Source organism: Notamacropus eugenii, chromosome 4, assembly GCF_028372415.1.
Source record: "Notamacropus eugenii isolate mMacEug1 chromosome 4, mMacEug1.pri_v2, whole genome shotgun sequence".
NCBI lineage: Eukaryota > Metazoa > Chordata > Mammalia > Diprotodontia > Macropodidae > Notamacropus > Notamacropus eugenii.
In genome coordinates, this window is record NC_092875.1 from 247,567,850 (window position 1) to 247,681,999 (window position 114,150).

The 114,150-nt window shown below is 38.9% G+C and overlaps 2 protein-coding genes, 1 long non-coding RNA gene and 1 other non-coding gene across 9 annotated transcripts; 3 read left to right on the forward strand and 1 right to left on the reverse strand.

Moving 5' to 3' along the window:
- The first annotated feature begins 5,735 nt into the window (after window positions 1–5,735).
- RMC1 (regulator of MON1-CCZ1) lies at window positions 5,736–33,205 on the forward strand. 4 transcript variants are annotated; one of them, XM_072604389.1, is made up of 20 exons: window positions 5,736–6,277; window positions 9,846–9,922; window positions 12,691–12,775; window positions 14,216–14,272; window positions 16,813–16,899; window positions 17,482–17,622; window positions 17,969–18,072; window positions 19,235–19,324; window positions 19,422–19,527; window positions 20,913–21,024; window positions 22,480–22,524; window positions 23,250–23,303; window positions 23,964–24,092; window positions 25,180–25,286; window positions 30,507–30,626; window positions 31,052–31,129; window positions 31,404–31,508; window positions 31,621–31,689; window positions 31,777–32,002; window positions 33,052–33,205. In XM_072604389.1, exons 1-20 carry the CDS (start codon window positions 6,173–6,175, stop codon window positions 33,129–33,131), a joined length of 1,977 nt encoding a protein of 658 aa, XP_072460490.1. In that variant the 5' UTR covers window positions 5,736–6,172; the 3' UTR covers window positions 33,132–33,205. The 4 variants fall into 4 exon arrangements, with proteins under 4 accessions (XP_072460490.1, XP_072460492.1, XP_072460491.1 ...); XM_072604391.1 differs by lacking the exon at window positions 31,404–31,508; XM_072604390.1 differs by lacking the exon at window positions 31,052–31,129.
- NPC1 (NPC intracellular cholesterol transporter 1) lies at window positions 32,891–88,766 on the reverse strand. Of its 3 annotated transcripts, none has more exons than XM_072604387.1 (25): window positions 88,496–88,764; window positions 73,903–74,025; window positions 73,092–73,198; window positions 63,160–63,335; window positions 62,090–62,257; window positions 55,974–56,223; window positions 55,299–55,372; window positions 54,579–54,949; window positions 52,501–52,727; window positions 49,970–50,070; window positions 48,905–49,007; window positions 48,059–48,248; window positions 47,092–47,274; window positions 45,762–45,876; window positions 44,733–44,860; window positions 44,489–44,629; window positions 44,308–44,397; window positions 43,419–43,609; window positions 43,066–43,181; window positions 40,582–40,711; window positions 39,332–39,532; window positions 38,335–38,566; window positions 37,305–37,418; window positions 34,878–35,040; window positions 32,891–33,830 (listed from the first exon to the last, which is right to left on the reverse strand). In XM_072604387.1, exons 1-25 carry the CDS (start codon window positions 88,562–88,564, stop codon window positions 33,748–33,750), a joined length of 3,846 nt encoding a protein of 1,281 aa, XP_072460488.1. In that variant the 5' UTR covers window positions 88,565–88,764; the 3' UTR covers window positions 32,891–33,747. The 3 variants fall into 3 exon arrangements, with proteins under 3 accessions (XP_072460488.1, XP_072460487.1, XP_072460489.1); XM_072604386.1 differs by having other exon boundaries at window positions 54,579–55,000; XM_072604388.1 differs by lacking the exons at window positions 32,891–33,830; window positions 34,878–35,040 and adding an exon at window positions 35,074–35,354 and having other exon boundaries at window positions 54,579–55,000; window positions 88,496–88,766.
- On the forward strand, window positions 63,700–63,812 carry LOC140502937 (U5 spliceosomal RNA). Its single transcript, XR_011966655.1, has one exon. It is a non-coding gene; the product is annotated as a U5 spliceosomal RNA (small nuclear RNA).
- Window positions 88,767–89,026: 260 nt separating the features above from the next.
- Window positions 89,027–89,937, forward strand: LOC140501134 (uncharacterized). Its single transcript, XR_011966075.1, has 2 exons — window positions 89,027–89,105; window positions 89,671–89,937. It is a non-coding gene; the product is annotated as an uncharacterized lncRNA (long non-coding RNA).
- The last annotated feature ends 24,213 nt before the right edge of the window (window positions 89,938–114,150 follow it).

Consider the following 114,150-nt stretch of genomic DNA (forward strand, 5'->3'; position numbering starts at 1 on the left):
GCTGATTAAATTGAGTAGGGGTATCAAAATGATCTTCACACTATCTGACAGAAAAGGAAAATACCAAATGTTGGAGGGAATATGGTTAAATTGAGACAGTAATTGGTGGAGTTGTGAACTGATCCAATGATTCTGGAGAGCAATTTGAAACTATGCTAAAGGAGTATAAATCTGTGCATACCCTTTGATCCAGCAATACCATTACTAAGTCAGTATCCCAAAGAGATTTTTTAAAAAAGGAAAAGGACATATATGTACAAAAATATTTCCAGTACCTCTTTTTTGTGATGGCAAAGAATTAGAAATTGAGGAGATACCCATCAATTGAGGAATGGCTGAAGAAGCTGTGGTATATGATTGTGAGGGAATACTATTGTGCTATCAAAAATGATAAGGAGGATGTTTTGAAAAAAACCTAGAAAGAGATGAACTGATGTAGAGTGAAATGAGCAGAATCAGAAGAGTTGTTGATGGTAACAGCAATATTATATGATGATCAACTGTGAATGACTTAGTTATTCTCAGCAATACAAAGATCCAAGACAATTCCAAAGGATCTATAACAAAAATGCTATCCACTGCCAGAGAAAGAATAATGTCTGAATGCAGACTGAAACATATGATTTTTTTACTTTTTTGGTTTTTTTAAAATCTACTTTCTTTTACAACACAATTAGTATGGAAACAAGTTTTGCATGACTGCACAAGTATAACATATCAAATTGCTTGTCATCTCAGGGAACAGGGAGGGGAGGTAGAGAGGGAGAGAACTTGGGACTCAACGTTTTTAAAAAAGAATGTTAAAAATTGTTTTTATGTTAACTGGAAAAAAATTTTAAATAAAATTTAAAAATGGGATAGGTAATTCCTGCCCTGCCAAAAAAAAAAGGGAAGGATAGCTACGTAGTACAGTGGTAGATTGCTAGGCCTGAAGTCAAGAGCTTCAGACACTATGTGACCCTGGACAAGTCACTCAACCTTGCTTGCTTCAGTTTCTTCCTGGCTAAAATGAGCTAAAGAAGGAAATGGCAAACCACTCCAGTATCTTTGCCAAGAAAAGCCCAAAATGGGGTCACATAAGACTCAGACATGTCTGAAAATGACTGAACAAAAAGATATGACATTTGATCCTGGAGATAATATGGAACCATCCATGTTTATTGACTAGAGAGATAATATGGTCAGAAACATTTTTAAGGAGATTTTGGCATTTTAAAAATTATTTTTATTTCATTAGATATTTTCCAATTACACAAAGTATTTTTAAACAATCCTTTTTAAAAAAATTTTGAGTTTTATATTCTTTTCTTCCTTCTCTCCCTTTGCTCTTCCTTGAGAAGGCAAAAATTTCATTCCAATTATATATGTGAGGCCATGCAAAACATTTCCATATTAGCTATGCTGCAAAAGAAAAAACAAACAAAATACTAAAAATAAAGACAGCAAAAAGCTTCAGTTTGTATTGAGAGTTCACTGATTCTCTTTCTGGAGGTGGAGGAACATCACTTTGGCATTTGAATAAAGATGATCTGGAGTTGTACTTACTTATAATTATTCTCTTTACATTTATTCTGTATATACTTACAGACACACACACACATATATGTATTTATTCATTTCCTTCATGTCTTCCCCATTAGAATATATGCTCCTTGTGAATACATATACCATGTTCTCATTGCTTATTTTTCTGTCCCCAGACCCTAGCATAGCTCCTGGAACATAGTAGACTTACCATTTTTTGGTTGATTGAATTGATTGATTGACTGGATCTCAGAAGTTAGGGCAAATTGAGAGAAAAGGATGATAGGAGTACAAATGAGGGTGACCAGGAGGCTGACAATGCCCTCAATAGAAATAGGAGAGTTTGGAGAAGGAGTCAGGGAGATGACAACAAATTCTGTTTGGGGCATCTTGAGTAGGAGATGGTAATGTTGCATTCAGATGGCAATGTCTTGCTGGCAGATGGAGATGTAAGGCTTGTTTGGGAGAGAGATTAGGAGTTGATATTTCAATCTGTGAGTCATCTGCATAGAAATTAAATTGAACCCATAGGATCACATGAAATCACCAAAATTAAAAGTATGAAAAGAGATGAGATGATACAGTTCAGAATGTCAGGAGACATCCACCCTTGGCAGTGGGTACATAAAGGTAATTGGCAGAAGAAATGGAGAATTAGTCGAGAGGTAGGTGATGAATCAAGAGAGAAAAGCCGAGAAAGAAGAAAGTAAACAGTAGGAGACAGTGTTCGTAAAGGATTTTGCAAATTTTAAAGTGTTATATAAATTCTGTTATTCACATACCTTAGGAGTGGACATTGTTAATATTATTATATGACTTCCTCTAGTACTCCTGCTGCTCAGCAATAGGGTGGGTGTGGCAGAGTTAGGTGGTGAAGATGACCAATGGTTGTGAGGTGATGGGGAGTTTGGCAGTAAGATAAAGAAGCAAGGGTTTAAGTGGAGAGAGCACAGTGAATAGTTCACCAGGTCTTAGTAGGGCCAAGTCAGTAAAGGAAGAAAGTGAGTCAAAAACAGACTGTTGAACTAAGAAAACCAGGAGGGACTGAAGGTCATGGGTAAGGATAAAGAATGGGTTTTGGAGTAGCAAGGCAGAGGGAGACAAATGCACCTGAACTTCAGGAAATTGCCTTAGCCTAGTGGCAAGAGTCCTGACCTGCAAATGTAGGAGGACCATGACCCTCCTGTCTCAGTCACTAATCTTCTGTGAAATCTTGAACAAATCTCATTTCCCTGAGCCTGAGTTTCCTCACCTGTTAAAAAGGAACTTTGAAAGCCTGAAGAACTCAGATCAACTCAATAACCAACCACTATTCCAGAGGATCGAGGATGAAGTGTGTTATACCTGCCTCTTGACAAAGCAGTGCCATGTGAGATCTAGAGTTTTTGGACGTGGTCAATGCAGGAATTTGCTTTGATCATGCATATTTGTGACAAGGGCTTTGTTTTTCTTTTCTTTTTCAGTGGTGGGGTGGCAGGGAGAGAAAAGTGATTTCTGTTAATTGAAAAAATGAATTTAAAAATATTTTCTAAATCAACTTAAATGCTAAATTGGTGTTGTCTTTGGTTGCCGTAACTAACTGCTTGATAAAAAGATTAGGTGCTTGCTGGCTGGAGTAGCTTCTAGGTTCTTTGCCCTCATTGACACAAGTGATGACAAAAGACTTCCTTGGAAAATTCTAATAGTGTTATTGTCTGTTCTTAATCTAATTCTCATTTTTCGATATTAACAACTTGTTTAATTAGGCTAGGTTTACAGTGCCATTATCTTCTCATTTTTCTTTTTCTTTCTTTTTCATGTTGATATTAGTTTTTATTTTAACAATTCTGTGGTCTGAATTTATAAAAATAGCTTTTCTGAAATGATTCCACATCAGTAACAAGTCAATCCTTTCTGCTTTGGCTAAAATATACTGTTTCATATACATATATATTTTTGGTGAAGTTACTTGGTATAGTTCTCTTCATGAAGGAAGTATTCATAGGAGTCTGTAAATATTTGATCTCTTTTGTTTCTTAATTCTGAACAATGTTTTTCAACATATTTTGTCATCCTCCCTATGCCTACATTTTCATTAAAGTCTTTGAGTGTTAATGTTAGTTGACTTTGGAGAATCTTTTATAGGTCGTTGCATAATTCCTCTATCTCTTCATCCTCTGCAACAAATGTTGGTATAAAGTTGCTATTATTTTCCTGTTGGTCTTTTGGCAAATGCTTATCATGAGCTTTTCTGCAGTCCAAGATAACTAAATGTCCTATGGAATAAGGTTTCATGTTGCCCTTGGACACACTAGCAATCCAATTTCTTTATTTGCCTTTCCAAAGAGCACCAAGGAGTCATCATTTCATTTAGCGTTTTTTTCAGGATGGCTAAACATGCAGAATTTATTGAGTAAGGGAATCACACGGTCATATCTTCATTTAAGGAAAATAGCATGGACAACAGTGCATAGAATGGATTGGAGCAGTGGGAGATGAAGCAGGGAAACCAGTTAGGAGGCTGTTGTAATAACCTAGGCAAAAGGTGATGAGGGGACACAGCTAAGGTGGCAACTGTGTAAATAAAGAGAAAGGGTCAGGCATTGGAGCTGTGAAATATAGCAAGATCTGGCAGCTGACTGAGCATGTGGGATTGAGGGAGGGTGAGGAGTCCAGATTAATACCAAGGTTACAAACCTGGGAGACTAGGAGACTGGTGTCTTGGATAGAAGTAGGAAAGTTTGGAACAGTTTGGAATTCAGTTTTGGATATGTTGAGTTATATTTATTGGACACCCAGTTTGGAATGTTCAATAGACAACTGGTAATACAGGACTGGAACTTGGAGGAAATAGATGCTAGATATATAGATCTGTAAATTATCTTTTCTATTTAATTCAATAAACACTTATCAAGTGCCTACTATGTGCCAGGCACTATGCTGAGTGCTTGACAAAGATTATCTGATCTTCACAACAGCCCCCTCAGACTCAGTTTACTCATGTGTAAAATAGGAATGATATTAGCAACTACCTCCCAGGGTGGCCGTGAGGATCAAATGAGATAGATAACATACGCAAAGTGCTTTGCAAACCTTACAGCTATATGTAATATATATATAATATGTATATAGTTACTATTGTTATTAATTGCAGGTCTGACCAGTCACCTCCCTTTTCTTTAATAAACACCACCTCCAGGATCAAACATAAAATCTTCTATAATGGTTTTTAAAGCCCTTATAACGGGACTCTCCCTACCTTTCCAGGCTTCTTATACCTTACTGTCTTCCTTCCCCTCCCCTCATTCTGTGATCCAGTGACACTGGTCTCCTTGCTGTTCCTTGCATAAGAAAACATGATTGCTTTGGGCATTTTCACTATCTCCCTTTGCCTGTTGACCAGGGCCAGGCGTCTTGACTCATGTCTCATCTTTAGACTGACTCTGGAGGAGAGAACGAGCCCCATGACTCGGCATAGCTCTGCCTCACTTAAATCCAATTCACCTGCAAGTCCAGACATCACCCTCCTGACATTATAGATCCTCTGGAGAATGAAACAATCCTTTTGCCTGAAAGACTCTCCCTTTGTCTCTGCCTCCTGGCATCCCTCCAATCCCAACTTGTACAGGAAGCTTTTCCCAGTCCTCCTTGATGGTAGTGCCTTCCCTCTATTATCTCCCTAATTCATGCACACACATGTATGTATATGTATGTTTAGGTATATACACACACATATCAGCATATGTATCCATATATATCATTTGCTCCTCCCTCCTAGACAGCCTTTTGCCATTGTGCCTGGGACACAACAGGCACTTAATGAATGCTTGTTGTCATTACTGTTATTAATTGTTGTTACTGTTAATGCAGAGGTGGGTTACTGTGTTACTGTTAGATACTGTATCGTTGTTGTAGCAGATGCTCATTCAGGGATGAGCCGTCACTGTATCCTTGTTGTTAGATACTGTATCCTTGTTGTAGCAGATGCTCGTTCAGGGATGAGCTGTCACTGTATCCTTGTTGTTAGTTACTGTATCATTACCATTATTGTAGCTGTTCGTGGAGGGAAGGGTTGTTCATTGTTGCCGTTGTTATCATATTATGGTCATTATTAGTGGTATTATGATTGATGTTATTAACTGTATTATTAATTGTTGCATTGTGAATCATATTGTTCAGTTGTATTACTGTTATTAACTGTATTCGTTGTTATTCGTTGTCCCGGTATTTTTATAAATAGTTTGATGTTTTTGCGGAGCTCCCTCCTTTCCCAGGGCAGCAGATCCCTCCGTCGCCCCCCGGGATTAGCACCCCGGGATTCCCGCTCTGCACGCAGGAGGAGGCTTAGTGGAGGTTAGAAAGGAATCTCTCAGCCTGAGGCCCCAGTAACACGTCGTCACGCCACGTCATCGGGCGTTCGGTGGACCCCGCCACAGCTAGAGCGCTGGGGCCCTCGCCCTTTTAAGAGTGGAGGCGGCGAGGATCACGTGGCACAGAGGGGTGGGGTCGAGGCACCAGGAAGCGGCCTCCTGCTCCCGGAGCCGTAGCCGGGGCTGCCGCGGCCGCCGCCTCCCCTGCCGCCCCTCCCGCACCGCCCCGTGGGCTCCGCCGCGCTCGAGGACCGGCCCCGGGCCCCCCGGGGCTCAGAGCGCAGCCGCCGCCCGCCGAGATGAGCGAGGAGGAGGACTATTACCTGGAGCTGTGCGAGCGTCCGGTGCACTTCGAAAAGGCGAATCCCGTCAACTGCGTCTTTTTCGATGAGGCCAACAAGCAGGTCCGGGCGGGGCGAGGGGCGAGGGGGGCGGCGGGGGCGGGGGCAGGGAGGGGGAGGAGCCAGGGGCGGGGCGCGCCCCCTTCGGGGCGTCTGGGAGTGGGGGAGGGGGAGGGGGAGGGCCAGAGGGCTGGGGGGAGGGGCACGGGGAGGTCCTCTCTAGCTACCGAAGGAATTTAATTATCCAGGGCTTTCCTTGCGCACTCTCCTCCCGACCCCATGAGGGCTGCAGGGGGCCTTCAGGTGGGGAAACTGAGGCCCAGAGAGGTGAGGCGATTGGGCCGTGCACACACAGCCGGAATGAACGGACCTTGGAGACAGTCACGTCCTTCGCCGACCTGGACCGGAGCGCCGATCTCGTCGTGTCCTCCCTGTCGAATCTACTTGAAGACCTTGAGGGACAGGGAGTTCACTACCTCCCGAAGGCAGACAGTTCTACATTGGCATGGCTGGAAAGTTTTTTCTCCCTGGAACTTTCCACCTGTTCTTCTTTCTGTATGGGGCCAAGAGAGTGAGTCTAATACGTCTTCGAGGGACAGCCTGTCAAAGACTTGAAGACAGCTCCTCGGATACTAAACTTAAAGCAAAAACTACTTTAGAAGTGATCATATCCCAGCCACTGTCATTTTACAAATGAGGAAACTGAGGCTGAGAGAGGTTAAGTGATTTCCCTAGTGTCTAAGGCAGAATTCTTAATGACTCCAGTCACTAATATCTCCTCTGCTTCCTACCTGTCTTCCAAAATAAAGGCAATTTGGTCCCTTCTCTAGGGTGAATGTTCATGTGGTCCTTATGATATAAGCTGTCTTCTAGACACTCTCTAGCTTTTCATTGCCCTTCTTAAAATGTGGCAACTGGAACTACACGAAGCACTCCAGATATTGTCTGACTAGGTGTGTGAATAAATGGGATCATCATCACTTCTGCAGTCCCCTACACTATGCTCCTCCTAATGACGTTTAAAATTGCCTTAGTTGTCTGCTTGTCATGTCAGAATGTTGGTTCGTTTTGAACTTAAAACTCCACAATCTTTATTTTTTGCCCCCGAACTGTCTCTTCCATTGTATACTTGTAAGGTGGATTGTTTGAACCCAGATATAAGAATTTATAATTATCTCTTTTAGATTTTTATCTTACTGGATTTATAGCTCTGTATTCTTGACTTCCTTACACTGTGCAAAATCTCATCCTTTCTAGCACTATGGTGTCAGCAAAGCTGATAGTCCATTACCTCCTGCTTTGTCCCAGTCACTGATAGAAATATCAAACATTAAAGGGAGAAGCAGAGATTCTTAGTGCAGTATGTTAGGATTCTTCCTTTCAGGCTGTCTGCTATTTCTGCTCTTTAACTACTACTACTCTTTGACTTTAGCCATTCAGCCAGTTCTGAATCCACCTAAATGTGCTCTTTCCCACATGTCCATTTTTTGACAAGAATAGGATGAAAGACTTTATTAAATGATTTGCTCAAGTTTAGATGAACTCTGTAGTATTTTCTTTTTCTATCAGATTGGTGACCCTAATCAAAGAAGGGAACGAGTCTAATGATGGACAGTGCCTTACCAACCCTATTTGCCAGTTCTCTTGATGCCCCAGGATATAGATGATTTAGGCCTGGGGTAGCTAGGTGTTCTCTTATGATCTTCCTGCTTAGAATGTGCATCATCTCCCTATTGGCCACTTTTGTGCATACGCTATGTCCTAGGCTTCACTTTAGAAACTTACATTCTTTGAGGGAAATCAATGTGTACATGGAAAGTTAAATAATTTCACCGGATTTGATTTTGTGTATTTGGAATTCTATTCTTGAGAGCTTCCCAACCCCGTAAGCTGACATCCCCTATAGAGTTTCAGTCTGTGGGATTCTACTGATTTTTTCTGAACTCCTTGAAATCTGCTTTCCTGAAGTCTAGGGTATATATAAGACTATTCCTACTTTCTTCTCCTCTCTTATAAACTCTTAAGATGGAGTAATTACCTCTTCTCAAGGGTCCCATCATTTTCACCCTTGCAATGAAATCCTGATCTCTTGACAAGTCTAGGGTTGTTTCTACTATATACAGTACTCAGATTTGCAGGGTATCTGTGTGGGTTGTGAATGTGGAGATCACTCACTTGAATTTGGGAGTAAGTTGAAGAGCCTGTGTTGAGAGGGAGGCTTAAGGATCTGGCCTAGGCAGGAATGAGAATAAGTAGAGTAAAGAAGATAGAAGAACATGACAATCAGAACCCAATAGAATAGGTATGTGGGAGAAGGTATATAGAAGGATACCCATGGTAGTTGGACACTAGGATCTTAGACAAATACTATGGGAAGAATTGGGACTTCCACCCCCTAAATCTTGGCCTTTCTATTCCACTTGCTCTTATCTTGACAATGCTGCCCTGGTTTGGGTCAAACTAAGAATGTGCTGAAAGAACTCTTAAAGATTGTACAATAATAACCAACTTCTCATTTTACAAATGAAGAAACTGGATTGTCAAAACCATTTCTTACCCGCTGGTTCTTCCCAAAGTCTTCAAATCCTTCTACTCCCACTGGAAAAAAAAATCTGACCATCTCTTAAGTCTGCCAGAAGGAGGTCTGGGGGAGGCATTATGGGAAGAAGCCTGGGATGAAATAATACTGACCCTGCATGGGTCCATACTTTCCAGAAGCTAATACCAATTTCTTTCTTTAGTAAACAACTGGGGGGAAATGGTTTTTTGTGCTAAAGGATCTAATTTCACCACTATTCAAACTGAACCAGTATCACAGACAACTTACTTTTCCTTTTTATGCTGCTTTCATAGAAGTTAAAGAGGGGACTCATCAGTCATTTATAGGCATATTTTGTTAGTAATGATGATTTTTATTAGTTAAGTCCTACTTTGTTGTCTCTAAATGGTATAGATATGACCCTGATCTCAGGATATATCAGCAGAGAGCAAGCTCTGACAGATCTTATCAAACTTGGAAGGCTCTTGAGTATTGCTCCATGATGGCCAAGGACCAACCAAGCTAAGTTCAGAAGGGCTCATCACCAAGTTAACCCTGGAGCTATGAATTCTTTCAACCACAGCAACTTTTGAAGACCCAACAATTATATCATCAGAGGGTTGCAACCAGCATCTGTGGAGGGAGGACCCATACCCAGGAAACCATGGGTTTCTGAAGAGTGCAAGTCATGGCTTTTGATTAAACTTTCCATCAAGGATTTTAAAATTCAAACTTGTTCTACTATCTGTTTTGCAAAGGGAAACAAAAGTCTAGGGAGATGCTGTGCTGTGTTCAGGTCTGCAAGAGAAACCAGTGGTTTCTTCTTGTGTCATATGAGATGTTAACATTGTGGTAGTGATATTTTGAGCTGATGTACTCCTTTCCCAAAACCCACATTTGAAATCTCCCACCTATCAGTACATGCAGTTTGTATGGTTAGGAGCATTTTAGATTAGCTTTAAGTCAGAAGCCTCAAACTGGGTAAAAATATATACCTAAGACTTAATGTGGAGTAAATGCGAAATAGCACTTTTGACTATGGAATAGCCTTTGGAAGGTCAGATACTAAAATGAACTTCATACCTTTTGCAGGTTTTTGCTGTCCGATCTGGTGGAGCCACTGGAGTGGTTGTTAAAGGGCCAGAGGATAGGAATCCCATCTCATTTAGGTAACAGTGCCAACTGCATTATGGGCCTTTTCAAATTAATTTCAATACTCAAGCAAAATGTGATGATTTCCTCCCCACCCCCCATGTTCAATAATGTAGTTCAGAGTTTCTGTCCCTATCTGTCTTCTCTTCCTCTCCTTGACTGGGATGACCTCTTGTTAGAATTGCAGCAGTCACTGGGACGAGGGAGTAGGATGGGGAATTTGGGGACTAATATCCTACCATTCAGGTAATCATGCTGGAAAGTAGTGTCCATGGGGACCCCCGTTGGTGGGTTTGTTGGCCTGCAAAGACCTCTTATCTCTGCTTCCTTATCTGGCTTAGGTCTTCCCACAGTGTTTGGTCTGTGAAGAATATTGCCTGACATTTATATAGCAATTTAAATTTCAGTAAGGGCTTTACATACATTATCTCCTCTGATTCTCACAGCAGCCCTGTGAGGTAGGTATGGCAATTGTTATTACAGTTTTACAGATTAGGGAACTGTGAAGGAGGTTCTATGGCAGTGTTTCTCATGTGATAGTACAATAAGAGAAAAGTGTTTCCTCCCTATAACATAAAGAGAATATGACTGTTATTGTAGAAAAAAATTATTTTCACTCTACCCTTTCTAGACGCTCAGTGTACCTCCTTGCGGTGGAGATGGGAGGCCTGGATCTAGGACTGGGTGGTATAGATTAAGAATTTGAAGGCAGGAATCATCCACTTGACATATTGTTTTCTACAGTTTTGGTCAGGATATAGGACATCCTTGAATATGTCTTGTATCTCTTTCAAAAGAGAAACTACCTTTTAGTTAGTCAAGCAGCTATTCAGAAGCATTTATTAAGCACCTATTGTGTGCCAGGCACTATGCTGACTGCTGAGGATACAGATACAAAGAATGAAGCAATCCCTGTTTGCACAGGCTTTTGTTTTAATGGAATTATTAAAGAATGAACTTGAGCACAGGCTTGACTTGAAATTTCTGCAAATAAGTGGTGCATTAAAAATTCTTACATTGTGTATCTGTTAATAGGAGATAGCTTCTGAATTAGAAACATTAACTTTCCTTTCTGTAACTTAGATTCTGCTAATAATTTCACAAAGGTACTAGCTAACAGAAAAATACAATCTCAAATGTGATTTGGTATAGTTAGTGTTTGAGTTATATTAATGCTTTTTGTTTTTCATACCTTAGTCTTACTGTTAATAATTCTTAACCTCAGTAGAAACTTCTCTTGTAACTACAACAAAAATCAGTTTAGCAAAACCAACTGATGTAGCAGCCATGTTTGACAGTATACTCAATATTTCCTACCCTTATTCCCCAATTTCTCAGGGGAGTATGCTCCATTATCTGCCCTCTAGAACCAAAATTGGTCATCATATTTGATCTGAGTGCATTTGCGTTTTAGTGTTATTTTGATTTGAATTAGTAAAGTCATTGTAGATATTGTTCTCATGACCCTTTTTTCCCTGTATAATTACTCATTCAAGTCTTCCAACATTTCTCTGAATTTCTCATGTTTTTCATTTCTTATAGTATGATAATGAGACATTACATTTATATACCACATTTGCTCAGCCATTCCCTAACTGATGGACACCTACCTTGTTTCCCTTATTTTACAATTACAGAAAGTGCTGCAACAAATATTTTAGTGTATGTATTCTTTCTGTCTTTGATTTCCTTGGTATGTGTTACCAGTAAGGAGATCCCAGGGCCACAAGGAGTGAACAGTTTGGTGTCTTTTCTTACGTAATTCCAAATTGTTTTCCAGAACAGTCAGATCAATTCATAGGTCCACCAGCAGTGTGAATGTGCCAGCTTTCCCATAATCTCTCTGACATTGACTATTTCCCATCTTTTATTTTCTTGGTCATTTTGAGGGACATGCAGTAAAACCTCAAGGTCATTTTAATTTCCATTTACTTTTTAGGGATTTGAAGCATTTCTTCTCATGGTTATTGATAATTTTCATTAATTTTGCAAATACTGTATTCCCATCCTTTGACCACTTACCTATTAGGGAATTGCTCTTAATCTAATAGGTTTGGGACAGTTCCCTATATTTATATCGGATAGTAAATTTTTATTAGAGATACTTGTTGCACAGACTTGTCCCTACTCAGCTTCATTCCATCTTAGCTGCAGTGAGTTTGTTAATATACAAGTTCTGATTTCATATAATCAAAATTATGTTTTATTCTTTGTGATTGATTTCTTCTGTCCTCTGGTTATGAATTCTTCACTTAACCACAGTTCTGAAAAGCACTACCTTAATTTCTCCTCCGATTTTGTAATAGTGTGACCTTATGTTTAGGCTGCTTATCCTTTTGGAGCTTACTTACTATGGATGTGTTGTAAAAACTGGTCCAACCTTTATACCTGTGAAGTTACTTTTCATTTTTCTCACCAGTTTTTGTAGTATACAAGTTTATATAGAAGTACACAAGCTCCTAAGAGTTTGTATTTTGGGGTATATTGAATACTGGGCTGAAGGGATCTTTTGCTTTTAGGTATTGTTTGTCTGATCTACTGCATTGCTTACTTTTCTGTCCCTTTAATTACTTATATTTTATAATAGAATCTATTTTCACATTGTTGCCAATTAGATTGTTTGAAAAATGAGTCCATTATGAATCTGGTAGCCATCCTAAATATAATTTTAATTTTAAATTAAAGCACTATTTTTCCTGAATATCTCTCATGTCTTCTGGAGCTATGATAATCTCAAGAATTCCCCGCTTCCACTTAAGTCTTCCTGTATGCTTTCCTTTTAAAGGATGGAAGACAAAGGAGAAGTGAAATGTATCAAATTTTCCTTGGGAAATAAGATATTGGCTGTTCAAAGAACCTCAAAGACTGTGGTAAGAATCTTTCTTGAATCCCAAAGTGTATTTGTGAAATTTTGGTAGAGGATGAATTGTACAAATCGAATGTTCAGGGAGTGTTTACTTTTTTGGTGAAATATATATGTTTATGTTGCATGATCTTGAATCTTATTAGTCTTCTACAGATTAGAGAGGCATTTGGTTAAACAGAAATCTATGGATTAAATGATTTGTCAGTTTGTGACTTCTAGGCATTTTTTTTAGTAATCTAGACTTCCTGCATGTTATATTGCTAGCTAATGACCAACCCAAATGTCACACATGACCTTTTTTTGATTGGTTTACAGGAGTGAGTTACTCTAACATTCTCTCTCTGACTCGAAGCTGATTTTAACCAGCACAGAAGAACAGAGTTAAGAGTATCTAATGGCATACCCTTAATGGGGTAAAAATTCATGAATTAGAATAATAGGAATAACTTTCCATTGATTTATAAATATTCATTAACTTTGTTGCCAATGGCCATGTACTACTTCTTGTAATAAAAATGAACTGGAAAAAACTGCTTTTCAAAACTACATTATTCTAAGTTGCAATGGGATGATTGTATGAACCCTATTTTGTTAAATTGGATATTTGGGAATGTAATTTTCCATATTTTCTTTTTCGTATATGTGCCATCTGAATTGAATAGGGTCCAGAGAGTAATTAATAACTGTGTGCCTTTTTTTTTCAAAGTGAAAATACATGTAAATTCCACCTCTAAAATATCTGAGGTTAGTAATTTATTAAAGATTTTCCCTTAATATAAGTGCTTTAGAATATTAAAGAATAAATGTGATTTAAAAGTTATTTTATATTCTCTTGGTTTTGCCTGGAAAAACTAGATTTGTACTTTTTTCAAAATTCTATAGTAATCTTAAACGATAATTCACTTCAGCAAACATTTAAATGCCAAAGCTGCACTGTACAGTGAGAAGATCACTGACCCTGTCAGACATCAGAGGGCTTGAGTTCATGTGCTGCCTCTGTCACTGTCTTTGTGACCTTTGGCATTTCACTTAATTGCTCCTGGCCTTAGTTTCCACATCTGTAAAATGAGGGGGTTAGTCTAGATGAGTTCTAGAGGTCCTTTTCAACCCAATATCTGTGATTCTCTGAAGTGAAAAACCTTATGATGAGGGAAATGCAAACATAAATAAGACACCTTTCCTGTCATCACAGAGCTTTACATACTCACAGAAAGGAGACTGTTTAATCGCTTACATTCTTGTTTTGTTTGCATTTTCTTGAATATCACACCCATTCAGTTGCTGAGGGAGTATTGTCAGATGGTTTAGGTATCCAAATTTGTTATCATTGCTATAGAGTCTTTTTCTGCAGTAAGAGAGTAAGAACACTTCTGATCTTGGTCTTACTGCTGGTATTTCTAAGACCTTGCTTTAGAGAATTAACTGTGCTTTTTTTCTCTTTCAGGATTTTTTAAACTTTATCCCTGATTGTCCTCAGCTGGAATACACACAAGAATGCAAGGTACATGCATGTGTTTTCAATTTGGTAGTCTTGGGTGTGACAGTTTCTTGTGTCTGCCTTTTTAGAGTGATCTGTGGTAAAATGTTCTTTGTAACATAATCAGTTATTTTTAGAAGGTATTTTTCACCTATGTATGTAGTTCTGCATTCTAATTAAAGCCCCCCAAATTTGACTCTTACTTTGTTTTCTTCTTCCTCTAGTTTTTGTTCCCTGATTCAACTTCACTAGCTGGTAGCTGGTTTTGGTGATAGAAGAGTTGTAGGATCCTTAGCCAGCAGTGGTAGTGTGGCAAGTGCCAATGGTGCAGTTGTTTTGCGGGGGAGTGGAGTGGGGGTTACCTCTAGTAAAACTCAGATCAGGATAGGAATCCCCCCTTCAGAATCAATCAGAGACTGAGTAGACTTCCCCATGAGCAGGGAGCATCTGCTCAGTGAGTGAATTCGCTCAGTCTAGATCCTCTGTAGAGAACCAAGAGTTGTTTTTTTTTTTCTAAAAGAATAGAACCATTTAACCATATTGATCCTCTGGCCCCTTTCTTTATTCTAGTCCAATTCTGACTAACTACTAATTTAATATCCTTTTTTTTTTTTTAATGAGTTGCTAGCCTGGTAGATTAAGGAAATGTCATTGAAAGAGTGAATTTTTACTTGAACAAAACATTTGACACAAAGTCTCCCTATTAACAGGATGAAGCAATGTGTTTAAATGATCATACATTTAGGAAACATTCATAACTGGTTGAATACATTCCCAAGAAATATGGGTTATTATTTCTATTATTGTGTCACAGGGCTTTATCATCAACCCTGGCCTATGCAACTTTTTCTTAAATCAGTTTGGATGAAGAATTAGAGTCCTTATCTAATTTACGGTTGATAACACAATTAGAAGGGATAGTTTATGTATATACATTTTGTATATATATACATATATGTAATAAGGATATAGAACAGATTTCTTAACTTTTTTTGTGTTGTGGACTTCTGTGATGTTCTGGGGAGGCCTATGGACCCCTTTTTCAGAATAATGCTTTTCAAATGTATAAAATAATGTAAAGGAATCCAAAACTATATTGAAATATAGTTATTAAAATATTAAAAAAATAAAGACCCCCTAGTTAAGAATCTGTGTTTGGAAAGACCTTTAAAAACTAGAAGAGAAGGCCCAATCTAACAAGATGAAATTTCATCAGAAAATGTGGAACCTTATACTTTAAAATTTTAGTTGTCCAGTCAATTCAAAAGCATTTATTAAGCATCCCCTCTCTACTTTGGGGAGTGTGACATTTAATCTACTGTAGAGTATGTGAAGGGAAGTGGTGCAATAAAAACTTAGGGAAATAGGTTAAAGCAAGACTACAGAGCTACCCTACATGCCACACTAAAGGGTTTGGACCTTATTCTGTTGGCAACAAGGAGTCACTGAGAATCTGTCAGCAGCAAACCTGGACATTAGAGAGATTCATCCAGCAGAGGTGTGCAGGGTAGATTGTTTCAGGGAAAGAATAGGGGTAGAAACATCATTGTGTAAGCACAGTTGAGAAAAATGGTTCAGACCTGACCCAGCCTGGCAGCTGTGGGAATGGATGAGGGAAGAGGAAGACACAGATTATTAGGAGGTAGAAAGGAAAGAATCAAGGGTGAAACCTAGGTTTTGAGCTGGGGTAACTTGGGCAGTAGTGGTGCAGTTAACAGCTGTAAGAAAGAAGTAGGAGCAGATTTTAAGGGGAAAAAAATGAATTAAAATATAAATTTCTTGAAGGCAAAAACTTTTGTGTCTTTGTATCCCCAGTGTTTAGTGTGATACTTTGTTCATAGGAAGTATTTAATAAATGTTTGTTGAAATATTGAGTTAAATTATACCCACCAATAGGGTGAGGAGTCTTTCTTGTTGTGCTTTAGCAGGGGATATATAAGGCAGAGGTGTAGAATACAGGGCCCTCCACACTTCTGAGTGTGACCTGAACTAAATTAAAATGTAATTGGAAAATGTTTAACAAAATAAATAAAAAATCCAGTAAAAAAAGATTAATTTATATTTTACAACTAAGATTTTGTGTGGCCTGTAGGAATCCTCATGTATGGTTTAGTGGCTCCCTTTTCTATTTGAGTTTGACCCAACTGCTCTGAAGCTTTAGCAGCTTGTGATTTAGCAGCAGTGATATATCTAGTAGAAGTCTGGGTTATTACACTCTGCTTAGTCATCATATCAAGTGAGGCTTAGATATACCTACAGTTAGAATCCAAAGAATCCAAGACTGATCTTGAATGAGGCGTTTTGAATGAAAGAAAAGATTTTCTTACAAATAATGTAGTATGATAATTAGTAATTAAATTTAAGATATTTTCATGGCATTATAGTTCTGCTTCACTAAAGGGCCAGTGAGAAACTATATTGTATTTTGAGCCTTTGATAAAAATTGTAAGTTAATTCCTAGGCTTAATAGATGTATTTTATAGGAAGCTTTAACATAAAATGTATTTACGTTTTTAAAAATTTATTTTTAATTATTTAAATTTTAAATATGTAATTTTCTTAAGACAAAGAATGCCAATATACTGGGATTCTGCTGGACCAGTTCTACTGAAATAGTCTTCATAACAGATCAAGGAATTGAATTTTATCAGGTAATAATGACCGTTTAGCAGCTTTGTAAACTGAATAATGGATATCTTAAAATTCTAAGGTTACAATATTAGCAGAAAGTCAGTTGCTTAATTTTCAGTTCAGATTGAATGTCTTAAACCTTACTGATGCTGGGCATTCTAATCATTTTTAAATGAGTTTTTATATCACCACCAACTGCTTCATGAAGGAGGAGAAGATTTTTTTTTTTAACCTATGTGTGTATTGTGGTGTAGCTTTAGGAGAGATAGATTAGAAATCAGAAGCTCTCGGTTTGAATCCTGGTTCATCACTTTGTAGCTGTATGACCATGAGCAAGTCACATAACCTCATAAATCAGAGCTTCCCTCATGTCTGTGTTGGGCATAATCAGATTTATACTATATGCCTCACAGATTGTTGTGAGAATGTAATAAGGTAATCAAAAATATATATGTGTGTATAAGCATTTTATAACTATATGAATAATCTTTTATTACATAACCTGTATGTTTAGCTTCCTGTTCTTTATCAATCTATTAAATCAGTCTTCTAATACTTAATGGTTCTTTAAAGACAACTTTAATCCTTGAATTTTGTTTCAGGTCTTGCCAGAGAAACGAAGCTTGAAACTCCTCAAAAGTCAGAATATCAATGTAAATTGGTACATGTCTTGTCCTGAGAGTTCAGTCATTTTGCTGTCTACCACTGTCCTTGGAAATGTTCTCCAACCTTTTTATTTCCGAGTAAGCATGGCATTGTGTTTTAGTTTAAAAATAAAAAAAAGGTTATGGATTCTCCCCATCCCAAAATCATGTTGTCATAATACTGAAGCACTTTGTTTGTAGTTCAATAGCAGTATGACTTGTTGCCTCTAGGGGGCATTATTCCAGCTGTGGTTTCCAGGAAAGCTTTAATTAATAGTTATTTACATTATGCTGTGAGCACACACAGTAGCAGATGCCATAGGGAGTTGCAAAGTAAGTGGAAGACACAATTAGTTATCTATCCTTGAGAATCTTAAAATAAGAGTGTTAAGATATAGGAGGTTAAAAAAGTTTTCTAAAAATTATTTGTGTTTTTCTAAAATAGGCTGGAACTATGTCGAAGCTATCCAAGTTTGAAATTGAATTGCCAGCAGCACCTAAGTCAACTAAACTCAGCCTTTCTGAAAGAGATATTGCAATGGCTACAATGTATGTCTGTCTGATGAGAATTCCTTTTTATAACTGTTTCTGGTGATTTAAATTATGGAAGAAGTATAACCCATGCGCAGAGCACTCAGGTGATATTCAGATTCCAGCCCTGCCACTTAGCTAGTTTCTGAGGGTAGCATGTTCAGGAAGATACGTGCCAGCTGTGTGACCATGACTGTCACTTAACCTCTTGGAGTCTCAATTTCCTTATCTCTAAAATGGAAATATTTTACTATCACTACCTACCTCACAGGGTTGTTGTGAGGATCATTTGAAAAGGTGCCTATAAAATACTTTTCAGACTTCAGAGTGCTATGTACAATGTCACCTATGCTGTATCCCAGTGGCATAATAGAAAGAGCATAGGACTTGAGAGTTAACTGGCTTAGAGTAAATAAATAATGGGCTTAAAAAAGATGTGAGCTCCACCAAAGTCTGATTCTGATTGTGTCATGCAAGCAGCCTTGTGTTCTTGAAGGCTGTAACAGGGCCTGTCAGACTGGAAGAAATTGAGTATGGACCCAGGGGCAGATTGAGATGTCTCATGTCTGAGGATTGATCTCTAAATGCAGAGTCTCCTCACCAGGTTAGCCACAAGATGAACATTTTTTTGGCCACAGTTCTTGAAGATTATCTTGTGAGTTGCAGAGCGGTGCGGATGCTCCTCCGCTGAGGAAATCGCAGGTCTTTGTCATTGTATGATGATTAGCAGTAATCACCATCTTGATCATCATAATCCTCTTGTGATTCCCTTATTCCCCAGTAAATACCACTTCTTCTTTATGAATACGGAAAATACTGTCATCTCTTCAACACCACTTGTAGTCTCAGAAATTTTTTTAAAATGTCCAAGGTAATAGGGTAATTGTTCTTTTCATCATAAAAATAAGTGTATCTGTTACTCTTTTGAGTCTAAATATCATGCTTAATTTTCATAAGTAAGAAAGTAAACCAAATTCTGTAATCTGTCATGGAAGAAAACCATTCTCTATTTTTAAAAAGTCCCTACTTCCATTTGGAAAACCATGCATTACTTGATTTCTGTTTTTTCTCTAAGTTCTTACTGTACCAAACACTCAATAATCTCAAGAAAAGTTTGTGAAATGGTGGATTCCTAAAGTGTAAGATGTGACTGACAGTTGTCTTGTTCTTCCCTGACCAGCTACGGGCAACTCCATGTGCTCTTCCTGAGGCATCACTCCCGGACCTCAAACAGTGCTGGTGCAGAGGTTGTGCTCTATCACCTGCCACGGTGAGGCCTGCGCTCCTCTCTACTTTGTTTCTTTAACTGTGGGGAGAAAAAAAAGAGTCTGTTAATCTAATTTTTTGTCTTTCTGTTGGTTCCATAGAGAAGGTGTCTGTAAGAAGACCCATATATTGAAGCTGAATAGAACAGGGAAGTTTGCATTGAATGTAGTGGATAACCTGGTGGTGGTTCATCATCAAGATACTGAGGTTTGATGTGGATGCCATGTAGACTTGAATTTAACTTGGGTTCCAAATAGCTAGTAGTGGATTTTTTGTTCTTGAAAAGGCTTTGACTATCTGTAGTGGGTCATTAAAAAAAATGTTCTTTTACTTAAGTGCTCTAAAACTATCCTTATGTTAAAAATGTTGATCTTACAGATGTGAATTTGGGATGAGTGTGGTTTGATTTCGCTCTGTATGGAGCAGAAGGAAATAATAATGATTTCATAAAATGATATGCATGAGCTTTAATATATAAGATATTGTAACACAACTCTTCAGTTTTAGCGTAAGTGGCCATGTGGCTAGCCAAATGGCATAGTGAATGGAGTGTTGGACTTGAACTCAGAAAGACCTGAATTTGAATTCTGCCTCAGATACTTGCCAACTGTATGACATGGGCAAAGCACTTAATTGCTTCTGCTTTATTTTCCTTATCTGTAAAATCCTTATTTTACATAATCACAGCTCCTCTTTCCTTGGAGGGGGGTTGTGAGGATCAAATAAGATAATATTTGCAAAGTGCTTTGCAGACTTTAAAGGGCCATATAAATGCTAGGTACTGTTGTTGTCTTTGATTCTCAAAGAGCACCATTACATCAGGAAGTTGATGCCATGACTTGCAAGTGAATTGGTTGTAAGTGAGAGAGTGCTATGCAAAGTCACCAGCCTCACCCTCACCTCCAGAGCCATCTGGGTCCAGTGGCAAGATATAGATCAGGACTATAGATCAGACATAGATAATGGCCCTGCAAATGTTAGCTACTATTAAAATGATGAAGGCCGTATAATCTCATGGTTGCACTATGTTTCTAAAATATTAAACTGTCCTCATGAAGTATGTTCTTCAGATTGAATACAGATCTGTAGGTAATAATGAGTATGAAGCAGTACTAAGCAGACTTAGAACATTAATCATGAGTGCTAAGTCTTATTTGGTCATTGACTGATTTGGGGGCTTTAAGCAAATCATTTATTCTTTATTCCCCCTTTTTTTCATTTTTATGGTGTGCATGATAATACCAACACTTCTTTATTGCCAAGCATGCTATGAATGATACACATGAGAATGCATTGAGGAGGACATGTATAAATGCAAGCTAGACTGTTTATGAGAACAGTGAATAATTAAGATGAAGGCTTTGGATTCTAGAAAGACCACTGTATTCCCATATTGTAGCTAATTAATTTGAATTTACTTAGAAGAGCCTACTTAATTTGAGGGTAGGGTGATTGTCATATCAGTGGTCTTTAAGCCTAATTTTAATAAGATTCATTGAACTGTTTGTAGGTGCTATATTGTTATACAGGCAGCTTTCAACTATATCTGTTTTGGTGTCAACAATCTTCTTTTTTTCCCCTTCCTATTTTAGACATCTGTAATATTTGACATCAAGTTAAGAGGAGAATTTGATGGCACAATTACCCTCCATCATCCTGTACTTCCAGCTCGATCAATACAACCCTATCAGATTCCTATGGCAGGTAGAATTATTTAAATTCTATGGAGAAGCGTTTTGTATTTCACTAAAGATTGTATATAGTTGTATCCTAGCAGATGTTACATGTTTACCCTGATCCTCTGGAGTGCTTATTCAAGCTAGTAATGAATAAATACGTGCATAATGTCAGCCTTCTTGTTAACTTGTGTGGGAGGTTTGCTTTTCCTTCTTCAGAAACAGTAATTCTGTGTTTACCGAAGTACGGTGTCCAGAATGAGCCGGGCGCCATTCTCTTTGCGCTTGACTTTATACTTTAATATGCTCTAATACTTTGTTCATTTCTTAGTGCCGTGTTTTAAGAAGAACATTGTTAAAGCTTACAGGGTTAGGGGGCCTGACACCATTTTATATGAAGAGCAATGTGGGGGAGAGAGTTGGATTTTTTATTGGAGAAGAGAGAACTGGAGAAGCTTTCTTTTTTAAAAAATATATTTTAAGTGATTTCCCAATTACATATAAAAACTTTTTTTAACATTAATTTTTAAAAAATTTTGAGTTCCTGGTTTCTTCCATTTGTTTTAATTCTTCTATGCAACATGACTAATGTGAAAATGTGTTTAATAGGAGTGTATGTGTAAAGCCCATATCAGATTGCGTGGCGCCTTGTGGGGAGAGGGGAAGAAAATTTGGAACTTATGGAAGTGATTGTTGAAAACTGAAAACAAATAAATTAATAAATTTGGTTGAAAAGTTTTGAGTTCCAAACTTTTTCTTTCCCTCTGACCCCTCCCCCATCCACTGAAAAGGCTAGTGATATATCAATCATATGATCATACATATGAAGTCATGCAAAATGTTTCCATATTAACCATGTTGCAAAAGAAAACACACACACACACACACACACACACACACACACACAAGCCTTTGCCCATAAGGAGAGTAAAAAAAAGCATTCTTCAGTCTGCACTGAGTTCATCAGTTCTCTCTGGAGGTGGATAGCATTTTTCATCGTGGTCCTTTTGAATTAGGACAACTTTCTTCATATATTCAAAGGACTGATGTGTAGAAGGATTAAGCTTATTATTCTTTTCTTTCTGTACATGCTCCCCTTTGGAGTGGTACATCTCCCTTCTGCAAGCAGATTAAATCTTAGGATAAGTAATAACTTCCTAGTAACTAGAGCTATTCACTATTGAACAGAATGCCTCATTGGACAGAGTCCTCATCGCTGGAGGTACCCACGCTGAGTTTGTTGTCAAAGATATTGTAGAGGGTGTTCCTGCATTAGGAAGGACATTATACTTGGTGGACCTTGAAGGTCCCTTTTACTGTTTCTGAGATCTTATAATTCTCCATGTGTGGAGTGTCAGACCTTCACAAGGCCAACCTATCTTCTGTCTTCAGTGTAGCTGAATCTTTAATCTTAAGTAAGTGGGATTGTGTATTTAGGAAGCATGTTTTCAACTTTTCTGTATTTTTTCTTTCAAAAATACAGGTCCTGCTTCTGTGACCAGCCAATCTCCTGTGCCCTGTAAACTTTGTATCCTTTGAAAAGAGCAGTTGGCAAAGTGTCCATGGAAATGAAGCATCTCTCTTTTTGTCTCTGCCTTATCTCTCTGCTTAAATCAGCCAACACGTAATCTCCCAAAATGATAGGAATCTTTTTAAAAGACAATTTTAAAAAGCACCATTTTCTGAAAGCTGTCATTACCCATCAGCAAGGAATCCTCCTAGCTCTCTCAGGCATTTAGGTGGGGGCCTATTTTTAAACATATACAAGGGGTAGATGTTTGATAGCTGTTAAAAGACTAAAAAAGCAGTTATTAGGTGCTTGAATGTGCTAAGTCCTGAGGACATAGATAGAAAATCAAAATAGTCACTGCCCTCAAGGAGCTCCCATTCTAATGTGGGGAAACACCCTATATGGGAGGGTTCTGCTTCAAGACAGGTGAAAGGGTCCAGAGGATCCCAGGGTCCAGTGGATGGCAAGTAGAAAGGCCTAAGGCTTCTTAGGGTATATCAGTAGGTCAGATAGCAGTGCCTGGGCGTGTGGAGTGTGTATAGTGACAGGGCAGATAATAAGACAGCCTTTAGACTTTAGAACAGACAGTGAGACCTGATGGCCATCTTACTCAAGAATTGTAGTTGGTAACCTCCACATGGTGGCAGGATGTCCAGAGGGATCTGACCCACCACCACTGGAAAGGGAGGGGGTAAAAACACACATGTGTTACTTTAGCTTTTGGAACTTCCCTTGACATTCAGATTCATCATCCTGGATTGTCTTTCAGCCTGACATCATCATCAGTGCAAGTCAAGGTAGGTCAGAAGGCACAGTTATCCATTATAATGTGTGTGGATTTCAGAAGGTAGTAAGGCAATGTCTAATAAATTATGTCCAGATAAAATTTTCAGAAGTGCCTAGATCAGTCTGTTTACTTCATTGTGAAATCTTAACGAGATTTTTACAGAGCTACCTCATTAGAGTAATTGTAGTAGAAGAAATACCAAACATTATTTGGGATTAGTGGTATTTGTTAAGGACTTTTTCAACTCTCCAGGTTCCCCCCTGGAAAATGTTTGATATGTGGTGGGAAATCAAGGCTATGATTAATTGAGTGCTGCCCAGCTCTCCTCCTTGCCCCACCCCTTGCAAAAAAGGCATCATTTGTATACAGAGTGTAGAAGTGTTCAGTCCTGTTTAACCTTTCCCTAGTCACTGAGATTGAGTTTTGTTTGACCTAGTTTTGGGAGTTGTCAAAACATTTAGAAGTAGCTCATGTATGCTAGGTTAAAATTTAAGCCCTGAGGTCAATAGGTATTGTCCTAATAACCGAGATTGCTCTTTCAATGAAAAGAACATGGTTACCATTGTTATTTTGAGGATTTGCCACAAAAATTTAGTGAAATCTGGTTATGTGTTGTTGTATAAGCTCTGGTTCAGATCAAATTGTTAAACCTACTGCTTCTTAAATCTAGGTTACCTCTGGACTCTTCAGGTAAAACTTCAGCCTGTAGTAAATCTCTTGCTAGATAAAGGAAGACTGATGGACTTTCTTCTCCAGAGAAAAGACTGCAAGATGGTCATTTTGTCTGTCTGTTCTCAGAGTAAGTTTGTATTTGCTAATTTCCTTAAAGGCTTTAAATTCAAGAATGCAGCACTGCCTGCTGTGTGCAAGGAATTATATTATGCAACACAGTTGCTGTCCTTGAGAATTTCTAATTGTGTGCCTATAAAATCTTTACAAATAATTATAATAGAAATTAATATTACTAAGTACATATTACTAAGTACCTTCTAAGATAGGTTGGCATCAGATAGTTAAGGATAGACAAATAATTTGTCTTAGAGATCAGGGAATATTTCCCTGACTTGGGCCTTGAATAGAAAAAAGAACTTCAAAAACCAGAGATATGCAGGGTAGACTGTTGTGTGCATGGAGAACAAACAGCATGGATAAATGCCTGGGTGGGAGGCTAAGATGAGGTTGGGGAACAAAAGCAAATAATCCAATTTACATAGGACATTGAAGGGGAGTCTTATCACAGAAAGGCTTTCAAGAAAAGTTAGAGCCAGAATGTGGAAAGGCCTTCAGGAAATGGGGATGGAGTAAAAAAATTGGGAAAGATGCCAAATTCGTATTTGGATATGGGGTGTGTGAGATGTGGGCAGGACATCTGTTAGTATCCATTCTTCTCTTCCCAGAATTGAGGTTTTTGCTACCTACCACCTGTATTTAGGTACTGGGCCACCTTTTTGTGCCTTGTCACCTCTTGGCAGTAAAGGTACAGAAGGAACTCCACAGAATTACTTGGTTTGAGAGTAGTTAAGAAGGCCCTAATAGGATGACTCCAAACTGAGAAGAGTAAGGGAAACCTGAATCTGGTCATGTCTGCCTATAGTGAGTACTGTCTGTTACTCAATTCTAAAGCAATAATGTCTGTAAGACATTCTGGATGAAGATAAAGTACGTTTAGTGGAGCCACTCCTGGCATGCGATTGAGTGGATGTTATTGAGGAATCTTCTTTGGATTATATTTCAGCTATGCACTCTATTTTTCATGAGGGAATTAGAGAATTTTAAAATATATCCTGAGTATGGCTAGTCTTTAAGATTAAATTTTTATTTTAGTTTATAGAGTTTACATTCTAATGAATATTTTTATCTGTGTATGACGGCTGCATCTTTTCTAGTGTTAAGTGAATCAGACAGAGGAATATTGCCTGTGATTGCCACTGTTTTTGATAAACTCAATCATGAGTATAAAAAGTACTTGGAAGCTGAGCAGAGTTACACAATGGTAAGTTATTTATACCATTGTGAAGAGATTTCCCCTATTAAATTTGGCTATGTCTAATTTAAATAAGATTCACATGAGTTAATACTTTTTAAATATAAAAAACAAGTTTAAATTAATGAAATACATACAGTTATGTTGAATTTTCTGATCCATACCTTACAGTTAGGGTGTTGGACTACATGTCATCTTACTTTGTATAAAAATATGTGATTCTGTAAAGTCGTTCTTGTATCTAAACCAAAGGAGAAAACTATTATTGATAGTAATAGTCTAGGGAGGCTGAAACACTCAACTATTTAAATTAGTTCAATTTATTTTGTTTCAAATATATTCATGATTTTATGCATACTATCTTCTACCAAGTAAAAGTTGTAATAATAAACCAAATTGTTATTCTTGTCCACCAAACTGGAGAGTTATGAGCCTGGTACATCATAGGTCCGTGAAATATTGAAGTGTATCTCATTTTATTTAGTGACCTCTCCACCTAGATCTAGATCTCTCCACCAGCTTCTAGAGATTTTTTTGTATAGTTGTATATTATTCTGATTTGTAGAACATTAAGCTGAGATTTTGACTCTTTTATTATAGTATGCCTCTATCTTTGAAGGCCAAAATGGATCAACGTTTGATTAATTAGAAAATAAATTATCATGTTTCCCCTCACTCCTATTTTCAGTTGATAATTATTAAAATAAAGGATCAGTGTCATAGAATTTAATATCCTGTTGTTGTGATCAATAATAGCTAGAGAGCTGTCTCTTTCCAGTTGCTTGTTAATTTGAGAAAAATGTCTTAACAAATTTACTTTAATAGCTCGTTTATATAGTGTATTTTTTTACACCAGTTTTGAGTGATGTCTGCCCTCAAATCCTTGCTATTCTTTCTTTTGTACAAATTATAAATATGTGTATTCTCTTTCTAAAAATGTTTTTGTTTTTATCTTTTGTATTTTTAAAACAGATATTCTCTTATGATTATTTAATCCATTTTATAATTTTGAGTCAGTTTACCTTCTGTGTAGATGGAATTGTTTGCTGTAAATACTCATTTATAAAGCACTTTAGGGATTACAAAGAGCTTTCCTCACAACAAGCCTTTGAGATAAATAATCCAAGTGTCGCATCCTCATTTTACAGATGAAGAAACTGAGGCCCAGAGAGGTTAAATAGTCACTTGAAGTTATTTAGTAAGTCAGTGTCTGAGAGCACACCTACGGAAAGGACTAGCATGAGCCTGCAGGTGGCGCCAGATGGCCAGTACAAAGTATCCCCACCTTGTGTAGAACCATGACACCAGTGCATGGCCCAGTCTCTGTGGCCCAGAGAGATTAATGTAGGGATTGAGGGGCAGCCTCCTATATTGTGGCTTCACAGTATCTTCTTGTTCCCTTCTGTGTTTGAGTTTCATGGACATTAAAGACAAAAACACTTGGAAGTCACTGGTGTCACTTGAAGGAAGTTTCCATTTGTTTCTTTGCACATCTTAGTGTGCACTCCGTGTTTTGGGCTGCAGAAATGTTAGCTTGTATTGTGAATAGATTCTTTCCCTCTATTCTTCCTAAGGAAGATGTTCAAGAAATCCCAGTAAAGGAGAGACCAGGAACAGCTTTCACAGTGAAACTCCAAAGCTCCTTTCTCAGAGGTTTTCTTTTAGGCCTCACCATAGAGTCACCAGGAGAGTTTGAATGCCCTCTTGCCACCTCCTCCTCCTGGGCTGTCTGGGTCATGTGTCAGCAGCTTCTTTTCATAAGACAGTGAGTTTTAAAGTTTTATTAGGGTGTTAACATATGAATTGACACTCAGACGTAGAAACATAGATGTGTTGAGTTATTTAAACCATCTCTTTTCCTGCTCCTGCAAGCTAGTTCTAGATAAAATGGGCTTTTCTCTTAGGGTTAACCCTAACCTTGTAGTAGTAATAGTCAAGCAAAACAAGTTCTTGCATTTGCCACGTCCAAAGTATGTCTCATTATGCACCGAGTCCATCACCTCTCAGTCAGGAGGTAGGTGGCTTCTTTCATCATAACTCTGGAATTGTGGTTGGTCACTGCACTGATCAGAGTTCTTGAGGCTTATTCTCCAGTCCTGAGGTGTGTACCCTTTGGAGCAGGGACTGTCTTTTGCCTTTCTTCCTATCCCTACTGCTTAGCAGAGTGTCTGGCACAGAGGAGGTATTAATAAATGTTTATTGACTGACTCTTTGTAGTTAGTCATCTGTCTAGCTTTCTTTTCTGGTTTCAGAGCTAGCTTGTTTCTTCCACCAATTTTCTTGTGGCCATTAAGAATCTACACAGCTGAAAAGACTCAGTGGGTCTAATTAACTGTTGGAGGAGAAAGAACAGTGGACTGGATAATTAGGATGGATGTTGGTATGCCTTCCACTTCTAACATTGATTCAGTGTGCATGTGTAATGTTGGTCAAACATCTCCCTGGCCTCTGTTTGCTTATCTGCAAAATGAGTGGATTGAAATAGATCATCTGTAAGATCTCGTCTTCCTCTGACAGTTTATGATGGCCTTTCTTATTGTCCAGCTGCCAAGTCAGACTCCTTCCTTCCATTGACCGGTGGATGAGTCAACTTACTCAAGGCAACTGAATATCCAAGGTCTCATCTTATGTTTATACTATTGTAATACAGTAAGTCAGTCAACAAGCATTGATCAAGCACCTACTGTGTGCCAGACACTGGTGCTACAAAGACAAAAATGAAATGGAGCTGCCCCTCAGGAAGTATACATGCTATTCTATAGCCACTGCGGGGACTGAGGGAGACAGGAAGCAGGGGTGAAGGGAAAGTTCATCAGGTGTGGGGGAGGGGGTGGTCAGTGCTAAGGCAGGACATGGTGTCATGTGAGAAACAGCAAAGCTAGTTTGACTAGACCTTTGAATAGAGGAAGGGGGTAGTGATGGCTATCGTATGACTAAAAATGTCAGTTGGGTACAGACTATGAAGAGGCCAAACAGAGGGGCTTAGATTTGATTTTAGGGGCAGCTGGGGAACATTGGAGTTTATTGAGTGTAGGAATGTGACAGATCTACATTTTCAGAAAATCACCGTAGCAGCTATGTGGCTTGGAGAGGGTGGGCAAGAAGCTGGAGACAGGGAGGCCATGGAAGAGGGTATTGTATTTGTCCATGTGAGAGGTACTGAGAAACTGAGGTGGTGGCTGTGCAAACAGAAACGGACAGATGTGAGACCCATCATGGAGACAAAAATGACAGGAGGTAGCTGCGGATCAGGATACGTAGGGGGAAGGAGAGTGACAAAGATAATGCTAGGATCGCAAACCTGGATGTAGGGGAAATAGGGGAATTTGGAATTGTGGCTGGGGGTAGGGTGGAGTTGTTTTAGACATGTATGTACCTATGGGATATCCATTCTGAAATCTTTAGTAGGAAGTGGGAGATGTGTAAATGGAGCTCAGTATAGATCTGGGGAAGATATACATAGAGATAACTGAACCCTGGAGAGAGCTGATGAGGACACCAAGCAGAGAAGAAGAGAGGGCCCAAGACAGCCTTAGGTATGCCCACAGCTTAGGGGCAGTGTCAATGATGAAGCAGCAAAGCAGTCATGAGGGTAAGAGAAAAGAGGGCACGTGTTGGCACAGACAACTCCCTGTATGACCTTTTTCCATGGTTTCATTAGAATTTCTAGTTCCATAATCTTTTCAGAGGGAGAATATACGTAATAGCAAATGCTCAAGATTTTCCAGCGCGAATTGACAAAATAAGATGAGCATGAGGACCAGATGATGGCCACCTAAAAGAAGGACTTCAGAGGTCAAATTGTAAAACTGTTGGTCAGAATGTTACTAGTAGCCACTGTGCTGGAGGAGTATTGTAGAGGAAGAGTCATCCTCGTTAAAGGGTCAGATCAAAGCACTTAAAACAGAACCTAGTTAGAGGAAATGACAGTGTGGCTTCAATGAGGGGATGTCCAAGGGATCACTGAGGGAGTACACACCAAAGGGCAGTTAGTGCAATTCCATGGTTTTGGAAGGCCTGTGCTGAGGTGCCACCCAGACATAGGATCAGTAGGAGGGAAAGAGACCCTTTGAGACATGATAATGTAGTGCCAGCATCCCAGATAGCTTCAGGCTGGGAATGCTTTTACTCCACATTTACATTCACTACCTAGAAATGGAGCCCACAGTGAAATCTTCAGGTTTATAGATGTTGTCACTGAGTCAGTAATTCAGACTGTGAGACCTCATAACCCACACATGAAAATCTGCCTCACTACTATCTTAACATTCTTTCTCTGCAATTTCTCACATTCTGTTCTCATGCCTAGAACAAATAAGTCCTCTTTACTTTTCACCTATTGTAGCAGTTTCCTAAAATAAGTCTTCCCACATCCATCAAATATACCTTTTTCGTGTCTACTTCTGGTCCATCTTTTGTTTGGAGCACCAAAGTGTTCCTCACTGCCTACGTAGGAAACAGGGATTGGAGTTGTAACTTGGCTGCTATAGGGTACCACTCTCAGGTCAAGGAGACTCCTCTACCAATGGAGGTTGGCACCTTCTCTGCTTTGAGTTGCCTGGAGTAATGAGAGGTTAAAGTAATTTACCCAGGATCATAGAGCCAGTGTGCATCAAAAGCCAGACTGGAAGTCTGGTCTCCAGGTGTCTTCTGTGCCTCGTTGCTTCTATACAAAATATAAATGTGTGCGTGGTATTCCAGGCTCTCCACTCTAGCACAACCTTACCTCATGTCCTTACTATGATCCAGTCATACTGAATGACCTTCCCCTGAGATCTCCCACTTTTCCTATAGTATTTTTATGGTAGTTCTTACCATACTATGACTGACCTTACTGAGGGTAGGAAAGCTTATTTACACTTAGGGCCTAAGGCTTGATTACAGGAGATGCAGCTGGTGTTGCTTTCTGGAATCTTTACCCAGCCACACAGATCTAGAATTGGGAGGGACCTTAGAGGTCATCTAGTTCAACCCTCTTAAAATGAAGCAGTATTAGAAGCTCAGGGACTCAGTGTCCCACGGCCAGGAAGTATCAATTGGAAGGAAGATGGAAGCTCGGCAGGCAGATCCTCCTGGGTCTGACTCTAGCCTTCTTTCCATTCCACCAGGCTGCCCTGTCACAGGTCCCCCAGCATATTCTCATCTCTGCATTTTGAGCTTATTGTGGGTAAGGTCTCTTGCTTTGAATTAGTGCACTGGTTATTAATTGTCCTTTCCTTTCTATTTTAGGTAGTGGAAACAGGGCAGAGCCGCAGCAATCCCCTTCTAAAAAGACCTGTTAGAACCCAAGCTGTTATTGATCAGTCTGATATGTACACTCATGTTCTTTCAGTATTCACAGAAAAGAAGGTTGGTAAATAAATTGTTCATTTAGTTTATCTTTTCCTCAGGAAATAGTATTCCCCAAAATGAAAGAATTAAGGAAGCAGGTTAAGTTGATAGTATAACTCATGTTTCTAATACCTTGAGTTAATCATAAGAGAGACTCTGGAGTGGTTTCCCTGTACAGAGTGATTTAGCAGAACCCCAAAAATGGTCCCCTGACGAAATGGTCACCTGTCAACCACTCTTTGAGGGGTGAGGGGAATGGATCCAGAGGGTCCAGATCGATGAACCAGATTTGAATTGATAGAGCCCAATAAACAAGATGACACTATTAACTTCCTCCTTTTTTTTTTTTTTACTGTGATACAGACCTTTAATTTTATAGCTCTCCCTTAGTTCAGTTAACCTGAAATCCACATTGGTAAAATTTTGTTGTTTTTTCTTTATAGGAGATACCTCATAAGTTTGTGATAGCAGTCCTAATGGAATATATTCGCTCTCTTAACCAGTTTCAGATCCCTGTTCAGGTATTTTTTAAAGCAGTATTTATTGCCAAATTAAAAAAAAATTTATAACTTCAATAGCCATATTTAAAATTTCAGACAGTTAATCTTAAATAGTCTTTTTCTCTTTTAATCTCCCTTCTGGATGTACTAAAGGAGCATCAAACATGCCTCAAGAATGCTAAGACCACTTCCCTAAGAAGAGCAGGGCATTCTACCTAGCTTTATTCTGTTCTTTTGCAGTCATTGCCCTGAGTAAGGGGAGGCAAAACAGCCCTAACCTCTTTTTCTTCCTTAGCATTACCTGCATGAACTTGTCATCAAAACACTGGTTCAGCACAACCTCTTCTACATGCTCCATCAGTTCTTGCAGTACCATGTCCTCAGTGACTCAAAGCCTTTGGTGCGTGTCATGTAACCCATTGACTTCATTGTTAACTTTGGATTTTGAGTATTTCCTAGTCACACTGTGTTTATCTTTAAAGCTGAAAGTTATCTGAGAAACTTTCTTCCAGGCCTGTCTGCTGTTGTCCCTTGAGAGTATTTATCCGCCTGCTCATCAGTTGTCTCTGGACATGCTAAAGGTAAGGGCGTCATAGTCAATGCTGCTGATGTTTCTGGCCAGGAATAAAGATCTGCCTGCATTTCTACCACATCTTTTCTCCTTTCAGAGGCTTTCCACAGCCAATGATGAAATAGTAGAAGTTCTTCTTTCTAAGCACCAGGTGTTAGCTGCCCTAAGGTTCATCCGAGGTATTGGGGGACATGATAACATCTCTGCTCGTAAGTTTCTGGATGCTGCAAAGCAAACTGAAGATAATATGCTTTTCTACACCATATTTCGCTTTTTTGAACAACGAAATCAGCGTTTACGAGGGAGCCCAAATTTCACACCAGGTAAGAGTAATGAAGAGCAAAAGAATCTGGTAACTCTAGGTTTTTGACTTTTGTTTCTAAATAGCTGTTTAAGTTATGTATACATCATACCTCTTAACAAAAGAAAGAAGGCCTCCTTGGAAATGAATTAGTAGCCAAGTTTTGGTCCCATTCTGTTATGAGATAACACAGTTTCCTTCTAACAAATCTATCCAAGGCCTAACCAGTGATTCACTTTAAAAAAAAAAAAAAGATTCTAATCTAATAAAGTAAGAGCTTATATGGAGAATTGAGTAATAGATTTTTTTTTTAATGGGCTCAAGAAATTCAGGTAGACTGAGATTGCCAGCCATGGCCATTATGGCAAAATACCTAGACATAAAGAATTTCAAGAAGATAGTTAAAACAGTAAATTGTAATGATCTATTTCTTTAGTACTAATTAATTGTTCAAACTTCATCCCACTTCCTTTAGTTCCATACTCAGTGGTAAACAGCTTCTCAGTACTCTTATATCAAAATGAAAGCTCTTTTCTTTAGATCCTTTAGCATTTCAGACTCTCAGCTTTTTGCCTTAGTTCACAAGCCTGTGAACCTTTGATCAGCAACAGCATTCTAGGTTAACTTCTGAAAATTAACCGTGAAGGCCTTCATTATTCTCTATTATGGATAAAATAGTTGAAGGCTTTACTAACTTTTACTCGAATGTAAAGGCAGAAAATTAAGAACAAGTGTGCTTTTTTGGTAGTGACAGGTTTACCTGTCTTGTATTTTTCCTTTCCTCTCCAGATAGAAAAGAGATGTATTTATTGAATTGTCTCTCTTTACTGACAGAAGGTTTTCATATTAAGTAGTTGTGCAGTTACATTAAACATATTAGTGTCTTGTAGAGAAAAGGAAGCTTAAAGCCTAAGAAAAACATAGCATTTTATTAAAGAAAATAAGTTAAAACCCCTCATACATATGTACCAACTGCAAATGTTCATTCTAGGCTTGTTTTCCCCATCAATTCTTAATCTGTGAAATTCCTGAATAGTGACCTAACAGTCTTTATTTTATTTTCCTTTACAGGAGAACACTGTGATGAACATGTTGCTTTTTTCAAACAGGTTTTTGGAGACCAAGCTCTAATGAAGCCTTCAACTTTTTGAAGTCATTTGCTGGTTTTTACAAAAATTGTACAAAGTTAATTTATTGCATTAATAAAGCTCTTTGAACTACAAAATGTTATAAAGTATACATACATACATACATATATATATATATATATATATATATATATATATATATATATATATATATATATATATATATATATATATACATATATACACACAATATTCTGGAAGGTTACTAAAAATATGGTACAGAACCTGTATGAATGGCTTTTTCCCTAAAAGTAGAGGGAGAAAAAAAAACTGCATTGATTTGTTTTTTCTTTAAAAAAAAAACAGTGGCAGTAAGCAGTCTATTCTCATACCCACCAATATTGGCCATCACTTTTGGCTTGCTGAGAACTTAGATATTTCTTCTAGCTTCTCCAAAGTGTCTCAGTGTCCTGCTGATGCATTCAGACTTAATAATGCTGCTTCAGAAGTCCAAGTTGAGCATTCCTGAGTTTAAAAACCACATCTGAAGCTGTTGGTTTTAAATAGTGGTGGTGTTCAGTGATGTCCAGTGCACAAACTAGTAGTACCAACACCACAGTTCCCAGAACACCATAACTGTCCCATGCTAAACCACAGGACCTTTCAGCCACCCAGAGGACTAGAAGTTGAGGAGCCGTTCTCGTTCAGTGCCTCTGTTTCGTTCTTGAGCAGCATGACTTTTAGCTTTATTTACTGATGGCCCTAGAGGGAGAGGAAGATAAGTTACATTTATTGGTTTTTCCCCACAGTGCTGTCAACTGAGTTTGTTTTTTCCTAGTAGAACCATTTTAATAATATAATGTAGTTATTATTATCCCCATTTTACAGATGAGGAAAGTGAAGCAAAAAGAGGTGAAGTGATTTGCCCAGGGTCACTAATAAGTTTGTCTTCTAGTAACTAAGTTTGTCGTTGAGGCCATATTTGAACTTAGATCTCCCTGACTCCAGGCTGTGTTCTCTCTTGCCTGCACTACCACCTATTGAATACTAAGGCTGTAGGGTTTTGAGTTGAACATTTTTATCTCTTGTTCTCCCTGGTCACTAGGCAGTTAAACATAACCTCACATAGAAGGTGGAGAACATGTCAGTAAGAGAAAATTGTCTTCCAGCCCCATGGTCTTTAGGAAAATTCTATCAAGTAAAACTAGTAATCTTCCCTTTTATCCTCTTCACTCATGCTTTGCTCAGGCTAGTTCACTGAGGGCACTGGTACAAAATTGTAGCTGGCTCCCACTAGAGAAACTGACTCAGTTCCTATCCCTGAAAACAGTTAAAGGTCAAGGTGAGGAGTCACGGTAGAGAGATCTCTACTTCAACATTCTTATTCTCATCCTCAAAAGGTTACAAAAAGGGGGGAAAAGAGCTAATACCACTGCAGCATTTGTTAATACCACGAATGATGTGGCTGCATATTTATTCTTCACCAGTCATTTATTCAATAACATTAAACACTAGAAGAGACCAATTACTATTGGTTAATGTTTAACCAGAATTTGATCAGTGTCTCATCTAAGGTCCCTTCTGCTTTTCAGAGGACCAGCCAAAGTAGGGGAATTAATAGAAATTCTTGCTTTAAGATCATGCATAATTACTGGGATTGGTACTGCAACAACTAACATTTGTGGCAACAAATCCTTCATGTAAAAATGAGAATTCCTTAAAATGAATACTGAGAATCAAAAATCACTGGTAAAAACTTTGAATGTTCTTCTCATTTTATACTCATAAAAACAATTTAAGAATCCTTACCTATGTAACTGAGTAAGACTGGAAGGAATATTAAGCCATGGGTGGCTCCCAACAACACCATAGCTAAATACATCCGAAAGTAAAATATCTGGAAAATTTGAGATCTGGCAAAGGCCAGCACCACAATCCCTCCAAATTTTGTTAGTGTGATTCCACTGAAAACCTAAGAGGAAATATGGAAATGTTAGAAACAATTTATATTATATCAATGTAAACAACTGAGTACCCCTTCCTTAAGCCTCAAATTCACATCTCTTAGGAGTAATAATTTAAGGCTAAGAGCTCAATTTAATATATTCTACTCAATGATCAATCAAAGGCAATGGGACAAAGGCATGGTCAGTTACAAGCCACTGACAATCCCAACTCTAAACCATTAGTTTTAAATCCCACGCACCCATTGCTCAAACTGCCAAAGTAATGTCACAGACTGATTTCTTATTCATTATACGTCCAAGCTTCAGTACTTCATGAGCACTGCAATAGATAAAACAATGTGTCAACTGAAAATCAGGAGCACTGATGATGCACAATTGCTTCGTACTAGGTATACAATGATAAAAACAGTCCTTAGTAACCAAAACCAGAATCTAATGCTATGTATTTAGGGCATGCAGGAGAGGAGAGTAATAAGTGATACAAATAGTACAATCATCATAAAATCAAGTGCTTAGGAGAGTTAGAAACACTGGTATGAAAGAATCATGAAGGGAGAGGTCACTTGGAGCCCAAAGAGTTTAGGGAATGTTTTCTGGCGAAGGGGACCCATGAGATCTTCCATTCCTTCAACTCAACAGGCAGCAATTTGGAGCAGACCATCCAGACATGAGAAATGGCATACGCAGAGGCCATACAGATGGCAAAGGGCAGGATGGAAAGAATAGCTGTGCTGGATTGGCTGGGTTTTGGAGTGTGTTAAGAACAGCATGCAGTAAGAATAAGAAGGGAGGCCCATGAGGTAGAAACCTAGAGGGAACCTTAAGTAACTGTCTACTCTCTAACCCCAACATTTTACAGATGAGGAAATTCTAGCCCATAGGTAAAAATGATTTGCCCAAGATTACACAAGGTAATTAAGAAGCTGTGCTAGAATTTGAATCAAAGTCCTACAACTCCCAAAACCCAGTGCTTGTGGCATCATCCTTTTGGGAATCAGATTGTGGCCTGCCCTCCAATGCTTGGCTAAGGAAGGTGGGGGTGTGGGAATGAGGGTAAGCAATGGGAAATCACCTAAAATTTTAGGGCAGGAGAAGGATGGGATCAGAATTGTGCATTAGAAAATTGCTGACAGCAGTGTGGTATAAGGAATGGACAGGACAGACTGACAGCAGGCTGACCAATTAGGTTATTAAAGTAAGTAAAAGGTAATGAAAGAGGCAGTAGGTTGAATGGAGAGAACATGAAACTGAGTCAGGAGACATGAGTAGGATATCTAGGCCTCGTGCTCCTCACCTGTAAAGAGAGACAGTTGAACCTCATGGCTTGTAAAGCCCCTTCCAGTTCACATTTATAGCCTTGTGCCAGAATTCGGCTGGCAGAAGAGGAAGTGGAGAAGTGGAAGTGAGAACATGACACAAATGTCACCATATCCAATGGCCTTTTTTCTGTCCTTAGTCTCTTTGTACTCTACTGCATTTGATGTCATAGATACCACCCTGCTCCAACTTCTGAGTCACTGCAGCTTTGTAGCCTTATAACTGGACCATGCCTCCTGTTTCCTCATCTTTTCCACTTCCTTAAACATGGAGGTTCCAAAGTTCTGACTAGGCTCTACATTTTCCCCTTGGTGATCACACTTCCTCCTACTGCTTCAATGACCACTTCTTTATAATTGCTTTCCAAATCAAAAGGGAGTAATGAACATTTTCCTGTTTGAAAATTTCTAGTTTATCCCCAAATCAATTATGTTCCCATATTATCCAAACACTAGATAGAAAAGAACTGACCTATCAACAAGCATCTATTGGGCAAGTGCTTGACCCCATCCCCTGAAAATAACTTGTAACTTGTGTTTTCTAGTCATAGGATGAATTCCAAAGTTCTGTTTGAATACCAAATTATGAATTACCTTCTTTCAACCAAGCTGTGGTGTTTTTATTTATTAGCTATATTAGACAAAATGAAGCATATGCTGTGAGTTAGCACTGAAATATTTTTCAGTCAACAAGCATTTAAGTACATAGTGCCAGGACCGTGCTATGTGTTGTGAATACAAAGAAAGGCAGAAACAATCCCTAACCTTAAGGAGCTCATGTTCTAATATGCAAGACAACACCTGAACAGCTAGGTACAAAACCAAACACGTATCCAAGAGATGGAAGGTAGTCTGAGAAGGGAAGGCACTAGAGGGGCTGCAGTCAGCAGCAGAGATAAAGAGAGAAGAACACAAAATCCCCCTGCCCTGCTTTGTTGACATTTAATACTTACACAACTGCCCATGTGAGACAGTGCCTCCTCAGCACGTGCTGCCCGAGTCCTCTTCCTGCTTACAGCAAATGCTCTGGTTATATGACTACAGAACTCCACAGAGATGCCGCAACTCTGAAATGAAAAACAACTTTGATGATGGGTGCTCTGAAAATGGCCAACCTTATGCATACACTCCTCCAGTCCTTACCTGAAGGAGGTTCCCAGAGCATTGAGGCGGTAAATTTGCCCTCAGTGTCCCACTTAGCTCATCATCATCATCACATCATCATCATCATCACCACCATCATCATGGGCTCTCTCACTGACACCCAACACCACCACAACCAAAAATCACATCTTTGCTTTGGGAAAATCACAAGGCCCAGTTTGACATTAGGTTTGCCTTTGCTAAGAGGCCAGTGCAGACCCCACAAGAAAACCTCTGAGAGTCACAACAGAAATGACCTTAAGAAAAGGCTTAAACCTCTTTCTATAAGCTTCATTACTGTTAGAAGTGCTTTCTCATTATTTATTTGATCCATTTCTGAATGATGATGTATTTGCAATATCTTAATCTTATTCTGAGGTGGGCCAAATACAATTTTATATTAGGATGTGGGAAATATTAACAGAGATCTCAAATCTCTCCCCTACACCATGCCCTGTTTTTCTAAAGAGCACAAAACTGTTGAGCTGGAGCAAGCAAGAACTACTGCATTTGCTGCTGCATGCTGAAACGTTTGACAATGTTAAGAATAATTCACAAATTTAGCTCGGAACAGACTGGATGTGTATAAGTATTCATCAGTTTACTATAGCTATGCATCAATATTTCAGCAGCATCCTTACAGGGAGGAAGAAAAAAGTCATACTTTCAGGTAGCTCTTTTCAATGATTTCTCTGTTGGCTAACTCTAATGTCCTAACTAATTTTCTCTACAGTTACCAAGACCATGTAACAGTTTTCTCCTCTTACCTATTTTCGGACTGATAAGGCATCCTTAAAAATAAACTATGGGTACCAAGATACAGGGGGTCACAAAACTCACCATTACCAAGTTGACCAAGGAAACAGCATTCAGACTGATGCCCCAGAGCCACATAACTCCAAACATGTTGACCAAAATCATAGCAATTGTAACACACATGATCACTGCAGACCACACATCACAGCCTAGGAGTACTGTAGTCACCAAGAATATTGCTCCCAGGGATACACCAAGGTTAAAGATTGTGTCATCCACAATGGTCAGGTATTGCTCATAGAAGACGTAAAATACACTGTGTGGAAAAAATATGGAACTGTAATGGAGGCATAGCTAAATTTTACTCTGTTCAATCATTCTTGGTTGACTATCTCAAATGCTACAAAAGAAGTATAATGGGGGCAACTAGGTGGCTCAGTGGATAGAGCACTGGCCCTATGCATTTTATACAGAAGGTAAATGAGGCTCAGAGGGGCTAAGTCATTTGCCTGTGGTCACGCAGCAAGAGATCTGAACACAGGCCCTCTCATGCTGAGAAACTTGGCCACAGAAATGCAGTCTGGTTTCCTCGAGGGAGGTTATAAAAAAATCAAAACCAAACAAAAGAGCCGCTCACATCTATATAACACTTTATACTTTTTCAAATCCCTTCTACATGGATCATTTCATTAGATACTTTCAATAACCTAGGCCAGGTGGATAAAGTGAATATTAACATACACTCTCCATTTTCCAAGAAACCTGCCTATCATCCAAAAGCTAGGCTGCCTGTCACTCAAACTGAGTAAAACAGTAATAATCCAAATACAGGATATCCTGCATTTAGAGCTGGAGGAAGCCTTGGAGACCAACAAGCCCAATCCCTCCTTCCTCTTTTACAAAAGAGGAAACTGAGGTCCAGAGAGGATAAGGGACATGACAGTCAAGTCACGGGCAGAAGAACTAGGAATCACACCATACCATCTTCTGACACCCTGAGAAACAGCACCTGTCCCTAACAGAAGGTGATTTAAGAAATGCACCAACTGTGGCCTGTGGAACGACAGACATCCAACCTTACCTGTATGGGAATACCCGGTAGTTTTTGTTTTGGAGGCCCATGGTTTCAGTGATATTAGAGGCCACTATCCTTGCTTTTCTCATAGCATCAATATAGTCAGAGGAAGCATGCAGCACAGTGTGATATGTCATAAAGTATGTGGCTCCGACCTCAGTGTGATTGTTCTTGATGTGAACAGCAGAACTGTACGATGCATGCCCCCTGGGAAGGAAAGACACAGATCATCACTGAGGCAGACCAGCCTCGTTCACTGCATCCTGCATGGAGAATTATCCAGAACACTGAACAAGCCATGTCTGCTCTGAACCATGGAGCTATGAATTCTAAGGGTTGGAAACCCTACTGATGGAGAAGCAGATGAGTGTTTAAGCACATATTCCTTCTGCTAACTAGCTTTGCTTTGCTGTCTTGGGGCTTCAGACAAGTACAGAGGTAAACAGATAAGAGTATTCAAACACTACCTGGGAACCTGGGCCAGCTCCTGATAATGCTTTGTTTACCTCCAAAAAAATGGGAGAGCAAGGCTAAAATCCCCATAAAAGGCCTATCTTTCCTGCTTATAATTTAGAACACACAAATATACATTGTTAGGATCTAGAATATGTTTGTGTGTGTGTATACACGCATATGCATACACACATACATATATATGTATGTGCACACACACACAGACTTTGAAAGGCAGTATGTAAAAATAGTGTTAGCAAGGGCTCTCAAACCAAGCATGAGCCCTTGTTAGACTTCCAACATGAATTATCATAGTATTAGTAGCAGCAGTGACAACACTAGTATTACTATTCCAAGAGATGGTGCCAGGCCTAGAACCAGCCAGACTTCAGTTCAAATCCAGCATCAGACAAGCCATGTGGCCCTGTAGAGTCACTTAGCAATAAATAAATGTTGGCCATTATTACTTCTTTTCCTAGACAAGTAGTTTTAATTCTGACTTTCCACCTCTTATCTGCCCGCATTTGCACAGGGGATAGGCACAGGAGAGTCTGAGGGGAGGAGAAAGGTTACTACCACATAGCTGTCCAGACTAAAATGCTAATATTCCAAGTTTTCTATTAAAAGGAGAGACAGACTAGTGGAGGTTCCCAAGAAACTTTTTCAAAGGGTCTGGGAAGTCAAACCTATTTTTATAGTCATACTTAGACATTTAAATTTCCAATGATCTATAGTTTTTAAGTGTAAAGGAATCCCGAGACCAAAAAATTTAAAACTCACTGAAAGAGACCAACGGCACTCACCCTTTGCCACATTTAGGACTGGGGTTATCAGAAAGAAACATAGGCAGAAATTTCATGAAGTCTTCGCCCTGAGGCCTCCTTTTGCCCTCTGGAGTCAAAGGCCGACAACGGATACAGGAAGGGTCAACAACTAGAACCAGAATAAGGCAAGGTTTAGGAGTAAAGTTTTGCAGGTTTTATTGTAAAGTAAATTCATAAACCACATAATAGTGATTATATATTATATATATGTATACACACACAAACATTTATGTTTATACATACAGAGAGCACACACACAAGCATTTTGTGGTTGTTTAGTTGTTTTCAGTTGTGTCTGACTCTTCATGACCCCATCTGGGGTTTTCTTGGCAAAGATACAGGAGTGGTTTGCCATTTCCTTCTCCAGCTCGTTTTATAGGTGAGGAAACTGAGGCCAACATGGTTAAGTGACTTGCCCAGGGTCACACAGCTAGTGTCTGATTTGAACTTAGGTCTTCCTTACTTCAGGCCAGGAACTCTACCCACTGTGCCACCTAGCTGCCCTATATACACAGACATCCATATTCATATACACACAAGATACATATGCTCATATATGTTTAGCAGGGTCAATAAAGAAGCTTAAAGAAAACTCTCTCTTCCCCCTTCTATGATGTGTGATATTTTTCAGTGCAATGTTCTAAATTAATTTGGGGGGCTGTCATTAGCAACAGCTACTGTGAAAGTTTGTTGGGAGAGATCACCAGACTGAGCTGACAGAAATCTGCATATACAAGCTAGATGCTGGAGCAGGGAGAACACTGGACTTCCTGCCTGAGATACTCATTAGCTGTGCGACCCTGAGCAAGTCACTTGACCTTTCTCAATCCATTTCTTCATCCATAAAATGTGGATAATAACAGCACTACCTTCCAGGGTTGTTGTGGGGATCAAAAGAGATAACACAAAACATGTTTTGCGAACCTTTAGGCACTATATTAATGCTGATTATTTTTCTTATCAATCCTTTAGCCTCTCTAAGCTTCAATGACCTTGTCCACAATATTGAAAGGATGGGGTAAACGAGCTCTTTCTACCTCTAAAATGTCCATAGACATCTGTTCTTCAAAATATGCCTTTCCACCCTGCTACTGGAAAAGACCTTGAATGTCAGTTATCAGAATATAATTTCTAGGTTTTTTTTTTAAACCATGGGTGTGTTTATAGTAATGGCTCAATTAATTCTTAAAACAAACATAAAGGAAACACTGAAAAGAAAACTGGAAAGCGACCCAAAGAGAGACTCACCTGGGCCCTCAGACAGTCATGCCAGCCACCAGTCCTGCCACTCACTACTCTGAACTGGACACTACCCTGTAAGACTTGACCATTTCAGCCCTGGAACTGGCCAGTACCTGCATGCCTCAGTGGCCCCAGCCACAGTCTACCTTACTCCCAACTAATCCTCTTACCACCTGCTCAGGTGCCACAGGTAGCTCCTTCATGCCTATCTCCTTCCCCTCCCCCTGTCCATTCTGGCTCTAAATAGCAACATGAACTGGCCTGTGATTTCCAGGCCTTGTAATCCTCACTGGTGTAGGGTATGGAATGAGGTACGTCCTCTACCAATGCAGGTCGCTGCCTGAAATGTATGGTCTTCTATATATAGAAGACTAAATTACTTGCCAAGGATCATAAAAACTCAATCTCTGGAACAAAAATATAATTTAATTAATGCCATCCTACTACTGGAAAGAGTATGCCATTTTACTTATGGCTTCGCTCATTAGCCCCATGACTTTCCAAACCAAAACACCTCACCCTTGGCCACCATTCCCCAATATGTGGTGTCTCCCCCATTAGAAAGAAGACTCCTTGAGGACAGGCATAGTTTCACTTTCACATCTAGACACTAAGCACTTATCATAGTGCTTAGCACATAGTTACACTTAATAAATGCTTTGTTTTCATTCATTCATTTAGAGGGTGGTAGATCTAGAGCTAAAAAGGATCTTCAAAGTATTTTAGACTACATACAGCTAAAGAAATTGAGGTCAAGAGAAGTTCAATGACTTGCCCAAAAATTACACAGAGAATAAAAGTGGCAGAACCAGGCTCTGAATCCACATTCTCTGAATCCAAACTAGGGAACCTCTTACTACCATAACATAATGTCTCCTAGTAAATTAAGCTTTGCTCCAAGGAACAAGAATTTAGTCTTCTTATTTCAAAACAATAGGATGAATCAGTAGTTTTTAAAGGGTCTGTTTGAACTATGATCCACTCAAGACAGTTTTTGGGGGTGGCACTTGAGAAATAAGCCATCATTGTCTATTTTAGCCCATGAAATGCTAAAATATTTATAAAGAAATAATTCAGAAAATTATAAACTAGTTGAAAGCTGTCACTCTAAGCTAGTTCAATTTCAATAGGTTATGCAAAAACTTTTCATTTCACAAAAATCACAAAATTTAGAAGTTTTAAGATGCTCAAAGAAAAGGGACAACTTGGAAAGGGTCTTACCTGAAGCATTACAAAATTGGTCTGTCTTATTATAAATCCGGCAGCAGGAAGACTGGGGTTTAATCCAATCAAAATAATCATCAATCCAGGAAGACGGGGCAAAGCCTATCTTTGTGCTATGGGACACAAGACAATGACAAATTAATGGCTAGGATGAGCAAACATCAACTCTTCCATATTATTTGATCACTTACTTAAAATAAAAATCAATTTTGGGCTAAATTAATTTCTGAACATTCTGATCCATGACAACTGAAACTGAGCACACATTTTGCCTTCTAATTATGCAAGCAAATGTAGAAAGAGTTTCAAGTCTGTTCTACTGCAGTGATGGAGAAGAATGTAGTACTTACTAATTCTCTAGTTCTGCAGCATTAAAAATTTGCTGCACAAGTGAGTTGTTGTTACATCCCATTCCACCACACACCATGTTCTGCCCTTCTAAAGAGGTATAGTCATGTCCTTCTTCTAACACAAAATATACAGGGGGACCTGCATGTAGGTACTGCTTTATGGAGCTGAAATAATCCTGTACATAAGAGTCCTTAAAAACAAAACAAAGCAAAATCATGCAACAGATTAAAGCAGAGAAAAGGCAAGGTAAAATTCAGGTAAGAAAAATCTCTAAAAGATTATAGGAATGCTGCAAAATCAAACTTGGTGCCAAAGAAAAGATGATAAGTAATCCCACTCCCAAACTTTTCTGCAAAGGTGGTGGATTGTGGATGTGGGGAACACGGTATATATTATACTTTTGTTTTTTAATATGCTGGTTATTTTTCCTGAACTGTTTTCCTATTTTTTATTCTGTATTATAAGGGATGACTCTCTAAGAAGGGAATGGGGAAGGATACATTAAGAAATGCAGGTGATGTGAAATCATCAAAAAGAAAATTTTTCCTTTAAAATAAAGATCATTGGAAGCTGCTGAATGAAGACTCCTTTGGCAAAGGTACTTGAGAAAGATGGGAAGAACATCTTATCTACATTCAAATTAGAGGTTAATCTTAAATCCTGCTACAAGCTGACAAACTGGTTGTTCATGCTCCAGTTCTGGGTCTAAAGAAAAAGGCACAGTGAACAATGGGAGTAACCCAAGTTTGCAGATCTTTAGAGTGACACCCTTACCATTAGTGAAGGCTGCCTGTAATTGTATTTATCAGTTGTCATTTTCCCTGAATACCTCTATATAAATGTTCTTGGTTAACCAATCAAATCAAGTCAAAATAAAACAAATCTCACATCTGGTACTGAAAGAGATTGATCCAAGCCAATTTCCACTTTGTTGAGAACTGCTATACTGAATGACAGAATACCCACAAACACAGAAATCTGCAAGACAGAAAAGGAGTGGTGAGGATGTGAGGTTTCTGCACAGCATCTCCACAATTAGAAAAACAAACATTTGCAGAAGGCCACATACCACAAGAGGTCGCATCCAGTCCTTCAGCAGAAGTGGAGAGAAGCCATTTTTGAAAAACTGAAACAAACAACTCTCTGATGGCTGGGGGCTGGTTCTGTCTTCAGCAATTCTGACGCAACACAGAATGTCCAATTTATTTTTCTGATTTGGTGAAAAAAAAATACATCATTGTAAGAACATTATCTGTCCACTGTCATTTAGAGAGACATAGATGGGGATCATTTGCCACAATTAGATACCTTACCTCTTGACGCTTAATGTCCAGTCCCAAGAGACTCACAAAACATGTAATTTGAAGGAGGAAGTCAATGAAAACAGCCATTCCAGCAAAGAGAGAAAAAGTTCGAACAGCTGGCATGGTTGACAAAGCCCCTATGGGACAATAGAAAGGGAGACTGGTCATTCTTGTCCCACATTACCTGTCATTTCTGACATGTATGTGGCAAAGGAAGTTGACATACCAATAAGAAAGTTCCCCTAAGAAGTGAGAAAGATGACAAGATTAGAAAGGAGTGTTTTGGGTGGGTGGGTGGGGGTGAGGGGCTTACATTATCAAGCTCATTGTGCCTCTATTTCAATTCAAAAAGAGGGTGGCACTTTACCAACTTGTACTAGCTCAATTCTATTTCAGCACAGACACAGCAAAAAATATTTTTCAAATCTCAGACTCTATCTGGGTGTTCCTACACCAAGAATCTTATCTAAAAATGACTGGGGAAGTTTCATTTACATTCGGGGAGTTAGGCAGAAAGCTGTAGACCAAACATTGATAGAATTACGACACAAGTGTGCTCAGGTTTTGTTCTTGTACACTCTCAGTAGCAGTAGATTGAGAAAGTGTTCTTCCACTAGCATAAATACAAGCATGTGATCATTGGACGGCTTCTATTTAACTCAGTCCAACAGCTAGCTGAATGACCTCAAGCAAGCTGCTCCCAGAGGCTGAAATGTTTGTATAATAAGGCTCAATGGGAAATGCACTTTATAAATGTCAAAATGCCACAGCAATGTAAGACATTTATTACAAGTGGAAGAAGTGTATGCCTTATCTATGATAGCCTTCCGGTCCCAAAATCGATGCTTAACTTCAAGGAAAGGTAGATATAAGTAATTCTTTTGAACAACACCCCATCCCCCAATAAAATATTCTAATCATTTGATGAATGTTAAAAGGAGGCAAAAGAAGGGTATTCAGATGTCCACTTGCAAACTTCTTGTACCATACCAACCAGGCTCAATGAAAGCAAAGGCAGAGCTGTATGAGGAGAATTACCTAAGAAAAAGGCAACAGTCTCTGAAAATGATGACAAGAACATGCTTGGAGCCACTTCCCCCAGGAGCCTGCCCAGTTGTTTATCCAGTGTTTCCCCTGGAAGGCGTTCATCTCTCTGAAAGATAAAAGATCTTTTTTACCCAACAGACTACAATTTTCCCTCCACAACTCTCTAAAGATATATGGCCCACTTTAAGAAGAATGAAAAAATCCTTAGCTTTAATTCACAATGAGGATTGAGAAGTCTGAATTTCCTATTCTCCCCATCCAAAGTAGAATATTAATTATAATTCAACCCAAGAGATTCCTGGTGACCCTTCCCCATTAGTACACAGGTGAGAAATACAAGGAGGTGACAGGTTCACCAAAGTAAAACAGCAAGGCCCTCAGAAGCCAATTAGTTCAATCCCTTCATAGGACATAAGAAACCAAGGCCCAGAGAGAAGTGAAATAACCAGATCACATGGACAATTAATGGCACTGATGGGATCTGGACCCATGAGTGGATACAATCAGGATCTCAACATGAAGAAAGGAAATAGAATCAGTCTTCAGCCCCTAGAGCAAGCACACCTCTCTTATTCTCTCTCCTATCCCATGCTGGCTATTACTTTCCTTCTTCAGATCACACATCTGAAGCTTACATCTCTCACACACTTACGTATTATTTTATTTTACAATCATCCGAGTATATGTAATATGCTCTGTTAATTTCAAGAAGGCAAAGGCTTCTCAACTAAACATTTATCTTCCACAGTGCTCTGTACACTGAGAGCTTAAAAAGCATTTGTTAAATCAAACATGTGAAGATGTATCATTATTTAGCATTTATACCTCAAGTTTCTTTGACTCAGCTACCTTAAGAGATACTGGGCAGAAAACCACCTTTGTAATAAAGATTTATTTTATTATAAGTCAGAGGCAGTGTGATAGATTGGACAGGCTGGCAACCTGAAGTCAGGAAGACCAAGTTTCAAGTCCTGCCCTCTGATACTCATGATCTCAGTGACCAATGGCAAGTTTATAACTCACATCTGAGCCCTGGATTCCTGTGAAATGGGACAAATGCCTGTATCTCACCTTATGTGGCTCAAAGGAGGTAATATGTAAATTCTTGCAAACTTTAAAATATACTGTTATTATTGATCACTTCCCCTGGTGCTAACAAACCTACACTACTAACTATTAAAGTGTCCAAATAGAGTAGAATTTGCAGACATATAATGAGAATGTAATAAGTTTCAGCTAAGGCATTTTTTCCTCTTTTCAATGTGCTTTCAAATCATTTCAAAATGGAACCAAATGCCAAGATTGGTATGTATGCATATACCTGAAAGGTCTGAACTAGAATAAAAATGTTGTCTACTCCAACTGCAAGCACCAGGAATGGGATGACTTCAATGACAATCAGAGTGAGAGGAATTCCAATATAGCTGAAGAAACCTAGAGAACACACTACCGAACTAAGCACCATCAGGATACCTGCAATGCCCAGGGAGATTTTAGAATCTACCTGAAAACATTAATAAAAGAAAAATGGTTAGTTTAGATTTTACTATATTAGATTGGACAAACCCAAACAAGGAAGACTTCAATGAATACACTAGCCCTCTACTAGTAGTAGATGGGAAATATATTCATAACAATTATATTTTAACAATTATATTTCATAATAGTATAAGTGGGGGTGGTAAAGAGACACATCAATAAGTTTCCTTATTTATGAATATCCTATTTAAACTTATCCCAATTTTTAAAAAAATTATCAAAATGAAGATAGAGAAGAGATGCATCAAAGAACTTTGTTCCTTACAAATATGAAACTAACTTTATCTGCTTTAAATATAAAGCTGACTATATTAGAAATATCTTAGGGAGATTTTTTAAAAGTCTCAACAATACTGAAAACTATACAAAAACTCAATGATATCACATACCAAGCAAGCTACAACAGGTTTTGATTTCAACAAATATAGTAATCCTCTACCAGTGGTAGATGGCAAATATATTTGGTCTCCCCCAGTAACAGTCATATTTTATAATAGGAGAAGCTGGGATGGTAAAAAGACATGTCTGTAAGTTTATTTATAAATGAATTATTTATACATGTCACAATTTTTTTAAAAAATTACCAAAATGAAGAAAGAGAAGTGATGTGCCAAAGAACTTTGTTGTTTACAAATATGAAACCTACTTTATCTGTTTTAAATATAAAGATGAATACCTTAGGGATATTTTTAAAAAGTCTCAATTATACTAAGAACTATATGAAAATTCAAGGATACACATATACATACCAGGAACCTATGACAGCTTCTGATGTGTCCTAAAGCGATGGAAATATATAAAAACATGACACCGTAGCTAATTAGAATGGTGACAACATCACCGTTACTTTCACGATTTATCTCATCTTCAATACTTCGTTCAGCAGAGAAAGAAATAGTCAGGTTTGGGTTCCTGTAGTTTTTTACAAAGTGGATAAATCTAAAAAGTAAATAAAGTGCACATCAGGGGAAGAAGCCAGCAAAAGAAAGATTCTTAGGATTACTGATTGATAGCTAGAAAAGCCCCCGGGGGGTCATCTAATCTAACCCCTTCATTTGACAGATCAGGAACCTGAGAACAACAGAGATTCAGCCTGAGATTTTACTATCTTCCAGGCAAAAGTAAGTGACAGAGCTAAGATTTAAATACAGGTTCTAGGGATTCCAAATCTAGCCCTCTTTCCATTATACCAACACAACATCTAAACTTTCTTCTGTAGAGTTCTCTGTGAGCTGTGGATTAAATGACAGCTACTTTCAGTTTGGTCAGTTTCTGGTCACTTAAAAAAATATTCAAAACAAGTTCACTTGGATTTCTTAAAAAAAAAAAGTGCTCTCTCCCTCCTATTTGGTAAAAGATGGTCAAGTTGAACAATAAAAAACAAAATGTGATCTTGAAATGGATCACCATTTTCAACAAGAATTTAGGACTTCAAGTGTAGATGTTTTCCCCCCAGTCTACCTAACAGCACTGAACAAGGGAAGAAAGAGGATCTAAAGTTATTTGCTCACTGACTTAAGAAATATTGAGAGTAGAATAGCAAACTCACTGTCCAGTGATACAAGCAACTCATTTAAACATGGCAAGACACTTACTCTGTCTCCCAGGCTTGGGCCCTCTGTACCTTCTCAGTATTGTTGTAGTAATTATTGACAGGAAGAGTAATCACAAGGGCAGTAGCATTGTTATAGTTTTGTTCTATAAAGGAAAAATGCAGCGACACAAAGATTATAAGCCTGAAGCTGAGGAGACTCCTAAACAGAGAGCTCGTAGCCTAATGACATAACTAGGGCAATTTACTAGCAACAAACCCTGTGTACCAAAAATTGGACAATTACCAGACAAATCTAGAGTGCGGCTTATGAATTAAGACTCATCTATCTAAAAGGAGCCAAGTTCTCATTTAGCAGGTACATATTTAAGGCTGTAGGTTAATCTTTCCTCAGCACAGGGGGGATGCCCAAGAACTATTACTGGCTGTCTCCCTCTGCAGAAGAAAACCTTGTCAAACCTCTTGTAATTAAACCTCACGTGCCAAAGATGCTACTGCACCATACTTCACTGCACCACTGCACCACTGCACACTGGGCAATCTGCTGTGATGTGCTATGGGGACTAGCAAAGAGAAATTAAACCTGTAGTTTCCATATTTAAAAACCTTGAGTGGAATACATATATGGTTGAATTTCTTAATCATTATCAACTCAAAAAGATAAGATAACCACTGTGCTTCAGTGCTCAACTACACAGTACTTCCTTTAAGAGACTATTGAGGCTAAAGACTAAAATCTCACTCTGGTGTTACAAACATGTGAAGTTTTAAAATAATCTAATTTAAAAGAGGAAAAGAGAAAGAGGAGGAAAGGGCAAAGATTTTAAAGTCAAGATGACATTTGATGCATTCACATTCATTTAAAGATAAGCCATTACAAAAGAAGTTGGTTGTGCTGATATAATACTAAAGTCTGTTTTCATTAAAATGCAAAACTGAAAAAAAAAGAATTTTCAAGTTAAAGAAAAAATAAAACATATGCCCTGAATTCATGAGACAAGAAATGAAGTTTTGATATCTAGGCAAATTAAGCTCTGATATCTGAGGTCCTGAGTTAATAGCTATCTTTGGGATCAACCTCCCCACTCCACACCAGAAAAGTACTTACCATCATATCCTCCTAAGACAAGCCAAGGGAAAATAGGTCCACCAAACGTTCCCAAACAAGAATCATGAAGCAAACTTGTATCATTCAGAGAGGCAGGAGCCCTGCCAAAAAAAAAAAAATATAAAGAATTATTATGCATTGGAACAAGAAATGTTTTAGGGGCTTAACTGCATGACAGTAAAACTGAGAGAAAAGTCACAGGAAACACACATGTGGAGCTAAAAATTAAAGGAGCCCAAGCAAGACAGATACATCCTCAATTCTGTAAATATAATAGATTCAGATTCTTCACACACATATGTAAATGCTGGGGAAATGTTCCATTACTAATTCTTTGCTGCAGCAGGGTAGCCTCTACTTAAATATCTGGAAAATACTGGTCACATAAAATTCAGGTATTGCTTTGAGGGAGTTTCCTGGAGAAGCTCAAGACCACATTCTCCATTTCAGGATAATTCTAGTGGAGGCTCTTGGATGCCAAGGAATCTGGAGCAGGCCTTGAGGTAGCCAAAGGACCTCAAAGGGCAACAACAACTGGCAGTGACAGGGGGCTGGAAAGTTCACAGAGCAAGTTACATACATGAGCACCTACCAGATTTTCATACCCATTTTACAGAGGTGGGAAGGGGAAGATGAGGGATTCACTGGTTTGCCCAAGGTCACACACAGCTGGTACTTGGGATGGGATGCAGACCTTGGGCTCTCCTAAAAGTGCTCTTTCTACCTCCCCAGAGTAAATGTCTGTGCTACTTCATTGTATTTGATAAAGGTCTCTGAAAATACATGGCAGTAGTGCACAGGCTAAGTCCTTCCAGGCATGTTGGCAGGCACAAACCCAAGCTGTCACAGAAAGATGTAGGCTTGCACGACCATTATCTTTTTCAGATGAACACTTCCTTGAGAAATAGGGGAAGAAAACTGGAATTCACTGGGAAGGCCAAGGTATGTGTGTGTATACACACACACACACCCATACACATATGCTTCAGCACAAAAAAAAAAAAAGAAACTATGCCTCAGTAAAAAGGGACCAAATCTTATAACTAAATTCTTGGGAGACTAATTTCTAAGTAGCAACACATTCAGAGATGATCAGGTATATGTTTCCTTATCTTTATCCTGAAAACATAATAATTATCATGACTAGAAAAGCACCATTTTCAAAGCCAGCAGGTAAATTCGATGCTATCTCTTCCTTTCACCCCATTAAAATTCAGATATCAAGATATCAAGTTTATCTTACAGGTCACCAGGCAATTATCTAGCAACACTCTGGAAAGTTCCAAATCTGGAAACCTCATTGAAAAGCTGATGCAAAAAGTAGTTACATACTCATTCAATACCACAGTCACCCTTTTTTACTCGAAAGAGTCTTTAAAGCAGTCACTTCTTTAAAACAGGCCTTTTCGAGGGCCAATTAATTCATTTTCCTCCTTTAAAATTTGACGCAACAATTCTCTATACTTAAAGATTCACCTGACAGCACTAGGCATTCTTCTCACTTAAAAGAGCTTGAAAAGTATTTTCTTATGCTAATTCACCTGACTGAAAATCTGACTCATCAATTGATAAAGACTCATCTATGTAAAAGGAGCCAAGTTCTCATTTAGTAGATACATATTTAAGAGCATAGGTTAATACATAGAACTGTATGTATTTATGTAGTCACTTGAAAAAGCTGTCATTTAGGATTTTGGCAGACACACAGACACACACAGACAAAGACAGACAGACAGACACACACACACACACACACATACACACAAAATATTTTCTCCTGAATCCCAAGACAAGAAATAGAAATATATTTAAGACTTTTATCTGGTGTTTCTTAACACTGTTACTTTTATAAATACACTGGTACTAAAATGAAGATATGACTTTGTTAGCCCCTGCTCAGTAAACTTCATAGGCTTCTTATTACCTCCAGGACCATATATAAGATTAGCACTGAAAACTCTTGACACCCTTACCCATTTCTACCTCTCCAGTCTATCTTACTTTATTCTCTGCCCTCTGCACCATTCTGGATGCAGCCACACTAGTCTATTTGCTCTTTCTCAAATAGAACCCTTCTGTTCCCATCTCCATGCCTTTGTACTTGATTGTCCCTTATGTTTGGAATGCTCTGCCTCCTCCTGATTTGTTTTTTTTTTCTTTTGAGACTGGTTTTCCCTAACTTAGAGCCCAGGTTAGAAGCACAGCAACTATTCCTGGCCCAATCCCAATACAGAATATCATGGAAACTTTATCCTGATGTTTTTCTGACCTGGTCTGGTTCATTCCTCCTTCAGCAGCCTGGCAGTCGCTCTGCTCCAGGGGGTTCACTATATTAATCTTAGACTTAGTGGGAAAACTCGATAACCTTTAGCCAAACTCCTGAGCTCAACCAAACCATTGTTCTCAGCCTTCCCAGAAGCAGGAACTACAGGTGTGTGTGTGTGTATATATATATATATATGGTATATATACAGGGTACTTCTTCAAAAGTCATTTTCTCAATGGCCAATTCCATCCATACTCTTGCTTACCGTGTGCAGTATAAGAAGTGGGTGTGATAATCTGCATAGACAAAGAAATCATCTCCTTTTTCATGGTCCAAAACAGAATGGCTGTTCTGGAAGTAATTTAGTACACTCAGAATGGTACAGTTGTTGTTGTAAGGAGATAAGGGGGCCACACAGATGTCCTGAAGGGTCACAGTTTCATTGTTATAAGAAGCAGTGATGTTCTCAATGGCTGTCTGTAAGTCTAGCACCTGGAAGAACAAAACCACATTTACATTAAATAGTTGATTAACAATTGACTAACATTTTGATAATCTGTTAGGGTCAGAAGATGGGAGGGGAGAATTCCCCTAACACAGGGGTTCTTAATCTTTTTTATATTGGGTATCTTTGGCAGTCCAGTGAAAACTATGCACAAAATGTTTTTTTCACAACATGTTTTTCAATGAAAATAATAAAATATATAGCATTACAAAGGAAACTAATTATAGTGAAACACTGAGATCATGATGTCAACAAAAAAAAAAGTTCCAGAAGCCCTTCTCCAATCTGTACGAGGATCACATCTGAAGCAGAATTCTCCTAAGTATGCAAACCAGAGGCCAGAGCATCCTTAAAATATGGACAATTAGGCTGACTTACCAGACTTCACACTTTAGGGAATCAGGAATGGTTATAGAAGGACTAAATGGCTGAAGGGACAAATTTCTCAGAGCAGCAGAAAGTTAGAGAAGACAGCATCAGCAAAAATGAGGTCAAACCCCCAGTGGCCCTTAAAAGAACCTCTTCTGACAACCTTAAACCTTCCAAAACCACCTGCAGCAAGGAAGTATGGAGCTGTTCTCAATGGGATTCTTCTGGGTGTTTGATCTGGCCAAGGCAGATAGGAGAAGTATGCACATACACAATTTGTATTCAAAAAGGTAGGAAAGGTGGATGTGAAACACTAAACATCCTACTTTCTGAAATAAGACTTTTTTGCTGTCATCTCCTTGAAGTATAAAAAAGCTTTCCCAAGGGATTGTTAGTACCTTCCCTACTTCTCCCCCATCCCTCACAATTACTTCGTATTTACTTTGTGTTCAAATCTACTTCTGTATGTAAATGTTTTGTCCTATCTCGAGTAGCAGGGAGAGACACAACTTTTATCTTTACATCTTCAGTCCCTAGAATAGTGCCTGGCACACACTATTTCTTTCAAAAAGGCTGGTTTAATCTGATGGAATTTACAATCAGGAATCATGTTTGAGAAGATTAAACATATGGAACTGTATAAAAAGGAGTGGGATGATTTATCCACAGGCACAGGACAGTATGAAGTATGAGATGGTCTTAAAAACCTTTCTGAGAAACTGGGTGGCATCACTTTAATAAGTGGAATGGAAGTCAAAATATGAGGATTTCAGGATAATTACTGCAAACATGATCAATACAAAACAAGCTTCTTTCTTAACAAGCCAAGTAATAAGTCTTAGAAAGTTCATCACTCAGAGAAGCCATTTAACTAATGACTAAAAAAAAAACCAAAACAACTGTCATTTTGAGAAAATCCACAATGTCAAGTTTTAGCAAATAAATTCTTTATGAGAAAGGAATTTCTGGTAAAGTCTCCCCTTTGTTCAGACACATTTTTCCCATCCAACCTCAATAAAAAGGCAGGTTTTGCCACAAGAAGTACCTAAGAGTGGAAGCCACCATAAAACTCTACTGGTTTTTAAAATCTTCTAGGAGAAAGCATGTACGTTTACTCAAGAATCTTGAAACGTAATAATGTCTTTCTAATGTGTGGTTTGAATGAGTGGGACTGGCCTGCCATACTCTCAAGTAAAGGACAGAGAAGAGGCCTTCAACCCAGAAAGAACCTGAGTTCAAGTTGTACCCCAGACATATAGTAGTTGTGTGACCCTGGGCAACTCCCTTAACTTCTTAATGCTCCAAGCACCTCCTTGTTTGCAGAGAAGGTGCTGTGGGAATTCTTTACTGGGAGCTGATGAAATTACAAATCCAGTCTGTCCCCACTCCCCCAAAAAAGGCCTTCCTATAGGACGTACCACAAATAAAGTATGTACCCCCTGAGCTGACATTAGCAAATGGCAGATTACCTGGTGCAGGATGCCTTTGTCCAGAGGGGCCCCAAAGGGAACATCTGCTCCAGAAGGATATGGCTGGTAAGTGTGCTGCTTAGTGTGTGGAGCCTGGATTATAAGCTGTTCAGTACGGAAGAAAGGTCCAAAGTGGGTATCAAAGTATTCTTTCTCTAGATGAGCTTGGCTGTTTGGAGCAGACCAAAGATCAACTGGATTGGTAGCGAGCCTCATAAACACCAGACCTGAACAGCACGCTGCGATGAAGACCAGGGAGCAGAAGATGACTGGCAATGGGTTTCTAACGCAGAAGGACCCCCATTGTGTAAACCCTTTTATCAAGCAGCCCTCAAATGCTGCACCGAGCTGTTCACAACAGGAGGCCTCCCCTGGAAGAGCATGAGAGGAAGGGAGGTTGGAGGTTAAGAGCCAAGCCATTCCTGAAATTTGTAACAGGAAATAAGTTAACAAACTTCATACAGCAGTGACTGGATTAAGTGCCTACATGGGGGTGGGAAAAATCTTTGACTAGCCAAAGGTCAGTGATACAGACACAAAATCCATGATGATCTGCCTCCCAGAGGTGGGTGATTCATACCCTTGTCCATGACAGGAATGAACTTTGCATGTAAGGAGTCCCTTTCCCCATACTAAAAATTATTTTTTCCTAATCCTGATACCTGTTCACCTCTGTAGCTCCAACCCCCCTTTTATTTTTCGAATCACAAATACACATACCTCGATCACTGGCATTAACAGAAAAGGCTATATTGCCATCAATAGGTGTGTACTCAGAGACAAAATACCGTTTTCTGGGGGGAAGAGAGTATAAGCAATATTAATAAATTTTTCATTATGCAATGATTCTGAAAAGATTACTCTGAAATCACTATAATCCCACAGAAATCTTTTTCCCTGTTTCTTCTCCTTTTGTTCAAGAGTATTCCTCTTTCCTACGTACTCATCCTGAAAAATGAATCTGCTTTTTTTGGCATGTGTTCTTTACATAGTTAACAAAATAAAAGTTATTTTGAAGTCTTCCTTTTAAAGTCTGCATCTTACAAATTTTAGGCTCTCAAAAGGTATTCCAGACTAATGACAAAGTAAATACTTATTCAGAAACTCAGGTGGAAAAAAAGGAATTTGACTTGATTGAATTCTAATGATCTGATAATTTTAGCAAAGAATAGCCAGTTAGAAAAGAGAAACTCCTATGAACTATATGTAATTCAGAAAAAATTGGCTTAGTGTTTCAACAGGCCTCAGAATGCTTTCTTGCTTAAAAAAAAAATTCATTTTCTGTATTAATTCAGAAAACTGTTTCCTAAACTAATTACTATTAACTGACAAATGTCACATACAAGTTTGCTTTCTTACCCCCCTCTAAGGAGATAAAAAAACTTAAGTCCTTACCTGTAGCACCATACTATAAAAAACATTCCAAAAAACACAAGCAAGAATGCCATGTAGAAGATCCACATGATGACATACATGGCATCCAAGCCAAGTATCAGCCAAGGAGCAGGAGTAGGTGGGGGCTGGGGCTTGGGCCCACAAGTAATGGAACAATCCTGACAGCTACAAGGTTCAGTTACATCATCCACTGATTCGTTACAGCTTTTGGTGGCATTGTTCATTGGTTCCATTCCATAAACGGGGATGTCTAAGAGATTAAATAATGTTGAGTTAATACATTTAATAAATTCACAGATTAACAAATTAACAACACACCTTAACAGAATGAGAACTTGATTTCATTTGAGAGGCTGGGTTTAAATGACAACACACAGAAAAGAACCATTTGTAATATTCATTATACATATATATACATATATATATATACATACATGCATATATACACCCACACTTATATGTATATACATATTTTAAAACCACTATCAGAAGAATACCTTAAGAAAACAAAAGAATTGTCATATAGAAAAAGTCTCCCTCTTTCTCTTCAACTTGATTTACTTCTGATTTCACAAGTTCAGGCAATTCCCAGTGAGAAGATTCCCTTCTACTGAGTGTCAGGAATAGATTCATTTCCCATCATAGACACATACTAGCTATGGGACTCCAGGCAAGTTCCTTAACTTTTTGGTGTAATAGACAGTTTTCTATTTCTCTATCAGCAAGCCTTCATTAAGAATCTACTATGTGCAGTCATTCTGGAAAGCTATTTGAAACTGTGCCCCAAAAGTTCCTAATAGTGCATACCCTCTGACTAAGGAATACTACCACTACTTGGTTTATACACCAAAGAAATCCAAGTCTCCATATTTAGAAAAAATATCTATAGCAGCAATTTTAGTGGTGGCAAAGAACAGGAAATTAAGGGAGTATCCATCAAATAGGGAATAGCTGAACACAATGTGGTCTATGAATGTAATGGAATATCATGGTGCCATAAGAAATTACAAAAGGGACAGTTTCAGAAACACTTGGGAAGACTTGTATTAACTGAGGCAGAATGAAGTGAGCAAAACCAATTGAACAATGTATAAGAACAGCTACAATGAAGTACAAACAAACAGCTCTGAAAGACTTAATAACCCTGATCTGTACACTGACATACAATTCCAGAAGCCCAGTGATGAAGAACAGAGGCAGCTAGATGGGGCAGTAAATAGAGTGCCCAGCCTGGAATCAGGAAGACCCACCTTTTTGAGTTCAATCCAACCTCAGATACATACCAGCTGTCTGCCCCTAGGCAAGTCATTTCACCTTGTTTGCTTCAGTTTCCTCATATGTAAAATGAGTTGGAAAAGGAAATGGTAAACCATTCCAGGATCTTTCCCAAGAAAACCCCAAATAGGGTCACAAACAGTGGGACATGGATAAAAAAAATGGCTGAATAAATGATGACGATACCACCTTCCTTCAAGACAGAGTCAAGAAAAATGAGATATAGATTTCTGGACACGGCCAATGTGAGAATGTTTTGTTCTACTGTGGATATCTGTTACAAAAGTTTTGGGTTTTATTTTTTTTTCTTTCTCAATGGGAGGAAGTAAAGAGAAAATAAATGCTTGCTAATTGAAAAAAATTTTAATTAAAAAAAACTATAGTACTATAGAAAGGCAAGGAGCTCCTATTTTTTTAATTTGAAATTAGAAATGAACAATTCTTTAACTTGTTTTCTCTTGTCTGAGGGTTACTGAATATTGTAAGGGGCCCAGGGGGGTGCAAGTCCTGTGACCAAGGCTATAGCAGAGGCAAAGCCTGTTCCTGTGGGATTTGTGCTTACTCAAACCCTGGCAGAAGCTCTGTATGACCCTGGAACCTGATGTTCCTGCAGATACTGATGTTCTGTACAGTAAAGTTGCAAGTGGGCCTGGGAACCCAGGAACTAGCTTCAGGAACAAGATAAGCTTCCTTACTTACTGCGGGTGTAAGGATGTGGAATAGTCATGAGATGGTGAAGTAATGGGATGAGCTCAGCCTGTATGTGATTGGTGGATACAGCCTTTATAAACCCTGACTTTCAGCTGAATAAAGAGAGTTGCTTAGAATTGTTTATCATCTTGTCTCCAGTCTCCTTCCTTCAAAGCTCACAGATCGCTCAATCCAGACTGACAGGCATTTAGAGACCTGTTGGTCAGGGGGACCGAGGGGGCTCGGGCCCTGACCCCAAGCAGAATATTATGATTTCTGACACACAGGCCAAAGAAGAAAGAGAGGAAAAGCCTCCTATGTGCAAGGTACATGCTAAGCACTGAGGATACAAAGAAAAAAGTGAAAACAGTCCCTGCTGTGAAGGAACTTAGATATGAAAGGATAAAACAACACATATACAAGACAGATATGTAGTAAATGGAAGGCGGAGGGAGGGTGTTTGGAGAACAAAAGTAATGGAAAAATTAGCACACCCCAGATAAGAAGGGAAGTGGTCAAATGGAGGAAACAATCTTTTTATCACATTTCTCTAATAAAGGTTTGGTATCTGAAAAGTATGTGTTTGTGGGTGTAGATGCCCAGCAATGTCATGGAGTACTACTACGCTGTAAGAAATGATGTGAGTGTGATGAATACAGAGAATCACAGAAAGATCTATATGAACTGATGGCAAAATGAAGTAACAGCAGTCAAGAAAACAACACACAAAGTGACTTTAACAATGCAAACAGGAAGAATAACACAAAAAAAGTAAATGTAACAAAACCATAAAGGTAAAAGAAGCCTCAAATGAAGATATGTGAGCGGACACCCCCCACTCATCCTCTCCTGGAGATGGGAAGTCCACAGGGGTTGCACACTGCTTGTTTTGGGACTTTTTCAAAATCCTTATTAGTTGGGCAGATTTTTTTTTCCTTCTAAAAAAATATATGTTATATGGGATGGTTCCCTGAGAGGAAGAAGGAATACTTTCTAAAAAATACATTTTATAATGATAAAAGAAAAAGATAGTAAAACAAACATATTTAAACGAAAGGAATGGGGAAGCTCTGAGGAGGAGTGGGTTTCTCAGGGAAGTGTGAGATGCCCACTTGACATTAACTTGCAATGTCCCATAGGCCGCTTGTGACAGAGTTGGACTAAGAAAGCAAATTAAAGAAAGTTCAGAAACAAGCAAGAAGAGAGGGAGGGGAGGCAAAGAGAACTGACAACATTTTCAAGTTTAGCTGAAAAGAGAGAGAGAGAGAAAGACCAGATGTGGAGATAAAGCAGGCATGGTAGAGTATGGTGAGGAGTGGTTTTTTGTATTAGTTTTTTAAAGGATGGGATAGCCCTGGTTTGTCTTTAGGTAACAGAAAAGAAACCAACAGATAAGGAAAGATTATAAATCTGAAGGGGGGAGGAATAATGGGGACAGCCTGCTGGAGAAGATGGGAGGACATGGGATCACAGGTACTACTAATCCTCTAAATTGCTAATAAGCTGCTGTAAGCACCATCCTGTCCTCCATAAACTAGATGTTACTGTACATGATGTGCCATTAAGCTTGGGACCAGGATTCTGTCATTACCCATATTCGTATACTTTCTTCTCCTTCACTCTTCAATTCAATCAGTTCCCAGATATCCCTGAGGCTACCTCTGGTTCACCTTCCCCTATAGTACAAGGCCTCACTACTATCCTGGACAGGTGGAAACAGTGGTTTCCTACTAGATCTTACTGCTCTACTTCTCTTCATAATCCAGTTCATCTGTTGCCAGATGAATCCTCTCAAAGCACACATCTGTTCATGTCATTCCTCTGCTTGCCTCTTCAGTAGGTCCTCACTGCCTCAGAGTTTTAACTCCTCTGTCTGATGTTCAAGGCCCACCATAATCTGGTACTCCTCTACCTGCCCATACAGCCCTTTCTCATATTCTTGCCTATGACATGCAACAGTCTGATTAGATAATGGACACCAAAAACACCTTCTGTGTTCCTTCGCCTGTCCCTTAGCTTGGCCAGCCCTTTTTCCCTCTTTTAATCTATTTATTTCTTACTCACTTTAAAAAATCCAACTTAAATGCCAAATCTTCCAGGCCCTGTTTATCAATAACAACCTTACCTGGGGACCTCACAAGTCACCTTGCTTCTCTTTAATGAAACTACATAATTAGAATTATATTAATTCATGTTAATGTCTTATCTCCCTACTACCATGTAAACTCTATGAAGGCAGAGGGTATGCACCTGGCCTAAAGGCTGTCCTCTATAAAGTTGCTAATGATCTTTTAATTACCACATCTAGTGGGCTCTTCTCAGTCCTCATCCTTCTTAACCTCTCTGCTGCCTCTCAAACTGCTGATAACTCTTTTCTTTCATAGGTTATAACACTATTTTTTCCTGGTCCTCCTCCTACCTCTCTGACTACTCTTTCTCAGTCTTTTTTGCAGGTCATCCTCAGGTCACACCCTCAAAGCATGAGTGCCTCCACAGGGCTCTGTCTTCTCTCTGTATACTACCTGACTTGGTGATCTCATCAGTTCCCATGAATTGAATTATCATCTCTATGCTAATGACTCTCATATCCATTTATCCAACCCTAACTTCTCTGCTGACCTCCAGTCTTGCATCTCAAAATGTATGTCCTGTAGTCATCTTGAACTTAACATGTTCAAGAATGAACTTGAACTGCTATCTTCCCTCCCAAATCCCCTCCACTTACAAAATTTCCTGTTACTGTCAAGGGCAGTCCCCCAGGATGGCAACCTAGGTGATACCCTCAACTCCTCACTCTCTCTCTCCCTCCCTAGATCTGTTGTCAAAGTTCACTGATTTTATTTTTGTAACATCTCTGTCATACACTCCCTTTTCTCCTCTACTACTGTCACTATCCTGATGGAAGCCCTTATCACTTCACATCTAGACTACCACAATAGCCTGCTAGTTGGTCTCCAGGGCAATGAAGTTCTCCCCACTCCAGTACATCCTCTACTAAGCTGTCAAAGTGATCTTTCTGAAGTGTAAGTCTGATCATATCCCTCTACTAGTTAATAAACTCTAATAGCTTCCTATTATCTCCATAAGCAAACATAAAAACTTTGTTTGGCATTCAAAGCCTTTGTAATCTGTCAGTACCATACCCTTTTCAATCTTCTTATACCTTAAAACCATTCCTATTACTCTCCAATACAATAAGACTGGTCTCCTTGCTGTCCCTTGAACAAGACACTCCACCAAGCTCCCAAACTGAGGCATTTTCTCTAGGTGTGGACTGTGCCTAGAATCCTTCCCCTCCTCATTTCCACCTTCTGGCTTCTCTGGCTTCCTTCAAGTGTCAGATAGAATCCCACCTTCTCCAGGAAGCCTTCCCCAATTCCCCTTAATTCTAGCACTCTGTTGATTATTTCCTATTTATCCCATATAAAGCTTGTCTGTACATAGTCAATTGCATGGTTCCCCCATTAGACTGTGAGCTCACTCACAGTTAGAATGTCTTTTGCCTTTCCTTGTATCCCCAGCACTTAGCATAGTGCCTGGGACATAGCAGGCACTCAAGAAATGTTTGACTGACTGAGAGTGAATAATACTCAAGATTTCTTTGTAGACAACAGATTTTTTAAAAAATGTTTTCTGAATTGAATTAGTTCTGTGAAGAACAAAACTAAGGAATGCTATCTTTCTGACTTCTAAGGAGTGGGGGCCGACTACAATGGTGCCACTGGCAAGATGCCCCTCTTTTGTTTATTAACAGCAAACTACTTTTAGCTGTAGTCTTCTATTTCATTGTAATTATATGCCTTTTGTTCCCAAATCAGAAGCAAGACATTTGTTTTGGAAATCACTTTAGAGTTCACATCACCACCAGGCCCTTTAAGGCCACCTAGTGCAACCTCCTCTTTTAGAGGCTAAAGGTCAGGCCCAGCATCACAGAGTACATGTGAGATTCAAACCCTGGGCACCAGACTCCAAAGGAAGCCTTCTTTTCACCACACCACTGACTGACAGAATTTGATGAGTCTCATACTACAGAATATAGGTATGAGGAATTAAATTCATATAATGTCAATCCTCCCCACCCCGCAATCCATTCTGTTTGGCATGAAAACAACAGACTTTGAACATAACAGACAAAGAACAACTTTCCCTACCTGAAAAAATAGGCGTGATGGTGAAAGGTGCTTGTCCATTATCTTTATTGAACATGTACTGAATCCAGTTGGTAGCATTGCAGTCTTTAGCATCTTTCCCACAGAGAAGCCCCAGGGCTTTATCATTACTTGAGGGGGCCTCAACATCTTGGCAAGCATTATACATGGCTAAAAAACAATGGGGGAAAAAGGTGAAATGGAATATACTTGTTTTAGTTCACCTGCCTCTTCTTATAAAGTCTCCCCCCTACCCAAGAGGTGTTCGTAAATAACCAGCTCCTAGAATTCTAGAGCCCATGTGAACAGGGTGGCAGACAAAGAAGTAAGTACATGGGACCTGTACTCACTGTCAACAGCTCACACATGCACAAGTTATCCCAGGCAGAACCAAAGTACATCAAAAGAAACGGAGAAACTAAGTGGGGATGTTTGTGCTTTCTCTTCTCTGGACAGTATGTGTAAACTCTTCCCTCAATTCATTTTGTGCTTCCAAATAACAAGAGAATCAAAGAAAAGCAAGAGAAATAACCAGGCCAGCAGAGTCTGTCTCATCTCCAGAGGTGTTTCAGGCTCAGAATGTGCAGAGAAACCCAGCTCAATTTTAATAGTTTTCCAAGTATTATGCCAACTATTATTTCTACACCACGAAATAATAAAAACTTGGCTTATTTCCAATGTGTTGTTTTCTATTAGAGGCTGCTAGGAAGCATTGTGAATACAGTGCTAGATCTGAAGGAGACTTCAGTCTGAATCCTACCTCAGACACTTACTAGCTGTGTGACCCAGGGTAAGATATTGAACCTCTCTGTGCCTCAGTCTTTTTCTCTATAAAATGGGGATAATAATAGTACCTACCTCAGAGGGTTATTCTAAGGATCACATGAAATAAGACATGCAAACTCTGAAGCACTATATATCTACTAGCTGTTGTTATTATTGTGGTGGTGGTGGTTGCTATTCTGTAACAAGAACAGAAATAATGTGCAATCCGGATGGCACTTAAGCAGAGGTCTTCCAGCTCAACAGGAGTTCTTGCCTTACACCACACAGTTTTCTCTATATGAACTTACCATCTGCAAAGCTCTGTCCAATGTAGTACTGTAGTCCTTTTACATTGATTCTGGTCTCATTTGTGGTGGGATCAACACGGCTTTCAGTATCTGTAACATTCAGAAACCAGCTTTGTCGAGGGCTACAGGTCAGCTCACAAAACAGGTTCATCAGGTTGTAAAAACAGGATGGACACCTGAAGAAAAAGTCAAGAAGATGTCGTGTTAACCAAATCCTATGGTGCGTAGGTGAACACAAGTGGAGCTGTGATGAGAATGTGCCCCATTCCAAATCCCTACTGGTTTTTTGAACAGAAAGTTTCATGGAAAGAAAAATATTTCTTCACACTTATCAATTCATCTGGAAATGCAGTCTGTCTTAAAACCTGAGAGACTTAGAATCATCTCACTGGCAAATGTCAAAGAACGTAAACAGGAAAAAGAGGTTTAAATTTTCATCCTGTAACCACCTAATGGCACTAATAATTTTGGTTTTCCCATGTCCCACCTCATCTAAGCCTCCCTTAAAAATGTGGCAGGACTTCTAGGCTGTTTAAAGAAATACTCTGATTTCTCTTCAGATCATATAAATCTTTCACTTTTTACTAAAGATTTCAATGGAGAGGAGCAAAGGGTTTATAACTAATTTTTCAAGGCCTAGTTTACATGAGGGTCCCCCCTCCCCACCCTTAAATAGTCAAACCAGCCCAGCTTTACTGCTCTCAGTTTATCAGTGACTAGGTTTTTAGGAGACTGCTGTCTTTCCTGTCGAAGAATAAAGCCGTATAGCTGTCTGGGTGTACATAAAAAAACCCCGGTACAGCAAAGAAGTTTTTCTACACTGTGCATGTGACAGTCCTTTGGTCAGTTGCTACTGCAACCGCAAATGCTTGCCTGCTCCACTGTGCTGAGTCAGCAGTAAGATTTGTTTTGCAGGATTCTGGAGTTCACCTCCTAATCTAAAGGCATTATTCTCCAGGACCTGAAGAACTACTTCTGCTTTAACACCCATGGCTCCCCTGCCCCGCTGGGACTCTACCACTCTCTTTAGCTTGCTCCCTGCTCAGAGAGCCTGCTCTCATCTCTATCCACCCATATGAACTAATAATGTCTCTAAAGTACTGCTTTGGTTTCTAATCCAGGACCATTTAAAAAACCTTTAAATGTCTGTCAAGTGCTTTTAAGGTACAGAACACTGTGCAAGGTACTCAGGTAGGTAACGGGTAGGTACAGAACACAATTCTCATGCACAGAGAGTGAGGTGCAGGAAGCAAGTAGGGAATTCAGTAAGGACTGGCAAGATGAAGAAAGTCTTCATGTAAAAGCAGGGATCTGAATTACACTTTAAAAGGATGAGCAGGAACTCACCAAGTGGAAAAGGGAGGACATCCTAACCAGAAGAAGCAACCAGTCAACAAGCATTTATTCATGCTTATTAATACCAAGCACTGTAGTAGAAAAACAAAGGTAAGCAAAACACGGGGAGGGCAATGATGAGATTATAGTACATATCAGGAGGGAGATAAAGTACACACCAAGATACATAGTGTATGTGTTTATACACATAAACACACATATGCATACATACATACATACATACATACACATATCACACAGAGGAAGACATCTAAAGGGATTCAGGTTCAGAAGGAGAGATTTGAGTTGAGTCTAGAAAGGAGCCATAGATTCTAAAAGAGGTGAGGAGGGAAAGCATTCCAGACACGGGGACAACCAGTGCAAATGCACAGTCAGGAAACAAAGCGTCCTCTGTGATGAACAAGCAAGTAGGCTGGCGGAGCTGACCACAAGGAGCGTTTGTTGCAGGGGTCAGAAAGAATCATCCAGATGTGTGGAAGAGAGTAATAGATGATGTGGCTGAATAAGTATGAAGGTGGGTGCCAGATTATATAGGGCCTTGCACATCATACAAAGGGGTTGTGACTTAATTTAACAGGCAAGAGGGAACAACCACTGACCATCTTTAACAGAGGACTGATGGGACCAGGTCAGTGTACAAAGAAGATTAGGCCAAAAGTGATAGGAAGGGTAGAAGAAGCTGCAGTGGGTAAAGGAGAATGGAGATGCCATTTCACTAGAAAGGTGACAACAAAGGCTCATATCAGAGGGGCAGCAGCGCCCAATACAGAGAAAGATACAGGCACAAGGAGTTACAGGGACAGCAGAGACAGGGATCAGATAACCTACTCGACAACAGAGAGGGAGAAAAAGAGTCCAAGGCAATTTCAAGATTTTATAACATCAGCAAGTGGATAGTGACAGCAATGACAAACAATTAAGTCAAAAAGAAAAACCAGTCTGAGGTGAGGTAAAGAATATGTTCATTTGAGAATTTACTTTTAAGAACAATATTTTTAAGACAAACAACTCTGAAAGACTTAAAAACTCTGATCAAACTATGACCAACCACAATTTCAGAAGATTCATAACGAAAAATGTTACACACTTCCTGACAGTGGTGATGGGCTCAAGGCACAAAGACCTTTTTTGGATATGACTAACAAAGACATATGTTATGCTTGACTTTACGTATGTGTTACCCACGGTTTTGTTTTATTCTTTTCTAATGAAAGAGGAAAAGGTAGGAAAGAGAAGATGATTTTTATTAATTAAAAAAATTTAATTTAAAAATACATCTATGATCCTTTAAACAAAAGAAAGCATTCAATTTGAGAGATCTCATTTTTAACTGCTCCCCTGTTCCCACCCTCACTATTTCAGGAGGCAGCGAGGTGACTCAGTGGTTAGAGTGCTGGCCTGGAGTCAGGGAGACTTGAATCCAAATATAGCCTCAGACACTTACTAGCTGCATGACACTAGTAAGCAAGTCATTTAACTTCTGGTTGTTTCAGTTTCTTCATGTGTAAAATGGGGATAATAACAGTACCAGTTAAGTAAAATAACACTTAGCACAGTACCTGACACATAGGAAGCACTATGTAACTGCTAGTTATTATCATTATTGCTTATTCACCAGTTGCCTTGATGTGCATATGTTCATACCAGCTGTCTGCTCCTCTCCAGGTCTACAACCATGATTAAATCAACCCTGCCAACACTACTGGGAGGGATGTGTCCTCACTCACTATGCTTGTAACTCTCTCTCTCCTAGCCCCTATTCCTCTATCTGGGAAGTCTCCCACCACTAAAAGGTAAGTTTCCTGAGGACAAGGACTGTCTTTTTATTTGTGTCTCCAGCATGCAGCTCAGTCTTGACACATGGTAAGCACTTAATAAATGCTTTTTTCTTTCATTCACTTTGAGTTTGAGATGTCAAAAGGAGATTGAGGGAGACAAGAGGGATCAAACTCAGCTTGTGCTGCAGGACAGAATCTTGAGGATCACCTACAGTTAAAGGGTGTGATCAGGAAGGGAATCCAGCAAAGGAGAAAGAAAAGGAGTGGTCAGATAGGTAGGAGGAAAACCTGGAGAGGGGTGTGCCGAAAATCCAGAGAGAAGAGAATACCAAGGAGGAGACAGTGCTCAACAGCATCAAAGGCTGCAGAGAGGTCATGGAGAATGAGGATTGAAAGAAAAGGCCATTGGATCTGGCAACTAAGAGATCATGGATAACTTTGGGGAGAGCAGTTTCAGGGGAATGATTAAGGTCAGAAACAGAAGAAAGTGAGAGGAGAGGAAGTGGAAGCACCTATTGTAGGTGACCATTTTGAGGAGTTCAGCTACAGAGTACAGAAGAGATAAAATATGATAGCAGACATAGAAGGATCAAGTAAGTAAGGGTTTTTTTTGAGGACAGGAAAGACATGGGCATCTTTGTAGGCAGTAGGGAAAGAATCAGTAGTCAGAGAGAGACTGAAAATGTCACAAAATGGGGATGACAGAGTGGGCAAAAAAGTTGGGGGGGAATAGGATGGAATGGGATTGCTTGAACAGGGAGAGGGGTTAGCCTTGATAAGGAATAAGGCAACTACATCATGTAAGACAGGGGTGAAACAGGAGATTGTGGCAGAAGGCATCTGAGTTATAAGAGATGAGAAAGAGGGGAGAAGAGGGAAATCACACAAATGGCCTCGATACATTTTGTAAAATATGAAGCAAAGGTCTCAGCTAAGAGAGTCTGAGGAGAGGGAACCACGGGAGGTTTGAGGAAGGATGAGTTTTGGAAAAGCAATTGTGGAGACCCGGTAAGGGAGCAACAGGCAGAATGCTTAGCAGCAGTCATTCAATTCAAATAAACATTAAAGTGCTGATAGATGCAACATGCTGGAGATTCAAAGACTAAAACAGCCCTGCCCTCAAGGAGCTTAGTTGATAAAAAAGTGAGAGTTGAAGCTCTTAAAAGCAGATGCTGAGCAGGAAGAGGGCAAGGAGTCAAAGGGAATGAAGGGAAAAGGAATGTACAAGGAAAACCAGGCTAGTGGAATCTCTGAAGTCAAAGGAGAAAGGGCACATTCAGGAATGGGGGTGATGGTGGTGTCTAGTGTCCAGTGCTGCAGAGATGTCAAAAAGAAGACATCTGAACCAAGGCCACTAGATTTAGCAATGAGATTACTGTTAACCTTTCAATACAATGGTAAAAACAGAAATAAGATTAAAAGGGACTAAGAAAGAGTGAATGGTGAAAAAGTAGCCTCCCACATCAACTGATTCCAAATTTGTTAGTGACTGGGGGGACAGAAATGGGAGGGTAGGAAAATGGGGTAGAAGGGTCAAGTGAAGGGTTCTTTTTGGACCCTGTTTGTTGGCATATAGGAAGGACAGGGAGATTGAAAACTGACTATGCACACGGACTGATTGTTGAAACAAAGTTCTAAGGGAGAGAGGAGAAGAGTCTGCCATGCTGGCCAAACTTCGGATTCTCACTGTCAAAAAGAGATTCTGTGTCTTTGCTCTGGCTGTGTGTGCCCCATGCCCTGCCCCCTCAACTCCACCTCTTGGTTTTTCTTTCCTTCAAGACCTGGGTCAGAATTCTATTTTTCTGCAGATCTTTCTAGGTCCCTCAGATTCCTTAAGCTTTTTTTTCAGATTACCTTCCATTTATTCTGTATATCCTACATGTACCTAGACATTTTTCCTCCCCATTTCAAAATACGACTCTTGAGGGATTCTCTTCTTGAGGTTCTTTGTATCCCCAGAGCTCAGCACAGTGCATTTAACAGATGTTTGCAAAATGACTGATATTAGCCTTATCTTAGAAATTAGGAATTCCTCCTCTTCTCAGACTGGAGAATGAATGAGATAAGTGGGGACAGAAAGAATGAGAATAGAGGGAGCCACTTAGAATGGCCTCAATCTTCTCAGGAAAGTTAAGTCATCGCTTTAAGTGAGAAGCATAAAGATCTGGTGGAAGGCCTTGGCAAAAAAAGAAATTTTAAATAGTTGCTATTATTGGGAAATGATACAGGAAGTCAAGAAAAGAATAAGATTGTTGAATAGTGGTAATGACAGAACTAGATCAAAATATCCTAAATAGTCTTTCCTTGCCATTCTCGAGGTAACTAAGAAGATTTTAAGCAAAATCAATTAGCCATTATTTATTGAGTACCTACTAGGTACCAGGTACTATATTTAGGCACTGGTGATAGAAGTACAAAGAGCAAAACAATCCTTACCACGAGCTCATTTTCTAATGGGAAAATCGACAAACATATGTAAAATATATACAGTACACATATAAATATGTGTATATAAAATCTAAACAGTATATACACAAATATGTAGAGTTAACACAAATATGTAAAAAAGTGGTACAAGGTAGTTTGAGAGGTTAGCAAGCGAGATTAGCAATTGGGAAGTTAAGCGAGAAGATCAAGAAAGGATTCATGCAGAAGACATGTTAAAAGAAAAGAAGTAGAAGGAAAGAAGGAATACATTCCAGGAATGGGGGATGGTCAGAGAGAGGAGAATAGTTTGAGTGGATCCCAGAGCATACTATTGCCCAATAAGCCTGGAAAAGTAGGTTAGGGCCAGGATGTGTAAGGTTTCAAAAGCTAAACTGAGGAGTTTATATTTGATCATAGAAACAATAGGGAGCCAGAGGAATTGTCTGAACAGGAGATTCATATGGCACTTAAAGAAAATTAATTTGGCAGCAATATGTGGGAAAGATTCTCTTATGTGTTGAAGATGGTTGCAATTAGCAAGGTGAGAAGTGATAAAGAAGTTGTGACAGTAAAGGAATTCTGTGCAAAGAAGATGTGAAAATATAAAGGTCAAGAATTCCCATCTGTTTGGAAATGCAGGGTGAGGGAGATTAAGGAGTCCAGAAAGATTATGAAGCCGAGAAACTGGAAGGTTGGTAGTGTCCTTGACAAGAATAGCAAAGTTTAAGAAAGGGGAGGTTTTGCAGGAAAGATGCTAAAGTTCAGTTTTAGATATACTGAGCTGTAAGATGTCTCTGGGACATCCAGTTTGAAATGCTCAATAGGTAGTTAACGACTGGGGACCAAATTGGGGCAGGAGAATGGCAGGAAACTGAGACTGTATACATACATCTGAGAGTCATCTGCATAGAGATGAGAGTTTAACCCCATGGAGCCAATGAGATCAGGGCCCAGGCTATAACACTGAGGAACAACTCCCATATTTAGGAGGTACAATGTGGATGAAAAGGCAGCAAAGGACACTGATGAAAGAGCAGTCAAGCAGGTAGAAAAAGAACCAGGAAAGAATAGTAACACAAAAACCCAGAGGAGAGTATCTAGGAAGAGAGGAGTGGTCAACAGCATCATATGTAGCAGAGGCCAAGAAGTATTAGAACTGAGAAAAGATGAGCACATTTGATAGTTTTGGAAAGAACAGTTTTGTTTGAGTGAGGTCAAAAGTCAGATGACAAAGACTTGAGGAGTGAAAGAAGTGGAGGCATACCACTAAGGAAGGGAAAAGAGATACAGGGAAACATGGAGATCCAAGTTCAAATTGCAGATCAGACATTTTCTTAGCTGTACAACAATTAACCTCTCTCTGCTTGTTTCTTCATCCATAAAAAGGGATGATAATAGCATCACCTCCCAAAGTTATTACTGTGAGGATCAAATGAGATAACATGTACAGCAAATCTTTGTAAATCTTAAAGAACTATATAAACACTAGTCATGTTGACGCTGCTGCTGCTGCTAATAGCTTGAGAGGATAGTAGGGACTAGCAAAATAAATTTTATTTCAGAAACATGGAAGAAGTACACCTATTTTATACTGTGGAAAACTATATTCGGACACAGCAGTTAAAGCATGTAATAGTACAGACATTAAGATGTAATGCCCAATTAGGATGGTACCATTAGGATGGTAATGCCCAAAGAGAAAAAAAAAATGGTGGCTTAAGGTGTGGAAGGACATGGAAGAAGTCAGACTTTGCTCCAGTATTAGTGGAATTTGCATAATTATTTTCCTTTGTTATAAAGAAAAGATTCTGGGGTAGGTTGGGGGAGAGGGAAAGGGGCAGGGTGAGCAGTGAGACAAAGGGGATAAGTTGCAGTACTAAATAAAAAACAAAAAAGTCAGTAAAATATTTTTTAAAAGTGAGTTCACCCTCTTTATTGATTTTTTCTTCTTGTGGGCAGAAGTCTCCCACAACATTCTGCACATCACTGTGTTCAACCCAGGTACTCAACAATCGCATGAGTGTCAACCTCTCTGATCTGTTGATAGAGATCTGTAATGGTGAAAAAACTATTGAAATGAGCACTGGATACAGATTCAAAGAACCTGAATTCAGTTGCTGGCTCTGGTTACTGCTATGTGTTTGACTATGGACCAGTCACTTCTGTGTCCCGGTGGCTAGACAATATGACCTCATAGGTCCCTTCAAGGGCTGGGATGATCCTACAAATGGATTTCAGAATGCTGATTAAGGACTCTGGCTTCCCTGGTACAGAGGAACAATTAATCTGGTTTTTCACCTTTAATGAACAAAAATAACTAATTAAATTTGTAACCCTAGTTACAAATGATCCATGATCTTGGGAAGAATATATTAATTGCTTCCAATACAATTATACCAGTGTACAGAAGCCACTCTATGATGGGAATTCAAGGACCTTCATGTTGTTTGGCAGCTGACTGCACTGAAAGAATAACATTAGTTTCCATATACACTGCCACATACTTTATTGGAACTTTACTGGCTAAAAAAGACTGAATCCTGAAACTCTGCTTTACATACTGGGTCAAAGGAACAAGTCAATCAGGAACCTTTTAGCTTTCACATGACCAAACAAACACACATCAGCATCACAATCTTTAGGATCTCAGCAAAATTACAAGACAAAATTGCTTACAATTGTCAAGGTTCACTTTTACTTAAGGATTAAGAACACAGAATAGAGATCCAAATCTAAAACAGAGTGAAGGAGTACAACGAGTTCTTGAGGAGAGGAAAGCAGCTGAGCACAAAAGGAAATGAGTTATGGCCACAAGGAGAAAGGATCTGATGTGGCTGTTAGAGGTTCAAGGACTACCTGGAAGCCATCTCTCTCCCTCTCTCCCTCTCAAGATACAACTACTAGTTTGAAATCCAACAATCCCTAAATTGTCAAGAGCAAAGTATAACTAATACTATTCAACAAGCACTTGTGAAATGCCTACTCTGTACACAGCATTGTACCCTGCACCTTCAAGAAGCTCATATTCTCCTATGGACACCTAGATAGTATAGTGGAGTCAGGAAGACCTAAGTTCAGACATTCACTAACTGTGTGACCTGAACAAGTCACTTAAATTGCTTCTTGACTCAGTTTCCTGATCTGCAAAAATAAAAAAATGAGGATAACAATAGCACCTGCCTCCCAGCACTAGTACTGTTAGAAGGACTGAATGAGATGATACTGGTAAGATATTTCACAAACCTTAAAGTACCATATAAATGCTAACTATTGTAAAGAAATAAAAAATATAAGCAAAAAGTAAAATATAAAATACATTCACAGCAGATGCGTTGTCATTTCAGAGGGGGCATTCCCTAAAAAACTGATGTTCAGAAAAAGACTTATAGAGGAGATAGCACCTGGACTGAGCTTTAAAGGGAGATAGGGATTCCAATAGGCAGAAGGGAAGAAAGAGAGTAAGCCAAGGTGGCTGAAATATAGGGCCCACTGGGAAAGCAATAAGAAATACACCTTGAAAGGAGGGCTGGAACCAGCTCATAACACAGGGTTTTAAATGCCAAGGAGAACAGTTTATATTCTGTCTTAAAGGGAATCTAAAGCCACTGAAAATTCTTGAGCAGGGGAGTGAAACTGTTAGTCGTGGGCTTATGGAATATTAAAATTGTCAGCCACGTGGAGGATGGATTGGAAAGGCAAATGACTTAAGAGAAAGGAGACCAATTAAGAGGCTTCTTCAAAGTCAAGGTGCAATGTAATGAGGGTCTGAACTAAAGTGGTGGTCACCTGAATGGAAAGGAAGTATTATAACTGCTGAGGAAGCAGATATGGGGGAAGAGGAAGAGTGACTAGAATGAATGAAGCAAATGACTAAGTGGAAGGAGAATGGGGATGCCCTTCCTTAAGAGAAATGGGGAAGTCTGGTGAGAAAGTTTTTAGAACCAATGAGTTCAAGAAATCTATGGGACATTCAGGTGGGGATGAATCTAACAGAGAGTTAGCAATACAAAATTGGAACTTGGGGTTAGAACTAAGGCTTGAAAGATTTAGGAATCAACTGGATAGAGGTAATAATTGAATGCATGGGAAGTGACAAAATAACCAAAGGAAAAAATATAGAGAAAGTAAAACAAAACAAAAAAACTAAATCCAATTGGAGAACTCAAAATTTAAACTCTTACCAAAAAAATCCAAAATCTGGCATTTACTAGTTAATATTTCTTTGCAATTAGTCTTGATAAAAATTACTTTCCTAAATGTCCTCTGTGATTTGCCATCCTTCTCAAGTGGATCCAAACGACAGTTTAATGGCTCATAAAAACCTTATTATGAAGTGTTTGTCTTCCCTACCTGCCAAAGTCATCCACTTACCTGGACAGAAACTGTAGAGGCAGTTGTAAATTATTTTTCAGTGTCTGAAGCTGCTGTACGTCACAACAAAGACTGACATTACCAAAGAAGAAGCCTGGGCAGAGTTCCTTTTAGAGGAGAGAAAGCAAACAAAGGAATGAAGGTCAGTAGAGTTAAAACAGAGGGACCAAATGATGGTTCTAAAAAAAGCTATTTCATAAATGATTCTCCATAGGGTAAAAACATACATCAATAAAACATTTTAAAAAGCTTCCTAATAATTTAAAAAATGAGCCAGAATGTGTTAGAAGAATTCCAGGGAGGGAACCTCTTATAAAGCAGAGGATCCTGGACCTGGAGGTAGCAGATCTGGGTTCAAATCCTGGCTCTGCTACTCTGTGTGACCTTAGGCACTTAATCTCTTTTGACCTCAGATTTCTGTCTTATGAAAACTATTCCCATCTTCCATTAAAATATTTGTTGATACCACACATGATATAGCATAGAGTGAGCCATGTTTTGAATATTTGTAACAATAATAATGATGATGATAACCATCATTAACAAGACATGTTAAAGTCTGCCAAGTCTTTTATATATATTATCTCTTTCTATCCTCATAACAACCCTAGAAGGTAGGTGCTAGTATTATCCTCATTTTACAGATGAGGAAACTGAAGCTGACAGACATCCGGAGTCAGGGTTACAGAGCTTGGATCTGAGCCTGGATTTGAACTCAGGTTTTCCTGACTCCAGGTCCTAGGCTCTAACCACTGTATTACCTTGCTTCCTATTTTATAATATAGACATAATAAAAACATAATAAACTCACCTGCACTAAGTCATATCCATCCTTTGGCAATGGTTTTGGTGGCCCCGAGTATTCACAGTTGTATCTCTTACCTTCAGATGCTATGTCACACTCTCCATACCAAACACACGACTGTGAAAACACCTAAACAAAGAACCCAAAATTCTGTAATCAAGTCAAATACGAACAACCTTAATGCCAAAACACATTTCAACAATAAGAACCTGAAGTCAGCAGAGGTTCTTAACCTAGGTTCTGTGAACTTATTTTAAAAAATGTTTCAATCACTGAATTTCAATAATTGGTTTCCTTTGCAATCCTATGTATTTAATTTTATGCATTTATAAATATCATTCTGAGAAGCGGTCCATGACATAAAAGGATTAAGAACCCCTGATCTAAAGATTGCCTTTGCTCTAAGCACGACTCCCTCCTTCAAGCCAAGGATTGGAGGGACAGATAACTTTAAAAAGGAGGTCTTCTGGAGTTTTTGTTTAAGTACTTAGGCAAACATTTATTGAAGTACTCAGAATCAGAATTCTGCTTTCCCATATCTGGTAGTGGCACACACAAATGGAAAGCTATTTTAAGGAAGTGATATTTACCAACTTTTCTATTTAGGGCTTCGTTAAGTACTGAGAGGGGGAAAAGAGAGTTTCAGGTGTGAAGAGGAAAGACTTGCCAGCAGGAGCAAACCAGCCAGGTATGGAAAGGTGGGGACAAGGGGTTAATCTCTAATTCACAGGCTCATGACGTAATGCTACCCAATCCTACAATCTCTCATCACACAAGGAACTAAGGGATGTTTTAGATACATTTGGGTTAGCTGGAATAAACCAAGGTAGGAAGAATGCAGAGTGCCTAGGTCAAGAGGCTCAAGATCAGCGAAAACAAAGATTATGTTGATGTAAGTGGCCTCAAGGGTATCATTTAATCATTCAAGGCAACAAATCTCTTACTTAAAAGTTTCTCAAGAGCCACTCATTCCTCATGTGACAGTCACAAGGTTATTTAAAAAATTTATCAGAAGGAAGAGGATGTAGTTTGAAATTATCCAGCAAAGTTTCAATTCTAGGTAATGGTGGCAGCACCCTGAAATCAGAGTTACTGAAAGTAACCTTAATGGCAAGACTGACAGTGAGGATTAACCACACAGGTTCTTCAACCCTATGTCACAGAAAAAAGACACTAAGTATTCTTAAAGCACATCTGACCATTTTTTTAAGGTAACTAAAGAAAAACTATAACAATCTGCTTAAAGCAACTTCAGGGAAGTGCTCAATCTACTAGTTCCTTCACTCTACAGGCATTAAAGACAGAGGATTGTACTGGATGGTAGGGGTTTAAACAAAGGTCCCTCACAATCAAAGGGATATATGCAAATTCACTATAGTATGAAATAATAATAAGTGATGCACAAAATGACTAATATGGAAATGTTTTACATGATTGTACATGTATAACCTATATCAGATTGCTTACTGACTTGGGAGGTGGGGAGAGAGAGAGGGAGGAATAGAATTTAGAACTCAAAACTTAAAAAACAATGCATGTTAAAAATTGTTTTTACACGTAATTGGGGGGAACCAAAATATTATTTTAAAAGTACACAAAAATAACACATAAGTGAATTACAGTAACACATCTGCAAACTTTTTCTTAATGTATTGATCAGTTTTGCTGATTTCATTTCTTTTATTATCTTTAAAATGTTATGTTATATGAGATGGTTCTTTGGGAACATCACATATACTGGGAGGAAATTTTGGTGATGTATAAAAATGAAATACATCAACAAAAATTTATTTAAAATGTGTGTGTATGTAGCTGTGTGTATTTATGCATGTGCATACATACATGTACACATACAAACATGTGTGTATATCCATTATATATGTGTGTGTATATGGATATATATGTAAAGTAGATACAAAAGGAAGGCAATAAATACTGGCTGGGAAAACCAAAGAAAGTCTTCCTCCAAAGAATGACACTGAGCTCAGTCCTGAAGGAGGCCAAGGACTCAGAGGCAGAGTTTGGGGGAGACAGCATTTCAGACAGGAGCACGGAGCTGGAGGATGCAGTGTCTGTGTGAGGAACAGCAAGGAGCCCACAATGGCTGGACTGTGTTATTGTTTAGTCATTTTTCAGTCATGTCTGACTCTCTCTGACCCCATTTGAGGTTTTCTTAGCAAAGACACTGGAGTGCTCTGCCATTTCCTTCTCCACTTCATTTACAGATGAGGAAACTGAGGCAGACAGAGTTAAATGACTTGCCCAGGGTCACACAGATAATAAGTATGTCTGAGGCTGAATTTGAACTCAGGTGTTTCTGACTCCAGGCCTGGCACTCTATCCACTGTGCCACCTAGCTTCACTATAGATTGTGGGAAAGGGAATAATGTATAAAAGCATAAAAATATGAAGGGGCCAGGTTATGAGGAGTTCTAGATCAGCATTTCTTAAACTATGGGTCATGACTCCATATGGGATTTTGACCCATAGTTTAGAGGCACTGAAGGGTTTGTGAGTAGAAAACGTTTAATAAATCCTGCTCTAGAAGACAAAGGGGTTTATATTTGATCTTAGAGGTGACAAGGAGTCATTGGGGCTTGGAAGCAAATAGGATGAGTTCAGCAAACTCAATCTCTTCCTTTAGCCTGGAAAACAGACCTGACACACCGTCTTCAAATATCCAAAGGGTTGCCATGGGGAGGAGAGACTAGAATTTATACTGCAGGGCTCCACAAAGGACAAAAAGAAAAGATCACTGGGTAAAAATTACATAGAGGAAAACAAATTCTGACTTGATGTAAAGAATTTTCTAAAAATGAGAATGCTCTAAAAACAGAATGGTGATCCCTCATGAAGCAGTGAATTCTCTACTGCTAGAAGGACTCAAAGGGCAGGTACCAATGAAAGGCCAGGTGACTGCTGTCAGTGACACTGCAAAGAAGACTTGTTTAATGGAAAGACTTGCATGAACTTGCTGAATCAAGTGAGCAGAACCAGAACACTTATACAGTAATAGCAACATTGTTCCATGACCAGCTCCAGGAGACTTAGCTTTCTCAGCAATACAATGATCTAAGACAATTCCAAAAGTCTCATGATGGAAAATACTATCCATATCCAGAGAAAGTACCATGGAGTCTGAATGCAGATGGAAGCACACTATTCTCTCTTTTTTTCTTCATTTCTCATGGTTTCTCCCTTTTATTCTGGTTCTTATTTCACTACATATCTAATGTGGAAATGTTTAATATGATCGCACATGTATAGCATATCAGATCACATGCTGTCTCGGGAAGGGGAGAAGGAGAAAAAAATTGGAAGTTAATAAAAAGTGAAAACTAAAAGTAAAAACCCCAAAATTTAAAAAAACTGAAAGATTAAAAAAAAGAACACTCCTGTTTAAGGTAAGAGGCTGAATCAGACTACTAGATTCTCTTTCTACTCTGAGACATCAGGAGTCAAAATACAACTTTCCTTCTCTAAAGGACACTAAATTCAGAGCTACCCTTTCTGTGATTCACAGGACAACTAAGTACTATACTTCTTCATATTCCACATCCCTGATGCGCCACCCCAAGTCTAGGAAACACCTGTGGTATGCAACAGGCTTCCTGAGACGCTCTGACTTTTGACTAGAAGCAAAGGTCTGGCAGCGTTTTCAAGGTATTAGATATACATGAGGCATCATGGAAGCTAAGGAGAGTAAGACATGGATCCCAGAGTTTACATTCCAACAAGATAGACACCCAGGGGCTATAATATTTCAGAGGAAGGAGAGGTTATTTCTAAATCTGTTCTAGATTAAGCCTTTGTAGCTGTTTTAAATAAGAATGAGGCTAGCTATCCATATGGAGGCAGTATCTGCCAGATAAAAAAACCTTTATTTCTGTAGATGGTCCATTATCCAGTCACTTAGATTCACAACCTCTATTTCTTCCCTAACCCTTAGCCTTCAGGTCCAATCAATTCTCAAATCACATGATTCTGCCCCATAATTACCCCTCACATTCACCTCTCAACTCATACATCCAGTTCAGGCTTTCCTTACCTCTTGCATGGACTTTTTTTTTTGGTAGGATGCAGCTATTGATCCCCCAATCTCCAATCTATCCTTGCTCTAATCCATCATCTATACAGTTGCCAAAATGACATTCCCAAGGTGCAGCTCAGCCTATATCACTTCCTGTTCAAGTCATTTGGTCAATAAGCATTTATGAAGCATGTACTATGTATCAAGAACTGTACTAAGCACTGGGGATACAAAGGAAGGCAAAAGACAGGCCCTGCTCTCAAGGAGCTCACAGTCAGATGGAAGAGACAAACAAGATATAAAGGATGAATTAGAGATACAACCGAGGGAAGCTTTAGAAGCTCCTAACCATCTCTAGGATGCAATATGCATATTCCTTCCTTTGGCATTTAAAACACAAAACAATATGGTTCCAGGCTCTATTTCTTGATTGATTCACCCTTACACATTCTATGTTCCAGCCAAACTGGCCCACTTATCTGTATATAACATTCAACATGCAGCCTCCAAGTGTTTGCACACACTATTCTCCTTTCCAGAAAGTAAGCCCTCCTCACTTCTGCCTTCTGGAATCTTTTCCTTTCTTCAAAGATGTGCTCAAGAGCCACTTTCTACAAAAGATCTTTCCTGATGTCCCAGTTTTTAATGTTCCACCCCACATATGTCTTGTACATATTTGGTATTGATTTGTCTATTTTGTTTATCCCCAGCAGAATTAAGCTCCTTGGAGGCAGGGACCATTTTATTTTTCTTTGTATCTGCAGCACCCATAACAGGGCCTCTTCTGTAGGAGGTGCTCAAAAAAAAATGCCTGTTTAATAAATTAATATACTTGAATGGGGAAAAGTCACCTAAAAAAGTTTCATGAACAGCAATGTCTCCAAGAATTATTGGGGAACCATTATTCTGCAATATTATTTTCTCAGCAGTGTTACAAGTTATTTTGGGTATTTAATAATAGTAATGTCTGCTAAGTTAAAAGATCATACAGTTCTTGCACTTTCAAGGAGTACATTAATATGGCAATGGTTCTCAAACTTTTCAGTGGAACTCCACTTTGAACAAAAGCTAGAACTAGATCAGTAAAATCTTTTAAGGTAATTTGTTAAAATGTCTATTATATTAATGGTACCAGATAAACTAAAGTTGATTAAAAAAAATAAACTTCTAAATTCTTAAAGCAAAAATGTGAAAAACTGAGGACCTGGCTTCAAATGCTAACCATGATATTCTCTACCTGTATTTGGAGAAATCACTTAACCCCTTTTAACCCAGTTTCTTCATAAACTTCATCATAGCTAACATTAATATAGAACTTACTAATGTGCCAAGCACTGTGCTAAGCACTTTTCAATCAATCACCTCATTTAATCCTCACAACAATCCTGGGAAGTAGGTGTCATTATTATCCTCATTTGACAGATGAGGAAACTGAGGGGTTAAATGATTTGTCCAGGGTCACACAGCTAGTATAATCTGAGGGCACATTTGAATTCAGGTCTTCCTGACTCCTGGCTTCAGCTCTCTGCTCCACCTAGCTGTCCCATCTATAAAATAACGGGGTTGGACTAAATGGCTTCTAAGATACCTTGAAGCTTCAAATCTGCTATCTTTCAATTGCCATCAAACACTGGTTTATGAAAGTGGAAAAAAGAGAACAGTTCTGAAGGACCTTACAAGATCAGATCTGGCAATATCCAATTACTAAGCGTGTAATGATAATAAACTACCACATCACGCCAAGTCATCTGTAATGTTGACGAATGAAATTAAAACGGATCTTAAAAAATGAAGGTTTAAATTTTTAAATCCCAAACGCCACTGAAGTTTTTTGTTAATACCATAAAGAACATTTTTTAAACCATTTTTTGTTTTGGCAACAAAACAACCTAGTTCTACGACTAAAGTTAAAATTCTTGCAGGTAGAGACTGTGTGCCTTGATCAACCCTGAGTAGGCCTTATAGTACAGTGCTCTCAACGTGAGGGTAAGGTACCTGAGAAATGGAATAAAAAACTAGACAGTGAGTACAAGGTCAAGAACCAAGGACTGTAGGACTTTAAGACTTCTAAGTTTTAATACTTTTAAGATTATGGTGGCATTGGTTTTAAGTTAATGTCGTAAGAATATTTTATAAGCATATCTAGAAGCTTTAAGCACTGAGACATAAGACCCAAAAGAATAACGTTTATTTGTTAATAAATAATATTAATTATTAAAAGTAAGATTTAAAGGCAACAGGTTTCCTGACATTAGTGACTTTATCTACCTTCAGAGCAAGCTTTACAAACAGGTCTTTGTGAGAACATTTTTTTCTTGAGTGTCTGAGTGAGACAGTGTCTCAAATTAGCAAAAAGAATGATATTACCTCAATCTACCACTGAGTCAACAATCCTCAGTCTTCACCAGTTTCTTCTACTTCAATTAAAAAGAAAGTTATTAAGGACCTACTACAAGCTAGGCACCATGCAGAGTACTATAGATGCAAGGAAGGAAAAAAATGTCTTTCTTTTAAAATGCTTTCACTCCGGGAGGAACAATACATAGAAAGACAAACAAATACACAATTCAAGGTAGGATGTGGCAGCAAAAAAGTTTATCCAGATCAAGTGCCATAAGAAAACTAGAGGAAGGTGAGATCAGTTTTAGCTGGAAGAGATGACAGTTATATAGAATACGTGTGAATGTTAGAATGTTTCTACAGAGTTTCATCTCAACCTAGACTTTGGGAGTAGGGCTAATACACATCCCAAAGCAAACTGTCCATGCACTAGGGTACAACACTGCACTATACACTGCCCTTTAAGGGTTTAAATATTTCCAAATTCCCATTCTGATGAGACACAATGGACTAGTAAATAAGAGTCACAAAAACTGAGCAATGACTCCAGTTCCACCTCCAACCAAGTGGCCTTTGGGTCAATCACTTTAATTCATGTCTCAGTTCCCTCTCAAAAAGTGACATAAGTCATATCTCTTCTATATAATAGGATTCACATAGGGTTGGTGAAAAGCGAAAAGTTACATAAATAACTACCTAAAGGTCATTTCTGGACTTGGGGGTCAGAGTTCTGAGTTCAAAACTAATCTGACACTTACTAGTTATGTAAACTTAGGCAATGCAAATGCTAGTTATTGTTAGTATTATCATGAAATTCTACTTCTAATACTTCCTAGTTGGGTGAATATGAACAAATTATTTAACTTCTCTGAGCTTTGGCTTATCTGTAATAAGGGGTATATATAATTTAAAGGAGAATGTACATAATAAAGCAATTTAAATTTTGTAAAGCTCTTTATTATTATGTACATTCTCCTTTAAACATTTAAGCATTTACACAGTACCTACTATGTGCCAGGCACTGTTCTAAGTACTTAGCAATTATTATCTCATTTGATCCCCACAAGAACCTTGAAAGGTAGCTACATGATTATCTCCATTTTCCAGAGAAGGAAACTGAGGGGAACAGGTTAAGTGACTTGCCTAAGGTTACATAACTAGTAAGTGTCTGAGAAACATCATGGATATACTCTGAATGCCCAGTTAAAGGCTGTTTCTAAACCTGGATCAGTAGGTACTAATTTTCTTGAAGGTGACACCCATCTTACTTTTACAAATAACAAAACAAAAATTCTGACAAATATCCCTAAAATTTATTAAAGGGGGCAAGGCCTCAGAAACAGAGATTATGTTGTTTGGATTATAATGAGGGATTCTTTGCTCTGAGTAATACAACAGTTGGAGTATCACAAAGACCTATTCAGCCTGTCTCTAACCATCTGCAACTAAGAATTTTCTTTGAATTACTAATATATGACATTCAGGTTGAAATTTAACTTCCTCCCCTCTCCAAAAAAAGAAAATAAGGTACAATCTATCAAAGTATTAACTAAGAAAAAACAATGTTGCCCTGTTTCAGTGTTTCCCCACCTCTCACCTTCTCAAGTCAAAAGGTCTAACTTTTTGCCTAATACCTATTGAGCTGGCTCAACTTTCAACTCTGTTAAATCCCATTTTCTTATGTGTAGAACCCATATAAGATTGTGGCTGTCTCAGGGAGGGAGTGAGAAGGGAGGGGGAAATGAGGGGGAGGGAGTGGAAAAAAATCTAAGATATATGGAAGTGACTGTTGAACACTGAAAACAAAGAATTCAAAAAAAAAAAAAAAGAAAGCCTACCAAAGCAATTTGGAACTATGTCCAAAGTTACTAAACTGTGAATTCCCTTTGACCCTTCAATATCATTACTAGGCCTGTAACCCCAAAGAGATTAAAAAGGAAAAGTACTCATCTGTACAAAAATATTTTCCAGCAATTTTTGGCAGGTAGATGATACAGGATAGAGTATTTGGCCTGGAGTTCCATTATACCTGAGTTCAAATCCTCTCTTCAAGACTTACTAGCTGTGTCATACTGGACAAACTGTTTGCCACGGTGTTTTTTTCACTGTAAAATGGGGATAACAATAGGACCTACTTCACAGCATTGTTGTGAGGATCAAATAAGATCTTTCTAAAATGCCTGGCACACAGTAGGAGCTATATAAATGTTAGCTATTATCTTTGTAGTAGCAAGGAACTGAAAATCTAGAGAAGGCCCATCAATTTGGGGAATGACTGAACAAACCAAGGTACATGAATGTAATGGAATATTATTGTACCATAAAAATTTATGAAAGAGGAAGTTTCCATGAAACCTGGGAAGATCTGTATAAACTGATAGAGTAAAAAGAACCAAGAAAGCAATGTATAAAATAGCAATATTGCAAAAATAATAATTCTGAAAAACTTTAATCCATGTCATAAACAATCCATGATGAAACATACTATCCATGTCTTGCCAGAAGTGATAGACTAGGGTACAGAATGAAACACTTCTTGGACATGGTCAAAATGAGAATCTTCATATGTTACAAGGTCTTGTTTCCCCCTGCCCTGCCAGTTGTGGGGAAGGACGACCAATGGAAGGGAGAGACAACTGATTTCTGTTCACTGAAATAATTTTTCATTAAGGGAGGGGACTCATGATTACTTACAGACAGAAGAACAGGGATTCCTCAACTAAGAATGTTTTCCAAAATGTTATGAAATAATTTTGGCCAACTACAAGCCTTAGAGATGGTTCCACACATTAATGCATCGCTGGAGTCCTGGAGGGATCCAACCATTCAAGAGAGTAATCTTGAACTATCCCAAAAGGGCTACAAAAAACTGTGTATACCCTTTAATCCAGCAATACCACTACTACGTCTGTATCACAAAGAGATCAAAGAAAAAGGAAAAGGACCTATATGCACAAAAAATGTTTATAGTAGCTCCTTTTGTGATGGCAAAGAATTAGAAATTGAGAGCATGCCCATCAACCAAGGAATGGCTGAACAAGTTGTGGTACATGACTGTGATGAAATACTATTATGCTAAAAAAATAACAAGCAGGATGGTTTCAGAAAAACCTGAGAAGACTTCTATGAGTTTATGCAAAGTAAAGTGCGCAGAATGAGAAGAACATCATACACAGTAACAGCAATGTTATAAAATGATCAGCTGTGAATGACTTAATTATTCTGATCAACACAATGACCCAAGACAATTATGAATGACTTAAGATGAAAAATGCTATGTGCCTCCAGAGAAAGAACTGATGGAGTCCGAATGCAGATCAAAGCATAATTTTTTCACATTCTTAATTCTCCTTGCTTTTTTTGTAATGTGGTTAATATGAAAAAGTTTTGCATAATTTCATGTGTAACTGATATCACATTTCTTGCCTTCACAATGGGTGGAAAAAGTATGGGAGGGATAGAATTCAAAACTCAACTTTTTAAAAAAATGAATGTCAAAAATACTTTTTAAAAAAAATGGCTCTAGGTCAAATGCTATCACCACTGTTGTTCAATATGGTATTAGAAATGCTAGCTGTAGCAAAAAGAGAAGAAAAAGAAATTGAAGAAATTAGAATAGGCAAAGAAAAAATTAACTTATTATTCCCTGCAGATGATATGATGATATACTGAGAGAATCCCAGAGAATCAAGTAAAAAACTACTTGAAATAATAAACAACTCTGGCAAAGTTGCAGGTTACAAAATAAACTCAAATAAATCATCTGCATTTCTATATATTACTAACAAAGCCCAACAGCAAGAGATAGAAAGAGAAGTCTCATTTAAAGCTACAGAAGACATAAAATATCTGGGAGTCTACCTGCTAAAACAAATGCAGGGACTATATGAACACAATTACAAAACACTTTTTGCACAAAGTCAGATCTAAGTAAGTGGAAAAACATCAGTTGCTTGTGGGTGGGCCAAGCCAATATAATAAAAATGACAATTCTACCTAAATTAATTTACTTATTCAATGCTATACTTATCAAACTACCAGATAATTATTTTCTAGAGCTAGAAAAAATAATATCAAAATTCATCTGGAAGAACAAAAGGTCCAGAATATCAAGGGAACTAATGAAAAGAAATGCTAGGGAAGGTAACCTATCCCTACCAGATCTCAAATTGTATTATTGAACAGCAACCATCAAAACCACTTGGTATTGGCTAAGAAACATAGGGGTAGACCAATGGAATAGGCTAGGTACTCAAGACACAGTAGTTAATGAATATCACAATCTACTGTTTGATAAACTCAATGCCTGAAGCTTCTGGGATAAGAAGTCACTGTTTGACAAAAATTGCTGGAAAAACTGGATAACAGTATGATGGAAACTGGGCACAGACTGATGCCTGACACTGTACACAAGAATAAAGTCCAAATGGATGCATGATCTAGGTATAAAGATTGACACTATAAACAAATTAAGGGAGTAAGGAATAGTGTATTTGTCAGATGAATGGAGAAATTTATGACCCAACAAGAGATAGAGAACATTATGAAGTGCAAAATGGATAATTTTGCCACATTAAATTGAAAAGTTTTTGCACAAACAAACCCAATGCAACCAAGATTAGGAGGGAAGCAGAAAACTGGGGAACTTGCAACTAGTGTCTGTGATAAAGGCTTCATTTCTAAACTATATAGAAAACTGAGTCAAATGTACAAGAATACAAGTCATTCCCCAATTGATAAATGGTCAAAGGATATGAACAGGGAATTCTCAGAGGAAGAAATTAAAGCTATCTATAATGATATGAAAAAATGCTCTAAATCACTATTGATTAGAGAGATGCAATTCAAAAGAACTCTGAGGTACCACATCACACCTATGATTGGCTAACATGACAAAACAGGAAGTTGATAAATGTTGCAGAAGATGTGGAAGAGTTGGAACACTAATTCATTGTTGGTGGAGCTGTGAGTTGACGCAACCATTCTGGAGAGCAATTTGGAACTATGCCCAAAGGGCTACAAAAGTGTGCATACCTTTGACCCAGCCATATCACTTCTAGGGCTGTTACCAAAAAGATCATATAAATGGGAAAGGGTCCCACATGTACAAAAATATTTATAGCAGCTCTCTTTGTGGTGGCCAAAAACTGAAAATCAAGGGGATGCCCATCAATTGGGGAATGGCTGAACAAGATGTTGTATATGAATGTAATGGATTACTATTGTGCTATGAAAAATGATGAACAGGTAGACTTCAGAGAAGCCTGGAAAGACTTATATGAACTGATGCTGGGTGAAAGGAGCAGAACCAGGAGATCTTTGTACACAGCAACAACCACAGTGTGCGAGGAATTTTTGTAGTAGACTTAGTACTTCATTGAAATGCATGGACTTAAAAAATTTCCAATGAACTCTTGAGGCAAAACGCCTTCCACATCCAGAGAAAGAACTATGGAACTGGACTGCAGATAGAAACAGACCATTTTCTTTTGTATTATGTTTTGTTTTGTTTTATTTAATAGTTTCTCCCATTCATTTTAATTCTTCTATGCAACATGTATTTAATAGGAAAGTATGTATAGAACTATATAACATTGTATGCTGTTTCAGGAAAGGAGTGGGGGAGGGATAGGGAAATGAGAGAGAGGGAGGGGAAGAAAATCTAAAATATATGGAAGTGACTGTCAAACACTGAAAACAAAATAATTTAATTAAAAAAATAAAATTAAAAAAATGGCTCCAGGCCAAATGCTCTCATTTTGTTTGACTTATCGGCTGTTAAAAAAAAAAATTAAGAGTTGAGCAAGAGCAGCCTCTTATTCCTCTCTCCCTCCACCTTCCAAAGTCAAGATCAGATTTATTGCCGGGGAAATTACCTTGCCACTCCTAAAACTGTCAATTACCACTTTTAAACAGAAGTGAGGCTTTGTTTGTGAAGTTTTTACTGACAGTAGCTACTGGATTTTAATTAGCAAGCCATTCCACTGGACCAAAAACCACCAAAGCAAGTCAAGTTGTTTTGTAACAAAAAGAATGTTGTAAGGACTATCATTATGTTAAGATTTAAAGACCTTGGGAAAAGCTTCAAGGCATTTTGCAATACTTAGTTTTAATCAAGGACCTCCCTCTCTGCATGTTATAGAGGGCTAACTACGTAGGGGTGAAAGCATTGGCTTTCCAGATTATCCAGGATTATCCAGAATAGGGATCACCTTTTTAAAAAATGATCATAGCAGTAGGCCAACTGGCCAATATAACACCACTTAGTGAGATGTATAACGGGCAAACTTCTCTCTCCTCCCTCCTTGATTTTCACCAGGTATTTGGCTCCTTGGAGATTCTAAGAGGGGAAAAAAATTCCCCAAAACTTTCTTTACTTTTCTTGAGTAGTATAGTATGAGTGTTAAAAATCTGATTTTTAAAAAATGACCAAAATAAAAACAGTTTTGTATGGTATACAAATCCTTCCAACCAGGTATAGTAAATAAGGATTGGGGTGTCCTACACCTGGATGTACTCTTTTAGTAGAAATGTACCAGTATATACCATTCTTGAGAGAGGGCAAATCACAACACTCAGAAGTTACACATACACCTGCTATAAGGAAGTTCCCACTTGACTTGCCAGTTTTTCAGCTTTTGTAGAGGCTGGTATCCACCCCAATCTTTAGGAACTCTCCCCCTCCCCCAAATCAACACAATGAGGGTACTTAATAAATTTTCATCTAATACTTTAGCTGTCTTCAACTGTGATCTTATAAATGGCATTTTTATTAAAAAGTGTGCACTTGGTTTCAATTGTCACCTTGAACCATTTTAATGGCTGGATGATCCTAAAAGTTGCTCTAGGCAACTCTCAAGTTACTGCACAGAAGGTGTAAACCTTCATTGCTAAATGGAGTTAAGGTTCCAATACCAATAAAATCACAGGTCCAATACCTGTGGGTGGGGTGGGTATGTTCTTAGGGTAGCAATTAAAAAGGGACAAAAACAGAGAAATAAGATCCACCTGCTTCAGGATACTCCTCCAAGTCACTAGGTTCTTAACGCTCTCTCTTAGGAAGCTGTGATTCAAGAGCCCCGCCCCTTAAGAGGATAGACAAATCCTTAAAGGATAAGGAAGCTTTCAAGCAAGCCCCTGGTGTGAGGCTAAAATAACATTTGACAAATATGAGGGCAATGCCTCAGGTTAACTGCATGCTACTCTACAAAGAGCAGTGAGTGGCCAGGGAATCCAAAGAATAAAGTTCTGGATCAACTCTCCATTCATTACCCCCATGTCTTGGCAAGTCCATTCTCCAGAGCCCTTAATTTTCAGACTTGTAAAATAGAGCAGGACTAGATCAAGGTTTATTAACCTGGTGGGAAGGAGAAGGGGGCAGTGTCTACGGACAGACTTCAAGGGATAGGGAACTTAGAGGGGTCAAAACAATTGCAATCTTCATTTTCCCATTCTAACTGAAATTCAGCATTTTCTCCAATTATGTAAAAACATTGTGACAAGCGGTCCACAGGTTCCACCGGACTAAAAACCAAAGGATTAAGGGGGAGGTGTGTGTTACAAGCTTGTTCCCCACTGTCACCAAGCTTACCCGTTCCTTCCGAAGCTAACCCACCTGACCAGGTATGGTGGAGAAGCGAACCCATGCAAGAAGCTGGCGAGGACCCCCTGGCAAGGCGGTCCTTTCTTCCTTTTAGTTCCAGTCTCCTCTCCCCCCTCTCTTCCCCTCAGACAACTCTAAACTCCACATCGTGGGAGGGCATCGGCCAAGATGGCCCGACCGCGCTCAGGCCGGGGGGCATGGCTGGGGTCACCACAACCCCTGCACAGCAACCCCCATCTCTTCCGCAGGAGAGAGGCAGCAAAGGGGAGGGAGAGGAAGAGGGAGAAGAGAGAGACACAGAGAGAGAGAAACTGGGGAGAGAAAAGAGGGAGAGGAGACACAGAGAGAGAGAAACTGGGGAGAGAAAAGAGGGAGGGAGAGGAGAGAGACAGACGAAATGGGGGAGAGGAGAAGAAAGTGGGCAGGGGGTGTGCAGAGGAGGCCAAGCTGTGGGGGGCAGAGAAGCCGAGCACCCCCCCAGCCCAGGGGTGACCCGGGGTCAGAAGCCCGAGGACCGAGGTTAGAGTGCGGCACGGCTCGGGTGCGGCCGACACAAGCGTCCGGGTCCGGCCCACGGAGCCTCGGTCCGGGGCAGGGGTCCCCGGGTCGCGGGAAGGGGCGCTCACCTGCACCGGACAAAGCAGCGCCAGGCCGATGGCCAACAGCAGCCCGGCTCTGGGGCCGAGCGCCCTCATGGTCGGCGGCGGTCACCGGGCCCGCGGGGGCAGGGGGAGCAGGGGCGCGCGCCGGAGGGAGGGGAGCTGAGCCCAAGGGAGCCGGAGCCGTGCCGTCCCGTCCCGTCCTGGTCCCGTCCCGGTCAGCTCCCCCGCGACGCCGCCTTCGCTGGAGCCGGCGGAGTTTAGTGAGCCCCCGGCAGGATCGAGCTAACGCGCAAGTCAGGAAGGAGGGAGGGGAGGGGGGAAGAATGGGGGGCGTCGCGCCTCCTCCTCCTCCAGGGTGGGGTTACGCATGCGGTCCGCCCCTTGGCTCGCCCCGGGAGCGGCCGCGGCGGCTCGAGGGGAGGGGTGTGACGGGCGCCTGGCTCACGCCCCGCCTCCTCTCCCCTCTCCCCACCTTCAGTGGGCGGGGCCTGGAGCCGCCCGGCGCTGCTCCTCCCCTTCTTCCTCCCCCCACCTCCGCCGAGCGCGGGGCCGCAGCTGCCGCAGCTCTCCTTCGCGTCCTCTCCTAGACCCTCCCAACGATCTTCCCTCCGCCAGTGCCCCAGCGCCGCCTTAGGTGTCTTCTCGGCCGCGGTCTCTCTCTCCTAGCATTATTAATCCTCGGTGCAGGCGGCCTTGCTTTTCGTGTCTCTTTCCTGTGGCTCTGCTTCCACCTCGCCCGCTCCTTGCCCCTTTCAGTGGCCCGGAATCCTAGCGATGCCCCTTACCCCCTCTCCACCCCATTCTTCACCTTGAGTCCAATGGTTTCATCCTAACTCAGGGACCTCCATCCGGCCCCCTCCCTTTTTTCTGGAATGCTTTAGGGGAGGAGAATGTCCCCAGGGACTTAGTCATTTTTCCTTGTCCAGAGTGACAGTTCACCTTTCCTGGGGACAGCGAGGGGCCCCAGGGTCCGGAGACGGCCTGTTTACTTCCAGAATTGGAGGGTGGGTGGTGTGGAGTCCCTCCAAAGGATATCTCGTAGCAATTGTTTCGAAAACAAAACCGCATCCACCCAAGGGAAATGAAGTGGTCGGGTTTAGGAGCGGGGCGGTTGTAAAGGAAACACCCCTGCTGTGAGCCACGAGGCCCGAGATCAAATTATGCCTCTGAGTCAGCTTTATCGAATCTTTTCACTTCAGTTCAATCACCTTTTGTTACGCCGGCCAGGGGATACGGAAAAGAAGCCAAAGACGGCCCATGCCCCCAAGGAGTTTACGGTGACCACGTGCAAGCAAATATATACAAAGCAAGCGATATACAGAATAAATAGGAAATAATTAACAGAAGGCACTGGAATGAAGAGAGGTTGGAGAGGGCTTCCCCAGGGAGCCGGGGAGATCTGAGGAGAAGGGAGGGCATTCTAGACGTGGGGAGGGGCGAGGGAAGGGAACTGTCCTAGAGAGGAGGGGAAGAGGGAAAGGAGAGGAGCGGGGAGAGAGGAAGGGAGAGGATGCGCTCTTAGTTTTCTCATCTGTAAAACAAGGAGATTTAACTAGAAGATCGCTAATGGGCTGTCCAGCTAGGGACGCTCCGATCCTGGCCGCCCCACGCAGTTTTATTGGCTAATACTGCACCACAAACACAGCTCCCAGCAGGACAGCCAGGGCAGTGGGATCGCTCCCAGCGAGCTTGACGCGCGGTGGCCTGACCCGTGATGTGAGGTTATCAGACAAGCCCAAAGCCAGAGAGGAGTTAGTCATTGGCGGAAGGGAGGGGAAGGGAGGGGCGGTGTGGGGAGACTGTGACTCTCCCTGGGAGTCACGCTTTAGATTCTCGGGGCCTGATATCTAATCGTCACCGACCCGACTGTGTTTACAGCTGGCTCCGCCAAAGCTCCCCGAGTGCTTGAAAACACATCTTTCTGTAAAAGTCTGCATTGCTGTTTGCAAGTACCTGCAGCTAACTGGGGAGCTTGAAAACCAAGCTGCAAACTTTTGTCTGGTGTCACCCTTCTGGTTCGGGGCCAAGGAGACTCATCTGCCGCTGAATCATCGTGATAGAGAATAAGAACCCTTAGAGACCCATCTAGTCCAATCCTCTATTTTATTAATGTAAATTTTGGATCAAAAAGTTGAATTTTCAATAAACACCAAATAAAATAGGCATATCTATATAAATAGTAGGACAGAAAAAGGATTGTACATGAAACTGAATCTCTATTATGTGCAGATAACTTTAATATATTTAAAATTCAACATGTAACTTTGTAAGTCGTTCTACTTTACGATTCTTTTTGGCCTTTCTGCTTTCTCTTAGGAATTTTTAAAACAATGGTTCAATGACTTTTTTCTTTTTTGCTGTCTTATACTTCTCTTTTTGTCCCTTTCCCTATCCTGCTCCCCACTGGAGGAGAAAAAAAAGACAAACTAAACCTCTGTGACAAAAATTCAAATTCAAGCAAATAAAATTACCACATTGGCCGTGTCTGTCACCCCTATTTCAGGAAGTATCAACCCACTCATTTAAGGAAATTTTCCTAAAGAGCTAAAATTATTTGATCAAAGTTAAAAAAAAAAAGTTAGTATTTCTTTACAAAGTAGAGGTTAATTGACTTGTCCAGAGTCCCACATGTGATCGCTATCTGAATCTGGACTTGAATTCCCCTTCCTGGCTCCAAGTCCAACATTCTAATGTTTCACTTGCCAGATCCAAGATTTGCATTTGTGTTACAATGACACCAATACAAAAACATTCTAACCTACATTTTGCATCCTTGTGGTGACAGTTTTTCCCCCCAGATTTCAAACAAATTGTTTCTTGCAGCAATCAAAATTACTAGTTATTTGCTTTCAGTAGTTAAGGGCATTGAGGCAAGGATGACTTTTCCCAACAATGGAAGGCCAAAGTAGAATGAGGTTAGGCTATGCTACTATAACACTCACTCTGGATTCAATCTGCCAACTTCCATCAAACTTGGTCTTTAATCCTCAGAGAGGAATGACTACTTTTCTCCTCAGGATTCTTAGCTGTTAACCCTGAATGGTTGTTGTGACTTCCAACACTTTCACTCCTAAGTTGCCTTTGATTGTTTCCCATTACCAAGCAGCCTGGGGAACCAGAGTAGCTTTTAGAAAAGGTATTTACTAAAAAGATACTGCAAGAATAGTTAATGCATTACCATCTCTCTTTACATTTTAATCCACTCTCCTTAGGGACCTTGATGTCCCTGGGGAAAGTGTGTTCAGATTTAAAGGAAGATGATAATGGAACATATGTATAAAGGACACATTTGGCCAAGGAGTATCTCCTAACTATTGGTCCTGGAAGTCTTATCTCCTTTTGTGGAGTCCTCATGAAGTTCCCTTTAGGTGCACCTCTCTGCTGGACTCTAAAGATTAGTGCCTTTCTCAAGTGCATAGCCAACACTCCTCTCTATCACAAGAATCACTGTCCTTGAAACTGCCACCATCCTCAGATGACTGTTTTCCATCTATCCGTAGGTGCATCCTTTGTCATCAGCCTTTACCATTCCAGTGGCCACTAATATTGACTCCAATCACTGGTGAAAATTCTGCTGGAACCTCAAGATACCCTAAATGTCCAAGTTCACCTAGTAACTCTCCTCTTGGAATATATATATATATATATATATATATATATATATATATATATATATATATATATATATATATATATATATATACACACACACATATATATATATGTATATATATATATGTATATATATATATATCTTTTAACTTAAGATCAGAAAAGAAAACAAAACAAAACAAAATGAAAATGAAAGTGAGATCTCTGATGTCTAGGTGAGAGATAGGCCTTCCTCCTACTCCAGCAGCTCAGAGTAATCCTTACTTCACACAAAATCACACATTGCTGGAAACAGCTTCTCAATCTATACACTGGACTGGAGTCAAGTAAGGAATATTTGACAGTGCTCTGTATAAGCTGGAATACAATGGAGTCAGGCAGTTAAGTAGTACAGTGAATAGAATGCAAGGCCTGGAGTGAGGAAGACATCTTCCTGAATTCAAATCTGGCCTCAGACATTTACTAGCTGTGTGACCCTGGGCAAGTCACTTAACCCTGTTTGCCTCAGTTCCTTATCTGTAAAATGAGCTGGAGAAGGAAATGGCAAACTTCTCAGGAATCTTTGCCAAGAGAACCCCAAATAATGTCACAAAGAGTCTGAAATGACTAAGCAACATCAAACAGTGGAATCAGCTTCGGTTAGCTCAAGCCTATTGTTAAATTTTTCGTGTAAATACCTCAGAAACTGGCAAATACTACAAATTAGCTTGATTTCTCATTTTGTTGATTGTCTAGACTTTAGATAGTGATGGAGAAAATATTAATAATGCAAATTCAGCTTAAAATTGTGTTGGCATACATTTATTTATTTGTCTATCTATCCATCTATTTATTCGTTTATTGAGGGAAAGTAAAATAACCCTATATAAAGGAAAATCATTGCTTGCTTCCCAGATGAAGAAAACTGCAAATATTTTTGCCCTCTTAAAATAATAAAAGACTAATAGTATTTAATTTATTCACTCTCTATACTCATACTAGCAATATTATACACACATATAGATATATGAATATAAAATCTCATTCTCATCTTTTTTATGGGGTTACTCTTGCCCAAGTGAATCAAATAATTGCTTCTTATAATTGGATAAAAGTAATTGGATATAAGACCACCTTCTGTTGGCTCACTGAAATCATCTTCTGGGTAACTGTTTTAGCAGACTGGACAATGAGAATATGGATTAAGTACCTTCTCTGCAATTTCACATGATTTTGATTCCTTTTGCTTGGTTTCTATTTTGAAAGCTTTTTATTCCACAAAGCTTTAGGATTATGTGTATTTTGGAGTGGAGTTGTTTAGTAAAGGATAGTCTTTAAATTTTTGTGGTTCAGAGTTATGCTCCATTTCCAACACAGTTTGTTGAATCCTCATGAATTTTTTGATGTCTATATTATAACATGGGTATTTGTTATCTATGAGTCCACAGAATCTGGTCAACCTCTGATGCATAATTCTAGCCTCTGAGTCATTCTTGCTCAGTATTTATTAGGAACAAAAATTTTACAGCCTGGAGTGACTTGGTTTCTACCATTTCTTTATATAATCTTCATTGATCACTAAGTTCCTTAAGTATAAATTGTCTGTAATTTCTCCTGTTGATGACCTGGTCCTGAATTGCCACCATAAACTTTTCTATTACCATAAACGCTATGACCCAACTATTGTTCAACCCTTCCTTGTTGACATATTGTTGGCCAAGTTCAATATACCTTGGGTGACAGATACTCAAGTTTTTGATTCCTCTAGGATCTTGGCAATTTCATAGGCTCCACCCCAGAGTAAATCACTTCCAGTCACAATGATGATGATGATGATGGTGATGATGATGACGATGTTTTTCTCTTTCTCAAAGGGGTTCAGATAGAAATGGTCCTGGAACAAATGCTACTGTTCTTTCATAATATTCTCTGGACTTTTGTAATTGAATCAACTCCATTGATCAAATTTTAGATTTTTTTTTAAACTTTTCATGTTTTCTTGGAACATTTTTCTTGGTTCTCTCCCCTACCTCCTTCAACTTCTCCCCTTTCTCTCCACATAAACACATACACTCTCAATAATGTGAGGTCCTTGAGGGCAGAGACTGTCTTTTTTCCCTTTATGTCCTCAGAACTTAGCATAGTGCTTTACAAATGGAAGATTATTCATAAATACTTGTTTATTTGAATTCAGTGATTACATGAGACAAATATCCTCAACAAAAGTTACATTGTACTAGAGATGAAGATAGGGATGATACATTGTGAGTTAAACTTATAGACTTGAAAGTAGGAACCATAGGATCATAGTAGGAACCATGAAAGTAGGAACCATAGAATCATAGATTCAGAGCAGGAAAAGACCTCGATAAAACTGGACACACAGCTCCCCTTTTCAATACTCTATTAAACTTATAGCATAGTCAAAAAGGTCACTAAAGAGCTCTTTATTTTTTAAATTTTATTTTGTTATTGAAGTTTTTAAATTTAAAATTTTTTAAATTAAAAATTTTTTTTTCCAAAAGAGAATAGTTACTTTATAAGCCAAACAGATGATTTTATATTTGATCCTAGAGGCAAAAGAGAACCATCGAATTGAAGTGGGGCTGTCCGCTTTAATCTTAGTGCCTTTTCTCTAAGGTCATCTCCAATTTGTCTTGTATATCTATTTTTTTGCATATAGTTGTTTGAATATTGTCTGGATTAGACTATGAATTCCTTGCCTGTAGGGACTAGGTTGGGTTTTTTCTTCTTCTTGCTTTTCTTTATGTCACCAAAGCCTCACACAGTTCTTGGAATGCGTTGTTGTTCAGTGGTTCAGTCGTATCTGACTCTTCGTGACCATGTGGACCATGCTATTCATAAGATTTTCTTGGTGGCTCATGGATCTGTATGAAGGAAATGATGATTTATCTATTTGCTGCATAACCTCTAAGTAATTAAATATGTGTTCAGATGTTTTTCAGTCATGTCTAATTCTTCATGATCCCATTTGGGTTTTCTTTTCAAAGATACTGGAGTGGTTTGCCATTTCCTTCTTCAGCTCATTTTACAAATAAGGAAACTGAAGTAAACAGCGTTGAGTGACTTACTTAGGGTCACACAGGTAGTAAGTGTGTCTGAGGCCAGATTCGAATTCAGGAAGATCAGTCTTTCTGACTCTAGGCCAGGCACTGTACCTACTGTGCCACCTAGCTGCCCCAAAGTAAAAATAGACCTAATAAAAAGAAATAAGCAGAGAAATTACATTTTGATAAAAAATTATCATAGACCAGGGGTGGGAGGCCCAAGGACCTAGAACATCACAAGTGACCTTGAGGCTTCAGGTTCCCCACCCCTGTCATAGTCAACGAATTAACATAAGTACTAAAATTATATGCACTAAGTAGCATAGTATCTAAATTTTTAGGGGAAAAGTTAAATGAGTTACAGTGAGAAATAGGCAGTGAAACCATAGTAATATAGAACCCCAATTTATTCCTCTTAGATCTAGATAAATCTAACCAGAAAATAAACAAAAAAGAAATAAATGAAGGGCCTCAATAGAATTTTTGAAAAGTTAGTGATGATAGATCTCTGGAAAATGCTGAATGAGAAGAGAAAGGAATATACCTCCTTAACTGTGCATGGCACCTTCACAAAAATTGATCATGTATCCAGGGCACAAACACATGCAGAAAAGCAGAAGTTTGAAATATATCTTTTACTAATCCTAATGAAATTCAAACAGCATTCAGTAAAGAGCCTTTGAAGCAGATTAAAAATTAATTGAAAAATAAATAACTTATTTGTAAAGAATAGATGGGTCCAAGAGCAAATCACAGAAACAATAATTTCATTAAATAAAATGACAACAATAAGACAACATACCAAAATTTTGGGGATGTTGCCAAAGCAATGCTTAGGGGAAAATTTATATCCCTAAACATTTTTCTTTAATAAACCAGAGAGAAAGAGTATACCAATAAATTGTGCTTACAATTAAAAAAAACTAGAAAACCAATGAATTAAGCCCCCCCAATTAAACACCAAATGAGAAATTTTGAAAATCAAAGGAAAGATTAAAAGTGCATTGGTGTACCCATTTTTCCTCAGCTCCTCCAACATTTGTCATCTTCTTGTTATTTTCTTTGCCAGTCTGATGGGTATGTGATGGAACCTCCTCTAATTATTAGTTATTCAGAGAATTTTTTCAACTGTTTGCTGATAGCTTGATTTTCTCCTGTTTGAAAAATCTCCTATTCACATCCTTTGACCAAGTATCGAGGAATGGCTCTTAGTGTTACAAATGTGAATTGGTTCCTTATCTATTTTGGTTATGAGACTTTTATCAGGGAAATGTTGCAAAGACTCCTCCCTTCACCCCAGTTACTGGTTTCCCTTCTGATTTTTTACTACATTAGATTTGTTTGTGAAAAAACTTTGAAGCTTTATGTAATCAATACTGTCCATTTTATCCTGTGTGATCTTCTCTTCTCATTTGTTTAATCACAAACTCTTCCCTTATCCATAAATCCAAAAGGTAATTTATTCCTTGTTCCTCTAATTTCTTTTGCAATGTGGTATTTTATGTCTAGGTCATTCATCCATTTGGAGCTTGCATTGGTGTATTATGTAAGATGTTGATCTAAATTTCTACCAGATCACTCTATAGTTTTCTCAGCATTTTTTTGTCAAACATGAGTAATTTCTCCAGTAACTAGATTCTTAGGTTTCCTGAACACTGTGTTACTGTGTTTGTTTCTGTATGCTGTGTACTTAATTTATTCCACGGATGAACCTTTTTTTTTAACCAGTACCAAATCACTTTTAAATATTGCTGCTTTGTAGTATGGATTATTATTTATTAATATTGTTTGAACTTAATTTTATATGACTAGAGATTGTTTGAACCCAGAATGTCATTCTGACCTCAGTAATTCTCCAGGATTGGCACAGATGGCTACAAGGAATTTTGAGTACCTCCAGGTTTCATTTGGGGTCCACCAAGGCTAGTGTTTTGGCTTCACCCAAATTTTATTTATTGTTTATTTTTACTGATATCCACCTCAATCTATCTTGCTCCCAAGTTACCTTTTCAGCAAAATTGCTTAACTACATATGTGTGGTTTATGTGGGGAATCCTTGTCTAAATCCTATATAATGTAAACCTTCCAGAACCTAGAGGAGATGGAACCATACCTCTTTTTTTAGCTTTCTCTACCAAATGACCTAATAAATTTCTGTCTAAAACTATTTCAGATTTTGCTCTCATAAACAACAGTATTATGGCTTTTGAACTGTTAAATACATATTCTTTTGCTTTTTACTTTAAAAAATATTGTTACCCTTGAGATTCTTGATCTTTTTGTTCCTATGAATTTTGCTTTAATTTTCTTAGGTCCATAAAATATTTGACATTGCTATTATGATATTCATTACTGAATAAGAAAATTAATTTAGGTAGTATTGTCATTTTGATTACATTGGCTCACCATGAGCAATGAATATTTCTGAAATTATATAGGCCAGCCTCTAATTCTTCAAAGAGTATTTTATAGTTAGATATGTATAATCCCTAGGTGAATCTTGGTATATATGCTTGCACATATTTTAGCTTCTGCAATTATTTTGAATGGAATTTTAAAAAATTTTTCTTTCTGAGTTTTATTGGTTTATTTATAGGAATGCTATTGATTTGTGTGCATTTATCTTTGTGAGGGCAAGCAAAGTAAGATCTTTCGCTGTTTTTGTTTATACCATGAAGTATAATGCCTCTTAATAATGTGATTAAAGAGAATCTTTCCCACCCATTGTTGGAGCTGGGTGTGTGTGTTCATCCTTCGTTGCCGAAGAAGACCAGGACATCAGAGAAATGATGACATGACTTGCACCTGACTTTGTTTTGAGTGAGGGAGGGAGAGGGGAGAGTTGGGGCTGGGAAGATTTGTAGGAAGGCCCAGACCTTTTGTTAATGAAGCACTGGTTTTCAAGACATGTGATGCCCTCTGGCTCTAAAAAGTGTTTAAAGACTCTGAGGTGAGGTTTTACTTTGGGGTTTAGTTTTTGGAAGAAGCTTTGCGTGCCAGATGAGACTCGGAGAAGTCGCTAAGCAGCACCCTGGCTATGAAAACCCAGATGTTTCCCTCTCTCGTAACTATGGTCAGACAGTTGGACCTGTCTGTTGAATTGTGATGTATGTATTGCTTACTGTTAGACAGTTTGGAAGCTCTGTCTTCTGATTTAGATATCTCTGTATTTCTCTGAAATTCAGGGTGCTGACTTTTCCCTCTGAACTAACTGAATGATGCATGTGCTTGATTAAAGTGATTGTTAACTCTTCGTTTTCCTTTTAGAGAAGCAGATCAAAGAACCTGTGATCGCAGGCCCCCCCTGTGTATGTTGGGGTGCTCACTGATACAATCTTATATCCTGCAACTTTGCTTAAGTTAACTGTTTTCTACTTTCTCTGCATTGCCAGTGCTTAGCACAGTGCCCAACACATAGTAACACATAATAAATGCTGCTTGACTGATATTTGCTACTTAGGATTCTAGCTTGCTTCAAGACTCAGCTCATGTACCACTTTCTATGGGAAGACTTTGCTCATCCTGATAGCTGTTAGTCTCTCCTGCTTTCTCAAATTATCTTGTATACATCTTTTTCCCTCTAGTAGAATTCAGGTTTTTGAATTCCCTCCTTTTTCAATCAGTATGGTGCTTCCCTCATAGTCTTCCCCTCCACCTTAACTCCTGCCCTCTTACTAGAAAACGTCAACATACATATTGTTGTTCTCTCAAATACCTAAATTCCCAGTTCCTCAATCAATTTATAGCCAACAATCCACTCCTCTCCACTTTAGCTATACATAGGAATGGCCATACTCTTGATCTTGTTATCGCCCCACAAGTGTTCCGTTTCCATGTTCATATACTCTGAAATTCCATAATCTTTTCATCATTGTCCCTTCTCTGTGTCTTGTGACACTTGACTATTTTTCTTCTCACTGTAACCCACAGTCTCTCCATTCTTCAGTGCTTCTCCAAACCATCACCCCTACACTGAATGAATATATAATCCCCTCTTCCTTTCTCTATCCTTTGGTGAACCTCTATCCTTTAGTGTAGAGTTCAACTATACAATATTCTCTACTCAGATTCTTTTCTCTCTTTTCTTGTAATCAACCATAGGTCCTGTATTATTCCCACTATCTATCTTCTTTAGTCCTACTCATATGATGCTTAATGGGGCTGGAGGAAATCAAGACACTATGATGACAAAGTTAACTTCAAATTTTTACTACTTAATCTCTTTTTCAATTCTCCTCCCCCCAATCCCCTCAAACATTGATCATTTTCCTTTTCTGTCAGTCAATCTAATAGATATAAGGTAGTACCTCAGAACTGTTTTAATTTGCATTTTTTCAATCAATAGTGATTTAGATATGCTATTTAATCTCAATTAGGCCTTCATTCTGCAGAAAAGACAACCCTTCTAATCCTCCCTAATCAGTTCTCCCCATGGTTTCTATCCTAGATTTTTCTCTGGTCCTTTTGGACTTTGGAATCATTGGAAAGCCCTCTTAGAAAGGAGCTTTTCTTAGGATAATGGATTAAGGGTGGTACTTAAACTTTTTCTATAAAGAATAACTTTTATCTTGTTCATATCATTTTATCTCCACCCACCTGAATGATTGCTCTGGTACTCATACTTCTCCACTGATAAAGGATAAAGTTATTATTGAAAGGAAGGTTGTAGCCAGTGTCTCTGATAAAGGCCACATTTCTCAAATATATAGAGAACTGAGTTCTAGGGCAGCTAGGTGGTGCAGTGGATAGAGCACCAGTGCAGGAGTCAGGAGAACCTGAGTTCAAATCTCACCTCAGACACTTGACACTCACTAGCTGTGTGACCTTGGGCAAGTCACTTAACCCCAATTGCCTCATCCTGGGTCATGTCCAGTCATCCTGATGAATATCTGTCTGGTCACTGGATTCAGATGGCTCTGGAGAAGAAGTGAGGCTGGTGACCTGCACAGCCCTCCCTCACTCAAAACAAAGTCAAGTGCAAGTCATGTCATTATTTCTCTGATGGCATGGTCTTCTTCGGCAATGAAGGAAAAGCACACAGAGAACTGAGTCAAATTGATAAGAATACAAGTCATTCCCCAGTTGATAAATGGTCAAAAGATATGAATAGGCAGTTTTCAGATTAAGAAATTAAAGCTATCTATAGTCATATGGAAAAATATTCTAAATCACTATTGGTTAGAGAAATGCAAATTAAAACAACTTTGAAGTACCACCTCACACTTTTCAGATTGGTTATTATGACAGAAAAGGAAAATAAAAAATATTGGAGAAAATGTGGGAAAATTAAGACACATTTATTGTTGGTGGAGTTGTGAACTGATCTAACCAGTCTGGAGAAAAATTTGGAACTATGCCCAAAGGGCAACCAAACTGTGCATATCCTTTGATCCAGTAATGCTACTACTAGGTCTTTACTCCAAAAAAAGGGGAAAAGACCTATTACTACAAAAAATATTTATAGCAGCTCTTTTTGTGATAGCAAAGAATTGGAAATTGAGGGGATGTACATCAATTGGGGAATGGCTAAAAAAGTTGTGGTATGTGTTTATGATGGAATACTATTTATTGTGCTATAAGAAATGATGAACAAAATGGTTTCAGGAAAACCTGTAAAGACTGACATGAACCAATGCAAAGTGAAGTGAGCACAACCAGGAGAACATTGTACATGGTTACAGCAATACAGTATGATAATCAGCTGTGAAAGATGTAGCTATTCTCAGTAAATCAATAAACCAAGAAAATTCCAAAGGACCCATGATGAAAAATGAAAGAACTGATGGAGTCTGAATGCAGATGTTTTGCATAATTATATATGTATAATCTATACCAGATTGCTTGCCATCTTGGGGAGGGGGAAGGTGAGAGAGGCAGAAAAATTTTGGAACTCAAAATCTTAAAAAAAATGAATGTTGAAAATTATCTTTACATGTAATTGGAAAAAATAAAATAATATTTAAAAAAAAATATTAATGGATGGCAAGAGGTCCCTTTGTTTACTCCAGGCTCAAGAGGAGTGGACAGAATAGGATGGATACACATTTGATTATTCAACTGTTCTTGAATATTTACTCAAATTGTATTTTTACATATTATGATCTTTTTTTTGTTCAGAGTTTCTATAAATATTACCATAAATCATCTTGAGACCAAAATCATGTTGGAGAGCGTGGAGTACAATGTTAATTTGAATATCTCTCCCTCCAAGCTAGAAATACTTGGATATTAATGTTAAATAAAATTGTTTCTTGCAGACTTAAGCTTAAAAACACATAATACAATGTTAATATTTATCTTTTTTCTCTGATAAAGAGGCCCTTTTCCTTACCAAAAGTCATCCCCTCTATATGCATTATTAATGAAATCCCTTCCTGAATTTTCCAGTAGAATTTTCCCTATCATCCCCACTTTCTAATCTTCAACCTCTGTCTATCTGACGAAGAATATATCCATTATTTACCTATCCCTGGAAAATCCCTCATTTGATCCTACCATCTCTACTAGCTACGTTCTTCCCTTCTCACCTAAATACAATGGAAAAGTCATTTTCACTGGCTAACACCACCATTTTCGGACCTCATAGTTTAGCTTGAACTGCCTTTTCCAAAGTCTTCAAAGATCTCTTTGCCTTTCTCACCTCCTCCTGAATTATCTCTCCTTTCTAGGTTTTTGTGACAGTGCTCTCTTGATTCTGTTCCTACCTGTCTGATGGCTCCTTCTCAATGTCCTTTGCTAAATCTTCATCCATGTCACATCCACCTGCTGTGGGTGTCCTCCAAGTCTCTTCTTGGTTTTTCTCTTTTCTCTCTCCGCTCACTGTCTCACTCAGTGATCTCAGTAGCTCCTGAGGATTCAATTATCATCTCAATGCTAATGATTTCCAGGTCTGTACATCAATTGATCAACAAATATTTATTAAGTACTTACTATATCCTAGGCATTGTACTAAGCACTAGGAATAAAAAAAGAAAGCAAAAGGAATCCTTGTCCTCAAGGAGCTCATTTTTAAAAAAAGATATGTATTTTATTTATTTCTATCAGCAAAAATCAGCCTTCTCTCCTTGCCATTGTGACTCTTTCCCTTAACTGAAAATGAAAAAAAAAAAAAAACCCAACAAATCCCCTGATACAAATGTGTATAAACAAAACAAATTTCTGCACGGACTATGTCTAAAAAAATATGTCTTATTTAACACTGAGTCCTTCACTTTTCTATCAGGAGTATATTTTATTATTAGTCCTGTGGAATCATGACTGATCAGTGCTTTTAATTCTTATAAATTTATTCATTTTTACCATATTGTAGTCATTGTATCAGTTGTTCTCCTGGTTTTGTTCACTTCACTCTGAATCAGTTCACACAAGTCTTCCCAGGTTTCTCTAAAACCATTCCCTTCATCATTTGTCACAGCACAATAGCATTTTATCACATTTATATACCATAACTTGTTCACCCATTCCTCCATTTATGGGAACCCCCTCAGATTCCCATTCTTTATCACCTCAAAAAAAACTATAAATATTTTTGTAGTTATTCTTATTTAGCTTTTGTTTTGCTTAGGACTCATCTTTTCTTTAAAATCTACCTTTCTTCTAATGCTAGAATTATTATTTCATTAATAAAAAAAAATTTTAAACTCTTTTTGGTACTCTTGCTTCAACTCTTCTAGGAATTCTAGTTGAATTTGTGCACAGGCTGTATTTTTCTTTAAGGCTTTGCTTGTAGATGTTTTGGAGTGACTCTCTTTTTCTGGGTTTGGGTCTTGAGTATCCCTGTCACCATAATAACTGTTTATGATGGAACTCTTCTTCCCCCTCATTCCTGCAGCCTATTTCCTGATTTCCAACTTAACACACATTTCTAGAGGGAAGGTGTGGGCAGGTCTTGTTGTTTCTTGGGGAGTGTCTTAAATGTTATGTTATTCCAGGATCTCAGGGACAGTATTCAGTTCTGCAAGCTTTCAGTGCTCCCAAAGTAGTCTGATCCTGGGCAAAGTCTGATAGAATCTGAGCTCTGCAAGTTCCTGACCTGGGTCTGTATCTGAGTAACTATAAGTTGCTGCTGGACTTAGACTTTGTCAGTCAACTGAGAAGCTCTACCAGCTTTTGTGATGGGAATTCAGGCTCCAATTTGGTTTGGATTGCTTTATTAGTTATTTCTCTGCAAGCTTCCAACTGGTCAGAAACTAGAGCTGAGACCCTGTTCTGCCTTTGTGGTCAGATTTACACTACTGCTATTTAACTCTGAAATTGCGCTTCTCAGGCTAGGGGACTTGTGGCAGATTCTTACCTTGGAATGCCATCCCTGGACACATGTCCCCTTCTGCTCTGGACTGCAGTCCTGTGACCCGGATTTGAGTAGGGAGCGACAAAACTGTCAGGTGGTATTCATTTCCAGCATGGAGCCTCAGTATGGGTCTGGGAATGCCCTACTTGTGTTTTGGACCTTTTGTGTGCTAGTGCTCCATTCATGGTGTTCTCCAAGCCAGACCTCTTTCCTAGTGACCGCAGAGCTCCCTGTCTGTCTCTCTCTTCTGACTTGCTCTGGTAAAATGATTCATTGTGACTTCTTTTTTTTCATATATATCAAAATATTTATAGCAGAACTTTTGTCATTGCAAAGAACTAGAAACAAAAGAAATGCTCATCAGTTAGAGAATGACTAATGAATTGTGGTACATGAATACCTCCATGTAAGAAATTAAGAATGAGATAAATACAGAGAAGCATGGAAAGTTCTACTTTAACCAATGCACAGTGGGGTAAGCAAAACCAAGAAAACAATAGATACAAATGGAGCTGGAAAGAAATGGAAATGGAAACTGGAAAGAATAACCACATATAAAATATCAAAAGTGAATTTAGCAAAATGATGAAGATAAAGCACAACTTTCAAAAATAAATATGTAAGGACATCTCCAACCCTTCCCTTTATGGTGAGGGGTCCACAGTTATATAATAACCATGCTTTCAGATGTTTTCAATATATTGGTCAGTTGTACTGATTTTGTATTCTTCTCTTTTTTTGTCATTAAAAATACTATATGTTGTATAAAATAGCTCTTCAGGAGTAGGGGAAGAAGGACTGGGGAGAATTGTGAGAATAGAATAAAACAAAAGACATTATTAAAAATTGGTGCATTTTCTAGATCTGTTTGGAAAAGCTGGCTTTTTAATTTCTTTTTTTTGAGGGGGAGGGGAGGTGTTGGTCGCCCTGTTTCCTGCTGTTCCACTATCTTTGTTCTGCCTTGTCATGCTTACTTTCTAATTGTGGAGACAACATGCACGTAAAAAGGTATGTAAAAGATAAATGCAGGGTAGAGGGACTTTGGGTGTGCAGGCATCCACAACGGGTTGGGGGGCACTCGGGAAGACCCCCTCTGGAAGAGAGTGCTTGAGTTGAGTTTTGAAGGGGTACAGAGATTCCTAGAAGCAGAGATGAGGAGGGAGCACATTCCAGGCAAGAAGGGGCAGTGAGTACAAAACACAGAAATCACAAGTGGTTCCCTGTTGGTTCCCTATAGTCATCAGAGTAAAATGTTTTGGTAAACAACGAGGTTGTAACTAGAACCCTCAGGAAGCTATAGTGTGAAACATTTTGAGAACCATGGTTCTGTAATAGTCTTCTTAAAAATTCACATGTGCAGCGAGCTGAACTTTACAGGGGTCTCATTTAAACTGACTTTGGTCAGTCATGACTTTAGTGCCACAAGTTAAGACTGAGGTAGAAATGAAGTTTCTTGTTTAGACCTACAGTAATATATCATTCACCCTGCTAAAAATATTCGAGTCAGTGACTAATTCAGTCATGAGTTGTGGTGATTGCAATACCACATGTGATGCTCCAGGCATAGTAAGATCTCGTTTGGGGACGTGGGTGTTTAATAATCAGTGGACCAGGTTGCCAAGCAAAGCTGTAGAAATTCCCTTTTATAGAGGACTTTAATGACAGAAAAAATTCTTTTGTTTTTGGCATGGTTTTAGTGTGATCCTGCCTGAAATCAGAGAAGAGAGGAGGGAAACAAGCATATTTATTAAGCACCTACTATGTGCCATTCATTGTGCTAAGTACTTTACAAATACCATCTCATTTTATCTTCACAAGTCTATGACATAGGAGCTATTATTATCCCCAGTTTACAGTAGAAGAAACTGAGACAGATAGAGGTTCTACGATCTGGGGCCACACAGTTAATAAGTATTTAAGGCTGGATTTGAACATAGGTCTTCCTGATTCCAGGACTATTGCTCTACACACTGTGCCACCTAGACACCATTTTGATTCTGTTTCTATCAAGGGACAGAATAAATCAGATCCTGTTCTGAAACCAGAGCTAGGCCTCTGTGGCATCACTGTGGTATCTTTCTGGGGGTGCAGTCTTACCTGGATCTATAGCCCTTTCTCCACATAGGCATCCAAGTTTTACTATTTAAGTGGAAATGTAGCTCCAGTAGCACTGTTGATGCAGTGTTGGGGCATGTGGGAGGTTTCCATGCCTACTATACATGGCCCTAAGAAATATGCTAGTCAAACCTGTTCGGTTTCTTCCTTGAATATTTTGAGGGCTTTAGTGAACCTAAATTAGGGCAACTCATTGAAGCCATTAGAACAAGGGTGCTTTGAGTTCAAGGCGTTTAACAATGAGGAGGAAACTTGATTAATTTCTCTTAACCTTTTCCATTCCTTTACTTGGCCTCTCCAAATGAGTGGTTATGTGGTAATCCAGCATCCATATGAGGGAAAGAAAAAAGGATGAAACACAAGTACAAGAATTATGTGTCCAAAGGAACGGGGGAAGGAAAAAAAGAGGGAGGGACAGGAAGTACTATAGTTAATCCAAATCTGTGCATGGATTGGGACAATATTGTTCAGTCATTTTTCAGTCATGTCCAACTCTTCATGACCCCATTTGGGGTTTTCTTGGCAGAGATACTGGAGTGCTTTGCCATTTCCTTCTCCAGTTCATTTTACAGAACAGGAAACCAAAACAAGCAAGGTTAAGTGACTTGCCAGGGTCACTCAGCTACTAAGTGTCTGGGGCCAGATTTGAATTCGGGAAGATGAGTCTTCCTGACTCCAGGTCTGGCACTCTATCCATTCTGTCCACTGCACAATCTAGCTACCTGTGCCATCTAGGCTGGGATGTAATAGTTTCTGATATAGTATCATAGGTTTCCCATTTTTGTGCAGGGAAAGTCTTAATTCCCATTGATGTTAAAAGTACTCTCGTCTTTACAGGGATGCCAAGATGGTGATTGGGGAGGGGAGGAGGGAAGGTGGCATTTACTTCTACAACTTCCATGTCTATGCTTTGGGGTCTCTGAGCTCAGGTATAGGATGAGGGTAATAAGAATGTGAAATTTGAATATTTCCTGATTTAGGTTAGCTAACAAGAGGAATGTGGAGGGTCTTATCCATTATGCCAAATATCATAGAGAAGTTTGAGTCACTTATCCAAGAAATTATAATGGTGGAAAAAGGGATAGACTATCTTGGCTGGTTTTAGGAGCAGAAGCAAAAGAAAGCATGCAACACTTACCAGATACTAGCCAACAGATGTTGGGCACAAATCTTCCCAGAAAGTTCTGTCTCTTAAATTGCCTGGTTGGCACCAGAAGAATCACTTTGAATTATTCTTTCAGAGTAAGGAGACTTATGGGAATGTTTAACGCCTTTCCCTCAGAGTTACACATGTGAATGATTACCTTAGAATGCAGAGGGAAGGAGGAAGCTTTCACAAAGATTCTTATATTAAGAAGAAAAAGGTCTTCGCGTACTAAGATGCTACATACTACCTATGCATGCGTATGTATTCAGAAAGTACTATTGACTTTTCATTTTATAGAATAAGGTTGGTAGTTACATTTGCAAAAAAAAAAAAAAAATCCCAAATAACAAATATATCCTTATATACGTTCTTGACAGGAGTAAAGAGAATAAACTACAGATACATCATTGTATCATTTAAAATTTCAAGTCTTCATTCGCCTTTATCACCCCCTTCAGTAAGTTGCTAAATTTTGTTAGCTTTTCTACAGAATCCTAACCTGCACCAAGCTGCTTCTAAAAAAGTTCTTCCTCTTGTTTATCTTGCCTTAAGAGGCAGGTAGGTAGGTCAGTGGATAGAGCACTGGGCGGGGAGGGAGGAAGACCTGAATTCAAATCCAGCCTCAGATACTTAATAGTTGTGTGACCCTGGGCAAGTCACTTAATCCTGTTTGCTTTAATCCACTGGAGGAAGACATGGCAAACCACCCAAGTATCTTTGTCAAGAAGACCCCATGGACAGTCTGATCCACGGAGAAACAAAAAGTCAGACATGACTGAAAAAGACGCAGCTAGGTAGCACAGTCAACACTGTTGGACCTAGAGTCAGGAAGATTTGAGTTTAAAAATCCCATCTCAGACACTTACTAGATTTGTGCCACTGGACAATTCACTAACTCTCATCCTGTTTCCTCATTTATAAAATAGGGATAATGATTTTTTCCCTTACAGGGTTATTGTGAAGATCAAATGTGTTAACTTACCAAAAGTGCTTTACAAACCTAAAGCACTATGTAAATGCTAGCAATTAATGCTAAAGACAACAATAATAGCTGAAATATTCATCTCATTTTAAAAATTATTTGTTCTTAGATCTAAAGCACATTTGTTGAATCCTGGATTCCATGATCCCTTAGGGGACTTTCCTGTTCTAGGATTCCGTCATTCTGTTCCCCTGAAGGCCCAGGACAGAGTATTCATAGACCTGCTTTAAACTGTTCCAAAAACTCACACACCTTTCTAACTCCCTTGTTACTGTTGAGGGCATCATCTTCTTAATTATATAACCTTGGCATCAGCCTCAACTCCGCATTCTCCTTCATCACTCACATTCAGTAAGTTGCCAAGTCTTGTCAATTTCATTCCATTCATATCTCCCCTCTTCTCTTAATTCACAAGCCGCCATCCCAGTCCAGGCCCTCATCATCCCTCTATTGCACTATTGCACTAGCTTCCAAACTGGTGATCTTGTCTTAAATCTTTCTCTTTTCTAATCCATCCTCCATACAACTGCCAAAATAATATTTCTAACGCATAGATCTGATCATGTCCTTCTTCTGCTGAAAAATCTCCAGTACCGCCAATTATCTCTAGTCAAAAATAAACACCCTTTCTGTTTGTCATACTCCTCGAGGACAGGGGCTTTTTTATCTTTCTCTTTGTACCCTCAGTGTCCAGGACGGTGCTTAAAAAAATTAACCTATGTTTGATGATTGTTTGATTAAAACTCAACTAAAAGGCTGCCTCCTCCATGAAGCTTTCCCTTCTTGGTCCCCAGTTAGGAATGACCTTTCTCCTTGTCATCACAAAGCACTTGGTTTAGTAACTCCCTAATGCACTTAATGTTTAATATGCTTTCTCTCTCTTTCTTCTCTCTTTTTCTCTCCTCTCTCTCTCTCTCCTCCTTCTCTTTCCCTCCTTTTTCTTTTTCTCTCTCTTCCTTCCCCTCTCTCTCACCTCTCTCTTCTTTCTTCTCTTTGTTTCTCTCTCCCCTTTCTCTTTTTTATCTCTGTCTTTCATCTCTCTTTCTCCTCTCTCTGTTCTTTCTCCTCTCTCTTTCCCTTTGTCTCTCTCTTCTCTGTCTTTTCCCTCTCTCCAGCATTCTTTCCTTCCCTCTCCTCCTCTTCTTTCTCTCTGTCCTCTCTCTTTCCTCTCCTATTCTCTCTCTCTCCCTCCCTCTCTCTCTCTGTCTCTCTCTCTCTGTCTCTCTCTCTGTCTCTTTCTCTCTCTTTCTTACACTTTCTCCCCCTTCCCTCTCTTATCAGTCAATTAATTAATCAGATCCCCTCCCCTTCTACATCCCCTCTTACGTACCTGTAAGGTGAGGGGTTGGAACTTTCTTTTAAGCTCTCAATCTATGATTCTACGATCTTATGAATGGAATCATTTGTGTCATGATTAATTATCCCAAGGAACCACGGATGCTTTATCTATCGATTTGAGCCAGAACAATTGTTTTCTTCAATTTTCTTTGTGAAGATATAACCACATGCAAGTTAGGGACTATTTTCATATACGTGTGTGGAAGACATCTCTTGAGGAAAAAAAAAGTTAAGCTCTAATTGTCTGTTTTTAATATGTGATCTCTTATTTCAGTATGATGCTGCTATTTCTAAAACACCAATTTGAGCATAATGACCTCCATCCCCTACTCAAGTCTTCAGTGGCTCCCTATTGCCTCTAGGAGATAATACAAAATCCCCGGCAAGACATAGAAAGCTCTCTGATATCTGCTTCCCTATGTTTTATTCATTCTCCATTTCATCAGCAGTCTGTCAGTGGTTCCCTCCTCACACTGCTCCATCTTCCCTCCCCATGTTTTTGTACAATCAGTGCTCTCATTTTGAAATGTACTGCCTGCTCACCTTTGCCTCACAGAATCCCTAACTTCCTTCAAAGCACAGCTCCCGTGAGGTCTTTCCTGACCTTCCAGGTGTCAACTGTCTTTCCCTGCTGCAATTACTTTGACTTTCTTTGTATTTGCTTATAGGAGAATGAAATTTTCTCAAGAATAGGACTTTTTTTCCTTTGTATCTCCAGTCTGGCAGATATTTTTTTCCAACCAGACTTGTGATTTCAGTGTTGTAGGAAATTCCCTTTATCAATGCAGATTGCAGCTACTGGGCAACTCTTAGTCTAAGAGAATGACTGAGGACCCTGCTCTGCTTTGTGGAATACACAGGGTCCCAGCCAGAATGGGTCAGAATTACAACTTGTCTCTATGCCTTCTTGATTCCTAAGCCAGTGCTTTATGTATGATGCAAAGCTACTTAGCATATGCCATTCAGTTGTTTCAGTCATGTCTGACTCCTCATGACCCAATTTGGGGTTTTTTTTGGCAAAGATACTGACTTGCCTGGTTTGCTACTTTCTTCTCCAGTTCATTTTACAGAACAGGAAATCAAAACAACAAGGTTAAGTGACTTGCCCAGGGTCACACAGCTAGTAAGTGTTTGAGGCTAGATTTGAATTCAGAAAGATGAATCTTCCTGACTTCAGACCTGGCACTCTACCCACTTCACCACCTAGACACCATCTCCCCAGCACACAGTAGGTGCTTAATAAATATCTGATCAATTGAACTGAATTGCCTTGATGAGGTCTCCAACCATGCCCTTATTAGCATTATAGTCTAATCAAGCGCTTGACAACTAAATGGTTTCTATACAAATAAATGTGAATCCTAGCTGGGCATTGACTGGTTTCAGGCTGGTCTCAGAAGACAGATTTTCTACATCATATTTTATTTTTGCTAGTATAGAGATGGTTGTTATAACTTATTCTAGTATGATGGCTATTTAGTGACTTGTGAATGTGGAGTCATTCCTTCTGGATTGCTGACCAGATTAAAAATTAGCACAGTTCATTAGGATTGTTAGCATTTTCTGCATAATTAAAAATGTAAGAGTGGGTGAATTTTAGCGAGATCAGGACTCTCTTGTTTGCTGGCAGCATGGGTTGTGAGCATTCTGTAGGTGGGTCCATTGGACAGCCTAGAATATGGGCTCCTCATGGTGACACGTGGGTGTCCTGGAATCTTTTAGGGAAGGGGAGGGAGTCACAGTGACTGTGCTTTCCAGATTCTTGGGGCACCATACAGTTCATAACACTGTTGTCTGACAAACAGGAAGTTCTGGCAAAAGCACTGGTTTATTTCACAATGGAGAGCTACTGAAAAGGCCAAACATAAAAGTCAGTCAGCAGTTCCATTTCCCACATCTTTTTGGGAGTAGGGGGTGGGGATGAAGCTGAAGCTTAGAGGTGGGGAAAAGGTTATGTTTGAACTCAAATCTGCTTAGGAGCAATCGAAAGGTTAACCACAGTATAGATAATGAATTAACAGGTATATCCAAGTGTAATGATGATGATCATGCTGAGGAAGTTGGCAGTAATAAACAGTACTAATATAGGTCTTTAAGGTTTACAAAGCACCCTACACATCTCACTGGATCCTCACAACAACTCTGTGAGGTAGGCAATATTATTATGTCCACTTTACAGATGAGGAAGCAGAAGCTAAGACACTTATCCAGAATCACATAACTGGTGCAGTATTCAAACTCAGTTTTTTTCTGACTTCAAGCTCAGAGCTTTATCTACTTTGCCATCTAGTTGACTCTTCATGATCTATTAATGGCCTAAAACAATTTATGTATTTAACACCAGGGTTAGATTAGCCACACAAATTGTATGCTGCTAAAACAAAAATCAGTTTCTAATAAAAAAAAAGTGAACACAAACTGTGTAGTATATTCATTTTAATTTTAATTGTAACATTGAAAATGGATGACAAGATATGTTGTTATTCAATTGTATCTCACTCTCCAGGACTTCGTTTGGGGCTTTCTTTGCAAAGATATTGGAGTGATTTGCCATTTCCTTTTCCATTTCATTTTACATATGAGGAAAGTGAGGCAAACAGAGTTGAGTGACTTTCACAGGGTCCACAGCTAGTTAGTGTCTGGAGCCAGATTTGAACTCAGGTCTTTCTGTTTCCAGGCCCAGTACTCCATCTACTATGCCACCTATCTGTCTATCTATCTATCTATCTATCTATCTATCTATCTATCTATCTATCTATCTATCTATCTATCATCTATCTATCTATCTATCATCTATCTATCTATCTATCTATCATCTATCTATCTATGTATTTTCTATCAGTGTATACAAGACTTATTATTTCAAGTTCTCAGGATAAAGAGCTAATTCAATTATTGCACAAATCAGTACCTACAAAACGAGTTTTCTACCTGTTTCTGAATGAATAATAGTCTCCAAGAACTGGCTTTGGTCAGATGATTCATGCGGGCATCTTGCCTGGTACAGCCAATATCAAATAGAAATCCCTCTAAGCTAAATATAACACCCTTTCAAACTGCAGCTAAGAGACATTCCAGTTAAATTATGTTTGAAGTTACTATGTTCTCTTATAAGCCTTTAAGCCTGTTCTAGATTATTATCCGCTTGATCAATTAAATATGCCACAGGCAGCAAATCTGAATAACTATAGTTAGACTTGTGATTCTTTTTTTCTTTGTCTTTTGGCCTTTTCTAGTCAGATTCATATCTCTAGTGATGCTCTTTTGGTTTTTATAGGACGTTAGGATCATAGAATTTAAAGCTGGAAGGAATCTAGAGATCATTTAGTACAACCCTGCCATTTTATAGCTGAGGAAACTGAGGCCCAGAGAGGTGATGTAATTTGCTCAGAGTCTTGAAGTTGGTCAGTGACAGAGAAATGACTGGAAACCTGGATCTCATTACTTCCAGGGCAATACTCTAAGACTTTGTGTCTCACTCATAAGGTTCTGCTGCAAAATTGGTTCAGCTCTTAGAGCTAATAAGGATGATTTTTTGTTAGTACTAATCAATACAAATTTTAAGGATCAATTTCTAGCTTCAAAAATTCAAATGCATCAATTTGGAGAGGTAGGTGACACAGTGGATAGAATACCAAGACCTAGAGTCGGGAAGATATCTCAGTTCAAATCTGGCTTCCAACACTGACTAGCTGTGTGACCCTGGGCAAGTCCCTTAACCTTGCCTATTTCACTTTTCCTTGTCTGCAAAATGAGCTAGAGAAGGAAATGGTAAACCATTCCAGTATGTCTGCCAAGAAAACCCCAAATGGGGTCACAAAGAGTAAGACACAACTGAAAAACATCTGAACACACACTTAATTACTTAGAGGCTGTGCAGCAAATAGATAAATCACCATTTCCTTAATACAGGTCCATGAGCTGGGAACCAAAGCAAGACATTAACAAGAAAGCTAAAGACATCTTTAAGATCCTCAAGATATTCTATGTTCAAATGATAAAAACCTGGTTGTGTGTGTGTGTGTGTGTGTGTGTGTGTGTGTGTGTGTGAAATTAGGCACTGATTCTGAGGCAATTAGACACCATTGATAATTAAGTGCATTCAATAAAATTAAGTGCATTTAATATGCCATGGTTTCCCCAAAGGAACAACTTTAAAATAAAATAACACAAAACCCAATTCCTTTCTTGAAATCAATCAGTATGTCCCATGCACAGGTAAATATTTTCTAAATTAATAACATTTAGGCATAACTTACATAACTGTAGTAGTAACAACACATCTTACTTTTTATTCTGGGCCCTCAAAGTCTATTGCATAAAGCAAAGTGATATTAGAAGTTCTAGATACTTCTGTAGATACAGAAAGTCCCTTTCTGTCATGGGAAAGATTTTCCAAAGGGTAGAACTCAAATTAAAGCTCAAGGGGAAAACCCCAAATTTTTGGATATTTTTGCAATTTCCCTGAATCAGAGTTAAAGTGATTTTTTCATAGGATGATAGATTTAGAACTGGAAGGGGCTTTAGGGAGCCTTAGAGTTCAACTAGTCTCCCCTCCCTCATTTTACAGATGAGGAAATGAGGCCCAGAGGGCTTGCTACCTGTCCAAGGTCACATTAGTGACGAGTATCAGAGTTGAGATTTAAACTCGGTTTCTCTGACTCGATATCTGGTCTTCTTTCCACTATCCCACACTGTCTCCTTCAGAAATAACCATTTCGTTTTCTCCCATATCTTAGTCAAAGATGTTATTTTAATGTAAGGAACTGGGGGATGAGCTCACAAAACACCAGTTGTTCTTTAGAATTGAACACCTCCTCCTTGAGAAAGAAGCTTGTGCACTCTTGACAAATAGTATGGATATTCTTCAACAAGAGTACATTTGGGTTTGCCATTTACCTGGCTTCTAATCATGATGGCTGTGATCCTTAAGTGGAAGAAAAAATATTGCAATTAAATTAAAGAAACTCCCTGCCTAGATGAATATATGCATATATGTTTCTATTAACAGAGCTACATGTGACACAAAAGGAAAAGTGCACCTAATTAGCTAAATGTCAGACTTAGAGCCCTCTAAAGTGGGTAGAACTGCATTCGGCCTTGATTAGGGCTGGAAGCCCTGTTCACTTTAGAACGGAATTAACTGAA

Coding starts and splice junctions, on each gene's coding strand:
- NPC1 (XM_072604386.1), bottom strand. CDS start 88,564: ATGAGGGCGCTCGGCCCCAGAGCCGGGCTGCTGTTGGCCATCGGCCTG. Junction 35,041..37,304: donor TGTCTCACATGGGCAGTTGT/GTAAGTATTAAA, acceptor ATTTCCTCTTAG/GTTTTCAGTGGAATCACACT. Junction 33,831..34,877: donor AGTCTTACTCAGTTACATAG/GTAAGGATTCTT, acceptor CTCTCCCTCTAG/GGCCATCAGTAAATAAAGCT.
- RMC1 (XM_072604389.1), top strand. CDS start 6,173: ATGAGCGAGGAGGAGGACTATTACCTGGAGCTGTGCGAGCGTCCGGTG. Junction 30,627..31,051: donor CAGTATTCACAGAAAAGAAG/GTTGGTAAATAA, acceptor TTTTCTTTATAG/GAGATACCTCATAAGTTTGT. Junction 31,690..31,776: donor TGTCTCTGGACATGCTAAAG/GTAAGGGCGTCA, acceptor TTCTCCTTTCAG/AGGCTTTCCACAGCCAATGA.